Source organism: Cinclus cinclus, chromosome Z, assembly GCF_963662255.1.
Source record: "Cinclus cinclus chromosome Z, bCinCin1.1, whole genome shotgun sequence".
Taxonomy (NCBI): domain Eukaryota; kingdom Metazoa; phylum Chordata; class Aves; order Passeriformes; family Cinclidae; genus Cinclus; species Cinclus cinclus.
Genome location: NC_085084.1, coordinates 62,520,192 through 62,664,370, shown reverse-complemented (window position 1 = coordinate 62,664,370; position 144,179 = coordinate 62,520,192). Strand labels below are relative to the sequence as shown.

At 38.1% G+C, this 144,179-nt stretch overlaps 3 protein-coding genes across 3 annotated transcripts in view; 2 read left to right on the top strand and 1 right to left on the bottom strand.

Annotated features, from left to right (window-relative positions):
* The window catches only part of LOC134056554 (betaine--homocysteine S-methyltransferase 1), a 15,641-nt gene extending 6,393 nt beyond the window's left edge, over positions 1 to 9,248 (bottom strand). Inside the window, exons 1-3 of the mRNA XM_062513377.1 lie at positions 9,210 to 9,248; positions 5,337 to 5,469; positions 1,907 to 2,025 (exon numbers count right to left, since the gene is read on the bottom strand). Of these exons, the coding sequence (XP_062369361.1) occupies positions 1,907 to 2,025; positions 5,337 to 5,469; positions 9,210 to 9,248 (291 nt within the window). The remainder of the gene's footprint in view (positions 1 to 1,906; positions 2,026 to 5,336; positions 5,470 to 9,209) is intronic.
* Positions 9,249 to 9,613: 365 nt separating this feature from the next.
* DMGDH (dimethylglycine dehydrogenase) lies at positions 9,614 to 46,570 on the top strand. The gene is made up of 16 exons (XM_062513305.1): positions 9,614 to 9,690; positions 11,541 to 11,706; positions 16,546 to 16,644; positions 17,892 to 18,056; positions 18,497 to 18,701; positions 25,223 to 25,471; positions 26,708 to 26,906; positions 30,189 to 30,358; positions 30,524 to 30,677; positions 31,561 to 31,726; positions 34,139 to 34,269; positions 36,026 to 36,243; positions 37,127 to 37,284; positions 38,399 to 38,458; positions 45,541 to 45,675; positions 46,348 to 46,570. Exons 1-16 carry the CDS (start codon positions 9,614 to 9,616, stop codon positions 46,561 to 46,563), a joined length of 2,568 nt encoding a protein of 855 aa, XP_062369289.1. The 3' UTR covers positions 46,564 to 46,570.
* A 5,510-nt stretch (positions 46,571 to 52,080) lies between these two features.
* Positions 52,081 to 120,787, top strand: ARSB (arylsulfatase B). The gene is made up of 8 exons (XM_062513957.1): positions 52,081 to 52,362; positions 55,251 to 55,437; positions 56,538 to 56,728; positions 57,215 to 57,422; positions 82,942 to 83,185; positions 91,793 to 91,863; positions 119,834 to 119,962; positions 120,522 to 120,787. The coding sequence occupies exons 1-8, from the start codon at positions 52,081 to 52,083 to the stop codon at positions 120,785 to 120,787; spliced, it is 1,578 nt and encodes a 525-aa protein (XP_062369941.1).
* The last annotated feature ends 23,392 nt before the right edge of the window (positions 120,788 to 144,179 follow it).

Below are 144,179 nucleotides of genomic sequence, written 5' to 3'. Positions count from 1 at the left end.
TGTGAATATAGATTATGTTAGTTTTATCTTACCAGAGGTATGCATGTAATTTCAATACCCTAGAAGGACAAAAATAGTCAAAACTCATAATGGCCTTTTCATATTTTTTTTTAAATTTAAACTAAATGTAATTAAAATAAAATGGATTTTAAGTAATATTGATTAGGAAGATTTAAACAGTAACAATCATTAGGAAACTAATTTCTTGACTTCTCTAAGTTATCATATTATCAAATACTACAAAATACATTACATTTAATAGATCTTACAAAAATAGCCTATAAAAAGTAAGAATTTGGTGTGAAATGGAATTTTCTTTGCCTCTTAGAAAATGAGTTAGTTACATCTAAGCATATGCTTTCGTTCTGAGATTTGTGGATGAAATACCAAATATATGAGATTTTTAAATTCTCTTTTTTAAAATGTATTTTAGTGTTCTGATAATTAACACCCCCCCTCTCCCAATGTAATATTCATACAGGGTTATTTATTTAAATAAAGGGAAAAATATTGTTAATTAATCATCTAGACGGAAAGTCATATTCCTTCTATATCTAAATTGGGATGAGCAGAACAGCATTTCAAAAGGAGGTTAAACTGAGGAAAAAAAAGTATCTGTTTATAGCAGGTTTCTCTGCAGCGCACAGATTATTTAAAATATCCACAGTCTTCTCTCAGCTGAAGTTTTACATGCCTGCCTCAAAAAACCCAGCTGATTTTTAAGGCTGTTCTCGACAGATTGTCTTCCATTTGCACTTGTGTAAGGGTACATATTTGGGTACTCTGAGAGGTGGAACCACAAATTAGTTAAATCATGGAGGAACCTGATTCTAGAACAGGCAGGAAATAAATTTTGAGAGGTTTGATGTAATGCAATCACAATACTAGGTGCTCTCCAGCCTTTATAATTTTGCATGCCAGCAAGAATTGAAGCACGGCTTGTTCCAGAGGTACTATGTTTCTGGAACTACTTCAGACATTTCAGTGTTGCATTTTTCAAATGTAAAAGGTACAGCATTTCAGATAAATTTTGTCATATGACATTTTGGTATGACCTTAATTAAGCCTCAAGTGTTTCCCTAGTGTCCAGATTATTCTAATTTCTGACTGAGGGTATCTTCACAGATGCAGATATGCCTTCCTCCCTAAGTTCTGGAGAATTTTCTCTAATTTGCAGAAGATGAAATGTACAGTAGGACCAAAGGAACAGGATCAGAGAAACCACTCAATGCCATACTCTCCAGTCTCAAAGGAACTATATATAAATGTTTGGCCAGGAATTCCACTGCACCTTAGGACTGTGTCTAGCAAACACACCCAGCATCCTGCAGTTCCTTTGTGGAGGGGGGTAAGAGAACACTGACATGGTACTTTTGCTGATGCAACAAATTACCTTCACACAAGAGAAGGGGAATACTGACTACAGCGTATAGCTTGGATTATTTTAGTTGCTACTTAATGAAGATGTGGTTCTAAAAACATTTTGTTCTCATTAGATACTCACTATTCTCTAAGATTCTTCACCATTTTTACAGTTCAGTCATTTCTCTGGATGTTAAAACAGTTCAGTTTTTTCACTAGTTTTGCTCTATGTGCATTTAGTACTCCCTATAATCTTTGTATCAAAACTCCAGTAAACCCATCTCCCCAGAAAAAAATACAGTGTGGGCATTTTCTTTCCTCTCTTCACCCTTACCCTATTTTGCATTTGATTTTTGTTTTGGTTTGGGGCTTTTTGTCAATTCACCTTGCCTTTTTTGCTTTTTCAAACTCTGAAATTCCATCATCTCATTCTCTGGCCCTCAAACATAGCCAAAACTGTTAGGACAAATTTGATAATCTCTCTGCCAAACCTTTTGAAATTGATCAACTTATTTCATATCTGCAACAGAACTGTTTCACTCACACTTATTTTCTCAGCTACGTAATTGCCCCTGTTCTCTAGTTTGTCCTCACTGGCATAAAAGGTGAAGGTCTGCAGAACATTGGATCCAGCTCTGAGGAATTCTCGGTGAAGCTGACGAACTGCAAATTAAGAGATAAAGTTACTACTGTGTTATCCCCAAAACCTGTGTTTATTGATGTATTTTTACTGTAAAATAAGTGACATTGCGTTTGCTAGAAGACCCATTATAAGAAATTAGAAGCAGTATCCAAGTCTACATAGAATTTCTTTCTTCTCACCATCAAAACATGAGGTAGAAAATTTTCTCCTTAGTTCTTCTCTGCTAAGAATGACTGAAGATTTCTATATAATTTAGCTGTAGATTCAGTTTTGCCTGTCACCTTGCCTATTCTATATTTTGTGCAGTCCTTCACATCTCCCAGATATAGAGCTTTTTTATAATGATTTAGGAAGGGATAACAGATTTCTGACAAAAGAACATGAAAGCATAACAAGGAATACCAGACAAAAGGTTCTTTAATGAAAAAGCTGTCTTCTCTTAGCTTCTATACCATGAAGAAGAAAACAGAAGAAAGTATCATAGCAACAAATTAAGGAACAAGACAATAATTATATAGAAGAATACAATGTTTCATTGCCCCCTCTATTTTGCATTTTTGACTTTTCTCCCCAACAAAGCTTTAAAAGAGTATAGTCAGCAAAAACCAAAGCTCTGTTTTGCTAAATACATCCTTACTTAAAAGAAGGTTTGTTGCTCCAGAAAAGTGACTCACAGCTGAGAGTCTTCCCACATGTCTCCACAAGATGATTTTACTACATAGACAACACTCATTTTAAAGGAAAGGTTACCATTAGTTATAACAGACAAGTTTCCTACATTAGGACTTTGGGAAAAGACTCTGTAATGGTAGTTGTGCCTTTCTGGCTGCAAGCACTACACTGCAATTGCCACAGTAGGAACAGAACAGGAACTGTCAAGTGATTTTATATATATACCCAGAGAATAATAATTGCAATAATTACAATAATTACTAGAATGCTATTGATCACATAAAACAGCATTAAAGGCTTAACAGCTTATAGCAACTACAGGAATTCCCTACATACTGTACACAATATATTTATTACCTACACACAGAACACTGCCATTTCTATGGCAGATGTTTAAATAAAGTTTTCCTGAAGTCCTAGTTTATTCCACCCAACTCATTGTCTACTGACACAGTTTGTGTCACTAAAAAAATATGCAAGTTTGTCATGAGAATAAAATTACTCCCATATGCTGCAACAAACACAGCTTTCTACACCAGAGAAGCTCAAACAGCATCTTGTGTTGTTAGAATCAACCTGCATACAGACAAGCATGTCTGCTTTCAGCGATGGATTGGTGTAGCGTTCTTTACTTTTCTCTGCCAAGTATAGTATTTTATTTGCCACCCTGGGTAACTACAAAGCACTTATTTTCCTACTATATAGGTGATTTAACACAGTGCTTCTTTGCCCAGCAGTTACAAAAATCCTCCCAGGAGCATGGGTTATAGCAGAGCTACTGTTCAAAAAGTGCTTGGAATCTGCCTGAATGCCTGGGATCAAATCTCATTTTTACATCTTTATGAACAGACAAAAAATTGTAGCGCTGGGAGTATTCTTTCCTACATCATAACAATAGGCTATTGATCCCAAATAAAAGGGCTGTCTCTGTATGTTTCTATTTTTTTATGCTGCTGACTGAGGAAGCATTGATGAAATAAGAATGAAATTGATGAATAAGAAAAGAAAAATCTACAAATATTTTCACAAATGGCTTTACGACATTTCAGTAGTAAACCATCCCTAGAAGAATGCCTGGATTTATGTCAATATGGATGGTGACATAAGTAGGAAAATGAAATATTATCTAACACATATGATTAAGGAACTTCATACTCCAAAATACCAGGTATGTGAATAGGAGACATGGGATACACTTTGAGGGAAATGGTAGTTGTGTAAGTATCAGCCTGAATCTCATTTACCCTCAGGCAAATAGACTTTATCAGTTGAATACACTGTTGTTTTTATGAAACCCGCAGCACTGTGCAACATCAAAACCCCAAACCACTCTGTAGTTCACTTGAATGACTTCCAGCATGTTTCCTCCAGCAATAGAGGAATGGGAATAACAGTCAAATATGAGGCTAAAACATTATTAATAATTTGATGCATTTTAGGAGTCAGATGTGTAACACCAATTTTTCATTTAAATCCATCATGAGTTTGACATTTCATAGAAGACACAGACATAAGCTGGGAGGAGGTAGGGGCAATAAGCACCCATACATATGGCTCACTACAGAGCAATACCTGATCTGTCTCGGAAGAAAAATTTGGATCTCCTTATTTCTACAATTATCAGTCTGGCAAACCTCTTTTGTAATACAGTTAATGGCCTTGAACAATTTTTTTTCTTTTATTTCTTGCTGCCTTCTCACAACTTCCTTCCTTTTCCTTTCCTTATAAAGACAAGAAGTTCTGGTAGCTGAATAGTTTTGATACCAGCTGGCTCTGCCAGTTGCTCCTTGTGTTCTGCTTTCAAAGTAACATGACCCTTGAGTGACCAGGAGAAAAAAGCACTAATAGAGGGAAAGCAGCCACACTGCACAAAAAGACATGAATACATTTGCCCTGAAGGGTGGATTTAGAAATAGCCTGTAAGAGATGTGCAAAGAGTCGAGGGCTTTTGAGGTGCAAAAATAACAAGCAAAGGGGAAATAAAGAGCATGGGAAAAGTGCTATGAGTTGTAAGATGGAACATGCAGGGGCAGATAGATGTAGACATGGAGAGAAATAGAGAGATTATGGAATGTCTCTTTGGGAGATGAGAGTCAGCAAATTAAGTCATCAATCCTAAACTTTTCCTGGAGATCTGCATTATCTAAAGTTGCCCATAACCCTAAATTAGGGATGCTAAGTGACATTTGAGTTTATAAACATAAATTAATGACTAGAAGAAAACAAAACAGATAGTTAACTATAGAATTCCTTTTCATGAGGTATTTTAAATTACGAGCTTTAAATGATCAGCGCAAGGACAGACTGGATAAATCCATGAGAGAGAAATGACTGAATGTTATTAAGCACAAATATAACTACATCTGCATCAAAAACTCCCTGGGATGCAAGTTATTCAAAACTGGAAAAGCATTCTGAAGAGGTATCAGTAGACGTCTGCACTACTCATATTCTTACCCAGGAAACTTTTTCGGCCAATGTTGGAGCAAGGAATAAAGGTAAGGTGTGCAGCTGTTAGGCTGTTCTTAATGTAATTCTACAGTTGTCAAGGAACACTTGTATTTAAAAACCTACTATGAGTTCCTGTATACATATTATTTTGCAATCCATTACATTGTTTACATTCACTATAGGAATATAATTTCCCAGTAAAACTGACCTGCTTCTGGGTGTTCTACAGTTGCTTCAGGAGTCCAAGGCCCAGCTTTTACATATCCCCTCTTTTCAAGAGCAAAGACAAATCCCCCATCTCCGATCACAATTTCTCCGGCATCCAAGCGTTCTAGAATACCCTGGAGAAAGCACGAGGGCAAGTTAACAATTCCAGTTCTTCAATTTGGTGGCTATTTTCTATATTTACAAGGCAGACATAAATATCTGTGAGCTAGCAGAAATATTTTTGCTACAATAAGAAAAAATAATAAATTTCCTTCCTGAAATTCTAATTAAAGAATAGTAGATGTGCTCTTTCGCAGCATAAGGCTTTAATATGCACACATACATTATGTATAAGACTTCTCAGTAGTCAGTTACGTTGCATTCCAGAGATATTGTTCCCAGGACTCTAAGTCAGTGGTCCAATTCTGTTCTTATGAAAGTAATACATTATCTCAAATTCCCCAGTAAAATACATGAGAAACTTCTTAAAATAAAACACTAGTACCACTGATCTCTTTATTAGCTTATCTGCTCTCTAGCTTCCAATGCCACCTTGACAGAGCCTTACCACAAGCAGCTTGTGACACCAGACGGCACAACAGCCATCACAGAAATTAATCTTGCAACAAGTTTCCTACCAAACAAGACACATCTCAGAAAGCTGACTTGCAGTTTCTGACAGTCTTTTCACAGGCCTGGGCTTGCTCACCCAGATTTACAAAACGGAAGAAAATCCTGTTTGCTTTGCACAGCCCTGAAATGTCTTGGAGTGCCAAATTAGAAACCTTACAGAACCATATGCAAGATTAACCTTGCTTCTCCCTTGAGCTCTATGCTAACACAAGGAAAGTGACAATTATGGGGGTTTTTTGTAAAACTAAAAAACATGAGAACAAATATTGATTTCTCCTGAAATACATTACATTTTTATTCCTTTCATTACTTCATTAACTTGTTTAAAATTTCTAAAAAGTAGAATTAGAGTGCTATTAGAGTAGAATTGGTTTCTACTATTGGATGGCATCCATAATTCTATCTGTATTAAAAAGTGGTTGAATGAAGACTACCTGTATGAAGGTAGTGGGTACAGGATAACAATGAACCAAAGGTAAGACTGAAAATTCCACCCATGGTTTTCTTGATGGCACTGGCATTTCAACAGAGGAAGTTTGAGGAAGTAGGAAAAATAAAAGCCCTATGGACATAGAGTTGAGTGTGATTTTCATGTTGAGTGGGTGGGTTTTTAACAATTACCTTTCAGACTTCAGTAATCATCTTTCTTGACAATTTCCTTTTCACTATTGCAATCCATATATCCAGCAAAGACCAACACTTATGACGTATCAGCACTGCCATTTTGGCAGAACAAGAGTATGGCTTTCCAACAGTAAGGAACACTGTGCCAGGTTTGCCAGCTTCAGCACCAAGCACAGCAGTGTAAAGCTCCTTGGGGGCTAAAGAGCCTGGCCGAGAGCATCACCTACTTTTGGCTGAGGCACTGGCATTGCAGCAAAATGACAGGACTGGTCTGTACAGTGTCACTGTGTAGAGTTTTGCCAAGTGTTGGCCTACAAATCTCCACATCAGGTTCCATTGCATACTATGGACTTGCCCAAATATTGACTTTTTAACAAAGTGTGCAAGTTTTTTATTTTTGTCTCAACAGAACCAGGGAGAAACAATTTTAGCATAAATGTCAGGAGGTTTTTGTAAAGATTATGCTTGGAGTAAACTAGCTTTCATTTGTAATAGAATGTCTCAAATGGGGCCAGCAAAAGCTCACTGCATGAGTCTGTGCTTCCTCTCTCTGCCAAAGAACCTTTTGTAGATGAAGACTGCTTCAGAAATTTAATATGCAGAGAACAGGCATGCAGAGGAAAAAGAAATCTTTAACAAGAAGGCAGCCTCAGCTGTTCCTTTTTAACTGAACATTAAATAATAGACACAAAATTACATCATATTTATGTAATATATTTATTACTATATTACATATGTATTTAAATGTGCTAGAACAGAACTTTATTTTAGTAAGTCACTTCTAGTATTAAATAGTTTTTATTCACAGTTCTGTTTCCTTTTGAAATGTAAATCTTCACTTTTGTCACACAGAATCAACATAAGCCATGTTTGAATAGACCATGGCACCTCAACATATTGTGATCTATTAAGTCTAGCACCAGGGTATCTAATGGCAGGAGAGATAAATACAAAGCATAAAATACTTTATAAAAACTTAATTTGTCAGTTCATGCTGGATTCAAATGGAAATAACCTTTTTGCAAAATTTACTACAGGTCTGATATCTTCTCTTCACACCATATTTATTTTATATACTGTGCAAAATACTACCTATTTAACCACCATATAGCTAATCAAAGTTCAGCATCAACATTGTTTTGTTCAGAGATCTACAGCTGTGCATTCATGTCTAATCCAGATCAAAACTGTACTGCCAGGTGATCTGGTAGGAGACAAATCTGGTGTTAAATTACAAAAAACAGTATGTGTAAAAGGCTAAGGCTTTTCTGGGCCATATTTTGCTGCTTTATTTTTGCTACTATGAACGAAGTTGCACCACATGGTCCGTGCACCTATGAATGGAAAGCATGAGTGTAAATGCCTCTACGAAAATATTCCTACTACCATCTTTAGGCATGAAACTGTACTGAGTAAGTGAAAAGCCTGCTTGGTCAATCTATAAACTACTTTTTCATCACTGGAGAGAAAATAAATCTTGAAACAACTACCCACATCTTGAACCCTACAGAGAAGTCCACTGCTTGTAGGGGGAATTTAGGACAGTTTCCTTCTGCTAGGTGTTGAAATTAGGTGGTATATGCCAAAATATAAAAGGCAGAACAAATAACCCATACCTTCTTCTTTTATAACTGATCTACCTGTAAGACCTACAGCTCACAGACTTTTTCCCATATCTTTCTGCTCTTTTGCTCTACACATAAAAATGAGTTAAACCCATTCTAAGAAAGATGTGCCCTATTAATGGTAATAGAGTCCTTTAAACAAAATACAGAATGCATGATTCTGCTGACCTTCTCAAGCAGCAGTGCAGGGTTCCAGTCCTGATGTATGTCAGAGAGTTTGACTTAGATACTTCTCATAGCTTTGCCTTACTAGCCTGAATGGCTATGCCTGGATAACTTTTTATTCTGGCTTATTTCTTTAGCTACACGGGGGAGAAGTGGCCATGCATACATAGGAGTCTGGGTTGATATTATAAGCACCAGTCATACCCAGTCATATTAATCAAGGGGTGAGCAGTCTGGACCTTTTAAATAGAGCAGACAGGGTGCCGGAGGTAGAAATCTCATCCAGTTTATCCTTAAAATATTTACTATTTTAATTTACAGCATGTTGCAAGTCCTGCTTAATTTGTGTATCAAATAATATTACACTAAATGGTTTTGTACTCTGGTGGCTCCACATTATATGTTCAGAGAAATTAAGATTATGTGGGCTGGGACTGCGTTAAAATCAACCTAATTAATCTGCCTCATAAGGGTGTCCAAGTACCTTTAACGTCTCGATGCTGAACAGGTACAATAATTACGGCTTTATTTTAGGTTTTCACAGGATTGCCTTACCTGCAGAGACACCGAGTACCTTAGTGGTAGGCTAAACGGCGAGGGTCGCGGGTCGTGCCAGCCAAGCAGCAGCTCCGCTGGCGAGCCCTCGGACACGACCCCGCGGAGGCGGCAGAGGCGGCCGGGAGCTGTGCCCCGTGCCCGGCTCCCGGCGCGGGGCTGCTGCTCCGCACCGCCCTGTGCCGCCGAGGCAGCGCCCGCCCGGCCGGGGACACGGTTCCCGCGCGGAGCGGCGGCCGGGGCTGCGCGAGGGAGGGAGACGGGAGATTTACCCTTTTGCCCTGTTTCGCGGTCTTCCTCATCGGCAGCATCTTCCTCGCCCAGGGATGCTGGCTGCCCGACTATGACCCGACGGCTGGGCACGAACCACACCTCAGCAGGCTCTCCGGCCGCACGTTTATAGCCCGAGGAGCGGGCGGGACGCTGTGGGCAGCGCCGCGGGCGGTACTCCCGCCCGGCCCGGCCCCTGACCCCGCGGGGCGCCCTGGTTCGGCCGCTCCGCCGCCCGGCCCGAGGTCCCGGCTGCCCCCCCTCGGCCGCCCCCTGCGCCAAGGGGCGGTCCGGCGGCCTCCTCCGGGGGGCCGGGCTCGGCGGGGCACGGACGGGACGCGACGGGACGGGACGGGACGGGACGCGGAGGAGAGCCAGCGCTCTCCATCCCTGCTGCGTGTGCGGGATGAGCGCGGTGCTGCGGGGAGTCCTGCGGCGGCTGCGGCCCCCGCGCCGGCCCGGGCCCCTCGGCGCCCAGGGGCGGTGAGTGCGGGCCGGGCCGGGCCGGGCCGGGCCGGGCCGGGCGGGGGACGCGGGCAGAGGGGCCGGTCCGCGGTGGCGGCCGTGGCCGTCCGAAGGCCCGATGGCGCGGCCCCCCTGCTGCTGCTGTTGGGATGCGCAGAAAAGGCGCTGGTGACGGGAGCCAGCTCCGGCTGCCAGCCGGGACACCTGAGGCCAGGAGGTGCTTCTGCGCCTCGCATTGCTGCGCCAAAGCCGGTACCAGCCCGGGGTGCGTTGCTGACCTGGTTGTCTTCTGGGCCATACTGATGAGCAACTAATGGTCGGGTTTAACTAGCACGATCAAATATATAGGTGAACCCCGGATTCTTGCCAGGCTCTTGGGCAAAGGTTTGAAAAAAGCTGAAAGGCACTTGAGATCTCAAATCCACAGCATAAAAGAGCAAACTGGAAAGTCTTTATGCTTGAGCTCGTTTACCACTGCTTCAAAATTCAGTAGCGGAGCTGGAGTGTTGCACCTCTGGCTGTTAAACAGACTACTTACTTGTTAACTTGCAGAAATTAATATGTAATCAGAAAAAAGAACCCATGCATGTGTGTGGTGCACCAAATACAGTTACACCTGTGGTGTCCTGTGCTCCCGCTTATTTTACTTTTCATTTGCCACCACCTATTGAATAAGCATGGTGCATATTCCTTCTGCAATTGCATTTAAAATGTTACAAGATTTCCATTAATAAGACATAAAACCAGTAGCTTTTACTTCTGAGTGGAAGTCATAGAAATTATACATTAGAAAGTCTGTTGCTGGAGAACTTGAAAGTGTAGGAGGAGAGGAAAGATAAAACTGAATATAGATTAACTGTCCTGAAGAGAAGGATACTGTGGTTTCACGGTAGTCTGTATTACTACTGTCATGATATATCCTACCTTTTCTCACACCCAAAAAAATTACTTCATAAAAATTTGTGATAAATTTCCACATACGGCTTGCTGCTTGGCTGTCTGTGGATGAGGCAGTTAGAGAGAAGGATCAGTTGACTTACAGAAGATTAGGGTTGCCTACAGCAGCAGTTCTGGTTTATGCTGGACTCAGGTAGTTATGAAAGTACAGTGTGGAGCAGAAGGTGTGGGCCACTGACAAAAACCTCTTTCTATAATGTTTTGTCTTAAGCAAAGTAGAACATGTCAATCCTAGGAATGGCTCAGTTGTTTATAGCATGGTGCAAATAACATCAGGGTTGTGAATTCAATCTCTGCATGGGGTCATTCACTTAGAAGTTGGACTTGATGATCATTGTGGGTACCTTCCAATTCAGAATATTCTGAGAATCTGTGAACACAGATTCTGTCAAAATAGACAGAACATGGAAGTAAGTACCAAGCTTCATTCTTCATGAATATGCGCACTGGTGTAGCCTACTGACATTGGTTGTAGAAATTTATTAAGGGGCCTTACTGAGTAAATATTTTTAAAGACATTTTGTAGCACATACTACAGCACTTTGGAAGAGTAAGGCTTTGATATGTCATGTTAGACATCAGCTTCTTTTTGAGAAATAGGATCTACCTATTGGATACATTGGGTACATTGCATAAATAATTTTTAAAGCTGCAAGTGGAAGCAAACTTGTTTTGTTGTTTTTTATTTTATTTTATTATTATTGTTTTCCTATATGACCCTCGAAGAACATTTACTTTAAAAGTGGATATGAGTGAACAGGTTAGGTTTTAAGCTTTGTTTGTAAACTCCCAAGAAGAATCCCACGTGTTATGGTTGAAGCTGTAAACAAAAGAGATGGGGGAAAGTACAATTGCTTTTTCTAACTGTTTGTAATTTCATTTTATTTATTTATTATTTTTTTCTTTTTTAGTAAAGAAGCCTCATCTCCTTCCTTAGGGAAAGACAGAGCAGACACAGTGATCATAGGCGGTGGTTGCGTTGGTGTGAGTCTAGCCTATCACTTGGCTAAAGCTGGCTTGAAGGATGTTGTTCTGCTTGAAAAATCTGAGCTCACTGCAGGATCTACCTGGCATGCAGTAAGAAATGTTCTGTTCATCTCTCAAATTAACAGTAGTTTGTGTATATAACGGTGGTGGAAGTTTCATTACCTTTTTATTTCCCCACTTTATTTCCTGCCATTTGCTGACACTACATAAAATCTTGGAGGAGCAAAGGTAACAAATGTATGCTGTGAGATTTTAAGCCTGTATTGACTATATTCTAAGGAAAAAAGCTAAAAAGGCATATGTGTAATAATGTCATGGTAGAAACACGTCCTTTAATAACATTAATCACATGGTCATACTGGTTCACAATGTGCATTTATATAATTACGTATTTTCTGAATCTATATCTGCATTAGATAATGTAACAAAATTAAATAAAGCTTGCCACAATAATATAGTAATAGATGCTTTCCCAATTCATTTCCAACTATTCGTAACTGAAATTGGGAGATTATCTGTGTGTGCAGCAACACAAAAGAACAGAAACACAGAAGTTTTAATCTCTGTTAATACAATAGTGCATTTATGCAATAAGTTACCTTTCAGGGACAAATTAAGGAGGACAAATTAAGACTCAGATGTGTTATATTTTATTTGTATTCTCATACTTCTCCCAGAGGAGGAAGTCTGAAGTCTGCAATGCTTCATCTTTATGCACGTTTTTTGTGTTTCTGGGGCTTTTTGAGAGAGCAATAGTAAAAAATGAAATTTAAAAAAATTTGACTTGTAGTGAATAAGTAGTATACTCCATTTTACTTGCTTTTCCATAAAAAACCACTCTGTATGTAGTAAGGAGAAACAAGATTCAGTAATTTTATGTCTTTGATACAGTCATACAACAGTTTGGCAAACAGAGCAACATGAAACGAAGTGTCAGGTATCTTGTGTACTGAATCATAACTACAAAATACTCAAAGAGTACTTTGTCTTAAGTACAGAAGTGAGGCACAGAATGAATTCTATTTGCCCAATGCATACACAAAACAATGTTTGTAAAAAACACCAAAAAATTGCCCAGTTCAATCAGGAATCAGAATCATGAATGGTGTTGCTACTGAATGTTTCCTTTGTTCTTGTTAGACTCGCTCACCCCAATTTACTGCTCATAACAGTGTTAAAGTAACCTTCCTCCAGTACTTCTTCCCACACTTCTTAGTGAGTGCAGCGTTGGAGCCCTGAGTGTGTGTCAGTTTCAAAGGTAAGGAGGGACCTGGAGCTCAGCAGAGAAAATTCCTGCATTACCTCAATTAAGAGAGCTGCCTCATGACACCTGTTAGAAGGAATTTGATACAATTAACACAGAAAGATAACTAGTTATGGGCTATGTAAAAATAGATAACTACATGCTGTCTTTTAATTGTCTTCATTTCCTGTTTTCATTGAACTCAGTATTAGAGGACTTTATCTGAAGATGACAAAGTTGGTGATGTCTGTTTCAGATGAAACAGATGACAGTTATTTCAATCAAAACCATGACTGTGAATTCCTTGTTATACCAGATACTGTTTATTTGTCAGTGTTTTCCTCACAGTGATACAGTACTAAATACAGATGACAATTACACATTCTGTTAAGATCTGAAATGGCAGGTAGCACTTTGCCTGCGGCCACAAATGTTGAAAATATGGTTCAGATGTTGCTGCACTCTGTCACATTTTAAGTCTTTCATTATCCAGTAAGTCCTGCCAGAGATCAGGATTATGTTTCAGATAGTTCATATTCCTGCTGGTGGTGCTCCCAAAACTTACTTTCACTTATCACGTCTGTGATAACTTTGGCTTTCATGCGTGCTGTTAAAACAGAACAACAAATATGCACATTTTTATATTACCAGTTATGAAAAAGTATAGCAGAGTTATTATTTCTTGCAACATGCCATTGATTTTGCTGCTGACAATAAAGCACAGCTCAAGTCAAATAATAACTTACTAGAATTTGGTCACATTTGCAATAAAAGGGAATTTAGTATATAATAGTGTTAATAATATTTTCCTCCACAAAGCTAATTTAATAATGGCATTAGAATAAAATCTGAAACTGATTGAAATAGAACAAAACTGATAGAGAAACACTTAAACATTTAAAAATTTCAACTGTAAAAATGCTTTAAAATATTTGTGTCAATTCTCATAGCAAAGTGGCTATTCTTTAAATTATTTTCCCACCTCATGTTTCTGTAAAATAACAAAATCTCTTAGAAAAATGGAGTAAAGCCAAGAGATGATCTCCTTCAACTATGAGAATGGTTTGCTCTGAATTTCAGGAAAACATGCAGATACGTTGGGAAGCCAGCTGGGCCAGAGTGAATTCATGACTGAGTTCTAGAGAAAAACACAGTATACAGGCAATAGAGCAGGAAAAAAACTGCAAATCAGGCAATTTAGAAAAGTTACTTGGGTATGAGAAGGGGATGTTAGGGAAGCCAAACCTCAACTATAATATTTGTAAGGAAAACGAAAGACAACAAGAACTGCTTCTACTGCTGTGTTAATAGTAATAGGCTGAAAAAATAAGTAACTGTTGCTGAATGAAGTGAGTAATTGAGTCACAGTGTGTACTAATAAGGTCTCAGTGCCTTCTTGCTTCAGTTTTCTCTGACAGGGTTTCTCAGGCATCTGATTTAAAGGAGAAGAGTAACTACTGGCAGTGGATGAGGACCAAATCAGGGATTATTGGAGTAATTTGGCACATGCTCGTGTGTTGGAGCAGGCAGGCTGCATCCAGTAATGCTGCTGATTCATTTCAAGGCCACAGATGTATCATATTTGAAAGACTATTGAACTTGGTGGAGGTGCCAGAGATTTGGCAAAGGGCATATGTATGACTTCCTAAAAAGCAGAAGGACTGAGCAGAGCAGCTAAAGGTCAACTAGCCTTAGTTCAGTTCTTCAGTAAATCATCAAATGAGTCCCAGGTCCATAAAGGAGAAAAATTGTGATTTGGAATAGTCAAGATAAATTTGCCAAGAATAAATCATGTCAGATCAAATTTGATTGCTGCCTATTATGAAATTATTGAATTCTTAGTCAAGGGGATATAGTGGATGTCTATTACCTAGACTTTGGCAAGACTTTAAACACCCTCCCCACAGTATCAGTGTACTCAACTGAAGATGTTATGGTCTGTATGGCTGAACAGCTAGAGAGTTAAAAGACTCTTTGGAGTTTGGTCTTAGAGGGTGCTGGTGAATGGGTCATACTCTATCCAGATCCTGGAAATAAAGGAATGTCACAAGAACCTATCCTGGGACCCATCCTGTTTAATATCTTCATTTAGTAACTTGGAGTAGGTGACGAAGTATGTGTGCATCCATTTCTGAAGTTTACACCAAACTGGGAGGAGTAATCTATGCACTCAAGGGCAGGGCAGCTGTGCTGAGGGATGTAGGCAGGCTGCAAGCATGAAATGACAGTTTTATGGAATTTTACAAGGCCAGATGCAAAGTTCCATATGTAGCCAGGAGAGCAGACCAGCCTCTGTCTTTGAAGATTCTCACAGGGCAGGCTGGAAAAAGTCTTGAGAAAGGTGGTCTGTTCTTGTAGCTGACCCTGCTTTGAATATGAAATTTAAGAGAAATTTCCTGAGGACACATACAATCTTTTTGTTTCATTATAATTGTTTTTTGATTTTACTCTTTTAACTTTTATATAGTGAAATCAGGTTATAGTTGTTGGCCAGCTGCACTCTTGAAATCAGAAGCATTTATTACCGCAACCCAAAAGGCATCAAGTGCATTTAAACTTCTTTTCTTCACTTCAAAGTGCAAGAGATTGAAGTATTTCTTTAATTCCTGCAGTTAAATGTTCTTGAATATATATGGGTTTGTAGCTAACTTGCAAGTGATTGGTAGCTCATTTAGTTCAAAATGACTGCACTAATACTGACCAGTAAAATGGAATTTCCTTGCATCTGGAAGATGTATTACTACATTTGGAAGAATAACATAAGGCCAGAACATGTTTATATAAATAAAACAATACAGTAAAAACAAAATTAGATAACCAGGTAGAAGTAAATTAATCACTCTTGGGCATTGTACATGGCTAAAGAAATTTAAATATTTCAATGCCTCATTTATTTATTCATTGTGTACACACTGAATAAAAAGCCCTTAGAATATATTTTTGGGAAACAAACAAGTTTTAGCTAAAAACTCTGCAGTGAAATAGCCATGTGGTATAGTCTATGGTAATTGAAATAAATGTATTCACAACGTGAAAGTACATGTATCAAATGAGATAAAAATCAGATTTAGTTAAATATCTAGTCTTCAGCTGTGTCCTGTGTGATGCTAATGGTTCAATGTGATAGTAAGAAATGAACAAGGAATATTTTTTCCAGACTATTAACTGAGCCCAGGGACTTCCTGAAACCAACATGTCTGCCTTGTGCTTGATGTCGCCCTAACTAGATGAATCTATAGGTTTGCATGATCACTTCTTAAACTCATATTGTTGAGGTAATGGACATTGCCAAACAGAGTCAAATTTATGAATAGAATATAGATACTACTGAAAAATATGATACTGACAAATGATTAATTTTACACTCTCCTCTGTTGGATTATCTGGGCATTTCAGTAATCTGGTACACTATATTGTATATAAATTGAGATATCAGATAGGAGAGAACAACTGCAACAGTATCATGGGCTGGCAAATTTGGTGAGAAAAGACAGATGGCGAAACACCTGTGCAGAAAACAGAAATCACATAAGTAGAGAAAGGACTTTATTTTTATTTTTGTAGCAGTTGGCTCTATGCATGTGTTGTTTTTCTTTACAGTATCATGGCAGTTCCTTTTTAAATGACAGCTGGAAGGAAGGAAAGAACACTGTATTTCTAATCTGTGTTCCTATTTCTTATTTGAGGCTGGTTTAACTACATATTTTCATCCTGGAATAAACCTGAAGAAAATCCATGCTTACAGCATCAAACTCTATGAGAAGTTGGAAGAAGAGACTGGACAGGTAATCTTAACCTTTAAAGTGCTAGTTCAGAGCAATACGAATTGTAGCAATAGTCTTACAAAAAGGTGTAGTTGATAACAGTGTGAAGTAGGAGTATATACCTTTTTATTCAAATGCATTCTTCTTCATGCCTAGCGACTGCTTATTGTAGGTGGCTTCCCAGATCCCTCTAGGAAAATAGTGCTCATAAAATATCTCAAGATGCAGCAGAGAGTCTGCAACTTTAACTTGATAAAACTAAAATAGTATCAGGAGTCTGGAATGAACAGATTGATTATGATACATTCATGCCTTAAATATATCCACTCAAAAATTCATGTGATATGATGCTGTCTGTACTTGAGAAGATTACTGCAATTCTTCCCATCCCTTTCAGAGATGCATTTTTATTTAGTGACTTAAGGAATGTGTCTCCTGTGGAGAAACACAGGAGTCATCTTTTTCATTTGGCATCTCTCAGCCTTATAGATTTCATTTACTAAACTTGTGCTTGCATTGGGTGGCAGTAGAAATTGAACGAACCTCACTGTACTAGTCTACAAATTTTATGTATTTTAAATATTTGTCATATATATATATGTGACAGATATTTTTTAATATTTGTCATAAAACGCTTCTTTCTTCTTTCTGCTACTCAACTAGATAAGGTGCTGCATCAGATTATCATTGTGAGTTCCAGTGAAAGATTTACTCAGCCTTATCATTGTCCTGTGAGATAACATAGTAAAGGTGAAGAAAAGTGAGCATTCAGTGTCCAGCTCTGTAAGGATGTTTAATTTATTAAAAAGACAAAACTGACGAGTGGTTTTTCGTTGTGTTTATAAAGGTGCTTAGTTAAATGCATTCAGTAGGAAATCATGCAGATGATAGATTTTAAAATTAAGTATATCATATATACTTACTTTTGAGACTTACCTGATTCTGTTTTTGAAAGTGTGTGAGTGCATATATCAAATATTAATTAGTTGTTAGTAAAAATGAATGTGTCATTCAACGAATGCTTCTTTCAACTGTTTTGAAAATAGTATTCATTAATTTAGGAAGTTAATTTGATAACTTCTTGAAAAATTATTTTCTCTAGGAGTCTATATTTAAGGCCTCTTCCTGCAAGGGGCCATAGCTTACTTAAATTTTTCTTAGTGATGTTAGTGGAAAAAATTCCTCTATACTTCCTTTAGCACAGGGAAATACATATATGGCAATCAGTCATGGTTCTTTCAGTAATTTGCTGTTTCTCTTTGATTTAGCCCGTGGGGTTTCATCAGCCTGGCAGTATCAGAATTGCTTCGACCCCTACTAGGGTGGATGAATTCAAATACCAAATGACTCGTGCTGGTTGGCACCCAACAGAGCAGTTTTTAATTACACCTGAGAAAGTACAAGAACTATTTCCCTTATTGAACATGGATAAGGTAAAGAAGCCAGTTTTATTAAATACAACTTCCATTGCAATTAAATATTGGTCTATCAGAAATGTACACATATATTTCTTTGTGCAAATTATACAATGGATTCTTGTTTTTCAATGAAAAAAAATATATATATTGTAGCCTAAAATCTGAATTTTTGAATTTTATGTTAGAGTATGTTAGAGTACATACTATTACTTAGTGTGTCTCTAATATTATAATATTAAAGCATTTCAGCCTTTTATTGCATGGGAGATCTGAGCAATTTTACTCTCATAGGCCATTGTTAAGTTGGGTAAAGGCTAATACTGTTGTATATTTTGAAAATTTGTTTTTACTTCTTGAAGTTTACTGTATTCAAGAAAGAAAGTGGGGTTTTTTTATAACTACAAATTTTGATAAATTTTACTTTCTTTCTTTTGGGGGATTTTACCTCCATTTAGGTTTTAGCTGGCCTGTATAACCCTGGAGATGGTCATATTGACCCTTATTCTCTAACTATGGCCTTGGCTGCAGGAGCCAGAAAATATGGTGCTCAATTAAATTATCCTGTGCAAGTGACTAATCTGAACTCCCGATCAGATGGGACATGGGAAGTTGAAACTCCACTTGGAATAATTCAAGCAAAGAGAATTGTGAATACTGCAGGTAGGATCTAATACTAGCATTTGAGTGCTTTTCAGATTTATAAACTAGCTGACAAAAAGCACCTGTACTGAATTGTGTGGTTTACATGTTTAAGGCATGTATGTTTTTGAATATTCACTTGGTTTGTGGTTTGTACCTATTTCTTCACAGTATGGTAAAAATTTACCTCTTATATTAATTGCTTTTGAGTAGGCATTAAAAATATTTATTCCAATTTGTCTCCAGCAGTTAGTAATCAGACTGCCTTGTTAGATTTTAGTGGCAGAAAGGACCTTTACTGCTCTACAGTAAGTTGTGTAGGAGGAGAGTCCATGTCTAGAGTCACAGAATCATAGAATATCCTGAGCTGGAAAAGATCATGGAGTCCAGCTCCTGGCCCCGCACAGCAACATCCCTAAGAGTCACATGGTGTTCCTGAGAGCATTGTTCAAACACTTCTTGAGCTCTGCCAGGCTGGTGTTGTGGCCACTTCCCTGGGGAGCCTGTTCCAGTGCCCAATAGGTAAACTGTCCATGTAGTCCTCTAAAATCTAATGAAACATACCTAGGAAGGGAGGTGGGATATACATATGAGATAGAAATATCTTCACTTTTTCTTCAGAGAAAGAGACTGAGGATTTGACCTTGCCTATTTCACTATTATCTTTCTCTAAGATTTAACTCTATCCACATATCCTTGAAATGGAAGATTTTTTGTTGTCCTTTGTGTCGTATTTTAAACATGTGCTTGGCTAAACAGTGTGGTTTTTGTATGTCATAAAAATTGCTAACTCAAAGGAGCTTGTATTGTATAACCTATGCAAATGTTATTGTTCATTGTGTTAAAGAAGCCAAACTGATATTTCTGCTTCGAAGAACTTTTGGGCAAGTGTCCTTTGATTTGTGTTTATTTTCCTGAGCAACTTAATAAGTCTAAAAACCTGTCTTCAATCAAAATTTATTCCCTTATTGTTATGCTACTTTATACAAGGGTAGAAAAATATATTACTTGGTTGGCAAGAAAAATATAAATTGCTGGCAGGTCTTATGTGAAGTATGCTTTCTGCTTCCCAGTAGAAGATTTTCTGGTTTTGGTTGTTTGAAAGCATGTTGAATATTTACCATATTGATTAAAGTTTTGCTGATTCTGCCTCAAACTGGATCGTATCTGCATTTTTAGGGCATTAGTCCTGCATACTGCCCATCACAGTGAATAATCAGGCTTCAGTTAGAGGCTGTGATATCTCAAGTTGACTTTCTTACTCAGATGGGAGAAGTGAATTGAGAGCAAGAATGTGTCTTTATGATTCCTTTCTATATATTTGCAGCAGAACAGAAAAAAAAAAGGCACCTATTTCTAGTGGAAGGCACTAGAAAATTAAGAAGTTAAGTGAGACAGGGACTCTTCTTGTTGGTGAGTAGAATACCATAGGGGACAATTGAAATGATGAAAGAATTTGACTGGAAAGGGAATAGGTTGGGAGAGCAAAATGCCTTGGAAAGGTTTCTGGAAGTGTTTAGGAGCACTGGCAGCAAGTGGAACAGTTACATGATACAAGACTTGCTGAATAAGGAAGCTTAGACTGGTCGGGCATGGCAGCAGTGGGGATGACACCAGAGAGATAGTGGAAAGGTATTTGGTATGTTTCATTAAGGAAACTGAAGCTAGGAGCTTTGCCCACAAAAATATTAGTAAGGATACTCAAGGGATGGTTGTATGAGAAACTGAGTGGAAAACTGAGCTGTTTAAGCATGAAAGACTGGTGTAATATGTAATAGAAAGGGAAGGATAGATGGGAGTGGCTTGGAAAGAAGAGGAGGCTGCTGGGACAGAAAACAAATGAGGGAGACTGACTAATGCATGGTGACAAAATAGCTTAAGAAGAATGTAAGCACTGGAGTAATAGTAGAGTTTGAGACAGCAGAAAAGAAAAAAATGAGAGAGAGAAAGAGAGAGGGGAATCAAACAGCTGGACTCTCAGGGGATGTGCTTTACAGGTCTTTCATTCAGAGTCTGGGATATAGACAGCCCTGTCTGTGTTAAATCAGACTTCAAGCTCTTAAATACAGGCTTTCAGTCAAGACCTGTTGGAAAACCCATTGAAAAGTGCACTTTCTTATGTATGCCTTCCATACATAGGTGATCATCTGCTATTGCTATATGCCTTGCTGAAATAACAAGGCTCTGAGGGTCTAAGCTTGCTCATGAGTGCCACATAATGAATTTTGGAGAGAAAGAGGACTAGAGGAATTTAGTATACTTTTTAGAAGGCAATCAACCACACAAACAGGGAAACCAAATTTGAAAAATTTTATATAGATCACAAAGTCAAGCACTTGGAAAATGAGGTGTCAATATTTTATTGCCTTTGGACTGACAGTTTGTATCTTTCAGGCATGAACTATGGAACAGCATTCAGTTACAAAATCACAAGCTCTTGTACAAATAGGATCCCTATGCCATTTGTTACACAGTGTGGCTATATTGGTCTGGAAGAAATATAAGATTATGAAAGAGAAATCAGCTCTCTTGGCAGTCAGACTTACCTAGGCCACAAACTTCTAGACGCTCATTATTCCTACCTATTAGGTCTGCATCATATGGATGAAGTATCACAAATGTAGTAGTTTTCTTGCATTTTTTTAGTATAGTTATCTTTCTCTGGCTAATATATCAAGTTGATACTAGGCAGGGTTTTCTGATAAATGCTTTTCAGAATTTATTTACAAATAATAGAATGCACCCTTGAGAGCTTTTCATAAGTCTTTTTTATTATTTAATAGGTTGTTAAATCAACAATATATTTACTTAATTCTCCTGTGTAGTTAACTGTTCAGCCAAAATGAATATTTGAAGCACACATTGCTTAACATTCTGGCTAATGATGTAAAATCAATACTATATAACACATATCTCATATAAATGTTTTCTCAGAAAAAAATCATTATTTTTCTCAGCTTTGCCTCATTCCACTACAGATCATGACTTGTACAATTTTAGGCTCATATTGCAGAGAAAAATAATCAGAAGGCTCTTTACATTCCTTTTCCCCCTCCCTGCCTCACTCCACAACTGACATCTGCTCTGGAACTGGAACAAACTAGTTCCAACCAATCTTTAGCTGTTCCTTATGTGAGATTTCCATCTTACAGGAAAGCAGAGGCCTAATAAATAATCTCTAACATGAAGTAACTATACTGAGCCTGCTGAAGTTATTTGCAGCCTGTTTATAATGGAATGTTTGATTAAAGTCTCCAAAACTAGTGATTTTTTTAATATATGCAGTGTGGGTGTGTGTATCTTTTTTGCAACATGTACACACTACATATACAATCATTTATATGTAGCAGTAGAAGACTGTCTTTTTCAAAACCAAGAAATAGTCAGATTACATACTTCAGCAGATATGCTAAGTAATACTACCACTAAATATTTTGGCATCAGATGTTTGCAGTGTCTACAATTTAATCTTCACAAATGTCCCAGATATAATATATGCCTTCATTTATCTCTACTATGTGTGACATCTGCTTCCAATTAGAATTTTGTTTAAGAGAATGTTTTCTTCCATTTGCCTTTTTTTTTGTTCAAAAATCTTAAACAAAGAAACTAATAGTTTCTGACATCTGACATCTTCTAGTAGATGTCAGCTTTTGTTATTTTAAACAATTAAAAAAACACTTATCGTAAGTATGACTTTTTTTACAAGTACAGTAGTGTAAATTTTATTTTAAACAAACCTAAACTATTTGTCTCTTACTTAAAAAAAAATTAAATTAGCTGTGTTTGAAATGTTATTCTGAAAATCTAATTGGTAAGAAATTTCTTATTAAGAAAGGAACAAACCTATTGCAAAGACCTAACTTTCTGCTGCTTTCACTTTTCTTGTCCACTTTGGATCATTAGCTGACCTTACCTTAAAATAGCTTTATTTATAGATGACATGGAAATGCCCAAATGAGAAGAAGTTCCCTAAAGATTGTTAGCCACTTAAATCCACATTTGTCTTGTGTAATGAAAGAGACCCTTGCATATTTGCTAGAAATGCAGACTTATTCATTTTTTTCATTGTCTTCTGTACAGGAGAACATAAACGATGTTTCATTAGCCTTAAAGGATGTTTTGGTACTCTCTATGATTATGGCACGATCATCCCTGAACCAGTTTAACTGACATAACAAGTGTCTGGCAATGAGCCTCCTCCAAATGGTGAGGTGTTATTTAGAAGCAGAAGCTTTACACATGGTAACCACAACAGGTGCTGGTTTCTAGCATTGATGGGCAGGGGCTTTTTACTGAACATATCTATTAAAATGATGATGGATTTCCTGTGCTGCTTTGCCTTAGCTGGCTGTCAGTAACTGTTAAGTGTATCACAAAAGAAAACGTTTTCCTTGGAAAATTCACATTTTTTTAAATAGTGGGTGTTTGGCCCTGAAGCTAGTTCATAACATTAAATAAGAGATGAGCAGCTATCCTGGCATGGGGGAATGGCAAAAGGCCAGCACAGCCCAATTCAACTTTCCTAATTGCTCTGGCTTTAAGCCATGCCAGAGGTGAGAGGATGTAGTCCTAGTTAATGTCAGCAAGTGGCGTGAGCCGGCTGCTCCCCACAGGACAGGGAGCCAAGCAGGGTAACAATGCTGGCTGAGCCAGCAAGGGCTCTGTCCGGCAGGGTGCAGGGGATGGAGCAGGGAAGGCCCAGGACCTGCAGCTGGGGTCAGCCCATGGTCCAGGGCTCCAGGTGTACTTTCAAAGATGAGGTACAGTCAGATCCACAGTGATGAAGCCAGGCTGAGGCCAAGCCAGGAATGTGACCACAGGTCAGGAACAGGCCTGGTGACGGTAACCGAGGTTAAATGGTGCCCACTAATCAATAAGCTGGACTGTAGAGTTGAGACTGAGCTGAGGTCAAGCTGAGAAGTAGTTCACGGATCAGGGTCTGGATCAATGCGTTCCATGGCCAGGCACAGGAATGGTTGTGACAGAGCTGTAAACAGGCACACAATCAAACCAGCTCAGACAGGTTCTAAAGGACCTGAGCTGACCTGGAATGGGACTCCTGTGCCCATGGGTATGGGTGGAAGTCCCGGGTGAAGCTGTTCAAGCTCATTTATACCTTTTGGTGTCCTTGGGGCACTGAGAAATTTTGACTAGGTCTTGGAGAGTACAGAATTGAAGGGAGAGGTAGGAGAATTTGGTTAAGACAAGTTAACAGCAAAAAGAAAGAAAAGTTGCACATTAAGCTGGGCAGCATGAAGTGTTCTCCCAGGAGAAGAGACAGCTGTGTTAGGTAGAAAATCTTGCTGGAGATATTTTGTCTTAAGCAGTCAGGAGTCAGCTGGTTACACAGGAACCAGGCTGACTTGCCTTCTTTTAGTTGGTACCATGTGGCACATAGCCTTTTATTTGGAAGGCCCTGCTACCTCTTCTTCATCTTTCATTTTGTCTTCCTCCAACCCTCCCTCCCAGACTCGCCTGAAACTCTTATTTCATTGGATTTTCCCCTTCCATTCCCACTCTTGAGACCTCTTTTCCTTGATATAAAATTCAGGAGAGTGGGGCTGAGGGATAGTCAAAGCATCTTAGAGCAGCTGCCATTCCTGTCTGCAGTTGTACCTGTCTGATTCCCAAGTCTGTTATGTTCCAGCCTCACAGCAGATGTAGGCCATGATGCAGAGCCCATAGTAGTATTTGACAGTTAAGTGGCTTCCACTCCTTCATTCTGTCACAGATGCCTCACTAAGTGAATGTGCCTTACCAACTTAATCCTAACACAGGCGAATTAGGTCTTCTCTAACTTCTATCTCGCCGAATGAAGGATGCATGAAGGATCTTGAGCCACCTTCAGAGGCAGGGGGATGGCTGCTTGTGTTTTTTGGTTAGAGTCTGTATCAGAACTTTTGACAGCTGTGGGAAAGTACACTTGACTATTTACCAATACAAGCATCATTATGAATTGATTGCTGTGTGAGAGACATATTAGTGAGTGTCACGTGATGCATGTGAAAGCGGAGAGAAACTCCAATTCCTGAGGTCAGTTGCCTGAAAAGTACTGCCTTAGTATGTTGGGGTGTTGGGACTTGACTACTGTCTTGGTAAAGCATACTAGCACACTTGGTTGATATGAAGATGCTTGGTTGACACAATATGAGTTAATTTATTCTGGTTTATAAGTGTCTCTAACTTTGCAAAGAGTACATAGCAGACCTACTGTACTGAAATAAGCCATGGGGTTTCTGAAACTGTTAATTAAATTATCTTCTGAACTTTTAGAAGTCTAATCTATAATTTTCTAATTATATTTTAATATGTGCATGCTATAATATATGGTAGCATAATTAGGAAAAAAGGACATGGAATTACGGAGGGAAAAATATGCTAGATAATACAATAAATAAAGTGAAAATTAGAAGTATACGTAAAAAAACCTGTCACACATAAAAGCATGGTGCTTACTGCAAATATTTTACTGTCGTTTTCCATTCACTGAAATTAATGCTTGAATATTTATATTTTGTTGTTTTGTTTTTTTTCTCTAGGCTTCTGGGCCCGTGAGGTAGGCAAGATGATTGGCCTGCAGCACCCTCTCGTACCTGTTCATCATCAATATGTTGTAACATCAACTATCCCTGAAGTAAAAGCCCTAAAAACAGAATTGCCTGTGATTCGTGACTTAGAAGGGTCATACTATCTAAGGCAAGAAAGGGATGGCCTTTTATTTGGTCCATATGAAAGTGAGGAGAAAATGAAGTTGCAGGAGTCTTGGGTAACAAATGGAGTCCCACCAGGTAATTAAAAATATTAAATCTTTAAACATAATAAGCACTAGCACACATTTTAATGCGCAGAAATCCCAGGCTGTCATGCTGCCTTATGTGATGGAGACTACAAAATATTTGCAATGCATTATTGTAATGCAAAAACATTTTTCAAAGAACAGTTCTAACTCTTAACGATAAAAGATGTCTTAAGATAAAAGATAACAGAAATACAAATGTAGTGTAAGTAAAGCTTACTACAATGTAGTCTTACCCTACTTCCTGAAGAGCTCCGTGTGTGTTGTGTCTAGAGGGAGTCACCAAATCTGCAATATATAGCCCTTTTGCCTGAATAGAAATTTTTCTAAGTTACAGTTCTCTTCAACATGCTGACGGGGGTGTCTGGATATTTAATGTTACCCCTGAGACAATGTGACTGTCAAATAGGAACAGCAAAGGAATGTCTTAAGACAAAATGCTATGCTTGCATATAAGTACAAGAGAGGTGTTGGTAAGTATAGAGTACAAAAATATCCTATGTTGTACAGCTTCTTACTAAAAAACATAACTGTGTTATATCTAGGCTCCAGCTTTCCATTCACTTCCAGACAGAAAGTTACAGGGAGTCATTATTGTTCCTGTTTTAAAAAACACATTTCCTAATGAAGGGCAGTTAACATGTTTCAGTTTTGGATAGCCCTGTGACAGCTTCCTGAACTTACTGTCTCCCGTAGCATCAAGTGCTTCTATAGAATGATGTTCGGCCATGCATGGAGTCCAGATTGAGGGGTGAAATATACCCAGGAACTAGTATGATTTCATGGAAATCATAAGCAGATACAGGAAGTATCTTTTTTTTCCTCCTCAAATTATTGGCGTATTGAGAAAAATAAGTGGGTGTTATTAATATAGAAGAAAGTCTCCATGTGTCTTCAGTGCCTTTCTACTTCATTGTTGAATTTGCATGACCTTAGGGTTAAACAAATATGTATAAAGGATAGTATAATTGCAGTGACAAATAAACTTGGTCCTGCAGGTAAGTAGATTTTTATACATGCCATTTTTCCTATGTAGAATAGCAAAGGCTTGAACACATGCATTGATTATTCCCATAAAACTTTTATATGTAGATAGATAGCTGTACTGATATAGATAGCTCTATTGTATAGCTAGCTGTATTTATATATAGATAGCGTAGCTATATTGAAAATGTGTGTTTTCTCTGCGTTAATAAGTATATATAATAAGAGTCAATTATTTGTGCAGGTTTTGGAAAAGAACTTTTTGAGTCTGATTTAGACAGAATAATGGAGCATATTGAGGCTGCCATGGAAATGGTCCCCGTTTTGAGAAAAGCAGACATCGTAAACACAATTGCAGGTCCTATCACCTATTCTCCAGACATTCTTCCTATGGTGGGACCACATCAGGGTGTCAGAAATTACTGGGTGGCTATCGGTTTTGGGTAAGTTCTTTGTGACAGTTTTTGTCTGTCATGTTGTTAAAATGGTAGTCAGCTCAAGCATTGTGCATTTTTATAGACTTGGGAGTTGTTTTGCATCTATTTTGTGTTAAATGTAGTTGGAAGTAATCTTAATAGCCACAACCTGTAAGATCATCCTTCTCTCTTATTTCATTATTCTCAGTATTTTTTTTGTTTCCTCCTTTTAATCTGGAGGCCAATACCTATGACACTTTATGAAGGAACAATAAATGGTAGTACTTTGCACTGTCTGTGCAGCATCTTAAAGTCACAGAAGTACTGGGTTTGAAAATATGTTTTCCAGTTCATTTTATTTATTGCTTTGAATTATACTGTATTTTACAGTTGCTTTTTGTATGCTAAACTGGTTTCACTGAAGTTGGACAAAAATGCGTATTCAGAATACAGTTTTTGTGAAGAACTGAAGCTGTATTAAACAGAAGAAATTGCAGTATAGCATGTGACTGACTGCTCTAGGGATACAAATCCAGTGTTTCTGTTTGTTGAAAGTGAAGCTGAAAAATTACATTGCTGCATATTGGAGGAAATCAAATAAAGAGGGCAGTGCAACAATAGAAATAAGTGGTTTACTGGTGTCATTCTCTCACTTTTTATGGTGTTTTTCTTGAATGTGGTTTATATCTTACTTATTATGGCAGCCGTGGTGCCAGTGTTAAAACACCTACATCTCTTTAATTGTCTTAGTTTGATCATTGATTCAAGAAGGATAGAATGCACCAAATACAATTCCAAGCAGATATTACTGAACACATTCTGTTTACATAGTTTTTCCAATTGCCTAATTTGCTGTTTAAAATCCAGCTCAGCTTTTTCCAGTTTTCTTTCATTCCAAACCAAACAAACCCTCAGATCGTAAGATAAGGCAGTATCACTAAGGTGCTTTCTGAGGCCCTCAAAATAAAAGAGCTTGGTAATTTTGCAATGATTCATTGTGAAAGGTATTCACCTTTGCTGCTTGGATTTTAAAAAAAAATAACGTTATCTTTCAGTAACATTTGCAGAACTTATAGTTACAAAAGCGGTTTGCCTAGACCTTGTTCACCAAAAAAAAAGACTGTCTAAGTTCATTACTCTGTGTCCAGACTTTGGCATGTTTTTCTTAGTTGGTGTCAATAGGAGTAGAATCAAATTCCATATGTAAAAAATTGAAGAGTAGTGTTACATGTGTAATTTTCTTTAAACCTTTTATTTCAGGAGTTTGATTAATCTCAAAATGTTTGGACACAGATTGCAATTATGTGGCTGTCATTGGATTACTTTGTCTGGTTTTCAGGGACTTTTGACTCTGTTCTGTGCTTCTGAGCAACTGCAGTTTCTACCAGTGTTGTAATTTTTTGTGTGCATTAGCAAATCCTTATCTAGCAGTCAATTAGCAGGGACATTGTGACAGAGGACTTAGTGCTTTTAGATTAGAGGATTTTTATTATCTAAAATTAGCAGCTTGCTAGGCATTTTAACATGGAAATAAGGTAAGTATAGTTAGCAGAGCTTGTAGCACTATTTATTGTTAAGGTTGCTCAATGCTTCCCATTTTTAGTTACTTACAGCTTTGAAAATATTAACAAGCGTAGTTTAGGATTTTATTCAGAAAAGTTTAATTCAAAGCAGTGAAACCATTCCATTCCAGCCAGGGGCAAAGACACTAGAAAAGCTATCACAGGGTGGAGAGACTCAGACTTATTAAGAATAGGAATGGAATTACTTGAAAGTGGGTGAGATGCAACAACTCATAGGTAAAGCGCAAGAATGTGACAGGCACAGTGGGGAGTTAATCTGTCAGAGATTGGAAGGAGAGAAGAAACACTGGAGAAAAGCAGTTCATTAAGGAAATTTTGTCTGTGTTTTAAGAAGGCTGAGATTCCTACACTGTACCAGTCTTCATAGCTACTTGTAATTATACTGTCCTTGAAATACATGTTTCATTCTTGTGCAGCAGAATTGGAGCGATTGTATCTACACAATCAGCTCCCTCTTTTCTGAGATAAAGAGGGATATGGGCACCCTGTGTAATGTAAAATCTCTGATAATGTAGGTCCAGCTAACAGCACTAAAATCAGTGGGTTGTGCAGTCAAACTGCAGAATGCAGAGACCTCTCAGTCCAGTGCAGGGGTGTACCTGTAATAGTAGGACAGCTCCCCTGCACTGACTTGCTCCTGAGGCTACCCCGCCATCAGCTCAGCAGTCTTCAGCTGAAGCTAAATGTCTTCATTGTGAGCCTCAGGCTCTTTGTGGTTCTCCTTTGCTCTTGGCTGCAGTGAATAGCACATTCTTAAACTGATCAAGATTTCATCAGGAGCTGTACTTGAAGGCATCATAAGCTTTCATGGTACCAAAGCTTATACCCATAAATAACTAAAAGTTGATTAACTGAATTAGCACCAGCAACAGCTAACTCTTCTGTAGTGGCAGTTTACAAGCACTCATCCTTCCTGCATCCACTGCAGTGAAAGTAGGTTGTGCTGAGTCCGAAGATTTGTGCTGAACTTCACTGTACTGACTGTAGTTGGCAAAATTATTTAAGGTACTTAATTTTTTTATGTTTCTATTTTATTTAGATAAATAATTAAATAATGGATAACATACTATATCATTAATATGATTGCTGTTATGGATTCATTCTTCTTATGCATATGTATTGGAATTAAATGATTACTTTTTTTTTTTGTTCTTGTTGAGGTCCGAGCCTATTTTAACTGAAGACATAGAATTCAAATTGCAAAGCTGATGTCCAGCAACTTAAGTTGGTTTTAGGTTCATTATTCTGCATGAGTGTCTATAGCTCAATTGTTGCATATTATTCTAAACTTGATTTGGGACAGACTTACTCTTTATTCAAGAATTTCTCTGTTGTGCTCATGCAAGCATTTCACAAACAATTAAGAATTAATTTTCACATCTTCTAGATGGAAATATATTTTTAGAATTTTTTTGAAGACCTGGTGATATAATGGAGGTATAACAAATTTTAAATCATTTGGTGTTAATGATTATTTGTCACTGAAGTGCAGCTGCTGTACATTACCAATGCCATTCTGCTGATGACAGTGGAGATACGGAACTATCCATTAATACAGAATTTAGTCTTTGAAAATAGGTCAAAACAGAACAAATTAAAAAAGAAAAAAAAAGGAGAGAAAAATCTAAAATACATTGGAGTTTGTGTTAGTAGTGTATGTTAGTACTGATTTTAAAAATAAAAACATAAAAGACTTGGCGCTACAGGACTTTATCCTGTTTTGAAGGTATGGCATTATACATGCTGGTGGCATGGGAAAGTACCTCAGTGACTGGATCCTTGAGGGGGAACCTCCATTTGACCTGATAGAAGTAGATCCAAACCGTTACGGAAAGTGGACCACTACAGAATATACATCAGCCAAAGCAAGAGAATCTTACGGCTTCAATAACATTGGTAAGATATTTTTAAAATACTTTCATGTCCTGAAGATGGACTCCAGCCAAGCCTGCATCTAGATTTCTCTGTTTATACTTACGTTTTCTATCATGGATGATGATCTCAGCATGCCATAGCTTTTGGTGAATTTTGGTTTTTTTTTCCCCCCCTCCCTCCCTCTAGTTGGTTACCCTAAAGAAGAAAGATTTGCTGGGAGACCAACACAGAGAACCAGTGGGCTGTACAATTTGCTAAAGTCAAAATGTTCAATGGGATTCCATGCAGGATGGGAGCAACCTCATTGGTTTTACAAACCTGGAGATGAGACTGGATACAAGTAAATGAAATATTTATCTTTTTTCATCCCCTGAAAAATTGTCATGGTAGAAAAAGCAAGGCAATTTAAATTTAATGAGAAGCACGCATTTATCATTCATTTCAGAAACAGGTATCAATTAGATTGATCTTCAATTCTTGCTTTTCCCATGGTTTAGAATACATTTTATTCTGATAATTCAGACTTTTCAAAGCATATATCTAGGTATCTTGTATCTGTTCTAGGTTTGAAATACCAGGAAGCAACCTAGCTCAAGGAACAGCTTGGTAAACAACTTGTTCATTGTAAATGTGTTGTTTTCTCCATCCCTTCCTATTTAATCAGCAGCACAGTACAATGTTTTCATTAAAAATCTCACTCCTCTCTGTGTAAGTGTCTGGAGAGGAGAAGCCCAAACTTCTTTGCTTTTTTTCCCCCTTCTCTATTCCTGTCCACCTAGTTACCTGCCTGCATCAGGGAGTTTCCAGCAAGTAAATATTTTCTGTGAGGATATTGGAGTCTAATCTAAATGAGGCTCATAAAGGAATAAAGAGACACACTTTGCTGTTCAGAAATAAAGCCTTCAGCACCTTAACTTATATAAATGATTCATCAACAAAGTATGCTGTAAATTTACTCACGACAGACCACTACTTATTCTAACATTTGAACACAATACAAAGTGGTTGATGTAATATCAACCCACATCTTTCTGTGTTGTTAAAGGATTTTAATTATTAAGTTGTGTTAGGCTAAAGAAAATACTGAGTAAGGTACCTACATTTAGGAAAATCTCTCGCTCTTCTGGATGATTATTAAACTGAAAAAACTGAAGACTATGTTTTGCTGCAAAGAGCACAAAATTTCTGAATTGTGTTTTATGTGTCTAAATGTTCTGTTCCAGACCCAGTTTTCGGCGCACAAATTGGTTTGACCCTGTGGGTCGTGAGTACAAGCAGGTTATGGAAAAAGTTGGTGTGATTGACCTGTCACCATTTGGCAAGTTTAAAGTAAAAGGCACAGATTCTGTTAAGCTGCTTGATCATCTATTTGCAAATGTTGTTCCAAAGGTAAATGGGACAGTGGTAACTGTTGTAATGTAGGCAAGCTCTGTTTCAGATATGGAAAATGAACCATTGTATTATTCCTATTATTTGGTATTTCTTCAATACCAAATACACAGATCCTTTGGAGAAGTTTCTGTGTCAGATGTATTGCACTCTGAAGCACACACGTGTGTTTTTGTACTAGACTAGCCCCACACAGAAGTACCTTTTGGCAGAGATCATTGAATCAGAATGGATGAGGTTGGAAGGGACCTCTGGATATCACTTTGTCCAACCCCCTGTTGGACAAGTGTCACCTGGAACTCATCACCTAGGAATATGTTCAGATGGCTTTTGAGTTAACTGGGCAACTGTTTCCTATGCATAGCCACTTTATAGTAAAAGAAATGTTTCCTTATGTTCAGACAGCCTCTTGTGTTTCAAATCTTTTTCTAAAAAATGCAAGCAAATCCTAGCTGGAATTCTCTTACAGTTGAATAGCTTGGCAGGTGCCTGCCTAAAATTGTGCTTTACAGTAGCAACTAGAGCAGCAGAGCAGAACAGTGGAAGGGGCTCTTGCCTGATCATAGTATAATGAATTCCCAAGGGAGCAGCTTTGTCTTTTTTTTCAAATGCAACCCATTGTTTTCCTTTACTCATACTGATTTTGCTTCACACCTGGCTGCCTGGTGCAGGCAGGGTTGCAAATACTCAGGAGGTTCCACTTTCACCTCACATACATAATTTTTCTCAAATGTGGCTGTTCATAGATCCTCAGAGTATGATCTTGTGCTAAAAAATGGCATACTGGGACAAACTACCCCATATTTCTCATTCTTGGTTTTCAGGTTTTGCTCCGAATCCTTTTTATTTCCTACTTTGTCAAACACTCTCATGCAGTGTCTTTAGAGATACACCTCTGGCAAGCAGATTGTTCCTTTCTGAAGTGACCCTGCAGTTGCAGGATGACTTGGGTTAGTCATTTAAGCACAGAATTTCATCAGGTATTTGCAGTAGGTGGCTGTTTTCATTGGATCAGAAATCAAAAAGGAGAAAACATAAGGAAACAACAGATATGCTGAGACTATAGTTTTGAAGGTAGACAAGCTCTTCTGACAGGTTAAGGTCAACTCAGTGGGAAGGGACAAGATTGATATCCTAGGAGAAACTTAAGGAACTTAAATTGCCATGTAGTCATATTTTTTACTGTATTAACTTTGTGGCAACAATTTGAATTGAAAGTTTGTCTTCCGTCTAGTTAGGAGTAGAGGCAGAGTAACTGAGTCATCAGTGGGCATGGATAATACTTGCTGAATAGATTTATGTGGTACAGGGAAATCAAGATTAAACAGGAAATTATGAGAACAAGTACTTTCTATGGAATTGAATCAGCAATGCCAAGGAAAGTTAGGTGGCAAAGCAGAAGGTACAGTTTATGAGTCCACTTAAAAACCCAGCATTCACAGCTGTTGTTACTTAAGCTGTCTGATTTTTGGTCCCATTCATGCTTGTCTCCATCATAAAATAATCTGGTGGAGTTACCAGAGTTATAATGGTATTGCAATTGGGTTGAGAGTGACCAGCATCCGGTCCTGAAAATTCAGCTGTATGCCTGTAATATACCAATAACTATGGCATAATTAAATCATGTAATAAGACCTGCCAAATAATATCTGAAATATTTTTCCTTTCTTGGTTCATTATATAGAATCTGGCTGCTGACTGGGTTGTTGACAAGGTTCAGTGAAAGCAGAATGATTAAAGTAGAGAGATCAAATTCTGCCTTTGGATCCAGGCCAGCACAACAGCTATGGCATATTTACATTTGTTTCTGTGGATGATACGTGTATGAACATGCACCTGTTTTATGGCCACTGCTAAGTAACTGTTACTTGAAATTCTGTCTCTAGGGATTGAGTTTCTATACAGAATCTGATTCAAATGTGCAGAGATAGAGATTCGTAGTCAGCAATTACAAAAAATAGAAAAGCATTCACAAATCAGAGCCACAGAAGCATAAGCCAGCGCACTATTTCCCTCTTTATAGTAAGGGGAAAAGTGTATGTTATTCTCTTGGGACCTAAAACCTTATTCACAGGAATATTCATATCAATTACATGGAGAATTTTTTTATTTAGATGAAAACAAATGTAGCTTAAGAATGCCTTCTGTAATGCATAATTAGGAGATATTTATTAAGGTCTTGATTTATCTTATTTTTTAAATTTCCTTTTTTCTGTAAAGGAAAAAGTGAAGCTTCTGCTTCAAAGCTTGAGATTGGCCAGCTGTACATCTCTCCACTCCTATTATTGCATAGCAGAGCAAACATAAAAAATTGTTTTCTCAAATGAAGACAAATAGCCAAATATTTAATGATGTTTAAGAATGTAAAGGTTTTATTTTGCATTCTTAATAATCACAAATTTTACTCTCTAGGTGGGTTCCACAAATATAAGCCATATGTTAACACCAAGAGGAAAAGTTTATGCTGAGCTAACCGTCTCTCAACTGTATCCTGGAGAATTCATGCTTGTAACTGGGTCAGGGTCAGAGCTCCATGATCTGAGGTTAGTGTATTTTTTAACGCAGTAAGTACATACTGCAATATAGCCAAATTAGTAAAGAAACATTTTTACTGAGTTCCAAATTCTCTATTATTACTCAACAAAATTTTCACAAAGTTCACGAGAATTCTACTTATTTATTGATTTTAGTTTCTTAGAAATTCGGTTGACTTGAATTCTGAAGTATAAGCGTTGGATATTGAATTATTGCTGATGTAAAAAGATGGACAACCTGCTAACAGTTATGTAATATACTTTATTGGGGGTAGTTCTTGTTTTGTTGTTGGACCTGTTTGTCTTTGGCACTGCATGATGTAACACAGCATGGCTGTTCCTTTCTAGTGTGTTCTCTTACGCAAAAAAGAAAATTGGCTCTTAACAAGGATGACCCCAGAGGCACTGACCTGGCCCAGACAGATAGGCAGTGCAGTCTTCTTGATGCTGTGGTAACATCTTCTGCTTTGGGATCTCTGGTCACATAGTGGAAAGGAAAGGAAAGGAAAGGAAAGGAAAGGAAAGGAAAGGAAAGGAAAGGAAAGGAAAGGAAAGGAAAGGAAAGGAAAGGAAAGGAAAGGAAAGGAAAGGAAAGGAAAGGAAAGGAAAGGAAAGGAAAGGAAAGGAAAGGAAAGGAGAGGAGAGGAGAGGAGAGGAGAGGAGAGGAGAGGAGAGGAGAGGAGAGGAGAGGAGAGGAGAGGAGAGGAGAGGAGAGGAGAGGAGAGGAGAGGAGAGGAGAGGAGAGGAGAGGAGAGGAGAGGAGAGGAGAGGAGAGGAGAGGAGAGGAGAGGAGAGGAGAGGAGAGGAGAGGAGAGGAGAGGAGAGGAGAGGAGAGGAGAGGAGAGGAGAGGAGAGGAGAGGAGAGGAGAGGAGAGGAGAGGAGAGAGGAGAGGGCTTCACTAAATTATCATAGATGAGCATTGGAATTGACATTTCTAGTGCTCTTCTTATTGGATGTTGCTGGCAAATCAGTTAGTCAAAATGAATCAACACATTAAGGATTGAAACTCACTACCCTAACAGGCAAAGAATAGTGTACTATTTCTTAACAGCCCCACGGAAATTGGTACATTCAGAAACCAAATGGCAGACCCAGATGTAATGTATTTAATTCTACAGATTTTCTGCAGTCCTGTTTGGTACTTGCCAAGGTCTGAGATTTTAAAATTCTGCTTAACAATGCAGTATTCTGTAAGATTTTTAAATATACCCTTTTTTAAAATTTATTTTCTGAGCTTCCTGAAAGATAATTTGCAGCTGTTGTTTTTGATTAAATTCTTACTGAATTTCCTGCCAATACTTTGAATGTGTATTCAGGAAGCAAAAAACCTGCTTGTACATTTCTATTGCCACAGAAATATATTTAGAGGTTTCTTATGTTCATAGTGTTTATTCCTTACTCTTCTTTTATGCTGACATTTTATCAACACATTCTGGATCCAAACCCAAATCTGTTGTCATTGTGGGAGATCACTTCTTTACCTTACCTTAAAAATACTGTTCTACCGATTTAAATGCTGTTATTTCCTGGCTGTATCTCAGATTCCTGTGTTCCTATATCAGTGTATCACCAGAAAACTCTAACATCAACAATGGATTTGTCTATCTAATGTAGCACATAGTTTTGTTAGTTTTGGGAGTGTGGGACTGGGAGTTGCTGGGGAAATGAACACTACTAACAAAAAAGAACTCCTAGTAAAATCTTATTAAATTCTTTTTTTTTTTTCATAAGAAGTGTAACATCAGTATTATGTTTTATGTGTAGATGGATAGAAGAGAAAATAACAAGTGGTGGATACAAAGCTGAAATAGAAAACATGACAGATGAGATGGGAGTACTTAGTGTAGCAGGTCCACATGCACGACAGGTCCTCCAGAAGTTGACAAATGAAGACCTAAGTGATGCTTCTTTTAAGTTTCTCCAGTGTAGACTTCTGAAACTTGCCAATATTGCTGTTACTGCCATTAGGATATCTTACACAGGTAAGCAGTAGAAAAAAACATGCACTTAAGGAAAGAGACAATGAATAAAGCAATAAATGTCAATAAAATTATGTTGAAAACTAAATCTCATCATGTATTCATAAGATGTAGGTTTATTACATCTTACATGTGAGTGTGGGAGGCATCCCGGTGCATTGATTTTCAGATGTGATATATTCAGGGTCTGTGCTGAGTTTTTCCAAGACCTTTTTCTCTAGAAATACCCTATAGTGTAAATATTTATTTTACAGAACAAAAAGCCAGTTCTGATAACCTCTTTGGTATTTGCTGCAGAACTAACGTCAAGAATTGTTTTCGGATTACCGTATATTAGTGTTTGTAATGTGCCTTGAAAATGTAATGCTGTAGTGCTTAGTATCTGGCTTTCCCAGTTACTTTTTATTTTTATTTCTTTTTGCATCTATTTTGAGTGTAATAGACTGAATGAAGAGGATTTTGAAGCAACTGAAGTCCTTACAATTCATATTCTTTCTGTTGTGCTATATATGTAAAATACACTCATTTTTATTTACACTCAGTTACATTTGCTGTTCACTTGCCAAGTCATCATCTGTTTATAATGTCCTTAATTTATCCTTGTGACTTTGTTACATGACCTCTTCTTATCAGTTATTTTGTTAGTTTTTTTACCCACAGCTTTCAGTTAACAGTTCAAATTTGAGTAATAGTACCACTGCTTAAGATGTAGGGCACAAATCCTCTGTTAGTTCTTGCTGGGAATAGACTTGCTTTATGATAGAATTGACCCTAGAGTGTTAATTAACACTTACTGCATTGATCCTCAATTTTGACCAAGGACAGGAGTATATTTATTAGGGTCGTTTAACTGAGCTGATTGAAATACTAATATTTTTTGTAATAGGTGAATTGGGCTGGGAGCTCTACCATAGAAAAGAAGATTCTGTACCTCTTTACAGTGCAATCATGGAAGCTGGCCAAAAAGACGGAATTGATGACTTTGGAACATATGCTCTAAATGCTTTGAGGCTGGAAAAGGGTTTCCGAGCTTGGGGAGCAGAGGTCAGGAAACAAAACTTCTTTATTATTATTTCTGGAGGTTTGAGGCTTTTCTTTTGTCATGCAGGGGGTGTTGTGCTGGTGGGTTTTTTTAATTTTATTTTAAAATTTGTTGTGACTATGCAGCTTTTAGTCATAGCTAGCACAGCTAGCACATTTTCTCAGTTTGGAATGAAAAGAAAATTTTCCTCAAGCTGGAGAAGCTGCTATAATTCTTACTGGTGATTTTCTAAATAAAAACAACTGGTATGCTCCATTGCACTGCTGGCAAAGAAGCACTTATTTTGATTCACATGTAGTTTTCCTCTTGCATATAACAAAATCATGAGGGTTTTGCTGAGCTCTTTCAAAATCAAAGGTTTGGCTGACAGGTTCTCAAAATGTTTTATTGCTCGAATAACTATGTCATGAGAGGCAAATTATTTTTGCTTTATAATGTATTTGGAACTTTTTCATTTTCCTTTACCTTGTTCCTGCATAATTTCCTCATTCATAATAAAGAACTCCTCACAGGGACTAGAGAATTTGGGGAAAATCAGTATCATTTCATTTTACCTTAAATTTTTCCTTTGGATATGAAAGAACTCAAAATGTTGAAGTAGTGGGAATTTAAAGGTCCTTTTGGTTTGCCCTTTGATAGTTATTTTCATTCTTTCTTCAAGTGCTGCGTAAGAAATTATTCCCCCTACAGCTAATGGGAAGGTGGTGAACAAAATTGGCTTTGTGTTTTATTTCCCTCTTCAGCTAAGTCATTCTGCTGAGGTGTGAATGGTGTGCGTACCTCAGTTACTCAGTCTTCTGAGGATCCATTCTGCTTTGATGAAAAAACCTATTTCTTACTGAAAAGTGTTTACTTTGCATATGGAAACTTAGATGACTGGTTTACATATCTGTATGTCATATTAGGTGTGCTAGTTGATATATTTTCTGAGCCCCTTGTTGGAAGCCTGCAGTGTATTCAGACAGAAGTTGTGCATACAGTGTGGGAGACTATGACAACAGAGTAAATAGAAGGATTTTATAGAATGAATAAACACCACCCTCCCCAACTCCCCACCCAGTCCAAAAGCTATGATGGTCCATCATGCACGCATGGTGAATTTTTATCTTTCAACAGATGAACTGTGACACTAATCCCTTGGAAGCTGGACTGGATTATTTTGTAAAGCTAAACAAGGTATGTCTTACTATTTTCAAAATGTTGTATTATGTCCAAGATTATTCCTTACATGTTTGAAAATGAAAAATGCCATTAGCTGGAAAAAAAAATAGATTTAGTGAAACAACCCCACCACCACTATAATTACTTTACAAGTAGCAACTTGTTTAAAGATATCTTCCCCAAGTTCCTTGCTATCAAAATTGTACCTTAGATCAGGAAGTTGCAAATGTTTAACATTGTCTACGTGAAAAATAACTCTTTATTTATTTTCAGAGACAAATCTTAGTCATGTACTTTTGTAACCACGTAGTATATATGCACACACACAGAAGTTGAACAAACCTGTTCATACTGTGTTAATATTCTACCTGTTCATTCTTGTTAAAGTAGATCTCTCTAGAATTTTTTCCCGGGCTACCACTCTGGTACAACAATTACTGAAGGAAAGTGTATTTTTTAGAGTTGCTTGGGACAACTGACAACAATAAGTTAAATATAAGTTAAATTATTATGTTGGTTAAAAGAATAATTATTTGTTAATGGAATTTCTGAAGAGGTCTTCTGCTCATAAATTGTTTTCACCTGATTTGAAGGTTAGAGAATGAGCTAGTTGAATTCAACTGTACAGTAAAAAAGAAAAGATACTGTTCTATCTCCTTCAATTAGCACCTCACTTCTTAAAAAAATTAATATTTTAGCAATTCAAATTCTGTTTTAGTCTAATAGATACAAAAAATTGTTTGTAATTTTCTTTCCTGGTCCAAATGAATTGTGAACTAAATGTCTAAACTCTGTCAAATAGCGGACCTTTCCATGAAATCTGGTGAAATCCGTGCAGATCTAAACCCATCTACTGTTTTCAGTCATTCCACCAACTCTAACAGTAGTTGCCTGCACAATGGATCTGAAATTTCTAACATGAAAAATCTGGTCCTAGAAGATTGCAAGTGAGGTTCCTAAATGACGGCTGATTTCTGACTTGATCTTTTGCTTCATTATTAATTTATAAACTAAAGTACATAAGGGAGATCAAGAAGAAAAAAACGTTTGCAAAGCATTTAATCTTAACAATGATGCAGTGTGGTATAGCAACAAACTTATTATTTATGCTCCCTTTGTACCTGAAATGGTAATGAATCAGATAATAAATGGTCCTTAATATATTTGTCCTGTTATGTGGAGGCACAGGTAGAACTGGTAAGAAGCATCCCAAACTTTCAGTTACATCTCTAAATAAAAAATAAATTTTGCACAGGAAAAGAATTACCAGAAGCATGTTAAATGTAAAAGGATGCTTTTATATTTATGAGACAATTTCACTGACCATAACAGAACAAGCCCACGAAGGTGTTTTTCCTCTCACTGTTGAGCTGTCTATAGAAGGTAAAGTTCTTCAACCTACAGAGGATTGAGGCAGGGTGCTACCAAGGATGTCAGTGACAGTTCCTGCATGTAGTGGAGTACGCTACCATTGGGTAGTATAATTTTGCCTTAATCCAAGGAAGTGACACATGCAAGAGAAGTACGGAGTTTTATAGATTAGAATTAAGCTGCATTTACAAATCAAAGCCTTTCCATCTTGAGGAGAGATTAGCAGAATTGCAGGAAAGGTAATAAAAGAATCTACTATTACTTGTTTTTCTTTCCACTTCCTTTTGATACAACTGTGGGGGTTTTGTGGTGTTTTGGGGGGTTTTTTTTGTTTTTTTTTTTTTTTTTGGTGGTGGTGGTGGTGGTGTTTGTTTTTTTTTTTTTTTCCCTTTCCTTTAGCATAAATTGGAAAGCAGCCATAACCAGGGAAAGCTGTTCCTTGCCAAGGTAGAGGTAGCCATATGGATCATAGGAAGGCATTAGTGTGCAAGAAGTGCTTGATTCCTTATTTGCTCTGCACACAGTTTGCATGGTTGAAATACGTGGTTGGAGCAGTTCTCAAGAGCAGGTACTCGCATGGTAGACAAATGGGCATGAATGAATGTCCTGCAGAAATGCAGCATGTCAGCCCTGAAGCTTTTGCCAGTTTTGCTGAACTAATGTGAAAAAGGAAATAATCAATGGTTTTTTATTGACTTAAATGAGGGCAGTTGTGACTGTATGTTGACACTTCAGAGGTACCTGAGCTAATTCAGCTGTTGGAAGCACTCTAAACACTGCAGCGTGAAATGCAGAGTGAGATTATTTACTCTGCTTCTTGGCAGTTTGAGTCCCAGTCCCATGCCTCTGGTTTTGTTGCATGTTTGGCATAGCACAGACCTCACCATTTTTTTACAGGCTGCCATGACTGAACACAAACAAAACAATCTTTTGTTACCTGTTTCTACTGTTATGGAAATTTTCCCCTCAAAAAAGGGTAAATTACATATAAATTACAAGCAACAGATACTTAAATACCACTTTTTGACATTTTTGTCTGTTCAGCTCCTCACAAGGATTATTCCTTTTAAGCATGCACCCTCAGCTGGGGAAAGTGCTGATCTCTGTGTAAATTAGAACCAAAAGGCACTGTTCAGTTAATTACTGGAGCTCTTACTGTGCAACAAGCAGCTGAAATAGTTCACAAAACAGTTGTGAAAAGACTTCAACATAAGTGAACCTTGCATGGTATGCCATGGAAAATGAAAACAGTTTCTAAACAGATTAAAATTAATGAAGAGCCAGATGCCTGTGAAGGTAAATACAATCAAAAAAATTTTAATTTCTACAAGAGGACATTCAAATATCTGGGGAATATGTGTGGTGAAGAGATGTAAAGTCTCCATAAAATCCTGATGGTCTCTGTGTTTAGGAAGTTTAGTGTGTACATCATCTTCGTGTACAGACTAGTAATTTTTGTGTGATGAATAATAGGAAAAATTCTTCAAAGATGTAGCTGACTCTCATTCCTTGCAGGGTATTAAATTAAAACATGACAATAAGTAAACCCATTTCCACAGGGTTTCTGTATCAGCCTTCATTTTGTCAGAAGGTCTGAGGCGTTGTTCTAGGTGTTTCCTCTAGAGTCTGCTTGATAATCTCTGTTTCACTAATGTTGTAGTTGCTTCCCTGCACAGATTAGCAGCGTGGGCTGCCATTTAACAAAAGTGGAGAGGCACTAACAGGATTAATTTATAATTTAGAGTATAAAATGCTTTCACAATTTTGCAAAAAAAATCTGTCCAGATTAGGGATGGTTGTTTTTTTTTAAATATCTGCTGTCTTTCGTTTTTGTCCTTTTTTTGTCTTTCTTTTGGCTGTTCAGTTACATTCAGATAGTTGTTAGATAGCCTCATCTCATTAGTAAGCACTCTGCTACTAAATATTCGTTAGAGTCCTAAAGTTAGTCACTGTTCCAGGAAATACACAGAATATCTTTATGAAAGAAAATATGCAATTCTTTTTGGTCCACATCCATACTGTTCTGTACATTTGCACTTGCTCAGGTTTTTGAGTGCTCAAGGGGTATATCACCTCCTGACTGCAATGGACTAGATATCCATATGAAACTTGATGTTAGAGTGAAAAATCATCATACCAGCCCACGGAAATGAATTCTTTTAGGAGGATATTTCTGAGCTCAAAGTCCGCAGTTGGCTCTTGGTGGGTTTGTGCTTGTGTTGCTGTATCCAAGACTGCCATCTCCTGGTCGCTGCAGAAACAGGGACTTGGGAGCAGCACCGCGGCTTGGGAAGGGAACTCTGCTCTAGGTCAGGGTCCGAGTGCTTGACTGATATTTCGTCTGTTTCCAGTAGGAGAAACTGCTATTCTTTGAGGCAGTGTTTCTTCACCTCAGCCCTCTTTGTTTACTGGAGCAGGTATTTTGTTCTCAATTCCAAACTTCTTTCCAGATTTTTCTGTATGCAGAATCTCTTTTTTTTTTCCTTAGGTCTATTCTACCAGTTCCCCCCCGCCTTTTTTTTTTCTTTTTCTCCTATTTACTACCATCCTAAAACCTCATTTTATTCTTGGTTTTTTCCTTATCTGCTTATCACTAATTGCATTTCATCTCTTCCATCCCTGCTCAGTGACTGCCTGAATGTCCTTGTCAAAGCACTTCTCTCAGGCTACAGGTGCTACCTCTTCTTCTCACTTTGACATTTGGTGGTTTTTTACTGTTATACCTGTTAGACACGAGTATTTAATTGCTTTGGTATGCATTATGAATTGAAGTTTTGTCGCACCCATCAGCTTCATAATAGGTAAGTGAATGACAAGATCCAGTCCTTGAGTATTGACCTAACCTCCAACATAACAGTACATAAGATGTTATCGCTCAGGAAGCTAGAATGAGCAGTTCTAAGGATGTGCCTCCACCCTTTTATTGCTTTGATAGCAGGCTTCGATTTACAGTTTTATTCCCTCCTCTTTCTAGTCATTTGTTTCTGTCCTGGCCACTTGCCAAAACTGTCCCTCAGTTGTTTTAGTCCAGCTTGTGTTCCCATGGTCTTGGTGTGGAACAGCCTGCACTTTAAGAATTCCTGCATCCCCTGGCTACCATTGTCTACCCTTGCTTCACTTCTCCAGCTTGCATCCCTTTTGTTCTGAGAGGAAAGACTACAATAGTGGTCACTGACCCCACACCATAACCTGGAATAAGATTGTGTTCCATGACACCTTTACTCCACACAAAGAAGGGGAAGAGGAGGAAGAAGAAAGAGCAGAGGCTTTACTGAAAAAGGGCTAAAGAGCCTAGGGACAGGAAAAACGATGGAGTGACGGATAGGATATTTGAGGTGGGGCGTGGTGCTTCTTCCCCTACCCCAACCCTTTCATTCTCCATTTATTATGCTTATAACATATTGAATGTACTTTTCAACCTAAGTCCTGTCCCCCATTCAAGCTGAAGTTCAGGAGTGAGTGGAACTGTATTCTATCATTACTTTATTCAGTGTCCAGAGGGTCAGAAAAACAGAGGACTTATTCCATAAATGTATACAGGTTAGGAAACATATTAGAAAGAATCTGCAAAGATTTTGTTACCTATATAAAATACACATCTAGGTGACTCCCTGTGTATTTGTTTGGCCATCTAAAGGAATAAGCACCCAATAAGGGATTTTGAGTCAAAATAACACAGTAATTCATCCATTGCTTCTATCATATCAATTTCCTATAGCTGACTGCATAGAAGAAGGGCTTAGGTGGATTGAACGAAGGATGCATTGGTGCAGGTGCCATACATACAGACTGGCCACCTCCCTTACAAAACTTTTGTGTGGTGTAAATTGTAGCTTTGATTTTCTACAGAGAAAGAAACTTTTCAAATATTTACTCTAGGAGAAGAAAAATTGTCTTCATTTATCAGGCTGGTGAGGCAGTCATCATTTGGAGTGTTATCCTGAGATAATTAAACAGCATCTAGCTACAAAAAATTTCAAAATACACTAAAATACATTCAAAATGTATAGAGACTGCCTCCAGATGTTGTAACATTTTGGTTGTAGTAGATGACAGTAGCTGTTGGTGCTGCTTGACTCATTTGCGTGACTGCGTGTTCATGATTTGGCTTTATGCCCACAAACCTAAGGGGTATTCTGAATAAATTACAGCAGTTCCTTGTTGAGAGAGTTGTATATATTTGTTGCAAATAACTGTTGAACATGTGCAGTATTTGCTTTAACCCCAGTTGAATCACCTTGATTTTCAGACTAACTGCTCCTTAACTGGTTCATAAGCTGTTTTTCACAACTGCTTACAGAGCCTAGACTTTCATAGTGGAAAAACTCTTCATCACTTAAATAATTTTTTCTGAGCCTATACATGGATTTGAGTGGACCTCAAGAAATATAAGAACACATGAACTAACTGTATAATATTCCACGTATGTGTTGCTTGTAATTCTGACAGTGCAATAATTCTCTACTGAAATTAAAGAACATTACCAGAAACAGTATTTTTGAAGACTTCAACAATATTTCATTTATTTTCCCTTAAATACTCATCAGATTAACATAATTCCTTCAGACCTAAGATCAACTTAAAATGGCTTTCACTGCCAGTGAAGCAAAGGCTAGAAAGCTAGAGGACTTTGTAACTACTGTTGTGTTTCTGCCCATGGGACAGGCTTATGTATATTTGGCAATTTAGTTTGAATACAATTCTTTTGTTCTGTCTGATCTGAGCCATAGGAGAAAAAATGGACATAATGAAGAATTTCTTCCTGGAAAGAGTTGTTGAGCACTGGAAAGGACTGTCCAGAGAGGTGATGGTGTCACCATCCCTGGAGATGTTCAAGAAACGACTGGACATGACATTTTGTGCTAGCTATAATTGATAAGGCAGTGGTTGGTGAAAGATTGCACTCAATGAGCTTAGAGGCCTCTTCCTACCTAAATGATTCTGTGATAGAATCAGGCTACTGGAATCAGCTCAGTGTGATCAATACAGTAAATACTGTCCTATATACCCTTGAGGGTTCTGAGACTTGGCAGTAGCTACTCCCTTACTTGTCACACATTTGTGCAGTCTTCTTCTGGAAATATGAGAATCTGCTTGTACCTTTCTAAGCAGGCTGAAAAAGAAAATTCCAGACAATAGCAGCATTCTTTACAAAATATGCTGCATTATCCCATAAAATGGCAGATATGGGAAAAAATGCACCTACCTTAAAACAAGAATCTGGAGTAAACTGTGCAAGCTGTGCAGCCTGGCAGAGACATCAAAGTGGAATACTGACATGTTACTGTCATAAATTGATGATGGCTTCAAAAGGAAGAAGTTTGACAGAGCAAGGCCCAGACTTCAGGATCTGGGTGTTGGAATTCACTTCTTGTCATAGGCACTGAAATGATGTACAGTCTTCTGGCTTGCAATCTTAACTGGGCACGTAGGCTTATAACACAGCTTACTATGTATATGTTTATACTATGCTGGAATTACGGATATTAAAGGCTGAGATCTAGGAAAACTAATAGAGAAAATAAAGTTACCAAGGTATAATATACCAATATAAAAATACCAAGATACAAGATACACTGTCTGCCAAAGGTTTGGTTTCATCTATATTTCATACAAAATACTCATTTGACAGGCAAACACACTAAGATACATTTAAATGTTTATATCTCTAAACATGTTGGAGAACCCAAATAACCTTATATGATAATTATCTTGTATTTTTTCAGGCAGCAGACTTTACAGGAAAACAAGCACTGAAGCAGATTAAGGAAAAGGGGCTTAAACGACGCCTGGTATATCTCACCCTGGAAACAGATAATGTTGATCCAGAGGGAAATGAAAGCGTGTGGCACAATGGCAAGGCAAGGACTATAGTTCATGTTGCAAAACATCATTTTCCATGAACAGAATCTTTATGTTTCAAGTGTGAATACATTATTTCTATTTTACTGGCACAGAACAGTTTGAAGCTATGATAAACACTCTAATCTTCCAGCAAGAAGTAAAGACTAACTAAATACCTACAGAGAAGATGTAAAATACTGTCATTGAAACTAGAGTTGGAACAGACTAAAGTGTTGTCATCCATTCTCTTCTTCTGCAAGTTCATTGCTGTCCTAAGAAAACACTTTTGCTACTCAAAAGAAATGAAACAACAGCAAAATTTGGGGCTCCACACTTCAGTACAGATTACGTGTTGAAATATTCACTTTGTGAAATTGTTACAGATAATAAACATGTGTATGCGTGTTGTATATGTTCCAGTGAAAACTTAATTGAACATAATAAGAATAGGGTGTTTTTTCAAAAAGCAAAAATTTCCCAGTTTCAGGTGGTATTACTCTCTGTTTAGAATATTATGAACTGCACGACACACTAGAAACTTGCATGATGTCTGAAGTGTATAAACCAAAATGTGAGGTGTCTAGTTGTTTGGGTTGTTGGCTGTTTTTTTGTTGTTTTGTTTTTGTTTTTTTTACAGAAAATTTCACTGCATCTTGAAAATGAATATAATTGGTTTTGTTTTTTTTCAGGTTGTTGGCAATACCACATCTGGATGTTTCAGTTATGGAGCTCAGCAGAGTCTGGCCTTTGCATATGTTCCCGTGGAACTCAGCAAAGTTGGACAGAAATTGGAGGTTGAGCTTTTAGGTAAAAATTATCCAGCAACCATTATACAGGAGCCATTGGTGCTGACTGAACCAACAAGAATGCGCCTTCAGAGAAAGGGTGAAAGTCCCAAAATATAAACAGAGATGAGGATACAGTAAATTGTGCAGTAGGGAATAGTGCCATTAATATGCATAAAATTAAGAGAATTAAACTACTCAGATTTTCTAATTACTAAACACAACATCTTCATTGCCATACATGAGTGAGAAATTCAACAGCATTACTTCCTACTTCCCTGTATGCACAGTTCACATTAGAAAGCTGAGCAGGGTTGATAAGCCACTGTGTGTTCTGCTTCCCAGTAGCACTTGTGAGCAGAAAGTGGCAAGGAATGAGTACATCATTGATCCAGCTTGTGCTCACATTGGTTTACAGATCTGTGTTAATCTGTATGAGGAATGTGCGCTTGATTCTATCCAATAGCAAATTCCTCCCCTTCCCTCACACTCACAGTTTCTCCTTTGCCCGCCCTTGAGGTAAAGTAGCTTATCCTGTCTTCTTTACACCTCAAAAGCAATCTTACCATAAAATCATGTCACTGGTTCTACACACAATGCTTCATAAGAAATTGAAAGACATCCTATTAACCACTGAAATAATAAAGGCATTATTAAAGGTATACTGAACTCTTGACTTTTTTTTCTGCATGTTAGCCTGGCAGAAGTTCTCATAGAAGAGCAAAATCTAGTTCTTCTCAATGAAACTGTTACAGGAAGCCCATTCTTTACCGTTTTACATAAATCATCTGGCATATTATATGTAATATTCTACAACAAACACTATGTTATTGTTCAATTTCTGAACAAAGCTTAAATTACAGATTTACTGTATTAAATCTGAACCACTAGACTGGCACCAAAGGTGGTCAGTTTTCTCTTACTGTTAAGTATAGATTGAAGCAACAGTAATGGCAATACATTATTACACAGAAATATTAGCAATGAAAAAATATAATTAAATTCACAGCAAAGGAGCTTTATTGAGTGTTAAATATTCAATAACCCAAGTAAGCAGCATTGGGATAGTGTGTATGATGGGAACACAATAAATAAAAAACTAATCTGGAATTCAATAATATTCTCAACAATTCCTTGGAATAATAATGTTAAAATTTCCAACTTAAGTAATGCTGTCCTTTAGGCTATAGATAAATGCTTTTGAAGTACGTATGAATCATGTCCAAAATGCACTTTCTTCAAGGGAGTTAGTGCCTCTAAAACTTCAGCAAAGAAGTCAGGAGAAACGCAGTTTGCGTAATGAACACTCGATGGAGTAAGGTGACATTACACTGTGCTGTTTTGAGTATCTTTTGCAAAGCAGGTGGAAATTCAATATATGAGCTTTGCCAAGTTTGTATGTAGTACTGTCTTGAGTGAAAAATCCATTCAGAAATTATTCTCTGCTATATTTTCATAAGTGATTGAGTTCTATTTTGCTGAACCATCAAAATGTTACTTTTTATAAAGGTAACATTATCTGGAGTGAGGCACTTAACCACTGTGACTCTGTGAACATGTAAGAAATCTGAAGTAAAACATGATGCTATATGGTTTTATTTAGACTATGGAGGAAAAGAGCAATGCTTAGGAACATACATTTTAGTATTTCCTAAGATTATGCAGATTCACTAGACATCACATTCTGGAATGTAGTGTAACAGTTGCTTTGAGACAGATTCACCTATATTTTCCTAATCAGCTTTTCCATGCCAAAAATGTTCCAACAACGCCTCCATATCCCAGTATGACAGAGTCAGGTTTGTAACTCCTTTTCTGACTCCGAAGAAAGATTAATATGTCATCTGAATCAATCTGACTGCAGAAGGGACAGGCTTTCTGCAGCCTGAGCAAAGAGTAATGAATAGCAGATAAAATTCCTACAGTCAAGTGAACTCAGAATCTGAGTAGGCATACCCTCTGGCAGCTTGTACTGCATTTCCAGCTGTAACCTCCCAAACTGTAATTTCTCCGTGAAGCCAATGCAGACTTCTCTAATTTTACAGTGTAGTATTATACAAGCCCAGACACTGATTTCTTTGGGGGTTACTCTCTGACAGCTGTTGTCACCCAGGTCTCACCAAGATCAAGCCTTAGCCAATTAGTGGAAGCTGTGTGAGGTGTGGCTGAAGTCACAACTTCTTTGTGCGGGACAGACACTGATCTCTTCTCTGTGGTAACAGAACCCGAGGGAATGGACTGAAGCCTGGCTGGGGAGGGTTTAGGTTGGATGTCATGAATAGATTCTTCATCCACAGGGCTTTTAGACACTGGAGCAGGTTCCTCAGGGAAATGGTAATGGCACCAAATTTGTCAGAGTTCAAGGAGTGTTTGGACAATGCTTTCAGGCACACAGTGTGTGATTCTTGGGGTTGTCCTGTGAAAGGCCAGGAGCTGGACTCAGTGAGCCTTGTGGGTCCTTTTCAATTCAGCATATTCCATTATTATTAATTTCATTTAAATTCAAGATTTAGATAAGCTAACAATGTGTTATGATGTTTCTGGGTCAAGGCAATATAGTTTCTTTCTTGCAGCCAATTTACAAGACTAAAATAACTTCTGGTTCATCACTGACCACATGTAAGGCAAATGGAGTATCTTGTTGCTCTCTGTTACTTCATAAGAATGTCTGTGCTTTCTCTTTAGCAATGAATTCAGGAGCAGAGACATCAGAAGTAGTTTTAAGCAAGGTTGGCTGAGAATTAGAAGTGCTGTAGCTGTGATAGCAATGCTTGAAAGTGCTTCCTAGGACTTTCAAAGCTTGACCTAGCTTCTTTTTACTGCTCTGATACCCAAGTCAGCTTGCTGAATATTCATCAGAACAGCTCAACATTGCATTCTGTACAGCATGGATAAATGAAACAGTATGAGGACAAAGCTTTACAAATCATGCCCACATACAGGTTCACATATGTAAGTCAATCCTTTAAAGTATTAAAAAAAATACATAAAACTGAAGAAATGAGGTGGGGGAAGTGTTCAGCAGCTATTGTAGTTTCCTGTTACTTCTTTTCATTACAGATTGAGATATGGTCTTGCCTAAACTTGTGCCAAGACACAGCAAGAGGAAGTGATTAAGAGCAAGGACGTTTAAGTATTGAACTTTCAGAGAGCTTCTAACCAATCGAACAGAAAGATCAGTGTAGAAAGACTGGTAGGGACTTCTTTAGGGTCTTTCTCAACCTCATCAGCTAACAGAGGAGACACATTGCAGTGAGGTGAAAAAATGACAGTTCGTCATCTAGGAAATTTTTTTAAATACTCAGATCAAGATATGTAAAAAGCAGTTTTCTCAGATACTTTTGTTTTCCATTTTCCTATATTTTCCACCTCCAGTTTTTGCACACATGTTGTACATGTTACTATTACCATTCGAATTTTTGTTCCAAGTTTCCATGTGCTATGACAAAAAATGTCTAGTTCATGCTTTGTATGGCATGATAAATCCACACTGATACTGTAACCTTGTGTGTCACTCTAATGACTCCTTTAATCACTGGTCCCAAAACAGCATCCAAATTATTCAACCCCAAATTCAGAAAAGACTAACTGAAACATAAGAGACTGAACACTGACTATTTCGTGGATTTGTTCTTTTGGTTCAAGAGAATACTGTCTGAGAGAAACAGTTTTTTCTGATAGGGATTCCAGTTCCCTCAACTAGTAATAAAATAAATAAAAAACCAAAAACACTAGAAAATATGTCAAGCAGCAACATCCAGACTGTGATTGTGCAATATCTTCAGTATGTATTTAAAACAGTTCAATGTAATGTTTTAACTATGGTCAGGCAACAAGGTTATCTAGTTCTAGTGGAACAGGATAATCGGTACATAACTCTTGACACTTCTCTACAAGGAAATATTAATCTAGCTACATTTGAACACCATTATAACTTTGGAGATATGAAAAGTGTATAGAAATGACAAATTTTGTCTCAAAATTTCTGGTTTCACCAGCACTGTGTGAATTTTCAAAGTACTTACTTAGAACAAAAAGGGTTTCTGTGGAAAAGTGCTAACATTGGAATGAAACTTAACCTGCAGTAAGGAAGAAGTTAGAAAAATAAACAGTTCAGTGAGACATTTGAGACTGGTCATGGGATCTGAACTAGAAACTAGAGAAATTGGAACCTTGCAGCTTTTGAACAGTATGAATCACATTTCAAAAAAGAAAATACTACTCACAGTCACACACCAGTTTGTCAGTGATCCTGGAATTTACTTCAGAGAAAACTGACTTTAGGACAGTACTGTTGGTTCTTGTTCAAGTACTGACTGTAGATTGTAGTACATTCTTGTAGAAAAAAAAGCTGACATCACTTATCGTAGCTGTTGTTTTCAAAGCACCAGGGAAACCTGTGGGATTTAAAAACACCCAAGCTGGTAGCTTCATAGGCTTATCCACTAGACTTCATTAATACAAGCAGGGACTTTCTTTCTACAGAGACTTGTCAGGAAATAGTCAGGAGTCTAGTATAGTCAATATTTGGCTTTCTAACCAAGAAAAACAAATTTTAATCTGGACTGTTCTTTCACCTGTTACCAAAAGGCAATACAAACTTGGGAATATACATATTTACCATTCCAGCTAAATGGGAAATATATGATTATTTGATCTTTTACTGGACACTGAAATTTATGTGTATTCCATGGATGAACAAAATTGGCCAGAGTCGAGAGCTCTTTCTGTCCTTTCACTCTCATAGATTTTACATCAAGATTATAACTAAGGCAGCGGCTGTTTGCAGTATTGCTTTAGACGATTACATGGTTTGAAGAAACAGCCCTGTTGGCATTGCTGCTGTTTCTGCTCCCTTGTTACTTCACTTCCTACACTGTAATAGTCACTAGCACCATCTTACAGCCAGACCTCGCTCTAGGCTTCTCATTCCAATGGACAAAATAGAGAGAATAAAGCACCGGGCTGCTTGCGATTTTGCGGGGGGTCGGGAGTTGAAGGGGAAGGGAAGACACACAGGTTTCTCTCTTGTGTGTGTGTGCGCTAGCAGCTGATGCTGACAGAAGTTTCCTCCACAGGAAAAATCGCCGCCTTGCTCAGCTCAGCTGCATCTTCAGCGATGGTTGCAGCTTGTTTTTCCCGGGCTGTCCTGCACGTTGTCCAGCAGCAAGGCCCTGTGTGTGTTGCAGCTGCATCACTGTGCTTACACACAGAGTAAGCTCCCTAGGCAGTACTAAAGATCGAGCTGCTATGAAGGCAGAAGTAACAGTCCAGATAATTTTACGAGAATGCACTCTGTCCTGACTTCCTTAACACCATAGATGACTTGAGACACAAGCCTTCCCGTAGCTCCCCGGTTCCCGCGGGAGAGGCTCCGAGGTTTGAACCGCGTGTTCAGTGTAGGAGTTGAAGCAAGACAAAATCAGAAGGGACCGCCAGCATCAGCGGGTTGCATACCTTGCCAACACCGGCAACACCTTTACAATTTCGTTTTCAAGCTGGTAGCAAAACCCACCGGCCCAGACCCGCGCACCGCCCGCCCCCCGCGCTGCCCCGCGCTGCCGGCCCCGCCCCGCTCGCTCGGCGGGCGGAGCGCGGCTCGGGGCGGGCCCCTCGGCCCAGTTCCTGGTGGCGGGCATGGCGCGGCGGGAGGCCGAGCCGTGCCTCTGCTTCAGCCGGCTGCTGAGCCTGTGCCTGGCCCTGTGCCTGCCGCGCTCGGCGGCGGCGCGCCCGCCCGCCCCGCACCTCGTGCTGGTGCTGGCCGACGACCTGGGCTGGGGCGACGTGGGCTGGCACGGCTCTGCCATCCGCACGCCGCGGCTGGACGCGCTGGGGGCGGGCGGCGTGCGGCTGGAGCGCTACTACACCCAGCCGCTGTGCACCCCGTCCCGCAGCCAGCTCCTCTCGGGCCGCTACCAGGTAGGGCGGGTGCTCCCCGAGCCGTGTCCGGGGGATGCTGAGGGTGCTCCCCGAGCCGTGTCCGGGGGATGCTGAGGGTGCTCCCCGAGCCGTGTCCGGGGGATGCTGAGGGTGCTCCCCGAGCCGTGTCCGGGGGATGCTGAGGGTGCTCCCCGAGCCGTGCCTGGGGGATGCTGAGGGTGCTCCCCGAGCCGTGCCCGGGGGATGCTGAGGGTGCTCCCCGAGCCGTGCCCGGGGGATGCTGAGGGTGCTCCCCGAGCCGTGCCCGGGGGATGCTGCGGGTTCTCCCTGCTTGCTGCCGGCTGCCCCCGAGCCGCTGCGGCTGGCCGGGTCTCTGTGCCGCTGCGCTGCCGAAACCAGCTGCTCTGAAACGCAAACTTCACTTCGTCTTGCGGCCTTGGGAATCAGAGCAAATTGTTCTGTACCTGAAAAGCCGAGGTGCTCTCCACGCTTCGGTTGGATTAACAGGCGCAGATTTCCAGCCTGTCGTGAAAGATCTCCCTGCCCTAGTCGGCTGACTCTTGGAAATTTTTCACTGGACAGGCACACGGTCGCGACGCAGACAGAAGCAGATCAGCACCAGTTGTGCAGTTTTTTGAAACGTGTTTTCCAGTGCAGCGCCAAAATGCATCACAAACGGTCCATTCACCTCCACCTGGTACAGGTGTAGATGTTCTGCGCTCCTCGATACCACACAGAGTGGGATTTTTCCCACTTTTTTTTTTTCCCAGTTGTTCAAGTGTAAGATTTGGGTTTTTTAAGACTGGTATCATTCTACCCTTTCCCATCCTTTTTGCAATTTTGGCAAGAAAATGGGGAGTGGGGGAAGTGTGGACACAGCACAGACAGAAGGAAGAAACTCACAAAGGCGTGTTTCAATAAGCGTGTTTCAGAAACTTCCCCTCTGTCTCAAGAAGTCCTGCACATCCATGTTAACCATAGTGATTGCCAAATAAACTGCCCTAAATGAAACAAAATAAACGCCTTCCTGTATTAGTGGATGCTATCTCTTGTTGCAGGAGGGTTGTTCAAGGTGGCACTCTTTCCAAGCAACATTTGTCCTTTTCCTGGAAACTCCAAAAATGAATAATGATGAATAGGAAAAAGCAATTTACATTACTAACTCTTTAAGTTATTTTAAATTAAATAACCTAAAATATTTTTTCATAGTGACTACTTTTAAAGTACAATTCATAGTCTGAATGTGCTTTCCAAGAAAGGGGCAACTGCTGCATCACATCTAAAAAGTGGACATTGAAAATACTTATAGTTCAGTCTGGATTTAAATTAATCCCATACATCTGGCTTGATAATTCAATAATCTTTGTGTTAACCTTGTTGCAAATAAGTAAAATAATATCAGAAAATGGAAGTAATATATTTTTAATAGAGGAGACATTCTGTGCTGCAGCAATTATGCAACAAATAATTATATTATGCAGCAAATATATGTAATCTTAAACTTGTTTTACCCATGGATATGAGTAACAGCTGCTTAGAAACTTGACAAAGTAACCTAAATCTGGTCTTCTCTGGAGCTGAAATTTTGGTCACCTTGCAATCCATATGAAAGGAAAGCAATGGTATTAGTCTAAGATAGCTATATATATTTTTATTATTGCTTCCTTCTTCTCTTTATAATTTTCCAGATACAGTGCAAGAAATTACAATTCTTTGGTAGTTTGTGTCATTCTGTATATTATTTTTTTTCTCTAATACAGCATTTTAAAATATTTAAAATTTTTTAATATATAAAATTTATACTATACTATAATTTTTGGAACCTCCTTGTTCAAAGAAAATGAGGAAGTAGTAGGCCCTTTTAAAAAGGGCTTTACCCATTTGCCTAAGATCAGGGCTTATTTGTTTTAGAAGTCAGTTCAGAGAGTTGATAAATTTCAAAGCAATGCTTTGAAAGTTAATCATGCAGCTTGCTACATTGGTGTGCTTAGTGTAGTCATAAAATCTGATGTCATCTGCTCCAGGGGGTCTTGAAGGCTTTGTGCTTTAACAGACACAGATTGCTAGAAATATTTAATATATGAATAAGATACATACATACTTATATACATATGTTTGCAGGCCTAGGTTTAGGGTAATGCCTTTTTGATTGTGTAGAAAACAGGAAAGTTGGCAAAAGTCGGCTAATAGTATCAGTAACTGAGGAGGTACCCTGTATCAAGTGTGATACACTACTCAATTGTCAGTGATGGTTTTGTAAAGAAATATAAAATTCACCACTTACTAAGACTGGAAACTTCAGTAGAACTATTAAATATCAGATCTAGTCAATGTAAAGCTTGTGTCATCCCCATATCCAAATGATTTCTATAATATTTGTACTCATGCAAATAAATATATGTGTGTATATATAATGACAATTTAGAAGAGTAATAGAAAAATAGTTTTCTTTTATTAACCTTTCCTCCAGTGACTGTTTTCTGACACAGGCAAAAGCTTGATTTCTTCACCTGCCATGTGCATTTTTGCCCATTTCAGTCCCATTTAAAATTCTTATTCAGTCTTGAGATGTCCCTAACCTTCAAACAGACCATAATGGTAATTCTTACCTGTTAGATTTCTAAATAAAAGCGTAAAAAGGCTTTGTGTTTGTTTGGGGTTTGTTTTTTTTTTTTTTTTTTTTAAATTGTGCTTGATCTGTGCATGGGAAGACATTAACTCTTGCAGTCCTATTTTCTTGTTTTCCTTCATGCAACCCCTGTGCTCCACCTGCAGCTTCTTCATCATCTTCAGTGGTAAAATGAAGAGCCCCTAAAACTAATGCTAATCTCTAATGCAGCTGTGGTTCTTTTTGGGTATGCTTATTAAATTAAATTAACCCCTTGGCTACATTGTTGGTGATCTCTCACACTTCTTTCCTCTGCTAGATCCACACAGGTTTACAGCACCAGATAATTTGGCCATGCCAGCCCAGCTGTCTGCCACTGGATGAGAAACTCCTTCCACAGCTACTTCAAGAGGCGGGATATGTTACTCACATGGTGGGGAAGTGGCATTTGGGGATCTACAGAAAAGAATGCCTTCCAACCCGCAGAGGATTTGACACTTACTTTGGTAATGGTTTGGTTTAATGTGGGCAATAAATGCTGTGTTAAAAAGGATGACAAGCTGCCTCATTCTTGCAACAGCAGCAGATTTACTGTTGATTTATATGTAAAGCCCTACCTGGGTGTGCATATTTCCAAAGTATTACTGCTTAACTTTTTTCCTCCTAAAAATATAGTAGACATTTTTATTTATTTATTTATTTATATTTAACTTCCTTTTTTTCTGTACGTTTGCTTTTGCAGAAATTACTAGCTGCAGCTGCTGAAAAAACAATTCAAGTAAATTTCTTGTGTCTTGGATTTTTGTTCCAAGTTCTTTTTTTTCCCCCAGAACATAACACTGTATTTTTTTTTCAGATTCATCCTTTTTTTGGGGGGGGATACTGGGGGATAAATCTGAAGTCTAACTTCAAATGTAATTTTTGAGTCAAGTGATTTTGAAAAGTTTTATTTCTGACTGCTAAAACATAAGAGCTCTCCATGCCTAACCGGCTAGCCCTAGGTAGGAGCAAATCTGTACACATAGAATTTTTTCTTAATTTCCTTTGGACTTCTCTAAATGATAGTGTCTTTTCTTCACCAGCTGGTGTCAGCAGTGGATCAGAAATTACATTACAGTGGACATAAGAGATGATTCATACTTGGGTGTTTTTGAATAAATTTAAAAATTGAATTGAACTTGAATAAGTTTAAAAATTCCAAACTTTCCAATAGAGGTGAAAGCCTTACAGCAAAATACAAACATAGAAAATCATACCACCAAAAATCATACTAGTTCACAGCTAGATCACTGCCTTGGCTCTCAGTGCATTAGTTTCATGCTTATGGACATCAAAGTATAAATGAGAAGTCATTGACCTGCTTTCAAAATGTTTAATTTCTTTTGAAACAACTGCTTTCATTAGCAATGAGAAGCCTATGAGGTATTAAATGTGGAGCTACTTAGACATGTCAGGGGTGTCACAGTAGGTGGTCCAGGGTTGAATTAGTGTTTTGGCTCAAAACCACTGATGTTTTGACATTTGTGTTTGACTTTTCTTCTCCTCCTGATGTGTGTTTATGTGGCACAATGTTGGCCTGCTCATTTGACATATTTTCCTGTTCTAGGCTATCTCCTGGGCAGTGAGGATTATTATACTCATGACCGCTGCGTCCTCATCAAAGCAAAGAATGTGACACGCTGTGCTCTGGACTTCCGAGATGGAGAAGAAGTTGCAACTGGATTTAAAAATGTGTACTCCACAAATTTATTCACAGAAAGAGCTATAGATATTATAGCTAATCACAAAACAGAGAAGGTACAGGCAAAGCTGCTAGTGTGATAACTTTGGCATTAAAGAATGTTTTTTTAAAAAGTTAATGAAATATATATAGAGAGAGCTTGTTTGAGCTGTAATTCAGGGCTATTCAGTAGGTACATAGAGTTAAATGTGAGAAGTAGCACTGGTAAAACTCATCTGCTGCCAAAACCAGCTTTGTCTGCGTGGCCTGTTACCCTTCTCTATTTCTTTTATTATAATGCAATTAATAGTTTTTTAGAAATGGTTTGGCAAGTAGTATGCACTTCTAAAAAGAGAAGGGAAGTTTAATAGAAAGAAATTGTTAGCAATTATATTATGAAGAAAAGATACACCTGATGTTTTTCCACAGTTTTTCAGAAGTAATTTTTCAAAGATTTGCACACTACCTGCATTGTTGATAAATCAGGTCTGCTTTTGCTACAGTAATTTTTGCACTTAGTACTCTATGTTCAACTAATTTCCATTCTGTCCCTTCCACCCCAGCCCCTCTTTCTCTATCTCGCCTTTCAGTCTGTGCATGAACCTCTCGAGGTCCCTGAAGAATACATGAAACCATATTCTTCCATAAAAGATGTAAAGAGGCGCCATTATGCAGGGATGGTGACTCTTATGGATGAAGCAGTAGGAAATCTTACTGATGCTCTGAAAACATACGGTCTTTGGGACAACACAGTTTTTGTTTTCTCTACCGGTAAGTTCCTTCAAGTATTCTTTCAGTACCAACATTGCTACAGTGTCTAACAAGCTGACTTCAGAGACATCTTTCCCCTCTGTGTTTCCTTTGGATATTTTCTAACAGCAGAAGAGTGATGAAAGTTGAGCAGGACTTAAAGTAAAACAACAGTTTCTCTTCCTTCTCTTAGCGCTTTCTCAAGCTTGACAAAAACAGCTCTGAAGTAGTATCTGTGCAAATGTAGTATGCTCCTGGTGGTGTACAAGTACCTTTGTAAAATCTGAGGAGTGCAGTGGAGTTAGAAACATCCTATTTGACACTGCAGTTACTGAGGATCTGTCAGAATTGAATCCTTATGACAGCTGTCTACAGTTTTATTTCTTCTGAAGCAGTCTGTACTGTCTGCAAATTGCCATATTTTGCATGAAGCACAAACAGCCAGAGATCAAGCAGTTTGAAGCCAAAGCAGTTTCTTGCCCTCAGTTCAAGGTGACATATAGTTTTTGTCTTGAAGTATTTCACTGGCATCTTACTCCCATGAAACAAAGGACTGTTAATAAAACAGCTGAAATTATGATGAGCAGTCTAGTCAGCCAAATTACAATCTTAAGTTTTTGTATGTACAGGCACATGATCTAGTTTCTGGATTATTAGAGCAATGCAAATAACACATTGCAAAGCAGTCTCCTTTGTTTCCAAATTAAGAATGAAACAGAACCTTTTTGAAATACAGCTGCTTGGCTGGGTTTCAGGAACATACTCTTGTTTGATTGGAAGGGGGAAGTAGCCTTTCAGTGCATACAGTTGTTCTTTTGTCCATACTTTACATATTAGGGCTGTCAAAATGGCAAATTAATTTTCCATGAACACTTTAAATACAACAAAAACAACTAAAACAGACAAGCAAAACAAACAACAAAAAAAACTCCTGAAGTTTGGTGAAAATGCACTGATGTGTTTTGAGTTTAGCAGCTGCTTCCTATAGCACTCTGAATCTTGGAATTTCATTTTGAGTCCAAACCTGTTTGCCTTATGATGTTACATTTGTGTCCAGGTTTTGGCTCTAGCACGATTTTATAACTCTTCTATGCCTGTTTCTGTTTGTAATGTTTTTATATTTAGAACTGAAAGTAAGCAAAGACATATGGAAAACTATAGCAGTATTTATTCCGTATGGAAGAAATACAGTCTTTGCTGATGGGGCTTGGAAGACTTATTTAAGTAATGCTTTTTCAGTACATTGTGGAATAAAACTAACTGTATCTGAACTAGAATTGCAAGGTATGAGTGAATTAAAAAGAAAAATCTGTTTTTTCATTTATAAAGCATTAATTTTTATAAATGATCACAGTCTACCCTGTTTTTTTAACAGTGATTATTTTGCAATCAGTTGCAGGTATTTTTCAGCAACACTCAAACAGTCAGGAGAATCAATGTGTATTCTATCTAATGGGACTTACTTGGAGTTAATTGACAGTTTAAACTTACAGGAAGTAAATTTAGTATGACTAAAATGCGTGGAAATGGGACTTAAAGTAGGCAGGACAGGGGCCAGTGATTTGGGCTTTTTCAGTTTTCTCTCTTTACTTCATGCAATTATTTTTTACAGGCATAAAATGTCACACGCAATAAGGAACCAGTTTCAAAAAACAAGTGCTGTAACCCTAAAACACTTTTAAAAGACCAAAAAGTATGCGTGTGGGGGGGGATGTGTCAAGTTATTTAGTTTTTCTATATTTTGTTTAGTACTTTTGCAGGTGGTGTTTCAGAACAGACATTAGAACATGGTTGAAAAGAAACATATGGGAGGGTCTGCAGTTGAGCATCTCATGCAAAGATCTGTGCTGTGTCAGATCTCCCTGCATGGCTTCCAGGTCCTTTAGAACTGGGAGTCCTGGTCTGCACTGGTAGGTATAATATGAGCATATGATTACAGTATGATTTACCTTCAGCTCTTAAGGACATGCCTGCTTGAAGAATTGCTTCTCTCTGCCCCAAGTGCTGTTCAGTGGTGAGACACTCTTTTTGCTTGGTGGGACACAGCAGGGTACACACACTTTTCTTTATAATCAAGCTCTATCCAGGAAAGTTCTTCCCATTTTTTGGGATTAAGAATCAATTTGAGAATTTCAATGAAGACTGCAAGGGAAAAATCTAGGGAATAATAACATTTATCCATAATTTTAACGAGCAATGTTAAAGACATAAAATCATCGTACCTGCCCAGCGGCATTTGAGAGTGCTGGTGGGTGAGAGGCTGGACATGACCCAGCCATGGGCACTCCCAGCCCAGAGAGCCAAAGGTGTGCTGGGCTGCATCCAGAGCAGTGTGGGCAGCAGGGCAGGGAGGGGATTCTGCCCCTCTGCTCTGCTCTGCTCTGCTGAGACCCCACCTGCAGTGCTGCACCCAGCTCTGGGGTCCCAGCACAGCAAGGACATGGACCTGCTGGAGGGAGTCCAGAGGAGGGCAACAAGATGATTGGAGGATTGGAGCTTCACTATTAGAACGCAGAGCTGGGCTTGTTCACCTTGGAGACAAGACAGCTCTGAAGACACCTTACTGCAGCCTTTCATTACTTAAAATAGGCTTACAAAAAATATGAGGACAGAGTTTTTAACAGGACCTGTTGCAACAGGACAAGGGGTGATGGTTTTAAACTGAAGTCAAACAGATTCAGAATAGATATAAGGAAGACATTTTGCATAATGAGGTTGGTGAAACACTGGAGCAGGTTGCACAGCGAGATGGTGGATGTCCCATCCCTGGAAACATTCAAGGTCAGGTTGGATGGGGCACAAAATAAGCTGATCTAGTCGAACAAGTCTGCTTATTGTAGGGTGATTGGACTAGATGACTTGTAAAAGTCTTTTCAAACCCAAACTGTTCTATGAGAAAAGGCACTCTCTGTTTTGTTATCTGTGTGGTTTGAAAAGGTGGTGCTGGAAGTCTGTAGAGGAAAAAGAAGGCCCTACTTTTATAGCACATTTTACTAGATTCATTTCTATTTCCTTTATAATTAAGGCCTTTCACACTTCCATGTTTCTATCTCTCCATGCTTTAAAAGTCCTGCTCAAAGAATAATTTATAGGTGGTCATTTCCTATTTTGTACTGTAGCAAGCAGCATTGCAGCATAGTTTTCTGACTACTTCCTTGTGAAGTGTTGACCTCAAATTGCAGATCTCTTTTTAGTGGGTACATATTTAAAAACCATAGAATGTGATATAATCTTTGATCTTGTTGTGAGGGGTTTTTTTTATCATACTCTTTCATGTTTCTTCCTATTTGTTATGGCTCATGAAAGTATGTCAGTTGACAAATGGAAATACTGCACATTTTGAAAGAGTCCTGTGAAATGTGTAGCAGAACTTCAGTTCCTCTTTAAAGTGGCCTGATGGAGATACCAGGATAAAAATGTAACTTTGTTATGTTTGGTCATTAGCAAAATCTGACTCCATCAGTATGTCCCGTAAATCAACTCTCTGGTGTCTTTTGTAACAGATAGGCTATTTCTACAAGTAAATAAGAAAAAAAGTGAGTAGATTCAATGGTATGTGGTGTTATATTTGTGTATCAAGTAGTAGCTTGGAAAGTCTTGACTGGTTTGATATGAAATAGAACTTGCTTTTATGGAGCATTTTTTACATGGCAGATACAAGTAAGTCTGTGCTAATGAGATCATTGATGAAAATGAAGACATTGCTTTTTTAAACAAAACAGGTAAAAGTGAATGTAGCAGTGGTGGGTATTCATGGCCTTTTGTCCACTTGAAATCAAAGAAAATGAGAGGTAGAGCATATTTTTCCTTTTAGCAGTCACAGGAGACTGTATCTACCAATGTCCCTAAAGAGGACCTCAATTTAAAATGAAGGTCATAAAAAGCATTATTTAAATGGTACCAGTTTGGCTCAGAACTACTAACATTGGCTTAGAGTTCAAATTTTGCTTCAAATACAGAACAATGATTTGAGTTAAAAAGTGGGGATTTGCTGTGAATATGATGTGATTATAGTTTCTGCAAGGCATAGCAAGAAATTTTGGTGTGAACTTGCCAATATTAAAGCATAGAAATATGACCCCTAATTTCAGAACTGTATTAAAGCTCCTTTGCTTTATCTAACTTTCACCTTTTTCTTATAATAAAACACTGTGGAGCAACACTCCTTTCTTCCAGTATTTCTTGCCATTTTTAAATGTGGATTAGCACTGTAATACCTGGTAGTTGCCATCAGAGGGCTTCGAAAAGCAGAACACGTGGAACTTTTCAAGCCTTGTTTTACATTGCTAAGAGGAAACGACATAAATCCTTTCCATAATGGAGCATGTGACAGTGATGACTGTTTTCACTCCAAAAGATGGTCTTTTTATCATTGTAGAATTATGATTAATAAGAACACAGATTGTTTTGGACATACTTACTGATGTTTAAACAGTCTCTATCATACCCCTAGGATTTTTCTCCCCACAAAATTTCATATAACTGGGTTTTTTTTTTCCTTTAATTTTTTTTTTTCTTTCATTCCAGCCAGCATATTGTGGCTTTTGGCTAGTGAAATACTGGGATTTTCTTTTTCCCATTTCCAGTGCCTTCTTTGAGACTATGAATCTGACTTTCACTGATTCCTTAAGGGCATTTTTTTAATCTTCTTGATATCTTTGTTCGAAAATGAACTCCTGCTCTTTCAGTTTTGCTTATAAGGGACTTCAGAGAGCCTTATAATTGCAGATTGGCCTGTGGTGTCTGAGGTGCTAGTTCTGAAGGTTGTGCTCCCTGATGTTTTTATTGCAGACCTGAAGACTTGGTTTAATTGGTCTTTCAGAGGTTTCTGAGAGGTTTGGTGTGTTGCCAGTGAGGAAGATGCCTGGACATCTGTTGCCTGAGCATCTGCTTCTTCCTAAGTGGAAATAGGCACAGGTGCCTTAGCTGCAAGCGCCTTCAATCACATTAGTTATTTGTGTTCATCTGTTCCCAAATATTATTTTTATGTTTATTGTTTACTTAATTTTTTTTTGTACAGGCAAAAGTTCTGGCTTATCACTGTACTTTCACTGGTTAGAATTGTTATGCCTCAGTGGCAGTGCAAGCTGTGGTTGGTGTTTTGTACTCCAGTGCTGGCTTCTATTTTTGTTTTCAGGCTTTTTCCATATTAAAGTATGAGTCATAATTTAGAAATTAAAAAGCACATTTTTCTGTCATATGACACAGATAATAAAAATGAGACTGCATTTTTAAGAATATGTTCTCAAAGGCAGAAATGTTATGGTGGGAATGGATTTAAAATCTATACTGAAAGATGTTCATAGACCATATATTACTCCCGTGTTCCCCTTCCCTTCTAAAATCCTGGAAAAATCCAGAATGTTTTGTAGGAAATGTTTATCTTCTGTACCATCTAGCATTAATCCCTCCCAACCCAGCCAGCTTTTTCCATGCAAAACCTAATACTCCAAAGCCAAGTTCCTGAACAGAGAGTAGGCTTGTGCCAGAGATACTAGCTTCTGTTTTGTCTTCATGGTTAAACACTCCATCATAAGATGAATCTTAAATTTTTCTTGCTGTTTTTAATGAATGCCAGTGCTTGAAGTGAAGTTCATTTGCAAATGAAACTTGGAAGTGAATTTTGCCTAGAATTTTCCAAATGGGCCAGTTTTGTTTAAAGCTAAGCATGTTAATAGCTATGCTAGTAATTTTTTTTCTCAGAACAAGATGAAGGCTGCAAACAGGTCATTTTGTGTGTTAACAATAAGGTTTAATAATTTCCCACAGCTCCTAAAAGGTTGCCTTAAACTATGATCACTATCAAACTATGCTTGTTATGTTCTCCATAATAGCATTTGAGAAGCCTTTATTCTTTGTGTCAGAATCTTCTACACCTAAAAAGTGGTCAAATTCACTTCTTCTGTCAGTGGGACAAATCCACAGTTTTCTTGACAGTGTCTTATGTAACTTGCTCACTGCAGACTTACGAACAGTTTGTTAGATTATACCTGTTAGTTTTGGGTTAAAATTTCCTTCCATGTTTCTGTCGTGTCTAGTGATGCTGTGTGCTGGTGTAGACCTTGACACAGCAGGGTCTGTAACTACTGAGACCTGTTTAATTACTGAGACTGCTCACAGTGAAAGCACTTGACTGAAACTGGCTGTACTAGGATTGCTGCTATCATGAAAGCTGTACTAAGAAGCAAAAAAAGGAAAAAATTGAATGGGATGGAAAAGGGCATTGTTTATGCTGCTTTTGTAGGGCTAAGTCTGTAACTAGTGGAAACTTGTGTACATTAATTTATTTTCCCGTGAGACCAAATTTTTCCCCTGTTTTGGAAAAGAGAGGAGAATAAAGAGACAGTTTTGGTGAGTTGCAAAAAACCATAGAGGTTGATTTATATGAGCAAGGCTTGATAAAAGTTACTCTGTAAATGCTCAGTAAAATTGTTCAGCAAATGGTGCTCTGATGCAGGAAAGGTATTATATTCCTTTGATGGAAAATAAAACCCCTGTGGTTGTATTTAAAGCACAAGAATTGCATTAGCAGATTTTTATATTAGAAGGTGTAGTTTTCTATTTTGCCTCTATTTGAAAGGCTTTCAATAGTGCTTCCATTACACATACACAAATAAATCTGTATCAAGCACTGGAAGTCTAGTAATGTGTTAGCTCTCTGAAGATAAAATGGCATTACTGCCATTGAACATTGAACTTTCAAGGTTATTCTTCCCACCATGAGTGAACAACATCAGCCTGAAGTACACAACAGATGTTTTTTCATCAGCTGGTCTTATGGAATGATTTTGGTTCATTTTGTTGGAAATCCATGTTTTGTATGAGTCATCAGATGGAGTGTGATTGCTCTTGTGTCATACTTGCAGCATGACTGAAAAATGCAGCTACACAGCTACACATGGTTCTTTCAGATGCAATATGGGTAGCAGGAAAGAATATGAGTTCAAATTATGGGCAAAGTTATTCTCCAATTCATGCTGCAAGTCTCCTATCTACAGTGTAGATCTCTGTTGTGTATTCTGTACTTTTTTCCTTCTTTTTTCCCTTTTTTTTTTTTTAGTGAAACCTCAGTGGGAGTTCTGCACTTGGAGCATCTACAGAGTAAGCATTATTTATGCCGTGAAGATCAGAGGCTAGAAATTTTCCCCAAATGTGATCCTTTACCAGTATAATTGACAGTGCTCTCTGTCTGTGACTCAGAACCATGAGCTTAAATCACACAGACAAAGGGCTCTGAAGTCCTATTCTGTGACCTAAATTTTCAGCAAGAATGTTGGAGGTCAAAAATGAGATGCATTTACAGAGCTGTGCATTGATTCTGTCTGATGTTTGTTCATATTGTGTCTAGCACTAATAAGTGCTATTTAATTCCCTTTCATGTATGCAAAATTCACTCAAAAAGCTAAAAAAAAAAAGCCCAACCAAACCAAGCACTAGCTGCCTGCTTGTTTTGTTGATGTTGGCAACTGACTGTAGTTTTCATTTATTTTGTCTTCATTTCATTAGGCATGACCTATTAGTAGACAAGTAGATTTGTCTCCTGCTTATATATATTGCTTCATTTTTAAATAACATACACATTATTGTGGTGGTATTATGTCTGCTAAATCCATGTATGGGTTTTAAATTGTTGAATTGTTCCTGCTTGTAGTTCCCATTCTTTGCTCTTTACTAATGTGAACTATTTACTGCCTCTGTCATTTCAATAATGTTTAAAACAAAATCATGCAACATCCAGATTTGCATTAAGGAATAGAGATGTCAACACTTAATGGAAACGAAACAGCAGGGATTTGGCTCTTCTGTGGTTTCCCTATCAGAAATGGGCAACAGGAGGAAAGGCATAGGAATAGGAGGTTTGTCCTAATTTCTATCTTTTCAGTTGTCTGAGTTTGTTTGCATTTTGCACCTTTTGTTTATTTTTAGTTGCAAACTTCAGAAATCTGATTTGTAGAAATATTGGAGGTATCATGAGTCATTTCATAGACATCCTCTGTTTTCAATAATATTTAGACACTAACATTATTAAAATGGTTTTTGAAACTCTGCAAGTTACATATGAAATAATTTCGTAGTTAACTTTTAATATACTTTCCAGTTCTGCTTCAGTTGAATGGACCCTCACACTGACCTCCATGTGGTTCTGATTAAGTTTAAGAACATGATTGCTCCTAAAGCCCCAGCCCTTCAAAGAAGCATGAGATGCATAACATGTAGGAAAGGTTTACAGAACTAAACTGGATGAATTGTGTATGCCCTCTTACTTCTGCCCTCTTTTTCTATATTTGTTACACTCATTACTGCTTAGTTACAAATTGAGGGAACCTACATGGTTGCTAGTATTCAAGGCTGGGTTGTTTTTAGAGTGCAGTGTTAAAATATCAGAGAGAAAAATAAAAATCTCAGTATTGGAAAACAAAGCCAGAGTTACATGGAGCAGAGAAAGAAGCAACTTCTTTTGTTGTCTGGTTCAGTGGCTCATGCATTTTTTGAACAGTGAGAAAAAGATGGTTGAAAAACGTGTTCTCAATCCATCATCCATTGTAATTCATCCTCTGTTGAGGGAATTTTGCTGCCTGTCTGACAATGGTACAGGGGTAGGTTTGCTTTTGATGCTGTAAGATTGAGGATTAGAAGTGTGTTTTTGTTGTTGCTGTTTACAACTCGTAAAATCTCTTTACACTTTAGCACAACAAGGGGGGGCAGGGGGGGAAGGTCCTGAACTCATGACAGTTTGAGTTTCTTTTGAAGCTTTGTCATTATGAGCTTACATGTTGCACAGTGGAAATGTATCAGAAGTGTGAGGAGAGGAAAGGAGGAAATTAGTTTTTTTGAATTAAGGAATTTGGTCTTGCTTATTTTCCTTGGACCTATTGAGTATGAGTTTCTGTCCATTTCCCTGACTGACCATCTTAGGTATCCAAATCATGAAATGTTTTTCACTTCATGTGGGAAAGAAAGAGAGTGTCTTATAATCTGATGCTAGGAATGTGCACCTGCAGGGAGCAGAGGCATCTTCAACTAGATCAGGTTGCTCAGAATCTTGTCTCCAGACTGGCCTTGAACGTTTCCACAGACAGAACATCCACCACCTCTCTGGGCAACCCGTCCTAGTGTTTCATCAACCTCATAATAAAAAATGTCTTCCTTGTATCCAATCTAAATCTAGCCTCTTTTAGTTTTAAAATCATTGCCCCTTGTCCTGTCACAGCATCAGATGAATATAAGGTCTTCAAGGAGCCTTCTCTTCTCCAGGGTGAACAATCCCAACTCTTTAGGTCTGTCCTGATAGGAGAGGTGCTCCATCCCTCCAATCATCTTGGTGCCCTCCTCTGGACTCCCTCCAGCAGGTCCATGTCCTTGCTGTGCTGGGACCCCAGAGCTGGGTGCAGCACTGCAGGTGGGGTCTCAGCAGAGCAGAGCAGAGCAGAGGGGCAGAATCCCCTCCCTGCCCTGCTGCCCACACTGCTCTGGATGCAGCCCAGCACACCTTTGGCTCTCTGGGCTGGGAGTGCCCATGGCTGGGTCATGTCCAGCCTCTCACCCACCAGCACCCCCAAGTCCTTCTGGGCAGGGCTGCTCTGATCTGTCCATCCCCAGCCTGTGTTGGTACCAGGGTTGCTCTGACCCAGGTGCAGCACCTTGTACTTGGTCTTGTTAAACGTCACGAGATTCCCACAGGCCTCTCCTAGAGTTTGTCCAGGTCCCTCTGGAAGAGATACTGTCCCTCAGGCATGTCAGCTGCACCACTCAGCTGGGTGTTGTCTGCAAATTTGCCGAGGGTGCACTTAATTCCACTGTCTGTGTCATTGGTGAAGATATTAATCAATACTGGTCCCCATACAGACCCAAGGGATACCACTCATCACTGATCTACATCCAGACATTGAGAGATTGACTGGTTCTCTGAATGTGACCCATCAAATCCATCCCTCCAATTTGGAGAGGATTTTTTGGGTGACTTTTGGGTCAAAGGCTTCACAGAAGTGCATATAAAGAATATCCATAACTCTTCCCCACTGATGCAGTCACCCCATCACAGAAAGCCAATTGGCTTGGTCAGACAGGACCTGCCCCTCCTGCAGCTATGCCGGCTGTCCCAAATCACCTGCCTGTCCTCCATGTGCCTTAGCACAGCCTCCAGGAGGATCTGTTCCATCATCTTCCCAGGCACAGAAGCGAGGCTGACAGGTCAGTAGTTCCCAGGGTCCTCCTTTCTATCTTCCTTCAAGATTTGTACTGTGTTTACCTTTTCCAGTCACCTGGGACTTGCCCTGACTGCCATGACTTTTTAAATATCATGGGGAGTGGATTAGCAACACTATCAGTTTCAGGACTCTGGTATGCATTTTGTCAGGTGGTATAGATTTGTGTAAATTCCTCAGGTGGTCATGAACCTGGTCTTCTCTTACAGTTTCTCCCTTTCTTGTGGTCCATCCACTCAAGAGGTGTGAGAAGAGACTGTCAGCGAAGACTGAGGCAAAAAAGTTGAACACCACGGTCTTCTCCTCATTCTTTCTGCCAGTCATCTCCATTGTGGGAGTACACTTGCCCTAACCTTCCTATCCTGGCTGTAAAGCCCTTGCACAGCTCCAGCTGTACCTTGATACATGCCTTGGACTGCACCCCTATGTTCTTTCCAGAATACCTGTCCATACTTCCAGTGCATTGTGGAATGCACTGCCCGTGCATTTTCTGCTTGCACCTCAGTTTTACCTGAAGGTTGACTCTGCCATTGCCTTTTTTCCCTGATTTCTTATGCCAGGGGTTCAGGAGTTTTTGGCACTCTATGTCCTTAAAGACCCATCAGCTGTGTTCAGCTCCTTTGTCCTCAAGGGCACTTTCTCAGGGTGTTGTACTGACTAGCTTCTTGAAGAGCTGGAAGTTTGCTTCCCTAAAATTCAAGATCCTGTCTTCACTCTTTGCCTAGCCCGTATTTCTCAGGACTGAGAACTCTACCAGTACATTATGTTATAGAAGGCCATTTGAAGTTATCAAAATGGAATTTCTTAGTTTTTAAAAAATTTTTATTTCAGCATTTTTTTCAAAAATTGCTTAATAGAACTAAAGCAAAGCTTGACATTTTATATATGTACATTTTTAGTTTTCCTTTGGTAAATATTGTTTTAAACAACCCAGAACTGACATAAAGCTTTAGTATTTATTTAGAAATATTACTTCTCCAAGGGACTTACTTTGTCAGTCAGTGACAGCCCCATAGAAACACAGGGAAAATCAATCATTGATTCACTTGGGAAAGACACAATGCAATGTTGTCTGGTCTGGGTTAAGAATTTGGAAGATGCAGGTGTTATAAGATGGCCTTAGTTAAATGAGTAATATCTGAAAAAAGGTTACTTGAATCCCTGCTGAGATGTTCTGGATCTGTTTTCCTTCTCTGCTTTTTCTTTTTTTTTCATATATGTCCATATGAACTATGGGTTGGTTAGTACATCTGTTTCATATATTTATGGCTATTCCAGAACTAAAGTATGCTGCTAGACTGAACTCTACAGAAGAATCTAAGAACTTCCAAATAAAAGCTCTGCACAACTGTTCTTTCTTTCACTTTTCATTATTTCATGTTATTCGTATACCTAGAATATAATGGATTAATATTTGTGGGCAATATCACTTCAGTGTGCATTAAAAGAGTAAGATTTTCCCTCTCTGCCTTAATTAATGGGAGAGTAAAGGCAGCGGAATTTACTTACTTGGTCAGAATATAGATGTGCTGAATGTAAAGGAAGCCATACATTTTACAGATTTTTGAGTTAAAATATCAGATGAAACACTGAAATCCATGAGCATGTCAGTTATTAGGCAGTGGATGCTAAGATTTGGCCACAGTAAACTGTATCAGATCATGTAAATGCGTGATGTGAAAATGGCTTGGAGAGCTCTTACTACAGTGCTCACTGCAGTTTGTTTTCCTCTCTTTGTCCTAACACTGAAACTGCTAAGCTAATTTCCCCTCCTTTGGGAAGATTTCTTGTTTATTTTTTTTCAGTTCCTTTCACCTTGGTTTTAATTATTCCTTTGCTTTCTCTGTACCTCTTTATGCTCCTTTGAAATCTATCTGTTTCTAGACACCTTCTCATGCCTCCTATGGCTTGAGTATCTGTCTCTTACAATACTACTTCTGTCTTTACATTTATCTTTAAGCAGGAAGAAACACCCCCACTTTTATCTGAACTTTGAGCACTGCTGCCGTGTGGAATGCTGCCTGTGCTTGCTCTTACATTTGACCTCCAATTGTGTTTTCTCAAGTTAAAATACAGCCAGAGCTTTGTGTACATTCAAGTGAGCTGACCCTGAATTCTGTATTAAGGTTCCAGAGTAGTTTGAACTGGTTGGGAAGAATCAGAAGTCTGCAGCAGTAATTTCACCTATATTTTAGAGTAAATGGCTTTAACCTACAACACATAAAAACAAATAATGCAGCAAATATAGTGCAGGTTTTTCATTGCTGACTTCTTGCAGATGCTCTCCATGTTTAGGCTGTGCAAAAAGAATGTTGCTGATCACTGCAGAGAACTGGATGTATTGAAGTTTTGTACTGCTTCTGATAACTTGCAAGAGTATGCTTTATCAAATCAACAATGAAATACCACATGCTGACATCTGGTATGCAGAACTTAATGAGAGTTTTAATAGTTGTATCTGTTTAAGATCTCTTTAAGTCTACTTTAAGTCTACTTTCTATTTGCACTGAAGCACTGTAACACATTTTACAATCAAATAAGCATGTGTAACAAGTGGATATATAGAAACATCCTCTGCATGTGTTGGGTTTTTTTGTGGGTTTTTTGTTTGTTTGTTTTTGTTTAAGTCCAAATCTTTTCACCATTATTCTGTTACTCATGGGGGACAAAAAACAAAAGGTACATTCCATTACTTTTCTCTCTAATGTTGTACATAATTGCAGTTCTGATTACAGTGGATATAAATTGATATCTGCCTACTTTAATGTATCCCACATTCTGCTGTCATCAAGCTGTGTTCCAGTGATTCCACAGGCTTGAAAAAGCAAAGACTTTGTTTAAAACAATTTAATAGTTAGATTTCACTGGCCACAAATGGCTTGCATTGACTAGGAGAGAGAAACTATTTCTGACCATCCCTTACAGTTCATTAGAAAGTCAAAGGTACCAGAAAGAATACAATGACCAAAACAACCACAACAACAACAACAACCAAAAAACCCAACCAAACAAGATACCTAAAAGGAAAAATGTGTGCCTCAGGTGGAAGAATAGCTGTGTAGACAGTGATACTGATGTGTGGGGCTGAGGTTAGGGGCCTTTTCTGCCCAGGTGCCTCCTTTTACAGGCAATTGCCCCTGAGGTCTCTCAGCTGCTCAGGGCCTGCATGTGGCTTCCTGTAATTTTCTCCAAGTGACCTTGGGTAGCTTGAACACTTTAAATAGCAACAGTGGTTTTGATTTATTAATCTAGATAATTTTGACAAAACTGTGTGGAAAGTAAGCATACTTACCATCACCCCAGCCTGTTTTGAGGGATTTTTGACCTCTTGTGTGATCTGAGAGGTTTTAATTACCTCTATTCTTTAAATCAATTCAGTCAGAACGTTCCTGCAGCCTAAGGCAAATGAGGAGATAGGCTTTGGGAAAACATGGACCTGAAGACCTTTCCTTATTTAATGGGTCAGTTATTCCATAATCCCAAGAAAAATCTGAAGTAGGATTTAGTAGAACACCCCTGCTAAAGTAGGAGTACAGGGAAAATGTGACTTCTGAACTCACTATTTCAGGTAGTGGTTGCTCATGAGGACAGAAGTCCTTTGTGAGGAAGATAAAATGGCAGATGTAAATGTGGAGGTTAGGGGAGCTCAGCACTTGAGATGCCACCATTACCTGTGGTCACCCTTTGCTTGCAGTAGTAACCTACCCTTATGACTTAATAATTCTCAATGCAGGGTTGGACTAAGCAGTCTGAGGAAGGACTGTGTGAGTAGTTTGGTCAATGATATAAATGAGATGATAAATTCTGACTGTTGGTAGCATCAGGGATGTTGAGAAATAGTGGAGAAATTAATTTGGCAAGCATAGGTTGAGTGAAAAAGATGTGCTTTATGGCTTTAATATTGCTGCATTAGATAAGAAATTTGCAGAGAAAAGAAGGTAAGGTATGTTTTGAAAATGGTAGGATTAGCCTTTTTCTGAAGTATGGGTATACTGTGAATCATTTGACCATCTAGGGCTAAGGCTCTGTTGATAATGAAGAACTGTCTTTGAGCAGAGGAATCTGTTAGTGCATTTTGGATTTTTCTTTTTCTTTCTCATTTTCAGGGATGGAAAAGGAGAAAAATTATGCTGTAAAGAATAGAGCTTCCAGGGTAAATGTTCTAGGAAATGATCATTAGGCACAAACCCATTAAAACTATGATGCCCACAAAGAGCAAAATATGCAGTTTGACTATTCCTTTGAAGTCTACAGTTGTTTCTGTTGTGCATATGAAAAAAACATCCCTTAAAAATCTCTGGGAGTTGTAGTGTATATTTTGGGACTGAATGTTGTCCGTACAACTAGATGTTGCCAAGAGGAGAAATTTCACAACTTCAGGATTCAGGAAATATGATCAAAAGTGGCAGAAAGTTCAAGGATGATGATATTAGAGAAAGGTTGGATCTTGCCAAGAGGAAATTGCTGGTGACCTTACTGAACTAGCATGGTACAGGCAGATTGCAGGGATTCAAACATGGGAATAATTAAAGAGGGCATGTTATAGCATGTAACTTGGGGGGGGGGAGGGAAATTACAAAATTGGAATAAAATAATCATTAATAAGTTAAAAATACTGAATTTAAGTGTTCCTTCTTGTCCCTTTCTTGAATGTAGCATTGATGTGACAAAATGGAGGGAAGTATTAGGCACAACTGTAGCTTTTTTCTGGTTTTTGGAGAACACGAGTTCAGTTTTGTCCAGCTTAATGTCCTTTTATTAAGATTCAGCAGTATATTGTTCAGCCATTGTTACTTGTAACCAAGCAAAGATGTTACAGAAAGAAATAACAAGCAAAACATATTCTGAAATACCCATTCAACAAATAGGTTGCCTGAAATATCCCTGCTGAAGAACAGGTTTATGAAAACTGGTTAAAAACACTACTTAGGTCATTAGAGTGAATGGATATTATTTATGAAAACTTTCATTACTCTCCTTTGCTTGTATTTATCAAATTTATTATTTACTTGTATTTATATTAACTTATAAAATAACCCCTTTCCTCCCCTGCATTCTTGGTTGCATTTAGCAAAATCTGAGGTGGCTGTTGGGAGAGCCTTAGACAATGCTGGACACTGCATTTCCACTTTGTTCAATTAATTTACCTGTTTCTTTTCATCATAATCTCTCAGAGAATGATAGAGCCTACAGCAAGCAAAACAGTTACAACTGATCACATTAGCCTTTTCCATCCCCTCTGTAGGACCAGTGTTATAAAGAATGTTATTTTCTTCACTCTTTGGAGTAAGGAGTTTCTCTGGTTTATGTGCTTGGTGTGAGAATTCGCTTATGGACACATGCTCCTTCCTAAGGTGCATGCTGCCCTTTTTAAAAATGTCCCCAGTGGTAAGTATTAACTAAAGACTTTTGTTTCATTTTTGTATTTTTTTTGCCAGCAGGTATGTGTTTCTTTCTGGTAATGAACTCAGTCAGTATATTCTGGTTATGTCTAGGGCCCCAGGAGATTAAGAACTCAAACAAAAGTGATGTAAAAAACAGATGTAAATCTGTCCAATGGCCGGAATCAAGTCGTCATTTGCACAGTGTAAAACCACTGCATGTGTCTAAACGTAAGAAGAAAAAAAGACATCTGGCTTATAGGGGGTGAAATGTAAAAGTGGTAGACTCACAGGAGGGGCTGGGTTACTACTGGGTAACCAAGGATCAGCTGTAATACTCCTTACATGAAGCTGTGGCCCTGCCACTCCTGCTTTTAGGAATGTACTCTCAAATTCCTTGCACTGAGGTTTCTGCTGTTCCCAGCTGATTGCAGAGTTTCACCGTGGGGCAGTTTTCTCTGTCTGCAGGCAGTGGTGTTGGAAGGTGCCCATCTGCATCACCTTCCTGTGTACAGGCTGGGTTGGACTGTGTGCAGCCCTGTTCTTCCACCCCAGCCTTTGTCCCAAAACCTTTCCCAGCTGTATCCTGATGTGCTAAACTGCTTAAATTAACTCCAGATTGCTCTGTTTATTGCCAGAGGAGTAACAGAAGGCAATCAGAGCAGCTTCCTCTCAAACTCCAAGAAAAAGGGGGTACAGGATATTAGGATGGAAAATATGGGTTCTGGGAAGAACCCTGAGGCTTTAATGCCTGTATATTAGATTAGGTCTCTGCAGTTTAATTCTTAAGTTTTGGCAGCTTCGTATACCTGGAAATGGGGTTTTGGGTTGTTTATTTTTGTTTTTATTTGTTCTTTTAAAAAGAAAACAGAAAGTTTGCTTGGTCAAAGCAGCAATTTATTCTCTCCCTCCCCTCCCCCCCCCCCCCCGTGAAATAATGCTTCCCTAACGTTCTTGTGGGACGTGTGCCCCTCAGTGCCTCTGCTTCATCTGAAGTCAGTGACCTCTTTTCTTGTATATGGTTCTGATCAGCCATAAATATAAAACTAGTTTTCCACCAGCTCCTGTCTTCACAGTTGGGATAGCATCCTGTATTCTAACCTTACAACTTGCAGCCTAAAGTACAAATGCAGCAGGTCTGAGGTCAGATGTTTCCATACATCTGGAGGTGTGGTTTTGGCTGGTCACTGCTTGCAAAGAATATCTGTAAGCACAGTAACAGCAGCCCTACTTCATGCCTTTTTTTTTCTGCCAAAAGCTGCTATAAATATGCCTCCTAATTAGATCCATAATATTATTTTGATAATAGCACTAGGCTTCTAAGAGAGTCACGCTACTTCCAGAAGCAGAGGAAGAAACACAAATGTATTCAAAATAAACTTTTCAATGCTTCTACTGAATAAAAACACCTAAGTCCTGCCAGATATTGCACAGTCTCTGCACTTAGAAAACTTATTGTGTAAAATTCAGTGCTTCCCAGCATATTTTAGTCATATGTCAGCCCTATCCTGTCCTCCTTTTATTATTGTGTCTATCATATGGACATATCTCTTATGTTTGGTAGGGAGAGATGGGGGATGTACTTGGAAACTAAACATCCTTCTGAGTTGCAACAGTCATTTGTTTCAAATACAATGAGGGAGCATATAGGAGGGATTCTGTTCCATTTAGCAAAGAGAAACCACCTTAGTTTCGCTCTAATCTTCATGGAGCCATTTATGTATTAATCAGAAGCAAGAAACTGAAATGGGAGTTATTATTAACCACATTTCCCCTTCAAACTTTTCATGCATGTATTTCATGCTAGGTTACATAGAGTTGATGGCTTTAGGGTGCTAGCAGTCTTTAGCTTCAGGAGTAGCAGAATCTTAAAATGTTTTTTCTCCTTATTTTGAAGATGCTTTAATTTGATAACATATTGAAATACCCTGCATTATAAAATAAATGGAAACTATTTTTTTATTTTGGTCTGTACTCACTTTAAAAATATCATGTATCTTTAGACAAGGTTTTCAAACAGTGCTTGGCATGGTTTACATATCGGACAGATGAGTGCTAGATCAGCTTACTGCAGGGGCCCTTGAGGAGAAATCAGAGAGCATGGGAGTTTTCTATTGCAGCTTCAGAGAAATTCATCAATTAAAAAACAAAAAACTAGGAGCCAAAGTACAGGTGGAAAACAGAAAAAAGAGCTGGGGTATATCAGTGTTGGATTTGAAAAGTACTGTAGTTACATAAGGACTATTTGGCAAGTGTTTTGTAACTGTTTTCAGGAAAAAGGAGAACTGGGTATTGATAGCCAGAATGTTATACTAGATCTTTAAAGACTCTAATGGTTGGTCAAAGTAATCATAAGTACATGATAAACAAATACTGAATTGATTCATGATATCTAATTTTATTTATATAATCCTATATACTTAAAGTTTTCTTCTTTCTTTGCTCTTGCGGATTTATTATTTCAAATTATTTATTTGGGTTGTGTCCTGAATAGGATAGAAAAGTGTTTTCATAGGCAAAGATTTTCTTGGCACCCAGCACGTCATTGCACATTCTCTTTATTTTTTTGTTTGTTTTGTTTTGTTTTTGTTTGTTTGTTTGTTTTTGACTGGTTCCTAGTCAGTCAACTCCTAAATGCTGGTTGGTTTTTTCTTGCTCTGCAGGTATATGAGTTATATACATACAGATGTATTAAACTTTTGAATAGCTATTTCAAGAAACAAATATAGGTATTCAAGATGTATTTACATTTGTAAACCTCATTAACATAAAACATTTAACATGTTTAATTTTGTGTGAGAGTCTGTGTGTGATATCAAGCACTTTTGGTCTTCTTTAAATTACTGCTAAAGTTTATTTATTCAGAATTTGTTGTGCTCTGACGTATACAGAGAAAACCAGTTCAGAAATACTTACCCTATTGAATTGCTATGCTGAAAGAGAACTTTCGTTCCTTGATTGATATTTTTCTTGTAGAAATTAATTAATTACTATTATATTTTCTAAAGTTACTGTTATAAAGATTTGCCATGTCACTCTGTGCTCTACAAATGCCAAAAAACCCACAGTTAAACTTATCTTGAGAATTAAGATTATTAGGATATATACTTAAAATTACAGTTCTGATACTGTAATCAAGGTTGTAAAATATGTATCACAGACTTAAACACACATATCTTCTCAGCAGAACAGAAGGTGTAGAACAAATAGAAGTTAAAGGCAGTTTACGTAAAAGATGAGTATGTTTGTGAAGTACTGTCTACATCAAATAGTGAGCAAGACTGATTTTTTTTCTCTTGTAAGGAGATTTAGGGTAGTTCTTTATTACTTGAACTAAGAAAATGCAAACTGAAGAGAAAAGCTGGAGGAAAGGTGCTTAAAAACAGCACCAAATACAGTCCTGGATGAACCTTTGGAGAAATTCCAGGAAGCCCTCTCGGAAGAGCTTGTCTAGAACAATTTGCCAGGCACATCAACAGGACTGTGGGGTGTAGCTCAGTTGTGGTTGAAAGAAGAATGCAGCAACCTGAATAGTCACAAGGGAGACAAAAATGTATGCTCTGTCAGGAAGAAAAATAAAATTCACTTTTCTGTAGTGTAATTGAAACAAGGCCTGGTCTGTTTGAACAAAATAGGTAGCTGTACAAGAAGACACGTTGTTTCTTTTGGGGGCCGGGGGGGAAGGCAAAAAGTTTTAATGTACTATTTACCATTTTTAATTGACACACATAAGCCCTATCTAAGACTTGCCAAAAAAAAAACAGCAAGAAATTTCTTTAAATGAAGTCTAATTACTGACCTATTTGCAGAGAAAATAGTACCTCTATTCTAAACCATTAATGTGAGGCAGGATAGTGATCAAAGCTGCTAAGATAGCATGTGCAGGCAGTAGAAGTCACAGGAGGAAGTTGCTTGGTCCACATGGTAGAAAAGCTATGATGTTGTCTATACTATACTTAGGTGGTCTTTGGAAACTCTTATTATAGTGTTTTGCTCACTATCCAAAAAATAAAATATAAAGGTCTCTTTATAGCTATTTTAAAGAGTTTTTTATTCCACTGCATAGACAATAATAGATTTTTTTTATTGCGAACAACTGGGGGAGATTACGCTTGCTTTATTAGAGAGCTGGCCTTTCACAGTATTATAGTACTAGTTTCCATTTAATTTATTTTCCTAAAAATAACTTTCAATTTATCAGTCTAAACTGAATTTCTCAGAGAAGTGATCTCTGATACTTAAAGTTTTAACAAATCTATTAATGCTGGTAATATTGCCCCTGACTTCAGTAACTTCTGTGAATTTTTCTTGGCAATGAATGCATGCATACAAGAGATATTTATGGTCCTGGGAAGGACATTTGTCAGTGTTTGTTCTTAAATCAACACTTTTACCTTTTTTTTTTTTTTTGCTTTCGAATGTCTAGTGAGGTACAAATTCCAAATGAAGCTTTCCCCACAGTTCTGAGCATCTATTTCCAGTGGTTATCATCATAGTGCAAAGCAGACTGTTGCTTCAGTGCCAGGGTAATTTTGTAAGAAAGTGAGTGCACCCGAAGCCTTGAATCTATGCTTCACTAGTTACTGCTCTCAGAATTGCTTTATTGCTGGTTTTTATTGTCCATCTATTCTTCAAAGAAGTTTTAGTCGTTAAACTGCTTGCTAGTTACATACATCCCACATCACTGTATATATACACTGTGCTATGTCAAAATGTTTGGCAGCTGGCAACTCTTCAGAGAAGTATTTGGGAGAAACAGAAGGGCCTCCCTGTTTAGTTTTGTTTATTGATTCCCTTAAAAACTCCTGCAAAACTTTTCTTACAGTTTAGAAATTACAGATTTAGCAAATTAAAGTCTTTCTTGTGTATATGACAATGAATATTAATTGCAAAAGCAGATGTTTGTGAGAATATTTGCCTCCATTTTTAAAGTTGCATTGTGTATTCAAGACACACAAGTTTTACTTTGCATCTATTTTTCTTATGTTGAAAAGTTTTTATTAAGTATATTTTAAAAAATAAACCTTCCTCTGTTTTATTTTTAATAAGAGAACCACAGTAGTTTGAAAGGAAATCACCTGCATTTTAAGAATAGGTTGTATTTTCTGAGTTTCTGTGTCAAAAGTATGTCCTATTTGCACCCAAATTGTTTTGGAATGGAGGTACTTTGCAACATATTTCTGTTGTTTCAACTTGTTCCATCGAGGCTGGTGTTGATTCAGCTTTGATGGAAACTACCTTTTAAAGTGGCCAGAATGCTTCCGTTGCTCTCCTTTATTCTCTTGTTTTGTCGTTTAGCCAGCATATATGCACTGTGCATTTTCTCATTTTTGCTGGTGGCGCCTGCTACAAATTCTGTTTCAGCCCATTCTTGTATTAGTGAGACTGTCTCTTCCCCATATTCTCTCATTTGTTGCCACAAATTTCACCTTGTAGAAGAAAATTCCGTGAGAATGGAAATAAAGCATCTAGGTACCCCCCTCCTTAAAATAATACATAATGAGAGTGATTAATGCTCTGAGAAATAACAGCAGCTAAACGTCTCTCAAAGCAAGCCAAGCCGAGCAAGGAATAAAGTTCTTTTAAAATGTGTGATGCTTCCATTTAAGAAAGCAAACAAAGCTGCATAAATTGGTTAGGTAATGCTTATGCCAAGTGACATAATTTCTAGATACTGCCTTTTTCTCTCCCCTTTCATCCTTTCTTTAGGGACAAGACCTGTTTAGTTTAATGATTGTTTAATAACCCTAGTGTGTTGTAGGTACTGCTGTAGTCTAAATTACGTAGATGTAATTGCAAAAATTATTCTTACAGATAAGAAACATACACTCACTACATTTTCCACACCATTTCAGTATTTTTAATGAAAGTAATATTTTATGATTTTCTCCAGCAAAGAGATAATGAAGTATCATGCCTGGGGGAGGCTTGTGTTTTCAGCTGAAGTAGCAAGGCTGAAAGTTTAATACTAAGCAATATTACAAATCAGGCCCATGAGCTGTCAGTAGCTTGATTCCAAAAGCTTTGCTCTGGAGACTGTCTTCTGATATAAGACAGGATAAGTCATGGAGAGAAGCAGTTACAAAAATGTGTGATTAAATAGTTCAGAAACTATTGTTTTGAAATGGATTTAGAATTGGATATGAAGCCAGTGTAGAAGATGAAGGAGCAATGATTCCATTTGTCTCGCACCTAAGTGGATTTTAAGTGTGTGTTTTAAACTACCATGATTTTCCACATGGACTTTGGAATTTGTTCCATGTTTGAGATACTTGAGTAAAATAAGGAATTAGTAAGGAAAAACTTACTTGGGAGAAAATGTGAATGGTTGTGCTTCCGCAGATGGAGGATCTGTCTGGCGAGGCAGCCCCTCAATATGGCAATTCTTGGTGGCACATGTCTAGGAAACTTTTGTGAAAACATGCAAATCTTCAGTAGTTTGTGGCTGAAGAAGCTCCTGCAACTGAGGTGATGTGTTTTCATACAGGAGTTACATACATTTTTCAACTTTAACTTCTTCAGTGGCTTTCTGAACCCATGCAAGCTTTTAGCATTAGTATATACATCCACAGCTCTTGATTTAGGGGAAATGCACCTGAACACTCACATACACAGCTGGTGCCCGTTTTGTCTCTTGCTGTCCAGACATACTCCTGGAGGCAATACCAGGACCAGAGCAGTAGTTACAGTCCTGAGTGGACTTTCTGTCAGTGGCTTCTTGTTTATTCCCTCTCTCCCTTTAATACTTAGTGGTTAGCTTAATATTTTATTGATATAGATCCCATTAGGGTCTTTCATTATTATGTAACCAACTCATCTTTAACAAATTTTAAGTATTTGAAGTCCTCAGTAACATTTCAGACTGCGTGGAAAGTGTTGCTTACATGCAAGCTGCTAGTGACACATCAGTTATGTTCTGCCTACCCAGAAAGGAAACAAACCTTGATAATCAAAACAGAAACCATCCTTTTCCCTCCTTCAACACTTTCTTGATAACTCAGTCAAGAAATTATGCAGGAAGTACCCCTTGAACATAAATTCCTGTAAGGAAAAAATAATGTTCTAGCAATGCAAGAATGAGAAGTCAAATGAGGGGGGTGAGCCTTGTTTCATATGTCAAATATTTTTCATTTGCATATCAGATCAGCCATCAAAACACAATTTTTCCCCTCTTTCTTATAAACTTAATGTACTATTCTCAATGCTGATACAAGACACAAGTTTTTTCAGGATATATGTTAAATAGACTCCTTTTATCAGGAAAGTTAATGTGTAGTGAAACTGGCAGAATGTGAATGTTTTTTACAGAAAGCAAGGAAAAAGTAAGTATAATAAAGATTTTACTGTAACTGAGAAGTGCACACTTATCTCTCACTATTCTTCAGAAATACATACCACCTCCTTCTATAATTTCCTTGCTACGTTGTTGCTGATAATCAGGACTTAGGAAACCCTCATGTGCTGCTATTAAACTGATATGGACATATTTAAGTTCTGATTCCTCTGTATGTCCAAATTGTGCACTAATACAATGTGGATAAGATGCCTTTTATTCTAACCAAAGCTTAAAAGCTGCTGAAAACTCTGTCCCATGAGTATCTCTGACAGGAATTCCTGTTTACATTATGATTAGAAGGAATTGTTGAAACTGATTGCCAAACTGGTTTGACATAGCTTTCAAAAATTTTTGTTGTAACCAGCAACTGCTTTAAGTTCTTAGATCTCGGAGCTCAACATGGTTGTGCAAGAAATAATGGTAGCACTCTGGATTAATTTCTTTTTAATCCAAAAATGCAGGAACATGGGCAACCCAACTGCAAGCTAGTGGGGCCACAGGACATTTAACTCTTCAAATAATTCTATTTTTACCAAGTGCTTCATTTAACTTAGGCTTCTACCTTTCAAAGTCTTCACAGATATCTGTGGTATACTCCTTAGTAGAAGAAAAGTGGTCTTCTGTGTGCAGCAGAAAGATTTGGGGGTTTGCATTGATCCCTAATTAAACACAGAATTACAGAATAAGCTGAGTTGAAAGGGATTTGGAAGGGACCTACAGGAACCACTGAGTCCAACTCGTGGCCCTGCACAGGACTATCCCCCAGGATCACACTATGTGCCCAAGTGCTTCTTGAAATCTTGTCAACCAGAAGGATTTTGTTCTGGTTACAGTAAAGCTCTGTAAGGTGTTGGACTTCTTGTTTTTCCCTCAAGTTCATGTTTTTTTAATAAAAAAATACAGTATGAACCTGTCAAATTACACTGAATGTCAGTGATGCAATTTGAAATAATTTTAACCTCATTAAAATAGAAGGAAATTATGCTTAACACCATTGTCAGCAATGACTCTTCTGAGAACATGACAGTAGGTTTGAAGAACAACTGTATAACAGTACTGAAAGTAAGTTCAAAGAATCTTTACTGTTAACTTCAACAATCTGGATTTTATCCTAAGCATGGAAGCTTGGTCAGAGAGAGTTAAAAAGGAAGACATTCCATGAGCCATCTCTAATTCATGCAGATATTTCTGTAGTTGTGGTGATTCAGCTTTTTCTGTAACCATCTTATATGTTATTCTCATCAAATAAATTCAATTTCTGAATCACTTCGGTTATGTTAGCTAGTTTAAATTAATTTTTTAGGGCTGTCTCATTCTGCCCAAGGAGAAGGAAACCCTGTTTTTTCTCACCTTATATATCAGTGAAGCTGCCTAAAAATCTGAAAAAAACCCTGCTTTTAAACTAGGTGTATGAGTATTGTCCTGAGACCAGAATAACAGGTTTCCATTTTAAGCGTGTTATACTGCTTTGGAAACCAGTGTATTCTGAGTACTAATGACGACATTGATAGCAGCTCTTCTTTTGGTCTTTAAATTAGTTGAAATTAAATTTTTTAAGTCTGATTCTGAAGGCTTTGGATACTTAAATGGTGTTTTGAATCATGGTCAGAAGTCATTCCTTTGTAAAGACTTTCTAAATTACTTTCTTCTAGTAGGGTATAATTTCTGCCTAGTGATAATTTTTCTTTGATGTTATTTGTAGGTGTTAAAATGTGACATGTGTTTGTTACTGTTCTAGTTTGAAAGACAGGTGTTTGCTAAGAAAGGCAGAAGCCTCCCTTTGAAATGAAAAAGTGTGATCTCTCCTCTCTACAAATTATTATAATTTTGAAATTAAGGGAGCTTTCAGGCAAAGATATGGGGATAGGAATAACAGTTCTTTACTAGTATCACTAACAAGACAAACAAGAACAACAACAGCTATGAAATTACCCACAAACAGAACAGTAACTCAGTCCCAGTGTTTTTCTGGCTGCAGGCACCTTTTCCCTGAGCTGCAGTTCCTGGTGCTGGGGGCGGGCGGGTCCCGCAGAGCTGCAGGAGGGCTGGGGGTGATGGCAGCGCAGTCCCAGGGAGAGAGAGAGAGATGGAGAGAGAGCTCTCCTCTCACGGTGTCGGTCCTGGTGCTCAGCAGAGTGCTGGATGGTGGCAGGTTACAGCGAGAAGGCAGCAGGGCAGGGTCTGACAGCAGTGAGGATGGCTCCTGGCGCTGGGATGGCAGGGATGGGGCTGAGGCACCGATCGTCCTTCTCATCCGAACTCCGCGGGGGAAATGGGCCGAGCCAGAGCCTTCTGTCTGCTCTTCTGGATGTTTGGATATCGAGGGGTTTCCCTCTTCCCTCCCCTCCCCCCTTGTCACCAGGGCCCAGTCAACAGGTATCTTAGCATGACAATGGGGAAAATTCCACAAAGGGAAAAGGGAAAGAACCAAACTCCAACAATTACTTGTCCCTGAATGTTTGACATTATACGGACACCTGACAGCAGTATGCAAGTGCTCGTGTGACTGATGCACCTGTATTGTGAAAATATTTTTTCAAATGGATGAATAGGTGTTGTGGGGAGGATTGTTCTGTTTCTTTCTTACCAAGAATTATTTTTGTTTGTTTGTTTTTCAGATAACGGAGGACAAACTTTAGCAGGGGGGAATAATTGGCCTCTGAGAGGGAGAAAATGGACCCTCTGGGAAGGAGGAGTGAGAGGCGTAGGCTTTGTTGCAAGTCCTTTGCTGAAACAAAAAGGTGTAGAAAGTCATGAACTCATCCATATCTCTGACTGGCTGCCAACACTGGTGCACCTTGCTGGAGGACATACCAATGGCACTAAGCCTTTGGATGGCTTTGATGTTTGGAGCACTATCAGGTAACTTTCATGTCAAATCACCAGGTCATTGTTCTGGTATGAGAAGAATTTAATCAGCCCAGAAAACAGAACTGGAATGGGAAGGGAAATATTACCTGTTCCTTTCCCATAAAAAAGGGAAGGTATAAATGCAGTTAATTATGCTGTCTATGAGAGAATTATCCAGGCTGCAAATTAGTCCTGGTTGCAGATGCAAAGCCTCCATACAGCTTTAACTTGGTATTTTGAATTTCTCAGTATGAACACAACAGCTCAGAAGCATGGTATACTTCATCAAGAACATTCTGTGATCCCGAAGTATGTTAACTGATTTTGCACAGTATGGAGTATAAGTTAGTAAATTTTATGGACCAAACCCTTCTCTCTACAGAGTTCAGTCAGATGTCTCTGCAGTATGCATCTGGAATTGGACATGTGGGAAATGTGTTCAGACATTAAATTCACTGAACACAGATTTCACTTTGATGGTTTGTTAGCTCAGTATGGGACTTGTCAGGTTGGCTCACAGTGTTGCCATTTGCATAGACCCACGTCATGCTGTCCTGTGCCTTGAAAAGCATTTGAGATCAAGTACAAAAGTGTATCTGGCCTGAAGGTTCCTGAAGGTCATGATGTTGTGACTGATTCAAGAAAGCTGAAATACTCAAAAGCACAGTGCGGACATGCTTAGATGACTGGGAAAAAAGAAGCAGCGTACCTCCAGCTGGGTTATTTCCATGTTCTTTTATAGCACTAAAAAGAATTACAAAGTAACCTTAGTTTTTGCAGAACTTGAAAGTTCTGGGACCAACCTTTAGAGTTGCAAAAGTTGTGTGGTTTAAATTCCTTTCTTTCTTGCTTTTGTGTGTTGCATTAACTGTGTTCATTCATAGGGCTAAATCAAGTTGTCTGTCTCTGCAAAAGTTATTTATTTTAGTAGGTCTTTGAATATAGTTGAATTCACATAAGAATAATTTAGGAAGGAAAGTTCAATAATGCTAAAGCAGACTAAAAAGTACTAACAATTCTACTTCCTACAAACTTTTCAGTTGAGGATTAGTGTTCTGTTTCTTTTGGTAGCCTTTGTTCCATTTTTAAAGCTAGTAGACTCTACCATGTTATGTGTGTTACCACCTTTTGTCCCCTTTTTTATTTTGTGACTCTTAGTGTCCTAGACTGTGCAAGAGTTAAAAGCAATTCCTAAACAAGCATGAGTAGGAGTGCTGTCTGGGTTAGGGACTGAGATGAGAAATTGAGAGTTATAGTAGGCAGATTTGAACCCATGTACCCATCCATGGATCCATCTATATGGATCTTGGAGTGAAAAACAAAAAGCAAAGCCAAACCCACCCACTACACCTCCCTGGAACTAAACCCCATGTCTTGAGTTTGGAGTTGTTTTGTCTGTACCTCTAGCATTACCTGTTTGAAGCTGGTAAACTTGATTTAATAATTACTGCTGCCTGTACTTCTGAAGAGCTAAGGGGTGGTTTTCTGTAGTAGCTGGAGTTTACAGGAAGCTCATGGCCTTGTGCCCAGGTGTACTATATAGCTCTTTTCCAAGTGGAAGAAGATAACAATATGTAAAATTGAGGCCAGGGATCATTAACTGTCAGGAAGGAATGGAGAGAATGGAGACTCCCATCCAGCCAGAAAAAGTAAAATGTTTTACTTGTCAGTGTTCCGGGAAGCTTAGCATCAGCAAGATCCAGGGTACACCTAAACTAGACTTTTCATCCAGCTACCATTAGAATTCCTGACTACTTCAGGTTCAATTTCAGCCATGTATTTTTGCAAAAGATTCATCTTCTCAGATCAGGTTACTTCAGCAGGAGAGTTGTTGGGAAGGTTAGATACAGCTGTGCCAGCACGCTGCTGACATTTGCATTTCTGTCTTTGTAAAGGGATTGAATGCAATGTTTACTGGCATTGCCAGGGAACAGGTGACTACCAGTGTTTTTGGGTATATCAAAGAGAGGGCCTCTGTCTGGACAAGTCAGGTTTTCTAAATGTTAGGCTTTTCCTTGGTTGACCTCGCAGCCAAAATGTCAAATTTCACATGCTTTTCCCATGTAATCAGGATAAATGAGTGTATTAAATTTCATGACCATAATTCAAAAGGTCAGTTGAATATTGGATAGCAAACAATGAAGGCACTGTGCCCTTTTGGTGATATCTGATGGAAAGTTCAAATATCCTGTTTCTCTGGGACCAAATGGCTCATAGTGAGTGAAATTATAACTTGCTAAGGTTCTAATTCATTTGAAAAAAAGAAAATTCATAACTGTGTACCATATCTTTTTTTTAAATAAGGTCTAATATAAATAGATGCATAAACTTCTTGTGATTTTTCTTTGGGGATGGGGAACATTTTAGTCCTGAGCTTGCTGGTTCATATGTGTCTAATCAAAAGGAAAAATTTGTAAACTTGATTTAGCTATTCAAAATATATGGCGTGGTGCAGATGTTCTCAGAAGTCAAAAAACATTGAATCTATTTCAGTGATATCTGAAATAGATTTAGAAGTATTTTAAAACTAGTTCTTAATGTGACATTTATGTAATAATATAAAATATAGTAATAGAGTGTAATAATTTATAATAGATCCTATACTACTGAAAATAACTATGTATAAATGTAATAACTATACAAATATGAATGTGTATACAATTCACAGAAATTAACCATGAATTTTTAAATGCTGAGTATAAATTCTGAAATTCTAGACCAAGATGGACTTTCTATCATGACTTTAAATGACTGGTAGTCCAAATTAGGAATCACATTAACATGACACCAATTAATATTAAGTTCTTGTAGTACAAAGAAGTGCTGAGAATCACATTAGTGTTCCCTTCATACTTCCTTTCTTGTACTTAATTCTGGCCTGAAGAGCCAGAAGACATTTAGGAGGAAATGGCAGGAAGAGATCATGTTCAGGAGCACACATCTTGTAGACAAAAATACCTTCTTTTGCATTCTTTTTGGTTAGCTATACTCTTAAGTTTCTGTCATGAAACCGAGGAAGCACAATGTTTGTGTTCTCACTGTTTGAACTCTTAGGTAAAAAAATTGCATGGTATTTAAAAGCTCTTTGACAAAGATTTTAACTCAAAAGCTTGTCTGCTCTTTCCAGATCTCTCTGTTGACCCATTACTATTTCAACACTGTGTCAATGAAAGACATAATAAAAGAGGAATGTGATTTTATTTAAAATAGAAATTGAAATATATCAGGTTTTGCTCACACTCTTACAGCCTGACAGTCTTGCCCACTCAGAGGTGTGTCTAGGAAGTCTGCCCAGCCAGCCACAGGGGCAGAGGATTTCAAGCCTTCCACCTGGCATCCTGACACCCTGATGTCTGTGAACACATAATGGGTCCAGCAGCTGTTGCTGTGGTGCCAAGTCCAGGGATGCCAGGTGTGAAGTTCTCCAAGCTTCTTCTCTGCTCTTCCTTAGTTGGTAACTGTGCACAGGTTCTAGTTATGCCTGCTTTAGTCATTTTGATGCTGCATCTGTGTCCTGCACCACCTCTGTGAGTCCCCAGGGGCCATCACTGCTTTGTCTCCAGATGTCTGTGTTCAGTGGAACTGGCCTCGATGTGCTGGGACTTTGCTGACATGCTAGGCTGGATTGTCATTGATGTGGGCTTACAAGAGCTCCTTCCCTGCTCCTGTGTTCCTGATGTCTCCACACTCAGATGAGCACATCCAGAGGAGGGAACAAGGTGAGGGGCTTGGAAAACAAGCCCTGTAAGGAATGACTGAGGGAGCTGGGGTTGTTCAGCTTGGAGAAAAAGAGACTCAGGGGTGATCTTGTCGCTCTCTACAGCTCCCTGAAAGGTGGCTCTGGTCTCTTTCACCAGGCAGCAACTGACAGAACAAGAGGACACAGTCTTAAGCAGCACCAAAGGAAATATAGGTTGGATATTAGGAAAAAGGTTTTATGGAAACAGTTATAAAGTATTGGAATTGTCTGCCCATGGACGTGGTGCAGTCACCATCCCTGGATGTGTTTAAAAAAAGATTGGATGTGGCACTCAGTGTCATGGTTTAGTTGGTGTTAAGACTCGATGAACCTGAAGGTCTCTTCCAAGGCAGTGATTCTGTGTGATATATTCTGTGTGATACATCCAGATTTTACCAGTCTTTCTCTCTAAATCTTGGACTATTTTTCTATGCAAAATTTTGTTGCAGCATGTAATTAAACCAGTACTACATCATTTTTATTTTCCTCCAAGTACCTTTGAAATTAAATTTAACTTCCTCTTTGATGCGTTTAGCTTCTTTTTGAAAATAGCATAGCATAGTATCACTGTGTCAACCCATTTTTGAATAAGCATCACATATTTCCAGTCTCAGGTATCAACATTTTATAAAGGTTCATAAAAAACCCCAAAAACAACATAGTAGATTTCCCTTTTCTCTTGTCTTAGATTATCATGGGTACGACTACAATATAGCAATAAAACATGTACATATTACAAATTATTTCTGAAAATAAAGTGATAATAACACTGATATATTTTACAAAAATAGTTGTTGAGAATAGCAAGAACAATACTAAAATGCAACCAGTAAAGGAGTCTAAGTTGTACTATGTATTTCCAAGCAAGTATCACAATTGGCAGGTGCATTTTTAGAAACATCTGTTCTCTGGATGCTTCCTATTCTATTGAAATAAAGACACTTGGAAAAAAGTTTTTCTTTGGTTGATACATTTTTTGATGCATCTTGATTTTCAGCACTGCATATCTAGTGTGTCCATGCTCAGAGAAAGTATTTTACTTTGCATTAACAGGAAAATGGAATGGTAGACAACATGAAGCAGTATGATAGGCACTAAGAGATTCATGGTAAAATACAGTACAAATAACTATTATTTTGCAAATATTATTAAGCAGAGAGTTTAAAGTTTTACTTAGATATTTTGTAGAGCAAGTTTCACTTTTATATTTTTATACTGTTGAAATATCACAACTGATTTGGTGTAGTAAATTAAGTAAGATCAACTTGAAGTCTTCTGTACTGAATGGGTACATTTGTTTTAGGAATCAAGCACCTGTTTAAAGAAAATTTCATTGTTGTGGTATAAATTAACATAGGATAAAGAGCAGTCTAAAGCTGAGAATATGTTTATTTCCAGCATATCTGAAATAAAGTCATTTTAAGAAAACGTTAAAAATAAGACCCAGAGGAATATGACAAAGTTATAAAGGCTCAGATTTTGCTTAGTGACACTGAGAATGTGCAAGACAAACACACCCTGAAAAACCTTGGATTCCTTTCCAAGGACGCCTTCTGGCTATTTAACAACAAAAGTGAATGATTGCATGTAGATCTTTGTTTCTGCTCACTAAGGAATAATGTATGTTTTTTTTAAGGAATTTCTGTATGTTTTAAGAACTTTGCAAATCAGAAGAATGAACTAGCTGATTCTCATACCGACACTGAAGTTAGGCCACATGCTTTCATTAAACTATTCTTACATAGAGGACTGATTTGAAAAAACACTAGCTTTTAACTGCTTAATTAAATAATTAAGACACATCTTAATTATTTCACCATCTGACAGGGTAGAATAATAACCAGACAATATAAAAAGTTCCTTACCTTTAGGGGGAGGGTGACGTATGAGGAAAATGAAGTCTAAAAATAAGTTTTCTAAAATTAGAGAGTTGTAAGATATGGCTACACAGGCAGATATTAAAATGCAAAGGCAGGTTTCCCTAGGGAATATTATTGCTTTGTTATTGTAGCTCTCCTGGCTAGACTGTATTCCTGTTGCAAAATACCCTTGCAGAACATCTGCCAAGGTGAATCTGTAGTTGAGTCTGTGTCTCTGTGAAGTTTTGTAAATGGGAAGGAGGGCAGAGTTAAGGCACTTCCAGGAAAACAGATCACTGTTACAGGCATGAATTTCCTATCTGTTGTCCCCAGAATGTTTCTGTTTTCCTGTTGTCTTTTTCTGTGAGACAGATGTTTTTTTCAACACACAGGGCCAAATTCTTTGGTGATTGTTTTGTGATACATGCTGGTTATGAACATCCATTCTCTGTACAACAAGAATTACTGGAGTATCACTCAAACTGAAAAGCAGTGCTGTATCATGTAGTAGCTCTATGGGAATATATCTCATGATTACATATAAATCAGGTCCGAGGTACTAACAACAGTATTGTCTACCAGAACAAAAATGGATTCAATTATAATGGCAACTGCTGCATGAAAAACTTATATTACTACAAGTATAATCTTTATTTTTTTGGTGTTCTATCAGCTGTAATGTAAATAGCCATGTTTAGTATGTAATATTCACTGTCCATGTTAAATTTTAAAATGGAATTTACCTTCAGTCTGCTTGAACACTATGAATACACTTGGTATCATCATAGACTCATATGGAATATAGAATAGGCTGGTTGAAAGTCATGTGATCTAGTCATGACATCTTTAAATGTCATCTAGGCCAACCCTCATGCCTTAGGGACATCTTCAACTAGATCAGGTTTCTCTACTCCCTGTTCCCCGACCTTGAATGTTTCCAGGGATGGATCATCTACCTCTCTGGGCAACCTGTCCCAGTTCTTCACCGCTCTCATTGTAAAAATCTTCTTTTATCTAGTCTGAATCTATTCTCTTTTGGTTTAAAACCATCACCACCACTTATCCTGTCACAACAGGCCTTACTAACACATCTGTCCCCATCTTTCTTGTAGGCCCTCATGAAGTACTGAAAGGCTGCTATGAGGGTTGCCCAAAGCCCTCTCTTCTCCAGGCTGAACAAACACAACTCTCAGCCTGTCCAGAAAGGGAGGTGCTCCAATTCTTGGATCATCTTGGTGCCCTCCTCTGGACTCCCTCCAGCAGGTCCATGTCCTTGCTGTGCTGGGACCCCAGAGCTGGGTGCAGCACTGCAGGTGGGGTCTCAGCAGAGCAGAGCAGAGCAGAGGGGCAGAATCCCCTCCCTGCCCTGCTGGTCGCTCAGCACTGTGAGTGCTGAGTGGCACTGTATGAGTATTGAATCTATAAGGATGAGAAATAAATGGGAGTAAGTTACCTAATTCTTCTGTATTTGACTCTGGTGGAAGATACTGGATTATTTAGCATAACTCTGTTGGTTTCTGTCTTTTAAAATATTCTGGAAAATGTAGATACAGCTCAGAAATTGAAAGAAAACCTTCCCAGGCAGTTATTGCACAGTCAATCACAGGCTATAAATTTGAATCCTAGTTTAACTTTTGCTAACTGGTTCTTGTTACTATTACCTATGAACAGATGGTGAAAGGCACACATGAACACAGCTATCAATGGAGCATATAGAGACAGAGTTTATTAAATCTTAGATAAAATTTGTTTAAATAAGGCCAACCATTCTTTAATTAAGAATGTGAGTACTATAGACACTGGGGGTGGGGAATTAACCTTTCACCCACATTTGGGAAAAAAAAACGTTTTTGTGGTGGTTTCTGAACACTGAATTACTAACACTGTAGCTTAAATAATGTAATTCCTCTGTTTTAATTGCAATACTATATTACCTGAATACATTTAATCTTTTAGATCTTCTTGTTAGTTATGTACACAGTCAAAATGCATCATCCAGAAATGTTTTTAGAAATGTAATGTAACAAAAATATTATTTTAATTGTTTCTTACTGAAAATTTTAAATTACAGGTAAATACTCTGTAATTATATATTCTGTATATTAAAATAACTGTAATTTTTTAATGTCTCCACTGAGGTTTATATTACCTTAGCTTTTTATTGTTAATGTCAAGAAGCTTAGGGACCCTCGTTGAATTTTTGTGTTTTAAGTTAAGCTCCTTAGTGAAAGAAAAAACAAATGATTTGGAAATTTCTGAAAGGATGTATTTAGGTTCACTGTCAAATAGTAAATTATTGTTGTGTCTTCATGTAGCCAAGATTCTTTCTAATTATGTCTTCCTACTCAGGTTGCCCTTTATAAGGGGTAAATTTCATTTACTCAGTTTTTTAGGTCTGGGATTTACTTACCTAAGTAAATTATGGGGAAGTTCAGTGGCTTGTTCCCCACTATCTCTAGGTACTAAATGGCTAGAATAAGAAGGATGATTTTCTTTTTTAACACAACAAGATTCTAAGTATCTAAATAATCCTTGTGACCTCAATGAGAAATCAAAGGTGTTTTGGTTTTGGGGGAGACTTTTTTTGTTTGTTTTGTTTTGGGGGTTTTGTTGTTGTTGTTTTTTTGTAGGATAACAATACCTGTGTTGTTTTTTGAGGCACCCAGCCATAAGGCTTCCAGGACTTGTTCAGGTATGCAGAGAGCACAGCAAATACTATGCCAGCTTGTGTTGTGAAATTTGACTCTTAAGACTGATTCTTGTAAAACCCTGCTTAGGTACCGTCAACTCTGTACTCTGTAAACTTACAAATAGTCTAAATAAACACCATTGAAGTTAGGGAAAACTTGTGGAGACAAAAGTTGTTGCTACTCAGCTGGAAAGGAGTATTCAGATTAAAGTTGAGAGTAATCCATTTTAAGTTATGAGCTCACTATCTGTTAAGATGACAAAAAGCCTCAAAATAAAGGATGCAGAATCCTTATGAGGGTAATTAAAATTTCCTTTTGAAATCTCTCTTAGTGAAGGAAGACCTTCTCCCAGAGTGGAACTGCTGCATAACATAGACCCCATGTTTGTGGATGACTTCCCATGTGAGTATGCTCAAGATTTATTAAACGTATACAGTTTACCTTCTGAGCACTTCTTGGCTTCCATAAATGAAGTATTTCCTTTCAGGTGAAGCAAAATACAATAGGATGCCTTTTGCTTTTAAGTAAACAGCTTTAAATTACAGAAACATCATCCCCTGGACAGTGTAAGTATTTCAACATGGTCAAGGTTGGCTTCCTATTTCAGAGAGCTCTGAAACACTGCTGAGTAATGAATTAAATACTTTGGGACATGGAAATGTTGAGGAGCAGCTGTTTGCCTGAGGTGCACAGTGAGGCACACTGCCAACAGCTCTTTCCAAACCCTCTCTTCCAGAGTTCCAAATGAACTGCTCTTCATAATGCATCTTGATAGAACTGTATAATATGACCTTGCAAATGGAAAGTTTGAGTTTGAGAGGAGCTGAGAAGTTCCAAGCTGTGTGATTGCTTTTGTTCCATATTCATGTGGGTTGGATCCTTAATGCCACAATGACATGAATTGGAGCTGAAGTTTGCTGATTCTATAGCTCTTTTTAAGCACCATCTGTTTTATGATTCAACATTACTATTTTGCTAAGGACTACAAGCTTTTCAGGCAGACTTTTCTTTTTCATACAGAGCATTGGAACAGATCCCTTCTACAGTTTTAATAGCATTTCTGTATTTCATTATATAAATAAATAAATCCAGGCAGAGAAAAAGTAGTGCAATGGAGACAGTGATCTGTTGCCTGCAAGACAAATATGCGTTGTGCTGCAATAACTGGATGGAAATGGGTGACATTTGGGCCTTTTGCAATGCACATCTGGTTCTGTGGTGCTTTTCTGAGAAGGAGCAACATTGTGCCTATCTGATGCTGACTGGGCAGCACTGCCTGCAGGTAATTCCTGCATACTGATTGAATTAAGGTGTAGCTACTCCAATTTCCCTTCAAAAAACTATCAGTGAGTCATAGCATTCCTGTACAATGTTATGCCCTGGTGAGGTATTCTCAGCCCTACTTTGGGACATTCCTTGTAGGACTGGCCTGTGATTGAGGTGTTTGAGCAGACAAATTTCTGCAGTAAGCAGAAGGGAGACAAGCAAAAGAGGTTTTCAGGAACCTGAAATCTCAGGAAAAATGGCCCCAAACAGCTTCCATGATGCCGTACTCTGATGATCATTCACTGTCTGCTGCATACATCGTGTCCTCAGTTCTGTGCATTGCGTGAAATATGGGCAAGAAGTGGGGCTGGGGGACAGAAGCTGTAGTAGGTGCAACTCCTATGCTGGATAAGATGCTGTTTTTAGGCATCATGAGCAGAGGAAATTATATATATGCTGTAAATTTATGATGTCTTTATGTGCCTTTCAAAACTGCAGTAATAAAAAGCAGAAACTGAACTCTTCACCAACACATTCTTATGCACCGTGTAGTTTCCCCGTCTCTTCTCAGAAAAGGCCTATTCTTCTGGCAAATTACTTTATGCTTCCTAGTGAAATTATGCTTTGTCATGTGAGGATTAAAGTTTCTATTTAGCAGTCTGAGTTATTAGGAGTAATTGGATATGTATGTAAGTCAGCTGATTTTTACTTACTGTTTTTCAATTATTGCAACTGAAAAATAATTTTAGAATTAATATCTAGAAAAATTATGCTGGTGTCTCTATTATGGATAGATTAGTAAAACACAAAACTTGGAATATACAAGCAATTTCAGATATTCAGCAGTCATGGTTCTCTTCACGTTTTGTTGGTTTCTTTTTTTTTTTTTTAAAAAAAAAGCATCTTAAACTGTCCATACACTCTTCTTATCACCAAGATGATAAACTGTGTCACTTGACTGTTTATTGTTTCCACGATTGTTTATTGTTTCCATGTCCTAACTATTTTGACCTCGGAGTACTCTTTTGCTTATGGGGCTAAAAGACATGTCTGCAGGTTTTGCTTTTCTTTCTAAACTCCTGTATAACCTTTTACCTTCTTTATGCACATTTTGCTCTTGTCCTAGTCTACTTTGAAAAATCACATCACCTAAATCATCTGGTGTCAGATGAAGTTTTCATATTACACTAATGCTTTTTTTTAAATAGAAATTTGAATTAGAAAGTGAAATTGTAACTGGAAGATAAGATTAGCCAAATCTTTGGGTTTGCAGAGTACTGTAAAACAGCAAATAGGCAATTAAATATCAAGATTCTGTTAAGTGTAACCGAAAAAAGACTTTTGAAGTTGTGGTTAATCAGGCGAGAAGACAGTGCTGTTATAGTTGGGCACACGTAGAGCATTAAGTTGTTATTTTACCTGCAGTCAGTGCAGGTTCAGTGTTCCTGAACTCTTGAGTGGTTTTGCCTATAATGTATACATTCTTTCACCATAATATATTTTTATTTAATGGATGCATTTATCTTCATCTCTCTCAGAAAAAAAACTGATTAAATATGTATAGATATATATATTTAGTAAAATGAATTATGGGATGTCTCATGTAATTAATAGGGTTTTTTAACTGAAACAGCAGAACTGAGCTTTTGTTCTGTTCAGATTTTTTTTGCACCAAAATAAGTACTCCTTCAGGGGAGAATTTGTGCAAAAGACTAATGTGTTTTTAGTTAAGTGACAAGTCAACTGTTACAGCCAAGTATTCCACAGAATACTAAGTTAAAGTAATAAGATTTGGTGTCTTGATTACAGAGCTAGCAGCATCTCTGCTGCTGCGGTCTGTTAGAACTGACCTTGGGCTGTGTGTTTATTTACCACTTGTGAGGTAACAGTGTATAACTTTTCAACTTTTCAGACTGAGTGCTGGTTTCTGATCTGGACATCAGCCAGGGTTACTCCAGCAGATCTGATGAATCTACTGATCAGCATCTGCTTACATATTTCAGGACCTGATTTCCAGTGGCAAACACTGCAGCCCTGCAGTAGTCTGGTATCAAATACTGCACTTCTCCTGTTAATAGCAAAGAACGCAAGAGAGAAAACACTGAAAACACTGCCTGCAGTTCCATTTTACCAAAAAATGCTCAGGTCTCATTTCACTATTTCAAGAAAGTCATCTTCTCTCTCAGAAGGCAGACTTCCTTCGTTCAAATATAAACCTTTCCTGTGTTCTGACACACATGGGCAGTGTTTTAAACAGTAATTCTTTATTTTTCATCTTTAGTGCTAAAAAGGTGTTTCTGGCCAGAGACCTTGCCTGTAGCTTCCTTCTGACCTGTGGCAGCCCAGTGGAGTGGTTAGGGTTAAAAACAAGCTTTTCTCTTAATGAACTGATCTGGTTTGTGGTGAAGACCTACAGTGGTTGAACTCGTGTAAGAGCAGACAGTGGAATGAAAAACTAGGGTGGGATCTCAAAAACTAGGAAGAGGAGAGGAGTAGACTGTGTTCTTTGGGGGTTGCAAAGCCAGTCTGATAGTGAGCTATTGCCAAGGTAGCCAGCCTGTCCTCTCCCTTTCCTCCATTCTTCCTCCTTCAGTTGTGTTAGATGTAGAAATCACATGGTGAGTGACAAGATGATTGTCCCGCCAGATCAGCTTTCAGATTGTTTTGGGTAGCCAGGCAAAAGAGAAGGAAAGGTTTTTACTACATCAGTGATCTGAATCCCTGTAGCTGTATGACTGGGAGCAGGGGATCAGTGTGTGGTTGGTGGCAGGTGGAGGGTCTGGCCACAGGACTCACTAGCTAAGATCAGTTCTGACTGTGCCTCTCAGCCAGAGGCAGTAGTTTCATGGAGTTTAAGCTAGTAGGCTGCTGCTGCTATCACACAGGATATCCTGCCTCCCACAGTGCCTCACCACTGCTCCCCTTTCTCATGGGGCACCAAAACTACTCATAGAGCCAGGCTCAGAATACTAGTTCAGATTTTAATAAGCCTTTTCCCTCCACTGTATGTATGCTGTATAGTCAATTGCTCATTTTGGCACAGAGACTGGGATTAGAAGGAGTTTTGGGGGACCAAAGGTGAGACTGATTCTTTTCGCTGTGAAATTAAACACTGAGGTTTCAGTTTCATCATATATGATTAAGTGATCCAGCAGGTTTCTGCTGGGGATGTGCTTTACCTCTTCCCCTCCCCTTTCCCAGCCACATGCTCCTAGTACTTATTTTACACTTGTTTTGGCACTTCTTGGATACCTCTGTGAACTGATCCAACTTGCTAGCCTGGTTTTGCTATGTTGTGTGGGTTGAATCTGCACATTAGAGGGGCTGATGGAGGCCAGCAGACACCCAAGGAAGGGGCAAGGAGGGTGTGTGGTTGGAAGAGGGGAGGCAGAGGGAGAGGCAACCCTCCTAGTACTCTGTTTGGCTGCTTTTGGAACTAGAGCCCCATGGGGAAGGAGTCAGAAACCACATCTTCTGGCTGAGCCTTGCTGTGCTAAACCAGTCTGGTGAGCTCTGCAGATGGAGCTGGACCCACATGCCTCAGAGGTGATTGTTCCTCTCCCTTCTTGCTAAAAGCCATTGCTTTTGTCTTTCTGGTTGTTTCTTTATCACAGTATTGATTGTTTTCAGAAGTGATGAATATGTCTCAATTGCTTGATCTCAATGCAGATCTGTGGTTTTATTAAAGAGTTTGCAATTATGTAAATTTCCTATGAAAAACCTACTGTCTTTCAGGTTTGGGTCTTGAACATCCACTTTTTCTCTTAGCTTTAAGGATTCAGTAGTAAAATAAGGAAATTAAAAACAGAAACCTAAAATTATGTTGAGAGTATAATTTTCTCCGTAATGTATAGGTTAAAAAAGCACAAGTAAAATGCATAAAAAAACTTAAAATTTGCATAAGTAAAAAACCTGATTTACATACATTTCAAGAGAAAAGAAACACATTTTTTTGCCCCATTTTTGTGGATTTGTCTTTAAAAATAAAAAAATAGCCAAGTTGTTGATGGTTTGGCAGCTGTGCGGATGACATCAGTCCTTCCATTGTGAAAGATGTCCTGTCTTTTATGCAGCCTTATGGCATTTCATCAAGTTTTGGTGATTCAGCTAAATTAAAACCCAGCTGGTTTTAAGTCTCAATTCCCCTAACTTCTAAACCAAACTTATTTCTGACCACAGTCATTGCTAGATGACCTGTCTTGAAGCAGCATTGAAACTTTATATCCCACAGAAGGCAATTTTATTTTGAGAATCAGAACTAAATGACATGCTGAAAGGAAATGTACCCTTTAATTCAGAGTTGTTAATCAAAATCTGTCAGTACATGCTGTATTAGCTTTAATCCGACTCGCTAAATTTTTTAATAAATTTGGTGATTTTCATAAAATCTTGTAGACTACATGTGTAGCATCACCTTCTCTTCAAAAAGAACTTGAATTTATTTAAATTAGAAAGATGTATTCAAAATAAATATGTTTTGAGTGATGCTGGCTTAGACTGAAAAAACTTTTACCTTCATTTAAAATTCTAGACTTAACCATAAACTAAAACTTCAAAGGCATAATAACAGTGTAGATTACTAATTGTAGTCGATTTATTTGGAAGATATATCTATTCAGAGGGAGACATCCAAGACAGAGAACTTGTAAAAACATTTTGTGATTTTCCTCCAAAGCTTTATTTGCCTAGAGCAAAATTAATCATTTTTTGCATTGCTCTCCTTGACATTTGAAAGAAGACATTACCTCATATATTGCACTATTAATTGCCAAAATAAATGATTGCTTATAAAGGACTAGATCTGCTATATGCAGAATGAATATACAATATATTACAATAGAGAACCTTTTCTGTTCTAGGACTAATGTGGCATTTGTGGACATTAAAATTACATTATAATGGCTGTTGCATTATATATTATATCCATACACATACCAAAATGATTCATCTTGATTAGGGAGTAGACACTCCAGCTCCTTTATGTCCCATTTATTACTTATTTTGCCTGGGTAAAAGATGATTCCTGAGACTTTGTAGGACAGAAATTACTTCTTCCCCAGTTCTATTACTAATGATCTACCTTGTTTAGAATTATTTAAAGGAATTATGAAAAGGAAAAAATAGGAAAATAAAGTGGAGAAAAAAATTATCATAATGGAGTTAATCAGTAGCAGCAAAAGATGCATGGATGAGTGTGCTGGGTGGGCGTTCAATGGGATAAATATACCCCATGTCTGTGACAGGCTTAAGACCCAGAATCTACTCTTGAGTCAAAACTGTGCAGGAAATTGACCAGTATGTCAACTGACTGGACTTACATAGTGACAGCTGGAATTGGAGAATGGTCAAGAAAGGACAAAATCTGTTCTTTGCTTCTCCAAATTACCATTTTTCTGCAAAATCATACATATCCAAGCTGACCATCTGGATTCTGTCATCTTCCCATTTCAAGAAAATCATAAATTGCAATGACCCCCTGTAAGTCTGTAAGGCAGGGGTTGACAACTTAGGACCCTGGATCCCTCAGCCACTTCATGCAGTGCATGTTATGCTGACCTGGCAGTTTTGGGCAGAGCTCAGCTCCATTCTCTAATGGGAGGCTGCTGTTTCAGCTAGCTCTGCTGCCATTCACACCAGAGATAAGTGGTGTTTTTCTTCTGACTGTCAACTATATGAGTGTCTAGGGTGTAGCTCTTGGTGTCAGGCAGTTTGGGCTGTGGTTCTGCATTGCCTTGGCTCTTAGCCCACCTGCATCTCAGTGTGAACTATCCTTCCCTGGAGTATTTAATACTAGAGGATCGCATATTTGGTGAGCCTCATAAATACTACCTCCCTGTGTTTCCTTGGGAGGTAGATAATATTTTAGAATTTAGAAATGTTAGGTCACTTGAGTAAGTGTGTAATGCATGTATCATGACAGGAATCCAGAAATCCCTCTACTCTGCTTTTTTATACTTCATTGTATTCTATAATTACTTGAACACAATGCTAGCATTTTATATTTTTATGCAGGTCATGATACAAATGGTAGATTACATTTTTCAAATTAAATATCTCTGAGCCATAAACCTGAAAAATTTTCACAGAGCACAGGTTGTTAGAGTTGCTGCTCAGTTCTCTTTACCTTCAACACAGCATCCTTACAGTGATGCAGGGATTTGGGTGTTTCACATATAAGGCACCACAGCAGGACATATCTTCAATAATTCATAAGTTCCATAAAATTTGTTTCCTGGGAAAAGTAAGATTTTGATTTTTGTTTTCCTTACTTTCCCATTGGAAGTGAAAGTTTAACAATGCCTTTTACTGTCTCTCTTTTTGTGATGCTTAACATTGTAGGTTGCCATATTAAGTTCGTTCTTATTTGGAAAAACTTTTTTTTTTATTTTGTAGTTATCTAAGAATCTAGTAACCTGGATAAATGATTCACCTAGATGATATGCACCAGGACTTTTTGCTGCCCTCAGTGATTCTGGATTTAACTCAATTGTTTCTTTGGTGTGGTATTTTTGAAAAGAAATAATATGTTGTTAAAAAGAAGGTGAATGCTTCAAATGTCTACTCTTGTTGAAATTAAGTAGAGTATGTATTTTTAAAGGTAAGAGACTGAATATGATATTCTAGTATAAATCTTCCCTTTGGAATCAAACATTGTTATAATAAAACTGAGATTAGAAGGAATTATGTGAGATATAGATGTTCATAGGATTTAACTAATTGAATTAGGATAGGTGAGCTTCACTGTTTGTGTACAGCACAGCTCTACACCTTGTCAGCATGTTGGCAGGAAGTTACAGTGACTCAGGGCTCATCCACTTCTCAAGATCAGTATTCCGTTCATTCTCCCAAGGTTAAGGTCAAAGCTATTCCTCAAATGTTTTTATTTTAATAAAATAAGAGAAGGACTCAGAGTTTTATAGAAAACACATTATTGCTATAAAGCAGCAAAAGGTCACAAAATGTCTTTCCTCAGTAGGAGTAGCAAAGCCCCTTATTTTTTTTTGGTAATTCATTGTCACAGTGTAGGTTGGAGGAGCCCTTGACATTTCTAGAGTTTCCTTATTGAGGTGAAATAATTGCTCTACACATCATGGTTCAAGAAAAGAGGAATCAGTACAAAGTACATATATTCAAAAATGTTGTAAGCTCACAGAGCCATCCTCATTTCAAAGTGGCTGTACCAAGATTGTTCTTTCTTCCGGCATATTTTGTTGAACTTTCACATTAATTAAGGCAGCAGAGCTACAAATACTTGTGCAGCTTGAGGAAGTACCTTATAAATGGGATAAGCCAATATAAAAGTTATATTTCTAAAACTGAAATAGAAAAAATAACTTTCTACTGTCTATGACCTATCTTTCAGAAAACACTGTAGAATGTGTATTTGATTCACTATAAACATGATGGGAAAGTTGTTGGCTTTAGAAGAATGAGCAGAAAAGCAAAAATGAATTGACTATCTGGGTGAAGACATAAAAGTGTAGATGGAAGAAGGTGCCTTGTGTGACTTCAAGACTTTTCAAAAAATGTACAAGACTTTCTTTCTGGTAAGGAGAATTGTCCATCTGCTGTAGTATAGACAATCACCTAAACCAGCAATCCACTGACTGCAGCAGGCCTAGAAATAGCCGAGAAGAACTTGTTGAGCTCTTACATTAATAGCATTTGTCTTTTTATGTAATTAAACAGTGCTATTCAAAGCTACCTTGTAATTTTGGGTTTTGATTTCTCTGAGTTTTTTTGTCTTTGGTGCTACATAAGAAGGTAAAAGTCTAAGAAGCACTAAATAATATTATGACTAAAGGTTTGTTAATCTACTGGCAATGTCTGCAAAACAACAGTCTCTTCCCAAACAAGATACTCTTACATATACTTTCTTTAAAACAGTCTAAACTACCTGCTTTGATATTTAACTTTGCCACACTGTGTTTATGATGACTCTAAAATATAAAAATTTTCTGAAACATTCAGTAAGCTCTAAATTTGGGGTTTACTGTGGATGATGGTGACTGTGAGTGCTAAGATAAATATCCATTACATTTTTTTCCTCCCTGTTTCTCCATCTCTTCCCAAGATTTTGCTATATAAGAGTTAATTCAGAGACAATACAATGAAGTTGGTTCAAATCATGTATCCTATGAAAGAATATATCCCAAAAAGAGCAGTCTATACTTTTGTAACATTATCTATTATAATTACAAAATTAAAAACAATTGCTGCATATTTGGGAAAGTTACTCTAATTTCATTTTTGCAGTCCATTGACAGAGATTTGCTGAAGTTCAGCAGTTATCTATAAAGGCCTTAAGATAATTTGCAGAGTATCAAATGGATCATAGTGAGACTTGCATTTTAACCAGAGCTGATTATACTTCAGTTGACTGAGCTGTCTGCTGGAGGAGAGATGAATTCAAGGCCTGAATCAGCTGCTGGAGGAATATGAATTGTATTCATGCCAAGATAACAGTGTGCTCTTTGCCAAAGCAATAGAGAGAAATGGCTAAAACTCCTTCTGGAGTTTGCTTTGTCTTGTGCATTTCTTGATGAAAACTAAGCCACAGGCTGCTCCACAGAATCAAGTCTAGCAAAAGATAATTCTTCTCATGAAGTTTCTGTTGTATAAAATACTAAAAATAAGCTTGCAGTATAGCACCAACAAATTTATAGTTCATCCAAGTGAAACGCAGTGCAGTTTTCTGTTTATGGTCAAGTGAGAATTTTGCTTGGGGAATCCTTTTCTACTTAAATTGAAGACTTTTTCTGCAGCCATAGGAGAGAGAAAGTTGAAAGTGGAGAGTTATAAATCTATGGAGAACAGTCATGTGTTTCCATGCTGTTAACAAATAAATGTGGCATTTTAAAATACCTTTTGTTTATAAAGAAAAGATATATGAAGTCCAAGTCTACCTTATAACTGTAAAAAATATTAACTGTAACCTTTGTCCTTTAGCTTTTTTATTTCTCAATAAAATTTTCTTTGAAAATATAGTCTTATCTTGCAGGTGAGTAGTTGATTTATCTGAGTGGTTTAGGATTTTAGGGATTTTAGTAAGAAATTATATTACTACATTAGAGACAGTCCAGTTTTTCAGTGTGTGTAAGAGATTTGATTTAATATTCATAAGTAGAAACTAAAAATGTAGTACTTGCACTGTTCTCAATACTGTAACTACTGAGGTCTAGGGTATATAGTGAAAAGCTTCAATCATGTTCAATATATTATTTCCTGAAATTTAGAAGGAAAAAAATTCTCATGTTCAAGTAAAGCATGTTGGTGCTTAATCAAAACATAAAGCAAAGAAATTCAAACAGAATGAAAATCCGTTGGCATTTCTGACACAGTTTGTCAATCCATACTGCATTTATTCAGTGTAGAGATGAACAGTGTAGATGGCACCATTTTTTAATTGGTGAAGTTGCCTCCACTACAAATGGTGTGTTATGAAAGCTATTTTTCTGTTCTTATGTTCCCTCATTAAACGTTCCTGCAACCTTTTCTCTTTTCCCCAGATCCAAGTACTTAAAAACTGGGAAATACCAAAGGAAATCTGGAATCCTTTTTTTCCATGTACAATTCTGGTTTTTATGTTGTAATGTAGAGACCTAGGATTTAATGTATTTGTAGACTGTCTGCAAGTCCAACTATAGGCCAGATCACTTGCAAATGAAAAACCTACAGAATATTTTGCATCTTGAATGCTAGAAGAGCACATAAATCATTGAAGTAAGATTTAAAGGATAGCAGAGTGTTGAGAATTTATTACAAATGGTGTACCCACTAACTTTCCTTACTTTCTTATATAAATTGAAAGTTTTATGTACAAATTTGGTGGAAATCAACCCAAACCCATCTGGATATCCCTTCAATTATTTTCTGTGTTCTCATTCAGCATATTTGTATGTAGTACATTATGTGAAATGTAGAGCTGGGGAGAAATCTCTCCTGGAAGATGGGAGGTCACGGTTCAAAACTGTTTGTAACAAACAGAGTAACTCAGTTGGTTAGTGCTTTTGGTGTGGCCTGAGAATTTCCTCAGGGAGGAAACTATTGAACAGTTGGAAAAATGCTGCTGGAGGAAAGTTCAGAAGATGTGGTTGTGGGAAGCAGTGCTCACCACAAAGAAGACTTACTGGGTGGCTTCCTGAGTTTTACTGCAGTAAAGTTATGGTTCATTTCTTGACTTTTTGTTCCTGTGTGTGGCTTCATGCTCCTATAAAGGATCATGTTTGGTTACCTGTTCCCTGAAGTCTGCCTTCATTCTGCTGTTTCAGTGCTGCAGGAAAATATGTTTAAGTAGACACTTTTTCAGTTTTCTACAACTTCAGAGCATGGTGACATGGGTTTCAGAGCAGGGAAAATTGCTCTGGAATTCATTTCCATCTACTCATCCATAAGGCTCTGTTTTTGGTGTAAGTCATGGCACTGTGTGTTCTTATTTTCTTAAACTCCTTCTTGTGAGAATTGGTAAATTATGTATTGGCACTTTTGTTTTGATTTCAGAATCACTTTTAGTTGAGGAGTTGATTAATGCTTATGTGTTGTTGCCAGAAATGATTGCTGTAAATGCAAATGGGGAAGCCTTTCATATGTCAGTTTTGTGGAAAACACATTGTGTCTACTGAACTGTATGGATAAAGGGGAATTTAGCTTCATTTATTTGATTAAGAGGAGTTAGTAGGGTGTAAATTCTTTGTTTCTTACTGCTGATGCTTAGCCAGTCTGAACCAGAGCCCACTGGAATTAATGGAAAGGTTCCCATTTTTTTCAGGGTAGATTTTTCAAGCTCTAATAGACTTCCTGCTGTTCCACAGTTGCACATTAGTAAGGCTTAGGAAGCCTGCCAATCATGCACGGTTTGAGTGTGTGCATGTGGTGAGGTTTCTAGGAGACCTAAGGCTGCTGTCATGAGGGTAATTTTTATGTGGAATTTCATAGTATTTAAGAAAACTTTTGACTTCTTTTACCTACATGACTGCTATTGTTGCACAGAAATGGGGAAGATGATTACAAGGAGTTTGCATTGTCTGTTGTTAGGAAAGTAATCACTTGTGATTTTTTTAACTGCTTGGGTTTTCTATTTTCTCTGGGCAGCATGTAAATAAAAATTTTAAATCTTGATAATAGCATTAAATAACTTAGCTAAAACAAAAACTTTTATTTTAAAGGAAGCAGTAGGAGAATGATTCAATTACCATTTTTCTGGCAATACATACAAGACAGTGAATACAATAGGAATTTACTGGATTAGTAAAATGGTATGTTGATTTTAAACTTCATAATGAAAATACTAGAAAATACTCTCTTCCTATTTGGGTTTCATATGTAAGTGGGTTTTGGTTTGCCAGTCCCAGACTTTTGTCTGGGGATCTCCTCTGTGGTTTTTATAGACTACTAATCAGATCACAAGAGGCAAGGAGGCATATACATTGCCTTACTCTGAAAATAATACTCATTACCGCTTGTTGGTTTCAAGTCCTAGTGGAAGAAGTGTTCATGATTTGGTTCAACTATTAAGCAGAATTCTACTCTGCAATGTATTTGTTGCTTTTTCTCTAGTTGTTCCTTTTCTCTAATAAAAAACATTTTTACAAAGTAAGGAAACTTTTTTTGATGTCTAAGGGTATAATCTCAGCAGAATTGGAACATCTAATTTATCCCCTTGAGACTTACCCCTGAACTTTTGAAAGCCTGTTAAGAGTGTGAGTCTTCAGTGAGTTGACAGCCAGTATGCACAAGACTGAATTATTTTAAATTATTTACAATATCTTTTTTTTTGAGCAGTGCCACTTCATTCCCTAAAGCTGTGTGGTGCAGTCTTGTAATGGCAGTGTCCCTTGCTCTGCGGCCATGTCTGATAGAAACCCATGATTGCTTATTCTTGTCACACCTGTAGCTCTGTGTGTGTTCCTTCAGCCTCTGTTAGTAGAGATAAGTCTGAAAACATGAGCACTCGCAGTGATCTTCCCAAGAGTCTCTGATACAAGCAGGACTTGTGAGCCATGCAGGAGAAGGGCAGGACTTTATCCTCCGGTGAGCAGCGGGCTGGTTAAAACAGGCTGATAGGGAGTGCAGCAACTGGAGCGGGAAATCAGGGGCGTGGCACACAGGGGCGTGGCACACAGGGGCGTGGCACATCTTTGGGATGTGGCACACAGGGGCGTGGCACATCTTTGGGATGTGGCACAGCAGTTTGCGCAGGCAGGGCAAGCAAGCAGGGTTGCAGCATTTTTCTTGCTACTGTGGTTTGCTGTGTGGAGTTTGCTGTGTTTCTCTTGGTTGGTTGGGTTTGCATTTTCTGTTAGTAATGTTTTTTACACAATAGAAAACAGTAGTTAGTACTAAGTGTGTGTAACCAAATAGAGCCCTCCAAAAAGGACACGTCTGTCCAGACCCCTTCCTGTGCGGAGTGTTTGAGTTTATCAGTGGTACCTAGGGGTGTTGCAGAAGAAGCGTACCTGAAGTGTGAGCAGGTGAACTATCTCCTTTCACTAGTGGCCAAGCTTAGGGAAGAAGTTGAAAGACCAAGGAGGACTAGGGAAAGTGAAAGGGAAATAGATTGATGGAGTTCTGCCCTCCCATCCTTGAGGGAGGTCCACCAGGAGTCAGAGGACATGCCTCCCACTGTCAGGCAATAGGAGGACACCTGGTAGATGAAGGGGAGAGGAAATGGGCCCCTGCTCAGGGAGGCAATAATAAAAATTCCTCCCCCACCTCCTAGCCAGGTGCCACTTCAGAATAGGTATGAGGCCCTGGATCTAGAGGGTCAGCCAGATGGTGTAAAGGAAAATTATCTGCCTAATGAGCTTCCCAGTTACATTTCACCTGTCAGACACATCACTAGCTCTAACATCATGAAGAAAAGAAGGGTAGTTGTGGTGGATGATTCCTTTCTGAGGGTTACAGAGGGCCCCATGTGTCGACTAGACCCATCCCACAGGGAGGTGTGCTGCCTCCCTGGGGCCTGGGTACAGGATTTCACTGAGAGACTTCCTGGGCTGATTTGGCCCACTGATTATTACGCACTGCTGATACTCCAGGCTGGCAGTGATGAGATTGAAAAGAGCAGTGTCAGGGCAATTAAAAGGGACTTTAGGGCTCTGGATCAAGTGGTTGATAGGGCAGGAACACAGGAAGTGTTCTGCTCAGTCCCTTTGGTAGCTGAGAAAAACAGTGAAAGGAATAGGAGAGCCCACATCATCAACAAGTGGCTCAAGGGCTGGTGTCATCAGCAGAATTTTGGGTTCTTTGATGATGGGGCAACTTATGGCACCTGGCCTGCGGGAACTGGATGGGCTCCATCTCTCTGTTAAGGGCAGAAGGATTTTAGCTTTTGAAGTGGGAGAACTCATTGAGAAGGCTTTAAACTAGGTTTGAAGGGGGAAGGGGATGCGGCTGGGCTGTCTGGAAGCAGTCCCAAGGGTGGTAAGCCTGAGCTAGGGGTGAAATCAGTAGCCCAGCTGAGGTGCATGTACACCAATGCACACAGCATGGGTAACAAACATGAAGAGCTGGAGGCTGTGGTACAGCAGCAAAGCTGTGATGTGGTTGCAATTGCAGAAACGTGGTGGGACAGCTCACAGAATTGGAGTGCTGCACTGGATGGCTACAAGCTCTTCAGGAGAGACAGGAAAGGGAGAGGAGGTGGAGGGGTGGCCCTTTGTATTAGGGAGGCTTTTGATGCCATGGGTATTGAAACCAATGATGATGAAGCTGAATGCCTACAGGTAAGAATTAAGGGGAAGGCCAACAAGGCTGACATCCTACTGGGAGTCTGTTATCATCCACCCAACCAGGAAGAAGAGGTGGACAACTTATTCTAGAAGCAGCTAGAGAATGTTTCAGGATCATCAGCCCTTGTTCTTGTAGGTGACTTCAACCTGCCAGACTTTTGCAGGGAACTCAATGCAGCAGAAAAGAGGCAGTTTTTAGAGTGTGTGGAGGACAAGTTTGTGTTGCAGCTGGTGAGTGAGCCCACCAGGGAGGGACTATTTTAGATCTGTTGTTTGCAAATAGAGATGGGCTGGTGGGAGATGTGGTGGTTGGAGGTCACTTGGGGCACAGTGATCATGAAATTATGGAGTTCTTGGTATTTGGTGAAATCAGGAGGAACATAAATAAGACTTTTACATTGGACTTCCAGAGGGCAGGCTTTGGCCTATTTAGGAGACTTATTCAGAGAGTTCCTTGTGAAGCAGCCCTTAAAAACAAAGGAGTCCAGGAAGGATGGGCGTGCTTCTAAACAGAGATTTTGAGGGCATAGGAACAAACTGTCCCTGTGTGCTGAAAGATGAGCCAATGAGGCAAACATCCAGCCTGGATGGGCAACGAAGTTTTGAAGGAACTTCAGAATAAAAAGAGGATGTATCATCTTTAGAAGGAGGGTCAGGTCTCTCAGCAAATATTTAAGGGGACTGCTAGGGCACATAGGGAAAAAAGAGGGAGGCCAAGGCTCAGTTCAAACTTAAAATGGCAACTTCTGTAAAGGATAATAAAAAATGGTTTTACAAATGTATTAATGGTAAAAGGAAGGGTAAGACCAATCTATGTTCTCTATTGGATGAGGGAGGGAACTTGTAACTACGGATGAGGAGAAGGTGAAAGTGCTTAATGCCTTCTTTGCCTCAGTCTTTAGTGGGAAGATGGCTTGTCCTCAGGACAGCTGTCCTCCTGGGATGGTAGATGGTGTCAGGGAGCAGAATGGTCCCCCTGTTGCCCAGGAGGAGGCAGTCAGAGAACTGCTGAGCTACCTAGGTGCTCACAAATCTATGGGACCAGATGGGATCCATCCCAGGGTGATGAGGGAGCTGGCAGATGAGCTTGCAAAGCCACTCTCCATCATTTACCAACAGTCCTGGCCCACTGGGGAGGTCCCAGATGACTGGAAGCTGGCCAGTGTGACACCCATTCACAAAAAGGGTAGGAAGGAGGATCCTGACAATTACAGACCAGTTAGCCTGACCTCAGTAGTGGGTGAGGTAATGGAACAGTTTATACCGAGTGTCATCACACAGCCCTTACAGGATGGCCAGGGGATTAGACCCAGCCAGCGTGGGTTTAGGAGGGGTAGGTTGTGTTTGACCAACCTGGTCTCCTTTCATGAGCAGGTGACCCGCCTGGTGGATGCAGGAAGGGCTGTGGGTGTTGTCTATTTGGACTCCAGCAAGGCCTTTGACACTGTCTGCCACAGCACACTCCTGGAAAAGCTGCAGCCCACGGCTTGGACAGGAGCACTCTGTGCTGGGTTAAGAACTGGCTGGGTGGCCAGGCCCAGAGAGTGGTGGTGAACAGTGCTGCATGCAGCTGGGGATCAGTCACCAGCGGTGTTCCTCAGGGGTCTGTGCTGGTTTCTGTTCAATGTTTTTATTGATGACATGGATGAGGATATTGAGTTTTTCATTAGTAAATTTGCAGCTTAGTGTTGATCTGTTGGAAGGTAGGAGGGCTCTGCAGAGAGACCTGGAATGGTTGGATGGATGGGCAGACTCCAGTGGGACGAAGTTCAATAAATCCAAGTGCCAAGTCCTGCATTTTGGCCACAATAACCCCCTGCAATGCTAGAGGCTGGGGATGGTGTGGCTGGACAGTGCCCCAGCAGAAAGGGAACTGGGGGTACTGGTTGAGAGCTGACGGAACATGAGCCAGCCTGGTGGCCAAGAAGGCCAACAGCCCCTGGCCTGTGTCAGGAACAGTGTGGCCAGCAGGAGCAGGGAGGTCATTCTTCCCCCTGGGGAAAATGTGAGGCTGCACCTTGAGTGCTGTGTCCAGTTCTGGGCCCTTCAGTTTAGGAAGGACCTTGAGATGCTTGAGCAACAAGCATCTTGAGAGGAGGGAACAAGGTGAGGGGCTCGTTCCCTGTAAGGAACGACTGAGGGAGCTGGGGTTGTTCAGCCTGGAGAAAAGGAGACTCAGGGGTGATCTTGTCACTCTCTACAACTCTCTGAAAGGTGGCTGTAGTCAGGTGGGGTTGGTCTCTTTCACCAGGCAGCAACTGACAGAACAAGAGGACACAGTCTTAAGCAGCACCAAGGGAAATATAGGTTGGATATTAGGAAAAAGTTTTAATGGAAACAGTTATAAAGTATTGGAATTGTCTGCCCATGGACGTGGTGGAGTCACCATCCCTGGATGTGTTTAAAAAAGATTGGATGTGGCACTCAGTGCTATGGTTTAGTTGAGCTGTTAGGGCATGGGTTGGATATATTGATCCTGAAGATCTCTTCCAACCTAGTGATTCTGTGACTTCGTTGCATTGCTGCCTGAGTGACAGTTGTACTTACTGATCACCTTTACAACCTAGGGTTAAGGATGTCGGGGGACTGGCAGCTCAGAGAGTTGTGTTGTCCTAGCTGTTCTGATAGCTGAGATTAAAATATTTTAAGAAGTCATAGAATAATATGGAGATTTTCTATGAAACATCTCTGGTGTGGTTCAAAAAAGAAAACTCCATTTTGTTCAGAAAGCATAATGTAGGCCCATTGGAGCATGGCCATTCCTAGCCAAAGCAGACAATGAATTTCTGAAGAATTTATCTCTCACTCAATGTTTCAGCATGTTTGAGTTTTTGTCACTGTGGCTACATGGTGTGCAGTAGTGCCACTCCACATTGTAGGTGATGTCCAGTTAGATCAGGTGGAGACTGTAGTCACCCGGAAAAGTATTAAAAACTACCTAGGTAATGGGATTTCACTCAATATACTTCATCAGGTGTGTGTGGTAAGTTCAAAGTACTCAAGGTATTTTGCCTGCATATCTAAATGATATGTCCCCTGTCATTTAAAACCATGAAGTTTTGATTATATGATTGCATTTGGACAGTGCCACACAGCATGGGAGGGAGTGAAAACAACCTGGTCCCTGGAGTTCCATAGAAAGTGCACATTTAATTAAGTAGAATGTACATCTAGCATAAGAGTTTTATTCACAAGGGATTGCATTCCACCTAACCTCACAACTGGTTTCTGAACTTTCTCAGTCTTGTTTTTGAGATGGGAAGACCAAAACTACAGTTTTCCAGTTGCATGGGCCTTTTTGCTTTGTTAAAAAGTCCTTTCCTAATAACTCCTTTCACTCAGTTCTCTTTTTGTACAATGCTAACATAATTCTGAAAAAATGTCAGCTCAATCTATAGTGATTCCAGGGCTTCACTTTTGGTTATCAATGTTACAGAGGCCATAATTTTAATATATTTATATGAATTCCAGATTATTTTTTCACACATGCATCACTTTACCTGCATCTATGTTAAATACCATTGATTATTTTAATGCCTACTACCCAGCCTCATATAGGCCTTCTGTCACTCTTTGCAGCCAGCTTTAGATAACTTATCATAATTTCCACACTCTGTCATCTCACTGTTCATTCCCTTTTCCAGGTCATTTGGAATATGTTCAACGTTATAGGTCCCAGCACAAATTCCTTTAGGAATCCAGTGGTGGCCCCTCCACTGTGCGATCAAAATTGGTTTTGTTTACTGGTGTTTTAGGTGCTTTTCTGCCCACATGAGGAGTTTTCCCTCTTTTCTGATTGTTGCATAGCTTCTTGACCTACCATGGCCACGTTGTATGAGAAGGAAACTTTAGCTCCTGTTATGTCTTATTTAAGTACTGGAGTGTAGTAACCGAAGAAGTTATAGGGGGTGTTGCATAGCAAGACAAAATTTATGCTGGAATACAAGTCTTGCAAACTACAGAGAAAAATTTTAGTTAATGAGAAAATACCTAGGGAATCTCTTTGTGCAGTATGCACTACAAACTGCAAGGTTTCAAGCTATGGAGACATCCAGCATAGTATGTCACAGGAAATGCTGCTGATATACCTACTTGGGCTGAATGCTCTTTAATCTGCTTTACAACTGCAAAGCAGTAGCACCTGTTTACTGTTTGTTCAGATGTGTTTTTTGTTTGGACTGTAAAGAGTGTGAGCCATCTAAAATGTTAATTTACCCTGGGATTTGTGGCTTTTCTTAATACAGACTTTTCAGTCTTTTCTCTCAAGCAGGTTGCAATTAAGCTTGGAGATTTTTGTGATTATATTTTCCTTGTCCTACAGCTGCTACATTATATTATCAGAAATAGAAGTTTAACTATAGAGAATGCTGCTATTTTTATTTTTTTCCTTTTGAAATATACTGAAAAAGATAGATAGCTTCTAACATCCTTGGTTTTGCAGATGAAGAAACAACAGTAGAAGCTTCATTTTCTTCTGTTTTCCTTAAAGGACACTGATTATAAGCAGCTGCTTATAAAAGAATGTTTTTGTTACTGTGTAGGATATTGGAAAATTGTAGGCATTGGCTACTTTGATACTCATTTAGCTGTTCAGATTACTCTTTGGTCAGGACTCTTTCTCCCAGATAAATAATAAATTGGCGTTCCTTTTTCTTTCTCCAAAGTTGTTCCTCAGTACCCAACACAGCCTCCCCACATGCTTTTATTGTAGACCACAGTGTACAGAAATATAGCATGCTTCAAGCAACATTATTTTGGGTGCTTTAAGTTTGTGGTCAGGACCTTGCTAAGTGGCATGTTAGAGAGAACTGTGTACTCTTTCATCTCTTACCAGCCAAGAAAACTTGTTCTCAACATTGGTCATTTTCATCATCTTAATCATACACTGAAGGCAGAATATTTTATTTTTAGATGTACTATTTATGTTGCCACACTTTAAAGTTTCTACCAATTGCTTGAGCTGGGCTCAGTGAATGAAAGAAGGAAAGCTAGAGGAATGAGAAGAGTAATTGATCTATGTTTATTAGCTCTGCGAAAACAAAAAAAAAATATTTATATAAGATATGTATAGTCCTTCTTTTAAATTACAGCTGAAAATTTATAATTTAGTTTTTATCTTTTTCCTTCCGACAATTAAAAATTAGATAACTATGTTTAAATTAGCATACTCTTATGAAACTAATTATATTTAATAAAATGTTTCCATGAATTTGTCTTTTAGATTAATTTAAAGAGCAAGCCTTTCTTTAAAAAGCAGGTTCAGATTGTACCTTTTATGCTCTTTAACTTGTGAATGTACACCATGTGGGTGTGGACTAGCCTTTTTTTACAGATAACAGTCACATGGTACTTGGACTATTTGCTTTGCAAAGTAAAAAGCAAAGGATTTAAGTGAATCATAGGAAATATTTGCAAAGAAGTTTACAGATCTACCTTGTCCTGCCGCTTGTCCTACCAAGTATTGCAGTGGCTTTTTGCTGTTGTCTGTGCTATTTTTTATTTTGGTTGCAATAGGAAAACTTTTTTTCCTATTTGCTCTTGATTGAATATTGAATATTTTAGAGATTATCTGTGAAACTGCTGGAAACATCATAGACAGATAAACAAAGTGGATTTATAGTCACTATACAGGAAGATGAGAGCTTCTGATTGGCATCTAAAGCTGTAAAATGCAGTAAAACTGGATCAACCCTTCTGTTCTCTTACCGTGTAGCATTGCAGGCATCAAAGGATCATGAAGTTATTTTGGTTTGCAGCAGCAGTAGAAGAATTTTAAAGGTTTTGAGTTGTACAGAAAATAAATGGATTTTCAGACATTTTTTGTGGTTTTCATGGTAGTCAGGTAAATTAGTTTTTTTTATTTTAGATAAGTTTCTGGTAGGTAACTAGGATTGCATGAGCCAAGGAACAGATGACTGATTCTCAAGCATGCATTGATCAGCACAGTAGAAATACTAAAAAAATTTGCTTCTTATTTTCCACCTCCAGAAATCATTGCCCAGTTGGTTAGGTGAACTGATGAGTTAAGCAGAAGGCTGCTCTAAGTGTATGCAAAAATACGTGGAAAGACAGGTTTTTTTCTGGAAGAGTTACCCTCCTAACATAAATGATGTTTTAAATCAGGAGTACACATAGGATGCTGAATGAAGAGAGATTTTTCGAAAGGCGACGAGGAATAAAACAGGGCTGAGCATATTGCAGCATTTTTTATGATCTTCCCTATGCTTTAGGAAGTGAAGTGAAAGAACAGATTGCTGGGCAAAGAAGTTTTGGGTTTTCTTTTCTGGTTTATGTTGAATCTTCTGTTAGTAACTGCATCTTGGGACACACTTCAGTATGGCAAAACATATGTAACATTTCTGTGAATTGTAGGGGCTTTTCTAAAGTTTAAAATTGTTTTACTAAAGCAGGAAGTAATGTAGGTGTCAGATTCTGATTTCAATGTGAATCCATTATTTCAGTTACTCTCCTCTTGATTTACATTCTGTTGTAAGTGAAAAAACAGCCCTGAGGATATAAGTGACCGGTCTGCACACATTGATCTGTGCATTAGAAGTCATTGCTAGTACAAATTAATGTTACCATTGCTTTATTCTACCTCTCCTTTAAGGAATAGTACTTGAAGTAAAGTAGAGGATATGCTAGAAATTACTTATGGTGTTCATGGCCGTATGAAATCATAGTTAAACCTGAATCTGAATCATATATCCATAGAGAGGAGGGCAACCAGGGTGGTGGAAGACTTCAAGTGCTTGACTTGGGATGAGTGGCTGAGATCACTTGGTTTGCTCAGCTTGGAGAAGGCTGAGGGGTGACCTCAGGGCAGCCTACAGCTTCTTCAAGGGGGAAAGCAGAGGGGCTGGTGCTGCTCCCCTCTCTCTGGGACTGCTGACAGGCCATGAGGAGATGAAATGACACTGCCTCAGGAGAAGTTCACAGTAGCCATTATGAAAAGGTTCTTCACTGAAACAGGCTCCCAAGGGAGTGTCACAGCTCCATGCCTGTCAGAGTTCATGGAGCATTTGTATGACACTTTTAGTTATGTGGTTAAGTTTTAGGTAGTTCTTTGAGGACCAGGGAGTTGGAATCTATGATCCACAAGTCCTTTCCTTCTTGATATGCTATGGTGCCCTGATTCGCTACTTAGTTTTTGTGGAAGTTTTGGCCCTTTCAGTTCAGTGCATACAGGGATTAATATAATAAAAGTTGTATAAATCTACTTCAATATAACTTTCTTTTGTTAATTTTTTATTTTCCTCTCGTGAACTGGAAGTAATTTGGTCACACATCTTGTGAAAGACCACACCAAAAACCTGTCCAGTTCATTGTTCTGAGAGTAGCAGCTGTGTAGGACAGAGTACATGAGGGCAAGCACATAAATACACTTCTCTTTGTGGCCCCCACAGCCTGCTTCTAATCTTTAGGCTGTGATTTTGGATATAAGAATTCTTGAGGGATTTCTCTTCAACTTTATGAATCCTTTTAGTACTCAACCTGAATAAACTTTTGGTACCCACAGCATTCCATGTAAGGAAATTCCACACCTGAGTTTGGTTTGTAGTAAGGAAATATATACTATCATGTATTTTCAATACATGACATCCTTATTTATTCAATGCTCTTATTGGAAAAGACTTGTTCCTTATCCAGTTTTCCATGGCCACACAATTTCGTAGACCCCTGTCCTTTCTCCTGTAAGCTGTGCATTTTTGAGGGTCAAGAGTCCTATTTACGTAGTCATTTTTAACATGAAAGTTGTTCCATAGCTTTAATCTTCCTTGTCTCAGGTCTTTGTATCTTGCATGGCTTTTCTGTGTCTGTTTTGTAATACAGGAACCAAAACTGCACTGTGAGACTCATATGAGACACAAGAAGGACCTCAGTGGTGGCACAGTGTCCTGTTTGTTGCCAGTTTTAGTATTGTGATTGCTTTTCTGGACAGCCTCTAGACCATGCTTGTTCATTAAAACTTCACAAACACTTCCCCATATAGCAGTAGTTCATAGCACATTCTGTTGTGTATGTGGAGTGTTGGCTTTTCCTTGCCATGTTCATTACTTTCCCTTTTGCTGTAATTAAATTTAGTCTTGCATTAGCAAGACTCAGTGCACTGAAAGATTGTTCACTTTTCCTAAAAAGTCCAGGACATTCTCTGGTCAACAGTCAGGATATTACTTATGTACTTACCCAGTAGTAAATTTTCCAACATCCTGCCTGAAGAGTATGCTATGGAATATACAAATTATCAAAATGGAAATTATTTTTGCAAATGTAACCAACATTTTGACTGATGCTTTCTGAGCATCTTGTGCAGATTTTTCAGACTTAATGACATTGGCCTGTGGAAAAATCAGTTTTCTTTAAGGTGCAGATTAGCTATTGAAAAATGCATAGGATTTTTCGTCCTAATTTCAAATAGGTATGTGTATAGAAACAATGTATGACAATAGAAGTAAAAGAACTAAGCCAAAGTTTCCATAAGGGGCAAAAGGCCGGAATTCTAAAGTATTTACTTTGTGGGTAGTGAGAGTTGGCCACCTCAATCCCTTTAAAAATTTGATCCTGAAACCATTTTTAAGGCTATCAATACAAAGGATTTCTTGAACTATGCTGTAATCTCCAAAATCACTTACCAAGGCAATGTCTTCTGAGGGATCTAGCTTTCACTATAGAGATATAAAAGCTATTTGAATATTAATTGGTGACCTAGAACTCCAACCAAAACTCTTAAAATCTTTAGACAAATTCATTTTAGCATTAAATATTTGAAAATAAATATCTGAATGAAAGGCCACTGCTTTCTTAACTAATACAAGTTTTATCATTTCCCAAGAGACTACTTAAAAAAGAAATATAGTTACTGGTGAGGCTCCAAAGTTGAGCTTAGGAAATAGTGGCTTCTGGCTGACAATTATAAAATTAATGGGAAAGGCTGTGGGATTTTATTTCAAGGTAGAAACAAAGCCTTATTTCATTAGCCACCATTACACTGATCCAATGGCAAAAAAAGAGTAAAATGTTTAGCCTCTACACAAGCAAAAGCATCACATTTTTTATATATAAGTCTATAAGGAGAGTATGCAGACCTATGAAGGCTGCCTTGATTACAGAGCTTAATAAAAGGCATCTGTCCTTTGCTGAATTAGTCCACAAGGCTGTTGTTACTGTCAACCATAATGGAAAAAATAAAAAAAAAAACCACAATACAGAACAAATGCAGAAAAAAACCTGCTTAGATGCTATGGGAGTGAACATTTTGTCTTAAAAAGGAAACAAAACCAATATGACTTCTTCAGTCTGCAAAATCAGAGAAGAGATCCCTATAAAATTCATATGGCAAGGGAGAAGACAGCCCAAGCATTTTGCATTTCACCTGCACCAGCAAAAGCTGAAGGTAGAAGTAGAAACTTACCAGCTGGGCTGAAGAGAAAGAGGAAGATGGGTAAATGCAGCAGGAGGAATATCTGAGTATAAACTACAAGTCATAGGATGGGAAGACAAGATTCATGTCAAGCAAAATCTTTAATTGTAATAGTTCTGTGTCTGGAGCTTATGTAATGTAATGAACTGACAGTCCTGTAATCTTTGTAGAAAGCATTCAAACAAGCATCAGGCTCTTTTCCGTGACCAATATGTCTGAGAGGAAATTGACTTGTACTATCTGGAAAACAATGCACTTCGCTGAATAAGAGACAGTACATTTCTTTGGCACAAAATACATGCTTGCAATGGGTGAATTAACATGACTGACAGAGCTCTGTTTATAGCAGCTCAACATGAGGGGATTTATTAATTTCTGTTCAAGAAATTTTGCTGGAAGATAATATTTAACCAAATAACTTCAACTTCATGCTCTGGTAAAAGTATTTTTTCATTTAGGAGTCTGGTTTTGTTACCTGGACCAAATCAGAGTGTTTGAAAACTATTTTATCTCCTTGAATCTTATTTTAAGTCTCATACATGGCATTCTAAGGATATTTTGCAAAGTGTATCTAAAAATACAATCTTTCCTACCATTTATTTGAAGTATTTTAAATAGCTTATCTTGTATAATGTTATGGTTCCACATTATACAAGATGTGTATAATGTAAATGTGTATGCTTCTGCTCAGCAGGTAGAAGCATATTCTTCATGCTAAACTTTAAAATCAGAAATGCAGGTTCACATAATTTTATCTTTATACCAAGCCTTGAAATTCTAGTTGTGAGACATAAGGTTTAAAAAGCATGATTCTCTTTTTTGACTTTTTCATTATGCTTAAGAAATGGCAAAGCAGAATAGTCAAGGAGGAGTAGCAAAGCAAATGACAGAATAACACATAACACAATGATGCTGAAAAGTAAGCAGTATTAATCTTGAAAGTGTTTCATATTTTCTATGGACATCACATGGCTGTGTGAGGATTTATCTTCCAGGAGAGATTCTGCTAGGGTTACTTACGATGTTTTCCTTGTTTTCATAGGGGTTTGAGGTTTATTTTCCTTTTAGATCAGCTTCAGTGCTTCTTATTCTAAGATGAGCTGAGTCTTCCCCAGTATGTGTATGTATACTCCAAACAAGTAGCCCCTTTTATATCCTTATTAATCTGGGAACATTGTACAAGTCTGATGTAGACAGGGAACTTGAATATGCCTAAATCTGTTTATTAAATAACATAAACTCAAAGTGAAAAGTCCAGTAAGAAAATGGAAACTTTGCAAGTCCTTAACAAAAAAATGGAGAAATAGTGTCCTAGCGTTTCCTTTCCCAGCTTTCTGTTCTTCCTGCCATTAAATATGTATTTGCCTCACTGTGTTGAGCAGAATTTACTCTTTTTAGAAATATCTAGTTCTGCTTTCTACTGGCTCTTACATGATCATTGTACATCTCATGGATTCTCATCCAAAAATCTGTGAGCTGAGTCCTTCAGATTCCCTAAACTGATTGAAAACCATATTTTTTGGAAAGAAGCTAGAAAATCAACATTGGTTTCTCTCTATCTTCTAATGTATCTCCTAGTCTGATTCAAGTTGCCTTATAGTAGTCACTGGCAAACTGTAATCAGCTGATACAATTAATATAAAACTTCCAGATTTTATGTCTTGAGCTCCTATTTTATTTATGAAAGCTGATACCGAAGTTGGTTTGGATGCTCCTGGGCTGTCCATCTGGCTCATTTCCTCCCTGTTGGTTTCAATAACAAAGTGGTCTCCTACTCATCCCTGGTCAATGCATTTCAATTCTCTTTCCTGAGCTCCCTCCTATAAGGAGCTTCAGGTTTCCTTTTGAGAGGGAATGTGCACATAGTTGATATTTCAGTTTTCAACAGTATCTGAATATGGGACGACATACTACACAGCTCCTTCAAAGACAGTATGAAGATATACCACAGAAGAAGCTTGCTGAGCAGATGTGGATTTCTGTGAACACAGTCAGCTCAGTGCAGAGAGACAGCATTGTTGTGCACACAGGTCAGAACCTGGGACATGTTCCCTATGGTGACCTAAGAGAATTAACAGTAGTAGCATTGTGTGCTGGTTGTACCTTGAAGGCACCTGTGGGGACTGCATACTAGGAAGTTTTTTTCCATGAAAACTTCCTCTGTGAATTGATGGGACCAATTGGAGGCTGGTTTAGTTATTGCCAGCTTAAGAATCCAATTGGAAAAGTCGGTTCGCTCCGTGAATCACATTTGAAGCAAGTAAACCCCGGGAAAGCTCCTCTTGCATTTCCAGCCCCTCACAAGGTAACACCGACCTGGCCCGGGTCCCTCTCCTGTGGAGCCAGGCAGGGCTGGGCTCGGGAGGCTGCCGGGCCCCGTTTCCAACCAGGAGCCCCGATAACCAAAAGAAGCCGAGCCCATTGCTGAGATCCTGGCCCTTTTCCCGGTGTGTCCGTGGCTCGGGGGGCCCTGCCCTGCCCTGCCCCGGCTCGGAGCAGCCCTGGGGTGGCCGAGCCCGCCCGGCCGCCCTCACGGGCTGGGGGGAGGCAGCCGGGCCCGGTTCGGGAGAGCCCCCAGGGCTTTGTGTGCTGGGCAGGGCAGAGGGAGAACCCCCGGGCTGGGGCTGGAGCTGGGGGTGGGCAGCGCCGGGGGAAAGCCATGGACACACGGCCTTGGCACCCATTTCTCCTCTGCGTGCGCTTTGCAGTTTCCATCCGGCCCCCCCAGCACGGCCTGGGCACCCTGAGATCCTGACACAGCTCCGGCATGGCCTGGCACAGCCCCTGCAACTTCTGGGTGAGATTTTAACTTTTCCAATGCTCAGATAGGATTGACAGACTTTCCATCCTTCCTTGGGTGAGAGGGAGAAGAACAGAAAGGATACACCAAAGTCAATGAAGTAAAAGCTAAGTTTCTAGATGGAAGGAGAATGAGGAGATGCCATGGATGTCGGCTGAAAAATCTTTTTGTAAGTTATAGGGATGGACTGTACTACACTAAAGAATTCCTTTAAACCTTGGAGAAAGACATGGGGGGGGTGGGGTGAGGTGTAAAGTGTTTGGAAGATCCTTTACCCCCCGAGGGAAAAAGGGGATCTCTGTTTCTGGGAATGAAGTGTGAACAGAGAGAAGTGAGCTGAAGAGAACTTTTGCCTTTGAGTAGCTCATCCTTAAAAGTAATACACTGTGACTTTGACATGGCCCACAAGCACAGCTCTGGGAAGGCTGTGGCTGCTATTAGTGAAAGAAATGAAGTCAGGAGAGAGCTGGTTTTTTCCCTCTCTTTACCAGATCCCGATAGCTGGAAAGAATAAACTCCTCTCCCTAAAGTGAACTGAAAAAGACTATTTAAATAAGGAATTGACTGAAGTGGCGCTGTATGTTGTTAAAGTGTGAAAAGGGGAAGGAGAGGGAAGTCTGAAGATCTGTTCTTAATTTATTATTATTTTCCTTTGTGTTGTTAATAAAGTTTTTCTTTATCCCCTGTTAAGTTTTAGACCTGCTTTGCTTTACTCCTAATCCTATTTCACAACAAAAGGTAAATACATTAAACCTGGGAAACCCAAACCACAACACATTGACTCGAGATCTTCCAGTTCTACGTTCCTACTTGGAAAAAGATACAGTCATTTGTATAAACAAATTTAGCAATTCCAATCCTGAGCGTTCTTTGTACAGGTATATGAGATACACATATAATATCTGTGTACAAAATTAGTCCACTTATCTGGACTCATCTGTGACACTTTCTGCTGGTAAGTTTTTAAAATGCTGTTCAAGTTCAGGGTTAAATACATCCATTGAATCATAGCACATATCTTTGCATGTATATACAACAAATTGTTTATCCAGTAGGGAAAAGTAAATGGGTGATGCTGCTTTGTTTTCCAGCAGGGTTCTAAAAATTATCTCATGAATATGCAATGTACCTAACTTAGTTTACTGTTTGATTAAGGTCTTGGCATGGACAAGAGGACATCTTTACCACAGAGCAATTCTTCTCCATGGGATGATACACTTTTCAATATATCCATACATGCAGCAATACGACATGGAAAATGGAAATTACTAACTGGATATCCAGGTAACAAAATCACTCCTTTTTGTACAGTGTATCCTATCTCCCACCCACCACAAACACAGTTTAGTTTTGTTTCATGTATTTTAATTTTTAGTAGTTCTGCCAACTTCTTAGATTCTTGACCACATGCAAAGATCTAGAATGAGCACTTCTGAAATCCAAATAAAATATTTCTTTTTAATTTTCCAGATATTTTGTCTGGAAATTACTTGAACAGTAGAGAAAAAACTGTCATAGAACATCTCAAATTGGAAGGGACCCATAAAGATCATATAATCCAAGAAGAAAGTCTCTTAAATTATTTGATATGAAATAAAGTTACATGGAATTTTGAATCTCAGTGGTGCAGTGTTTTATTTTTGCATAAATGAGACTTCTGTTAATGTAGCCCTGGACTAAAGAGTCTGTGGTGCTGGGCTAGCGTTAAGGTGTGCAGCAACAGTTGCTGTTCCGGGACTTGTCAAGAGACCTAGTGAATTCATCAGTTAGAGCCGAACTCCTTGTCTCCACATTGCTGCTCTGTATCTCAGAATTGACCCTTGGTCTGTTCTTGTTCCTTTAGGCTGCAGTCATTGGTTCCCTCCACCGTCTTTGTTCAATGAGTCACACATTCAATCGTCCGATCCATTAACAAAGAGACTTTGGCTGTTTGATATTGTTCATGATCCTGAAGAGAAATATGATGTGTCTGAAAAATACCCTAATGTGGTGGAAAAACTACTCTCACGGCTTCAGTATTATCACAAACGTTCAGTGCCTGTGTTCTACCCTGATGAGGATCCCAACTGTGATCCAGCAACAAGTGGGGCTTGGGGTCCTTGGGCATAGTGCACACAGGTTGGCATCCTGCAATAAACCTCTGTAGCAGGTCTGGTTTATGGACTCAGAGCCCTAGTCACATATTTTGTACTTTCTTTAATGAGCTGTTGGTAATTGTGACCTTATTCTTTGAATAATTCAGTATTTCTTATTCATATGTTGATATCTCATTCCCAAAAATTGTATGTGAAATGTTAGTTTTGTTTATTTTTTTTAATATACTTTGTCTGGAATATACTTTTAGTGCAAAAGATAAACATTGCCTACTTCCTTGAAAGAAATTGAAAGGAATTGAATTCCTTGTAAGGAATCATGGCAGGGACATGGACATGACATGACAGGACATCCAAAATTAATCGGTCTTGTGGAATATACTGAATTCTGGTTTCATGTTTGTCCAGAAGACAAAGTCTACTGAAAGCAATTATATAATCTGTATTGGCATAAAAATTTTTGCCTTTAGCATGTACTTCCATCCAGAAAAGGGAAGAGTAAAAAAAGAAAACCTCACACATACAACACAATCTTTACTTCTTGTTCACTCTTAATGTATCAGACCAGAGTACAGAGTGATGATCAACTGGAGTGCAAGGCTGTCAGGTAGAAGGATCTTGACAGGCTAGAAAAATGGGTGAATAAATATTTCATTAATTTCAACAATTGCGGAGTCCTCCACTTGGGGTGGAACAACTGCATTCAGGAGTACATGATGGGCCGTGACCAGATCGAAAGCATTTTCATGGGGAAAAAAATCTAGGCATCCTTCCGGGCAGTAATTAGGACAAGAGTTGCCATTTTCTCTCTAGGTGAAGAAAGCCAGTCACGTGTTTTTCCATATAAGTGAGAATGTAGCCAGCAGCTAGGGGAGTTTTAACTACCTTCTTTAAGCACTAGAGCACAGCATCACATTTTGAGCTTCCCTATGCAGGAAAAGTATTGACAAGCTGGAGTTAGTTCAGAGGGGTACTATGAATACGATCATGGGGAGGATAAAAAAATGGGTTAGTTTATGCCAATGAGAAAAAGGCGTGCCACCTTCAGCTCCCTAATGTGAGAGCATAGAGCAGAGGAAGCTGGACTCTTCTCAGAGATGCACGAAGGTGAAAAGCACACAGGGAACATGTGGAGTTCAAATGTAATACAAGGAAAGGGTAAAAAAATCACACCATGAGTTTAATTAAATATGGGAAATGTGGCAACCTATAAATATGGGACTATGGCAACCCCAATCCTGGGGATGTTCAGTCTTTGGTTGGAGAATCTTCTGAATAATTCTATCCCTGAAACTGGATCAAATTTGAAGTTGAGCCAGTTTGGTAGAGGTGTTGAGAAACAACCAGTGACCTCCAAAGGCCCCTTTCTGCAGGAATTACTCAACGATTCTGTGATGAACAAAACATTACTTTTATTACGTGCCTGGTAAGTACCCTGTTTTTATTGCCATAGTGCAGTCTCTTTCCATCCTGAAGTGGGCTCTGAGCCATGAAGAAATCAAGCCAAGCAGCATTTCTCAGTTACTCATCAAACTGATGTAAGATAACCTTCCAGCTCTCAATTAGTGTCTCAGACCCTGAGTTCTGGTACTGCTTCTCAGTGTCTTTGGCTAAGTTCTCAGGATGTAGAGCTCAATCTGACATCATCTCCAGAAAGCAGGAATCTAATTGCCTTTATCTTGGCTCCAGGACCAACTAATATAAATTGCACTAAAATTTTGCACAACTTCCCAGTTTTCTCTTGGGAGACTTGTGTTAATTGTTAGCAAGCAGATTAATGAAGAGAAAGGCTTGACAAAATCTGTGCATTTAAAAAAAAGTTAAAAAAAACAAGAAAAAGTCTGAAAAAAAAATGAAACAAGAAAACTGAAAATGCATATGCTTTCTAATACAGGTGATTCTCCAATACACTGTCTTAAACCTAATCTTAAATGCTTGTCTTTTCTACCTTTGATCTTTTTTCTACAAGCAGAAGTGAAGCTAAAGCTCTCCAGAAGCCTGTTCAGCTTTTTATCTTTTTCCCAAAGAGCTTTATATTTCTCTTGTTCCTTTGTCACTTCTGCTCCCTTTTGTCAGTATTTCTTTATATTCTATTTAATTCACCATCTTCAGCCTTGAACACAAAGAGAAAAGTAGTTTCAGAGAAAGTAATTCTCGTATAATAGTCAATACGTTTTCTCTGCGGTTTAATTGGATATATTCCTGTGGAATCCTGTTTCAGACCAAGTTTCAACTTCCTTCTCCATTCATCCATTAGTGGCTGAAAGCAAATGGTTGCAGCAGGATATGACTGGGTAAGCTCTTCAGATTGTTTCTCACCTTTTAAACAATTGCTCAGAGCCTCAAAGACTAGTTTCTTTTCCATTAGGTTGCACCAACTTTTCCATTGGGGCCCTTGGGCATAGTGCCCAGCCTTACAATACTCTCTAAGTGGTTGGTATTCACACAATCATGTGTTTCCACAGCTTATCTAGACATTGGGAGAATCATCTGATTGTTACCTGCCTCCAGGTAATTTATATTTTCATTGGTAAAACATACCTGCTGTGACAGAAGCTCCTACTATACTACAGTTGGTAACTTTCATATGAACTAATATATTTAAAAGATTAAATTAAAATTATTATATGTTCTGTAGAAGTAGTTTCCAAACTGGTACTCGATCATATCTCCTTCCATTTCGTGAAACACATTTGGGCTTTTCTTTCTGTCATGTGGCTCTTCACTCAGTTCCTGCTCAGGTTTTAGCTGACACACAGCTCATACAAAGACCTGATGTTGCTGGGACCAGCTCTGGGAGATCCAAATGAGAGCAACACACAGGAAGGGCTCAGGTCATTATGAAGCCATTGCTTGTCTGCTGCAGACATAATCCTTCTTACTGGTTGTCAATTCCTTCAGCCACTCACTTACGGGAATCATGTAGCTTTAAAAGAAAGACACTTTGAAGCTGGAAGTTGTAAATATGACAGCTTGCCCAAACACACCTCTGAAGCATATCCAGCATCTGCCAATTTGCTGAGGTTTTCATGCTTCCTGATGGGATACATGGGAGGCCTGCACTGTGACAGGACAGAAAGGACAAGTGCTCTCATCAGCAGCTCTGGGAGTATTTTGCTCATAACTTGTAAGTTATGACTTAGAAAACTTGTGAGTTAAAAAGCCTCATGAAGTAAGGAATGAATTAGTGAATTCCCATGTTAGTCTCATTTGTATGAAAGGGATTGAGCCATTGTTTGATGTGCATGTTTGTTTCCTTTCCTAATGAGCTCATAAAATAATTTACTGACCATGTTGTCCTGTAAATTAGAGAGATCCAGTCGGACCATGACAATCTTGGCTTCAGAGCACAGCAGCATTTCACTTTTAAGCTTTTGAAGATTCTTTATGATAACTGAGGCTCAGGGTCTGTTATTTGCTGACCACATCAAGGGAGGGAAAATGTAAAAAACCAATCCTTTTTATAAATTATTACATTGTGTTGACAAAGCTTGCATCTTCCTTCATTGTCTCCAGAAAAATCTTTATTGCATTCCCTTTTCTAACTGTTGCAGTCAGTTTATTTTATAGTGATAAAATAATTTATATTAGTTTGTAACTTACCTGTTTAGTGCAACTGTAAATTCCATATTCTAATTGTAGCATACAGTTACTAACATGGTTTTGAGTATGGGATTCTGAAAGAGTAGACTGTTAAATTACCTTTTGTGACCTTTAGATTTACTATTTTTGTAGGTGTCCTAATGATACATGTTGTCCTTCAAATGTCTTTTTGAGATAAATCATCCAAAGAGCAGAAGTTCCATTAATTCTTATTCATCCAGACTGTTTTAGTGTAGTTTATTTGTCCAATCAAATGCAAATGGAGACATTGACAGCCATTCCCCCGTATACAAGGCAAGTAGATTCAAGGAATTTTTGTTATCCTCATTCTTTTTTCGTCGCGCGTATTTATTTAGTGCCCTATGTACACATGCAGACATGTAAGATTAGAAAGCTAACTGTTCTCAGTCAATATCACAAACAACATTTTATTTTATAGTAGGCATTACAAGATGTGGTTGTTGCAATAACAAGGCACTGGACTTGGGGGTGGGGGAAATTTCTGCCCTATATTCCCGTGTCTCCTTCAGCTTTCAGCACTTATATTACATGAGGAAAGATGTTGTCTTGCCCACAGACGTGGAAACTTCTGTCAATTATATTTTTAACTGCATTTTATATGCTGATACCTAGTTTCATGGAAAAGAAAAAAAATCACCTAAATTGTAATAGCTCAAGTAATTAATGACATTGACTCCCATCAATGTCAGCTTCTTGGCTAAAGTTAGAAAATAATTAAAAATTTCTAATTTTAATTTCAGAGGTAAGCAGAGCTTTTATGTGTTCTCTTTTTTCTATGTACTGCAATCTGCATTTTAATGTCATACTGATATTCTAATTTATATATTTAATTTACCAGGAAGTGACTGTGGTATATGATTGTCTCATACAGGTATTCAATTCACCCTCTGTTTCTTCTCATTATGTTTTAAAATCCAAAGATTCATTATTTTCTCAGCTACAGTAGACAAATTTTTTTCTAATTATTTTCCATGGGTGGTCCTTCATAAAACATTTTACTTGAACTATGTTAGGGAAAAACACATCTGGCTGACATGTTTAGATTGACATCTGCAGAGAGTTGTATACTGTTAAGTTGTTTTGAATTGGGAAATAGAGAATTCTTTATATGTATTGTGGTTACTTGAGTAACATTCAAAAATGCAAGTATTTTGAACCCTAAATAAAACTTCATTTAATCCCTTTCTAATTTAAGATTCATTCTTAATCTAGCAAACATCTGAGCATTATGAATTCAAAAGTCTTAATCTTTATGCTTTAGAAATTATTTAAGCTTCAGAAAAATAACCAAGTTTAGGGAGAATTCTGACACTGGCTACTCATTTTGCATTGCTTACTTATAAGAAAGATGTACACAGACAAGGAGTGAATGATTTTATAAGCAAAACAGAAGATCTGAATCTTTTCTTGAGTCAAAGGCCCTATATTCAGACTGAAAATAATTTGTCCAACTTTTCTAAGGTTGATAAAAGGGTCTGAGTTTAAACCTCTTCAGAATCTCTGAGCAGAAAAACCCAGAGTTTAAACACTTGTGGTCTATGTGATTTGAAGCTCCATTACCAGTCTCTGTTGGCCTCTGCAAATTTGCCTCTCCTCTTACTTTCTTACAAAGTGGTTTAATGGTAGAAAGACCACTAGCAATGTACCTAAAACTGTTCCATGCTTTCAGTAAATGAGCATGAAGTTCCACAGAGTCCTGTTAGACCTGTTTCACCCTATTGCAGACTTACCAAAGGGTACTGATGGAATGGTTGATGGTGATAGAGCCACTGATAGGGCCTCTATCCATGTGTGATGGAGTTTGGTGCACAAGGACATGCAGTCCATATGTGCAGCCATGTTTGTAATCCTAGGGCCAGGGACCCAAAATGACAGAGGAAACTGAATCACTAAACACTTTAAGTCAAAATGAAATATTACTTAAAAATATAAAATGTCAAGGACTACCAGGGAACCAGAATCTAACCACAGGTTAGGGCTGTCCTAAATGTAGAAACACCAAACCAAGATGTAGCAGTTATTAAGGGAGAATTTGTTTTCCTGCCTACCTGCTCCTTTGGCAGCCCACCAAAGGCCCACTCCAGCTGGACCCTGGGGCTGTGTCTCTCTCATAACATTAACTTTAGCTCTGGCATGATGGAGCTGTCAGAGGACCATTTCTCCAGCCCAGCCCTTCCCTTGGCAGTCCCTTTGAAGCCCCACCCCAAGTAGACCCATAGGTTTAATGTCTCTCTAACTATAAATAAGCTGAGGCTTGTAATGGGGAAGTAGTGCTTTTGCTAAGAGAAAGGGAAAAAAACCCTGCCAATTCTAAGTTTGAGGAGGTTAGGCAATATTTTTGCCAGCAGGTTTCCAGCTGAATGTTTTAACTCTTTCAGCTTGCTTTCTTTGTCAGCGGCAGGCAGCAGACTCAATTTTGTTTCAAGCTGGGTTATGATGTGGAAAGATCCTGGTTGAATATACAGGGTAAAGAATTCCCAAGCTGCTGCTTCTGAATCCAGTGCTCACCTGTCTTCTTCCAGGGCCTTACAATTCATATATGAGCTCATCTACATCGAGCAGAACTGCTGCAAGGAACAGTAAAAACTTTTTTGGCACAGAGCAGTCAGAATGAGTCAGCTATCCAACCATGGCAGGATCAGTGTCGGCCCTTGTGATAATTGCATTCCATGGTTAGCAGAGGCAAAGAGGATGATGCAGTATTTCTTGTGTCAGTGTTCCCTCCTGAGAGTGTTGCTTTTGTGGGGTGAACTGCAGAGGTACTGGAAAGGTTGGCAATACAACTGCTGCCAAGTTTCAAGTAAGTGACTACTAGCTGCTAGATGTTGATCCCCTAATCTTAAACTCAATAGCAGTAAAGGCAGTTATATTATTTTTCTGCTGGACTATAGTTATAAAAAAACAAAAAAAAACCTATAGTCTGAATAGCTAGATTTGGATCTAAGGAATGCAGTGTTTACTTGGGCGAATCTTCAAAAGCCACAACAAGGTACTGCACCAAAGCCACAGTTCTGGGCTTCCAGATTTTGGCATTCAGGACAGTGATAAAAATAAAAAAGCCCTGTCTTTCTTTTCAGCTATGCATTCTTGCTATTTCTTCAAGCAAGCAAGGAGTCAGAACACAGTGAATACATGTACAAACAAAGTAAGCTGTGTTTGGTATTCAGCAATGCTTATTGAGTAATTTTGGGCATAGAGCCCATGGTAATGAATGGAAAACTTTGATCAGGACATCTGTGGCCTGCCCAAATCATTTCATGGGACCTGCAAATCTGCCAGAATCATCACTCGATGGCCCTATTAACCAGGGATATTGAAGTCTTTCTTGATTGTGCACATTCTCCGAGCACACTCATGAAGTAGGAGTCACTGATTTTTATTGGATAGAAAACTCAGAGATGGCTTATTCAAGGACATCTAAGCCCTTAAATTTACCCTTCACATTTATCCTGCTTCACTGGGAAAAAACTTTAATGAGTCTGTCTGCACGATGAAAATATGAATGTTGAGAGCATTGAGTCAGAGAGTGGACTTAACTTCTAGCAAACATACTTTCAGTTCCAGCTTAAGAGTACTTAACTCACAGTAACAAATAGTTTGGGGTTTTTTTAATCTATAGATTACAGGGCAATTCTGTGACTCCAAACTTGTTTTCTTTCTGTTTCTCATCAATGTGCAATTATCCAGGAAAATAGTCGATTCCTGTAGGATCATAATTTTTTCCCCTTCTTCCCTTGTGTATGTGGTAAGAGGAGCGTTTTTTAAACAGCTGTGAACATTGTAGCTGCCAGCCCAAGGGCCGTGAAAGCACTGCTGCCCTGTAGGTGGCCCCTATACATGTACTGAATTTTCACTTTATTTCTTGTCCTTTTTGCTTTGTTTTCAAATATTCTGTTTTACAAGTCATACTTGATGGATAAAGCACTGTCTGAAATAATCCCAAAGTGGCTATTAGTCTGGTCTAGTCATACCCCACAGCCCCAGTAGTGACATGTTGTAGAAACAAAATCATTTTCCTGCCTTTTCAGTTCTGTTTTGACTTTACTCTATAATGAAGAGAGCATGGTCATGGTATATTAAACAACTGGACAAGAGCAACATATACATTACCATCACTCTACTTCTAACTAAAGCTCCAAAACTAATATAGTGGAGAAGCCTGGCTAGGAATTTACTGACAGTTTTCTTTTGCCATAAATCCAGCATTTGAAAAAAAATCCAGAACAGCTGAAATGGCATAGCCTTTGACTGAGTAAAAAAATAGACATATTTATAATAGCAAAGGAGACTTATGAAAATACCCCATCTGGATTTTGAAAAATGTAGGAGGGAAGAGAGTGGAACAATTGCATTTCTGTTTATATTTGTCCTAGAAAGCAGCCCACTGTGAAGAAACATTTAGGAATGTGAATGATTGAGAAATTGTCTCTTAGAGACAGCAGGTATAAGATGTCTGAAATTCCTTTGAGTTATAATTGCTTGTTAACAACAGGATTTTTTGGTAATTATTTCTGCCCACAGTCAACAAGAATTTAATGTACATTGCTTTATGAGGAGAAGTTTTTGGAATTCACCTTCTTCTGTATTTACTTTGTGATAAAGGAAAGGCCATGGTATACAGTAAAGAAATTTTAAAAGGAATTTTTAAAAAAAATATTATTCCAACGCTATAAAATGAAGAGATTTTTCTTACAAAAAATGAGAGTTTATATTTATAGCATTAAATGTAAGAATCCATCTTCCTCTCTATAAAGACTGAGCGTAGTGTTAAGAGGCAAGTATAATTATTAATCCACAAATACCATTGAGAATTTTTATACTATGCAGTGAATTATGCATTTTTGATTCTACTTGTGACAAAATATGCACTAAATGTATGGACCTAATCCAAACCCCAAATCCAAACAAAGCAAGCTCCTACACTGTCTAAGTTTGCTGTACTTCTAAATTTTATATTTTTGAGTCTGTGGTTCTAAATACCAACATTACATTACTTAGTATCTATTTTTTTCAGAAGCAGTGAGGATGCTGAGACCCTGCTATTACAGCACTCTTTCACAACTTTTCAGAGTCTACAGCAGTGTAAACATCATAAGCTGTGAGCAAAAGCAGACTTTTTAACAACAGCAACTACCCATCCTTTTACTTACTATTATTTAATGATATTTGTTTGATGACATGTTCAAATAAAGTATTGACCTCTTTTTAAATGCAAGTGCTGGTTTTATCTAGAGTTTATTTTCATTGTGCTTGTCATAAATGTAGTGCTGTGGTATGAGAGTACCAGGAAAGGTTTAGGAAATTCAGGAACACTTGTATTATCCTAAGTATTATCCAGATAACAAGTGACTATAATACAGTGATAATCATCAAAATTCTTAATATAGCAGAGATCTGGCATTGCTTAGATCCATAACTATCAGCCTCAAATGTACACATAACTGCAGTGCACTTGGAGCACTGTTTTCTTCCACTCCTGTCTTAGGAGCTGATTACTTCACAGATCTCTCTGTATTGTCAAAGTCAGAATAATTCCACTCAAGGCCATATCTTCAAGTGAATGCGGTGCTCATGAAAGGTCTATGCCCATGAGCTGCAGTCAAAAGATTCTGAATAAATTAATGGTTAATTAACATCCATGTGTCTTAGTTGCCCATGTGAAAAGATGAAGAGGACAGGGTATTATGAGAAATACAGATATGGCTGTGCTTGGAAAAGCTTTGTTTGGTGTGTTGGTCCCGAAGTGCAGTCATGGTTCCAGTGTATTTTATAAACTGGCCCAGTCAAGCTGTAGAGCAGGATTAAATGGTCCTGTTTATCATATAAACTGGAATAATTGTTTTAATTCAGGGAAAACTCTTTGATTATTGTTCACTGATTAAGTTCTATTTGTAGTGGAATCATGTCTTATTTTGAACAGTAATCAGAAAATATGATAAGATGACAACTGTTACTCTACATCACTGCTGGAAAAGGCAAAAGTTTCTCAGCTAATAACTCTCAGTTTTTAAATTTATGCATATTGCAAACATTCTATTCTTGCTCAATGTTGTTTTAATTTTTTTTTCATTGTTTCATTTCTTTAAAATAAATGTTATCTAGATATGACTCCAGAGAAAGGTAGCAAACATACATATATTCACTGAACTTCAGTCTCTAAACAGACATGCAGAACAGACCTTAGGAGCTATCATTAATAAAATTTACTGCATTGATAATGTTACATTTTCTCATCCTTCTGTTCAAAAACCTAGAAATGAAAAAATTTAAGGAAACAATAAATTGCAGCTATAAACCCTATAAAGAAATACATTTAAGATAGAATTTACTTTTGGTAGACCCATAGTAAAGTCCACAGAGACAGAGAGACCAGTAAATCTGGTAGATTTCTGGTATTTTTCAAATGGGCCCATATTTAACTTTACATTACGGCTTAGGAATCCACTTCCAAAAAGTGGTAACAGTGACTACTGTTCTTTCCCTTAGGGTCTGAACAAAGAAATCCAATGTTTTCTGGTCAGCAGTAGGAATTCCACTTTGTAATCTGACACTCTTCATTCCTCTCCTCTCAAAGGCAGTAAACCAAAAACTTAAAGGCAGAACAGACTTTCAGATCATGTAGCATTTGTAAATCCTCACACACGTTTAATGATTTGTTGGCATGTGCAAACTGAAAGCTTCATGACCTGGCCTTTCTCTTGTCAGTTCATGCTCTCATCACATTGTCTAGTTATGCACGTTTCACTGAGAATTCATGTTTTTGCATTTCTCTGATTTCAGCCCTATTGTTCCAAACTCATGAGGAATAAAAAGTCATAGAACAGCCAAGATCTTCATATTAGGAGGCAGATACAGCTTGACTGTAGCCAACAGAACTATGCTAGTTCATACCAATAAGTATGAAGTGATTAGAAAGATATTAGTCCCTTTTTTCTATTTTTTAATATGTGGTCTCTAGCAAGCATTTGGTGGTGGCATGCTTCTGCATATGTGTGCAATGGTAACAATTGGATCTTTTCATGCTCAGAGTGAGTAACTCAATTCCAGTCAGTCTGTAATTTCTTTCTGACAGGCTCGTTATTTCTCTGCCGATGGCATAGTTATGTCTAAGGGCAGCTGTACAATTTTAAAGCACAATTCTTCTGTAAGCACATTATGTCTGTTCAAGCACACTTCTGTCCTAACAGCGCATTAGCCTGCTCACCCAATGACCATGGCTGCATCAGTTCTAGAATATGGTTGTAAGACACTTGATAGAACAAACATCTTGACCCACAGTTTTACTTGCTGCTATAATCTCTGTTTATCTTCTGTGATGGATATGTATTTTTACAATAGTAATTGCTAAGTCTCTGGACTCTGGACTAGGAAAATTATCTAGTTGCTTTGGCTGCTTGTTCTTATTAAGGATTTGTTAAAGTTTATGCTGGTGTCAGCATGCCCTCTGACTTTGTTGGAAGACAGTGCTATTTGAAAAATATCAGATTATTTTCAAGCATGATACAAACTGCAAGCTCAGTTGGAACTGTGTAAACTTCCATAAGACTTGTTTGTAGTGGGAACAAACGTAGTAAGGAGAGCAATAAGGAAATCTCTGGTTGCTCTTCTCTGTGCTTACAATGTATGTGGTGCACTTTATCTGCATATATTCCACCTCCTCAGTCACTCCTGTGACTAATCTTTTAAAGACCCTTTTGAAGAGATAAGAATTTTTGGAACATTTCTTAAAATTATGATATTTGTTGGACTTTCAGAAGAAATTCTGAGAAGTCCACTCTTGCAGTTAGTACAAATTTCTGGGTAAATAACAACAAGGTTTTGGTGAATTCTACACTTTGAATACATCCCCATAACTGACACTTCTGGTATATGACTTTTAGCTTGCATCCGTGCCCAAATAGTGGCAGATACTGTTAATGTAAATTAGAAAAATAAAAGCCTATACATTTCTGTATGTTTACTGTAAGGAGGTTGCAACAGTAAATTCCAGCACAATGATTTTGTGCTCCTAAGATATGATGTGGGTATTTTTTATTGTCACTCCTAGTGAATTGTGTACATCTGAGGCTTATGCACTGCCTAAAAAGCTGAGAGGGATTTAGAAGAGCATGCATTTACTGCATTTCCTGCACCCTGTTCTTCATAGATCCAACACCTCAGACTTTCTTCATGCCCTTTTGAAATTAGCTGCTGGGAGGAAGGAACACTGGTAACAGTGTTAAGGAAGTGCAGTTTCAGGCTCTGCACTCCCTTAATTAGAAGCCTGAGACTCAAAGTTAATGGTGATTAAAGTTCCATTCTATTTTGCTAGTTCTTCTTTGTGGGAAAATAAAAAAAATCACATAAAGCTGAAGTACTTTCAAATTACTATTGATATTAATGAATTTCTTTTTAAAAGATAAGTCATTTCTACATATATTTCTGACAAATTAAGAATAAAACTGTTATCCAAGAGTGTGTCATTTAACTAAACCTGACAAACATAACTGCACCTAACTGTTGTAGCTGCTTCTTTTTCCCACACTGTTTTATTTTTTTTAAACTTCAAAGTCTCCAAATTCCTCCTGATTGATGCACTGATATTTTAACAATGTCTTTGTTGTATACTACAGACAAGTGCTAATACCCTTGAGGAATCTGGCAGGACTGTGGGAATCTTCCAGCCATAATTGTATCTTATTGTAAATGTGATGATATTGGCAACTTCAGATGAGTTGACAGAATGTGCTGTTGCTGAGGGTGATACCAACTTTCTCCATTGACTTACAAGGCAAAGGGTCATTCATTTAGGCATTCTTTGCTGTCTCTGGTATGGAGTTTTTTAGTGCAGTTCTGGAAGATGTTTGAGACATAAATGCCTGCTGAACTTAAACAAAGAGAGTGTAATCAGGGGAAAAAACAACAGGAAGTCCTAATTACATAGTTAAAATTGATAGCACGATGAATTCAGTGACACTGAATTTTAATGTTATGGTTAAAGTTTATTCATTTGAACATTATGAGAAAAATAAAGCAATATAAAGATGCTGAATATAGTTCAACTTACTGTAGCAACCCGGTTAACTCAAGTCTTGGATTTACGTACTCAGTTATTTACAAATTATTCTAGCTGAACACTTTAATATGTTTGTTCTTCTTTAACAGGTTCTAAATGCAGAATAATTCCACTGAAAACATAATTTCTGTGGCTAAGGACATTGCAGTTGATTCACTACATGCCTAAATGTGTAACCTTATATTTACTCCATTTTTGGATCTGTGCCTCAAGCCATGGTTATCACTTGTTCAAATTCAGGTACAGACCATCCACTCCACTGTTAATAAATATGGTTGCCCTGAATATAGGGGTATAAACACCTGATTTTTATTTTTGTGAGTTACTCCACATTTCTTCTTTATCTGTAGTTGCATGAGAAAAGCAAGATATCTGTCATTTAAACTATGCAGTAGACACATGACTTGCAAATTGTTTATTCACTGGATTTTATTTTTTATGACCAGAAGAATAAAATAATATTTCCTCTTTGGTTGTTTTTTAAAGAAAGAGTGATTCACTTATTATGTTAGAATAGCACTAATGGAGGTTCAGGGCCACTATCATTCTTTAATTAATGTGACAGATGAGAGATAACAAGGTGCTCCCTATTAGTTTTAACTGCATGTACTCTGTCTGTGGTTCCTGAAGATTACTTGGCCTAAAATCACTTTAGAAAATACCATGATTTGGATCTGAGTCACATGTTTTGATTGAAATCAGATAGCCAAAACCACAAGAATCTTAACTTGTTAGAAATGGTGACTGTTCCAAAAATGTGAATATGGAAGAGTGGCATACACACAGTAAGTAGAGGACACACATAAAAGCTCCTGATATACCCTCAGCTTTGGGTTTTATTAATTTTGCTGCTGTTACGTCACTGGGAAACCATGAGCACCTTGCTGTACAAGACTGGGGGTTTTTGTTTGCTGTTTCAAGGCCATAACATATATTCTGCATATTAACAGTGATTTCAATCCTAATTTTCAATGTCAGAACTTGGTCAGAAACTGCTTCATGGAATATTTCTTAATGATCTTGTACCTTTCCTTTCCTGTCTTCCTGCAGCATTAGAAATTACTCTGTACTGTGTCCTAGACATGCTGTGAATTCCCTGACAGAATATGATGCATCACTCCATCAAAGAAAAGAGATGTAATTTTTCTTAGTTTACATAGTTATACTTAACGATTTTCTCCTTCAGGATTTTCTCCAAGTGCTCCAATTGTTGCAACAATTCGTAACAAAATGTGATTCCCAGGAAAGATGTCTGCTGAATTAATTTTGATATTATGATATGACCTGTGCTTACTTGTCATTCAGTGACATTGCAAATGTATCCACAAATTTCATGTGTAACTGTCCGCTGAATACCACATAAGAAAAGGCTAGAAAAAGAAACCTTAAGAGAAACAATACAAGTTGAAATTTGTAATTTTGTTTAAACATACTCACCTAGCAAAATCCCACCTTTTAAAGGTTTCTGTGGGATAGTTAGACAGCCTTATTACTGCATGGTGGCCATCATGTATATTTTGTGTATTTAGTATTATTTTGTGAACTACTTTTAATGTACTGTGTAATTATTGAATTTGGCTATCATACCAAGCTCTAAAGTATAGGTAGCCACTCAGTAAGATCTTGCACACTGAAATAGCAATTTCTATTTCTTATTTCAGCTTTGGAGTTTGGAATTTTCTTTATTCACTACCTCTTTATGGATATTATGCTGCTGCAAGAAAAGCATGCACTAATATATATGTGATACTCTTGGTCAATATATGCTGCACTTTTCTCCATATTTAATTTTTTCCTTTCTCTTTCCTCTTTTCTTAAGTAGCCCTATAATTATCATAATTAACAATGTTTAATCAGTTGTGGTATTTTAATTCTCAGCTTGTATTGCTTTGTCCTTATTATTCTCAATAATTGCAATGTCCTTGCAATATTAGTATCATCTGCATCTAAATGTGAATAGTTTGTTTCCAAGCTATTGTTTGGATTCCATCTTATGTGTTCAAATAAGGAAAACCTTAATTCCTAAGACTAATCACTATAGGGTTTCATTAACGTTATCTCCAGCTAATTATTTTATGTTTTAATATAGATAATTAATCACTTCTTAAACAGCTAATTTAATTATTTCAGACACAAAACCATAAAAATGCAATTTAAAGTTTTCAACTTACGCACAACATAGTTAAAAGTGCTGTATAACTTAGTGTGTGAGAGAATCTTTGAGAAATAAAAGGCTGTCCCTGTGCTTTTAAGTGTGTGATCCAAGGCATCTGTCTTTAACAAGGATATATACTGTGAAAATAAGTTTTGTGCTGCAGTCAGAGCTGACCATTAGTGGGAAGTAAGATTATTTGATTATTTTGCAGAGAGACAAGGCAATTGACTCTTCAGAAGACACGGTTATCACTGAACATACACAAACCAATGGCATAGAAGAGAAATTTACACAGCCTGTAGCAAGATGGTGCAGTGTTTGCAGTGTAGATAACTTTAAGGGCTGTGAAAAACAAATATAATTTGCCATGAGGGTTCCATCAACCCATTTAAAGACAGGGATTCAAATTCTGAGTTTTTATGATGTGACCAGTAGAATCCTGAGTTAGAGGTCCCAGCAAACCTCTCATGCTAACATCCAAATATGCACCTAGAGGGTAAATAACCAATAAGGTGAAAGGAATTGTTATAAATATGCTGGTCTTTAATTTAAAGGAAAGCTAAAACTAGTGAGCGATATGTATTTTAGCAGAGGGCTGGATCCCTAAAGAAATTCAGCAGCCTGTTGTCCAGAATCCTCAACCTTTAGCAAAAGCCTTCATAGCAAAAACTACTAAATACATCTCATCTGTTTATATTGGGGCTGATTTTCACATTATTTTAAAGCTGATACAGAGATACCATATCAAACAAAGTGATTGATTCAGGTTTCAGTGAATAATTGGAGAAAGACAATTCTTCCTACAGGAAAATACCATAAATCCTAATTATTAGGCTCCTTCAGCATGGTTTTCTATCCATTAAGTTTATTTCTAAAGGGCTTTTTTAGCCAGCATTTTGGTCAACCCAATTATTTACTGATGAAACCTTGTAAGCTCAATTACATGGAATTTAAAGCCAAAACACTATATGAACTCTTTGTGACTTAAAAATACATACAAGCTATTATTAAGATGGAATACAAAGTCAGAGTATTACTTTACAGCAATGTCATCTTATAATGAAAAGGCACAATATTTTCAAAGAAGCTTCATGAAGAACTATGATCTTTCTGAAGACATTTCAGTGGGTTATGTAAAAAGAAAGGGTTTATTTCATTTGTTTGGCTTTACAGTCTTATCCAAAAACTAATTTCATTACTGTGTTACCAAGACCTTTAGATATTGGAGCAATTTTTAGTGTGCCGACAAATTTGGTGTTTCTTAATAGATTCCTTTTTGAGTTCTGAGTAAGTTCTGGGGTTATGTGTTTTCTTCTAAGTCGTATAAAATTAGCAAGCTTGTTTGCTGGTTTTAAGCCAGCAGTGGCTCACTCTTCATCATTTATTCAGTGCATATATCCTTTGAAAGCATCTAATATTAAGGCTCACTTAAGTTTAGTGTTGTGTGCTGCAATGAACAATGAAATTTGATTTCAAAAGTGTTGGAGTTTTTTAGGAATTGTGGTTAAACCTCTTTGTACATGTTCCATTATTTTTTTTTTCTGATGAAATTCAGAACACATGGCCTTGTGCTGAGGAAGTTAAAATTATAACAGTCTGTAGTTTGCCCAGTTACAAGGATATTGCTACATTGTAATTGTTACTACATAATTGTGATTCGTGATTGACAAAGAAAAGCCTACTGGTGTCAGTCAGTATGCAGGCCATATCAAAAATACATGATTCAACCTTAAAAAACATTTTTTTCAATTTGCATATCTTTTATTTTAGCAAGATCCAGGTTTCCCCAGGTTATATAGACTGTACGTGATCCTTCACATTAAAAGATCATCTCCAAATCATTGTCAGTATGTACGTGCATATCTTTTGTTCTTTGAAAGAGACATGAAGCTGTGTGCCCCCAGGGTTCTTACGACACCTGAATCTCTTTAATCTGTCGCATGTCAGATTAGTGCTCCTGTGAGGCCATAAACACAAACATGATTTAGCCCCACAGGATGTGTTAATGCTGTTGGAGGCTTTTTTCAGAGAGAGTATGTCTGACTTCTAAAATTAATACTTGATTAGTATTTCAAGCATTCTGTAGCTAAAAGTGTCTCAGGGTTATTTTTTTTCTTTTAAAATTATATATGAAAATTAAATTAAAATAAATACATTAAATTAAAATTAAATACATTATCCTAATGAAGATGTTGCTCTGTAGTATGCCCTCTGCAAGTTAGGGGCTTTTAAAATTTTTAGTGTACTGGAATAGCTTGTGGCAAGGTCCAAGCAGATGGAAAAAGAGTTACTTCCCAGGAAGCTTAAATTTAAACATAGAACAATTTCTTTTGTATTTTGTTTTTGTTTTTAATTTATTTTCAGAGTTCTGGATAAACCAAAATGTATAGTGCTGGCAAAAGTGTTAGACCACATGGTTTCCAATTTGGCTTTACAATCAATAAGCCTCGAAACAGATTGAAAGTGTGATTCAAGACAGCATGGTTTACCCTGAGAATTCCATCCTTCTTTTACATTGTCTGGAAACAGAGAGCTCATTTAACACATTTCGGAGATGGATATGATAATTTCATAATATCTGTATTAGAAGTAGGAAGAATTTCACTACATTTGTGATAGGAGCAGGAAAGGAAAACAGTGAAATTAGAGCCACATGAGAAGACAGGGAAAGGATTTAAAAAACATCCTAAAATACTGTATTACAAATGGCTGACAAGATGATGAGGATAAACTACTAATTCAAACTCCTGGGCTGGAGGACTTGATGTAACTTGTGTAAGGACAGTTTTATCAGAGTGCAAGGTGTGGAAATGTGATAACCTACAGGATAAACAAAGCAAAGGGAATTCCAACCAAAAACAAACCAGACCAAAACAAAGTGGAATCCAACAAAATCCAATCCGCATCATTGTTTGCTCCTTCTTTTGGATCCTGTCAATACCATGATCAGGGTGTAAAATTCTGAGCATCCAGATAAGCATAAAATATGTTAGGAATCCACTTCCTATCCTTGAATGTGGAGAATGTGTGGAAATTAGCTGAAAAACAGTGCCAACTGCCAGCAGGAGTAGAGGGTGTCTATAACTGCTCTGATCTGTGCTGCTCTGGTTCTCATTGATATGCTGTGGTGCCTGGCAAACTTAAGTGTAATCATGGCTGAATTATTCCTAAGTCAAAATTCCTAGGAAGGCCCATTTTAATTTTGAAAATTGTTTCAAGCAGTTATTATAGGACTTGGAATATTGAGTAGCGAGGCTGTTTGACTGAATTTCTTCTGATAGATTCCGTGGATCTTCCCAATTCTTAAGCAATTTCTTCAAGTTTTAAATTGCTCTGAAAAAACTTGGCAATGTTACAATTTTTGAGATTTATCTATAATTATGTTAACACTGATGAATGAAACATTAAACATTTTTGAGATACATAATTCCTAGAAATAGCACTAGGCTATTTCCTTTTATAATTTGTAACACAGCCAGTAGAACTGTAGGATATTTTGGAAAAAGTCCTAGAAAATGCCTCATTTGTGGATGAATAAGCTAGTAGTTGAAGAAGGTATCAGAGTTGCTTTTTTTCAACTGGATATATGAGTTGATAGAGTAATTTCAAATGTTTTATGCATAGTAGTCTGCTCAGTCATTGGAATATATATATTTTCTCTTAGCACTCCTGAGGACATTAGAAGAGAAACAGATTAGCACAGCTGGTTATTAATGTGGGAATTTCAATAGGTGAATATCTTATTTAAAACCCAGTCTCTTTAATTATTTATACCTAATTGATGTCTTGGTTTGTACAGTGGAAACAATACTGTTAATTTAAATTCCCATTAATTACTGTATCAAAGTGCACTTTAAAATATTCTCTATCCTGGAGCGCTAAATTATGGGAAAGAAGATAAAACAGCTGTTACTGCTGTTGTGTCAGGCAGCATTTATTTGGCTAGACAGCTTTTTTTTTTTACATACTAGTTACAATAATATGTGTTTCAAAAATAAAGATTAGACACAGTGATAAATCTGGATGCCTTCAGTGAGCCTGAGTGTCTGCATTCAATTAAAATCTTAAAATACAGTGGTAGATTCTTCTATTGTACCATACTGGCAGAGTCCCAAATTAGTTTAACAATTAGTGTCCCCAAAACACCAAGCTTGTTTCAGAGATGGAATGTGAGACCTCAGAATACTCAGCCAGGGTCAAGAGATATCTCCTGACACCCACCACAGGCTTTTGTCTCTTCTCATGTTGCTTTCTTTTTAAAGGTCTCAGACTCTGCGACACCGTTTTAACTGACCTTATTTTTTCAATTTGTTCTTATTTTGATGAATGCCTGCTGCTGCCTTGCATTGGTCTGTATGTCTGGAAGAGTGCTTTCTTGATTGCTTTCCCATGGAAACTTAAGCAGCCCTGTCCTTTGTCCCCTTCACTTATTCTTTGTATCTAAATTTGTTATTAAACTAGCTTTCCTGAGTCACCCCCAACTTCTTTCTCCCGTAGAGATGAAAATCTCAAGATATGTCTCTGGATATATTGAAATTAAGTAATCAATTCAAATTGAGTATGATTTATGACAGCTCCTAGTCTTTCCTTCCAAACCTTCTTCCTATTTTTTTTTCTCTCTGCAGACATCTCCATGTTTTCTGCTACTCAGCACTGGTCTTTCCCTAGGTCATCACATACAGGTAAGTCTAGATACTCTACATTGATTCTGTACATAACAACTTTGAGATAGTAATTTTTCTTTATCTATAGCTACAATTCTCACATAAACTTTATTTTTGATCTGAGTTATAAAATTCCTTTCCTCTGAAATCTATAAATTCAACATTGTATTGCTGTTATCTGCTGTGGATGTTCTTGAACCTTTTTTATTATCTAAAACATAAGGTGCTAATTTTGAATTACATTTTTAGCTTAACTGCAGCCTCTTCTCATTTCTCAATTGAAGTCTGCAGTATGAACAGATGGGTTTCCCCATTCTTCAAATGTCTTTTTTTTTGGTCCCTACTGTCACTAGCTGTGCAGTAGAGAGATCAAATTCTTTTCTGTAACACCATTTACTGGTTGACATTAGAGCAATGACCTACTGAAAAATTAAATGTCATAGCTAAATGCTTACAAAACCTTAAATTTCTGAAGCTGCAAACAAAAAGAAGTGTTACCTGAGAAAGACACATTCTCCTGAAGATTTATTTAAGCTGATTATTTTACATCTTACTTTTCTTTTGGGTAGAAGAACAAAAAAGCCACAATAAAATAACACCCATGTCCCAACTCAGTTTCATCACTCTTCCAGAGCTGAGTCCTCCCTTTTATATATTTCCCACTATCCTCTGGCTCCTTAACTCCTCTTTTTCCATTTTCCTTGCAGTTCCTGGGAAAAGTTCCAAATCCAGCATTTTCTTTAATGTTATTTTACTCCAAATTTTTCCCTGTGTGTTTCTGTAGTCAGATCGTTCATTTGAATAGAATATTAAAATTTATTCCATTCCTCCACAGTGAGAAGATTTTGGAACAGCAGCCAAACTTTTATTTAAAAAGAAAGACCAAAATACCACTAACAAAAAGCAGCAGAAAAGTAAGTGCAATAATGGAACAAATCTAGTGTGAATAGATCTGAAGCTTAAAAAGTTGAGATTCATTTTCTCTTTAGTCCAGCTACTAATTCCAGTATGCACACATGATATTCACTTTGTTAATATTTAGCTTTTTGTAGGGCCTATATGGAAATTTTTGTATCTTCTCCAATATTTTAATAATTTCCAGTGACTATTCACAGGCTAAGTAAGAACATCATTTTGAGCCAAATAGTGTCTGTTCTTCTTTCCAACCTGTATGTTATTTGCTAGTTATTTGGATGTCGTAGTCTCTTTGGTTGTACTTTTTGCTATCCTGTTTTGACTGCCCTGTCTATATTCTATTCTTACAACTTTCAGCGAATGTTTTCTGGGCCACATCCAAGGCTGTATTTGTTCAGGTGAACTTCAGGAAATTTCAGGGTAAAATAATCCTTCATTCTAACAGTCCATGGAGAATTTAAATCAATCAATCAAAATGAGATCAGTTATTCCTATCTGGGGTTATAAGTAAACCAGTATTTAGGGAGGAAAACTGTCTAAACAAATTAATGCCTATGAAGTTAATACTTGCAAAGATCTATGAGCAAGAGGAAAAAACATTATATCATCTTTTTCATCTCATTTATTACTTAATCCAAAGTGTGCTTGTTTGACGTCTCTGTTTCCTGTTTGGATAATGCGTATGTGATAAGTTCTGGTGATGAGTTATTTGTTTGTGCAGTTTGGCTTAAGATAAGCTGAACAAAAATGTTTAGAGCTGCACATCAAAGCCAATATAATAATTAGTTAGCATTAAAACCCCGCTACTAAGATAGAAGGAAATACCAAGTTCCTTGCACCGATTCTAAATAAAGAAGTGTTCAAATTAAGAAAATTATATGCTATACTTAGATCTGCCAGGTTCGCAATCCTTGGTCTTCAGACTACATCAGGGGATTTCAGTGTGTTGCTTCCTACCTCCGTGTGAAAACTGCCTGCTCGTGGCTGTTTTTCTACGTCGCAGACTTGTTCAGCCCCACAGCCTGATGCACTGAGCTTGCCACACAAATTTCTGCATCCAGGTAGTATGCTAAAACTGTAATAATATGTGCTGCGGACCAGACAGGATCCAGTGGGGTCATACTATTTGTTAGCCCAAATTAAAATGTTCTAAGCCATGGCTGCCCTTTGTGTTAGATGCAGTGCTGTAAGTCAGTAACAAGTTTCTTAAAAACTTTATCATAGTGTTCCATGGGTGATCATTTGCTTATTATCATTTGTCATCTTTCCCATTAGTAATTACTTTATCCAGTGGTTAAGCCCACACTCACTGGCAATGTTAATTGTTCCTACTGTGTATTTTAAATAACAAACCATTTTTAAACAATTAATGGAGGAGGAATAAAACGCTGCTGCTGCCACTGGTTCCAATACTGCAGCAACCATCACAACATCACTTTTTATATCCAATCTGTTAATTGCTGTGAGACTTAGGTGTGATTTGGACACATGTGGATGTCTATGTTTAAAAGATGACTTCATAAATGAAGACAGTAGGAATGCTTTAATAATTCTTTCCCTTCATTCAAGGTAAGATTTATTAAATCAATTAGCATTTCACTTTATCTTTCTAAGAGTTAATAAATATAATAATAGATAATAGATAATAACAGATATAGTTAATAGATCTTTTAAAAAGTTAATACTGAGAAAACTGATATATGCTACATGCATATTTGCAATGCAGACTTTTAACTTTTTGGTTTCAAATTATTGTTGTAGTATCATTGTTCCTTTGGAAATAGCATGGAGCATGTATATATTTCAGAAAAAAACTGATCCAAAAGTAGAAATAGTAATATTGTGGATATTAGCTCAAAGTGCACTCCAAAACTGGAATGAAAAAGGCCTCATAGCTTTTTGAAAACTAATATGGCTACTACGTTAATTTTGTGTTATCGAATAATGTTGTCATTGTGCTATTTGTGTGAAGTCTCTAGGGTTAAAATATTCTTTAAAGAGATGTTTATTTTTGGACAGACCTATTGACTTGTCTCCTATTGTATGTTAAAGTAGCTGCTCTCAAAGGTCACAGAGAGTTCAGCTTTACAAAGACAGCCTTATTTTGTAGAAAAATAATTTTCAGACTCTGTAATGGGACCATTAAAAATGTCCCTAATAAAACTTTTCTTAGAATGTTTCATTTGATGACTTGTCCAGAAAGAGGAAATGTAATGTGAGGACACAAATTTGGACAATAATCAGACATGAAAGCATATGGTCTGTTTTCAGTAAGTGTAGAGATGCATATATTTTTATCATTTCTGCCACAGAAACATGATTTTTGGAGTTTTGTATTTGTTTTTTTTTCCCTCAACCTATATACTTGCAAAAACACTAACTGACTTTCAGTTTTCTGAGCAGCAGACACCAATTAAAAAAGTACAGAATGGAATGTGCTCTTGCAGAGTTGAAGACTCTGGAGTCCCAAGCAGTCAGCAGGGTCAGCCTGCACTGATTACTCTGTATGATGGCAGTAAAAGGATAATTTAGTCAAAAGCCATAGCTTCAAGTAAATGCAGTGTTTGTGAAAGATATCGTTCTGATAGCAGTGAAAAGAAGACTTCTTACTATTCCCCAGGAGGATGGCTTTAGCTGCAGCAAATCAAGTTTTGCACTGGTGTAGGACTTCATTTATGTCTCTGAGATACCCAGACTTGGCAGCTGGTTTTATCTGTTGCAACAGCCAGTTCTAATCTAGCAAGTAGAGTTGACACTGAGATGAGCTGTATGAAGTTAGACACCTGTCATCCACTTAAAACGAGCAGCCTATTACACAAGGGTGCAACAGTGGGGGATAGCAGAGGCATGCAGAGACATGTCCAACCCTAAACCTTTATTTTCCCTGCAGATGGTTTAAAATGAGAGCATTTTCTTGAAGACACATATGTGCTTGGCATGAGACATCTCAAGATACTTTAAAAATTACGAAGTTCTGGAAAAGCCTGGGTCATCA

What these genes read in the sequence shown, in the direction of transcription:
- ARSB (XM_062513957.1), top strand. Translation starts at nt 52,081, where the DNA reads ATGGCGCGGCGGGAGGCCGAGCCGTGCCTCTGCTTCAGCCGGCTGCTG. An exon ending in CTAATCACAAAACAGAGAAG is followed by an intron (nt 56,729 to 57,214) that starts GTACAGGCAAAG and finishes CTTCCACCCCAG; the next exon opens with CCCCTCTTTCTCTATCTCGC. An exon ending in ATTACTAACTGGATATCCAG is followed by an intron (nt 119,963 to 120,521) that starts GTAACAAAATCA and finishes TTGTTCCTTTAG; the next exon opens with GCTGCAGTCATTGGTTCCCT.
- DMGDH (XM_062513305.1), top strand. Translation starts at nt 9,614, where the DNA reads ATGAGCGCGGTGCTGCGGGGAGTCCTGCGGCGGCTGCGGCCCCCGCGC. An exon ending in CAGGATCTACCTGGCATGCA is followed by an intron (nt 11,707 to 16,545) that starts GTAAGAAATGTT and finishes TTCTTATTTGAG; the next exon opens with GCTGGTTTAACTACATATTT. An exon ending in TGGGTGGCTATCGGTTTTGG is followed by an intron (nt 26,907 to 30,188) that starts GTAAGTTCTTTG and finishes CCTGTTTTGAAG; the next exon opens with GTATGGCATTATACATGCTG.